This window comes from Manis pentadactyla, chromosome 15 (assembly GCF_030020395.1).
Source record: "Manis pentadactyla isolate mManPen7 chromosome 15, mManPen7.hap1, whole genome shotgun sequence".
NCBI classification, from domain to species: Eukaryota; Metazoa; Chordata; class Mammalia; order Pholidota; family Manidae; genus Manis; species Manis pentadactyla.
In genome coordinates this window covers 2,097,251-2,235,499 of record NC_080033.1, presented here as the reverse complement: position 1 = coordinate 2,235,499, position 138,249 = coordinate 2,097,251, and the positions used below count along the sequence as shown (strand labels likewise).

Below are 138,249 nucleotides of genomic sequence, written 5' to 3'. Positions count from 1 at the left end.
CCACTAGACCCTCAGGTGTCCAGTTCAACCAGATGACCACCTGCCCATCCCCAGGGTACAGACCTGCCAGCTCCCGTGCCCTTCCCGCCCCAAGCCCTTTTCCCCAGGGTCCAGATTGTTGATCTCCCAGGACCCAGGCTTCTGACCCCAGAGTCACTCCCTCTACTTCCTGGCACCCACCCCCCCACCCCACCCCAGGGGCCCAGACCTCAAAGTGCCAAGGACCCAGAGCCTAAGCCCCAAGTCTATCGGAACCACCCCCTTCCAGACACCTGGGAAGATGACTCAGCTCCTCAGAGTGGTGCAGGGGACCCTTTCCCAGTCCCCGGGCCCTGGGAGTCCCAGGACCCCCGGTCTGGAAGATCCAGCCTCCTAGGGCCTTTAGTTGGCCACCAGGGATCCAGGACTGAGAGCCTCCAACCTCAAGGGATCCTGACGTAAGCCCCCAGGCCACTCCAGAGAGACTCAGATTCCTTAGTCCCCACCCCAGAAACCCAAGAAGCCTAGCCCCCAGCTCCAGACCCTGGTGAGCCCAGGTGCGGCCCGCCCCTACCCTGGTACCTGGGGGGGGCGGAGTCGAGGATTACTCAGACTCCAGAATGAGGCGATGACATCATCCTGGGGGGGGTTGACTAATGGCCGCGCGGGGGGGGGGCGGGGAAGTTTACCCGGTAACAGCGGCTGGCGCACGGCCCCGCCCCCGGGGAAGGGCCGGGAGGGGGAGGCATAAACACACACACACACACACACACACACACACACACACACACAGGCCTATTTACCATGCGTCCCCCACCCAGCATCCCACATCGCACACGTCTTACTGGGGCAAGGGCAGGGCTGGGTGTGTGTGTGTGTTTGTGTGGCTGTGTTTTTGTGTGTTGAAGAGTTCTCTGTATGTCTGCTGGGTCAGTATGCCGTGTGTCAGGGTGTTGACATATGAGGGAGGTTTTTGTGTTGGGACATATGTGTGTGATTGTGTCAGTGTGCTTTTTGTATCAGTTGAGTGTGTGTCAGTGGGATGGTGTTGTGTCAGCAGGCTTCATTTTGTCCAAAGGGGCAGCTGTGACTATGCGACTGTGTGTCACTGTGCTATTACAGGATGTTCTGGTGTGCTGGGTGCGAGTGTCATAGTATATCTGTGTGTTGTTTGTGCCAATGCACTGTTGTGTGCAATGTGCTGGTAGGTGTGAGTGAGATGGTATGTGTCCATGTGATTGTGTTTGTGTGACACTGGGACTGTATATGTGCTGGAATGATGTGTAGCAGAACTTTGAACTGTTACCATGTTACTGTGCTGTTGTGCTAGTATGGCTGTATGCATGAGTGTAACACTGTGTCATGTGGTTGTGTCTCGATGATTGTGCCTGTGCAATCCTGTGTGTTGGTGGGATTGTATATGTATGCCATGATGGTTGTGTGTGTGTGTGTGTGTGTGTACAATGCTGCATGTCCATGGGATTGTATGTGCCACTGAGTGTCCAATGGAATTGTGTAATGTGTGTCACAGGGTAACATACACTGATAGTATATATGCCAGTGTGCTTTGCTGTGCATCAGGGGAAGATGTGCATTACGTCGCTAATATTGTGTGTGTCTGGATGCTGCTGTATATAGTGCGATTGTGTGTATAACACTGTCCTTGCATCTGTGGGACTTGTGTCTGTGGGACTGTGGTGTTGAGAGTATGTGCAGCTGTGCAGTGCTGTGTGTCATCATGATTATGATTCTGTGTGTCATTGCAAACATGTGTCACTGGGGTAGTGTTCGTCAGGGTGATGTGCGCCCATGGGATTGTGTATATGTTAATGAGATTGTGTGTCTGTTCACTGTTGTGTGTCGTTGTGGTCGTGTCACCGTGACACTGTGTGTTTCAGGACCAGTTGGCTGTGGGGATTATGAGGGTGTCACTGTGATCGTGTGTGTCACTGATTTTGTGTGTTCTTAGGGACTAAATCACCGAGATTGCATGTGCCTGGGCAATGCTGGGTGTGCATGTGCCACACGGCACCGACACAAACGCCGTGTATCATTGTGATTGTGGGTTTGATCAGTGCTGTGTCCTGGGACTGTGTTCACTGAGATCGCGCGCGTCTGTGCGATGCTGTGTGTCTGTCTCTGCGTGTTGCTGGGACCGTGCATGTATGTCGCTGTGTGTGTCTCTGTGATTGTGTGTGTGTGATGCTGGGCATCCCTGGGACAGTGGACGTGTGTGAACCCCTGTGATTGTGTCAGCGTGCTTCGCTGGGTGTCGGGGGAAGGTGCGCGCGTCGGCAGGCCTCCTGCCCGAGAACAGCGGCGCCGCTCTCTGATTGGCTGCGGCCTCGCCAGTGAGCAGCGCCCGAATCCTGCGGTAACTTGGTAACTCGGTAATTCGGCCGCGCCGCCGCCGCGGGGCTGGGGGCTGCGGGCTGGGAGCCGGGACGGACCCGCCCCTGCAGGTGACCCCAGCCCCGAGCGCCCCTCCCCGGCGCTCACCTCACCTCAGTCTACAGTCCCGTCCCTGCGACTCTGTCCCGCTGACCTCGGCCTCCGCCGCTCCCGTCTTCGCCCCTCGCTGGGTCTCTTCCCGTCCCTGCCTCTCCCTGCCTCTGGGTCCCCGCCCGTCCCTTTCTCTTTACCTCTCTCTCCCACGTCCCACCGCTGCCTCTCCCTGTCTTCCTGTCTCTTTCTCTCTCGCGGTCTCTCCCCATCTCTGCCCCTGCCTCTCAGTTCCCGGGCTGGTTCTCCTCTCCGCTTCTGTCTCCACCTCCCTGCCTCAGTCTCCCCATCGTTGTCGCTCCCCACTCTAGTCTCTGACTCCCTCTCTCCCCCGTCGTCCCCCCATCCCTCCTCTTTCCCACTCCCACAGCCACGCTCAAAATTCACTTTTCATTGTGCGGAGAGAGCCGGGGGATCCCTCACCCCTTCCTCCTCGCCCCTCCCGCAGGCCTAGGCTCTTGGCCGTAGCCCCCACGCAGGGCAGACTTCAGGAAGAACTTCCCGCCTGGTTCAGCACCGGAGCTTTATCGCTCGCGCCAGGCGGAGGCCGGGCGGCCCCGCGGCTTCCGGAGGCGCCCGGGCGGGATGAGCTCACTGCGAGTTGGCTTGGATTTCATCAGCTTCCTCTGCCGGAGTGGCCCCCGCTCCTCATCCCGCGCGGGTCGCGCGGGCGAATCCGCCGGGCGCCTGCTGCCCCCGAGCGGCGGAAGGCGGAAGCGCAGGTGCCGCGCCGAAAGCTCAGCTTTGCCGCTGACCATTGTCGCCCGTTTAGGAATGCTGCAAATGCGAACCCATTTAATCCTCCCAACAGCCCCTTGAGATAGAGACTATTTTAAATCCCATTTACAACCGGGAAACAGATGAGAGAACTGAGGTCGGGCACTTACGGTCACATAGCTGGGGAATGGGAAGAGAAGAGGGTGCTTGTAAACACCAAGATGTCTGTGGCCATTTATTCTTATAGTCACTCCTTCAGAAAAGATTTCCCGGGGGCCTCCTCTGTGACAGGCACTGTTGTGGGCGCTGTGGATACAGCCTTGAGCAGAACAGACAAAAACCCCTTTTCTCATGATGCTCGTGCTCTGTTCAGCGAGACAATGAACAGAAATAACAGTACAAAGTGAGTCTGGAAAGGACTCTAGAGAAAGGAAGCGGGAAGACGGCTTGAGAGGGTTGATGGTCTTATTCACTAGGGTGATCAGGGAAAGTCTTCCTGAGAAAGTTGAGCGAAGGCCCAAAAGTGGTGAGGGAGCAAAGAATGCTCCATCCAGACAGAGGAACTGGCAGGTGTAAAGGTCCTGGGGCCAGAATGGGAGTGTCCAGGAAGGCGAGGAACTATTGGGGGCCTGGAAGAACTGGGAGCGAGTGAACGAGGGGAAAGGGGAGGGAGGGGAGGTTCGAAAGGGGGTTAGAACGTGGCGAGGACCCTTCTGAGGTGGGAGCCACATGAGGGTTCTGAGCAGAGCGGCGTGAGCTGATTTCGTTCTATTAGGCGCCCTCTGGCGGTTAAGTGGGAAACAGAATGTGAGCAGAGAGCTGGAGCCCGGAGAGGAGGCGACTGTGATGACTAAGGCTGGGATGGTGGCCACCACGCAGGCTCTGTAGGGTGGGAATAAAGGTGGGACCGATGGCATTCCCTGAGCCATTGAGTGTGGATGCGAGGGAAAGAGAGGAGTTTGGTTTTTGGCTTGAGCGGATGGAAGGAGGAAGGGGCCAAGAGAATAATAATAATCGTGATAATAATTCTAACGGCAGTTCTCACATTCTGTGCACCTACTGTGTGCCTGACCTCATTAAATCCTTATGACTATCCTGAGAGGCAGGAGGTGGAGGTGGGGGATGTGGTCGGATTCTGATTTATTTAGATTTATTTATTTTGAAAGTATAGTCTACATGATTTGCTCAGTAGCTCTTTGTGGACACAAGGGATAATAGCAATGATGGCAAACACACGTAGTGTGTGTCTGGCACTGTTCTCAGCACTTATTTAATCCTCACAACATGTTATCATAAGTACCATTTTACATATGGGGAAACTGAGGCACAGCCTAGCTAAGTACGTTGCCGAGCACATTACTACTAATAATTATAATTATTTAATTATAGAGGTGGTAGAGGGTGCTCTGGGAGTCAGGAAGATCCCTCCCTCTAGGTTCAAATTCTGGCTGGACGTGAGACCTTGGGCAGCTCACAATGTCTCCGGGCTTTGGTGTCCTGCTTTGTAAAATGGAAATTAGAAGCATGGGGCTTTGGAGATAAGTTTATGAGATAATGCAAATAACAAAAATGAGGCCAAGAGGAAGAAAACGCTCTTTATGTGTTAGTACGGACTCTCTTTCAGGGCTGGGAATACAGCGATAGACAAAGCCAGTCAGGACTTTCAAGCAATCATGATAAAATACTCAGTCACACCGAGGGGCCTACAAGCTTTGAGTCTTGTGTCACCTCCTCCAGGCAGTATCCTCTGTTTGCCTCTCTGCCGCCCCCAGGCTCATAGGGGCTCATCTTGTCTGTACCTTGGCCTGAGCTGCTTGTGTCAGATAATGTGCCATCCTTTGTCTTCTATAGGGCCTGCCTCAGTTTCCCTTTTCACCTGTAGAGCTGGTTATTGGAGCCACCATATTCCTTCCTTTCACCTGGACTCCCCCTCATTCGTCTGGCTTACCCCCGCGTTTCATGCTGGCCTCTCCTTAAATGTCACCTCTTAAAAGAAATCTTTCTGTACGATCTCTGCCCCTCAGGCGCTCTTATTTTGCTCCGCAACTCATCTACTAACATATTCATCTGTTTAGCTACCTGTCTGCCTGTCTCTTAGAGAAAGTAAGCTCCGTGGTGACAGAGACATCCCTCCAGCACAGCTGTACATTCTAATCCCCATTTCACAGATCGGAAAGCTAGAACAGAACGCGGCACAAAGTAGTTTCCACGGTTCACGGTCTATTTGTTGAATGAATGAATGCTTGTCTGGCGTCTAAAACGGCAGACTGTGCGCCACACCGCCTTCTGGTGGCGAGTGGGAAATTCGCACCACGAAAGTCGGCCAGCTTGGCGCTCAGTCTCCTCCCAGACCTTCCGGTAGCCTGATAATTACGTACCAATGACAGAATTTAATTTCATTTCACATATAAACTCAAATTATTTCTTAAGATTATTTTTTGAACTTCAAAACTGTTTAAACGTTCAAAGTGAGGCACAAGTTACATACTTCTGTAAAAACCACAAATCCCAATTCGTGTAATTAGCACCCCAGGGAAGGGACGGAGCAAGTCCCCCAGGACCTCCCGCCAGGCCCCCTCTCTGTCCTCTGGATAATGATCATCCTCAGTTCTAACAGCAGAGCTTAGTTTTGCCTAGAACTTCGTATAAATGGAACCATGCAGGATGTGCTGTGCGTCTGCCTGGCTTGTGTCACTCAGCGTAACGTCTGTGATGTTCATCCATGTTGTTGAGCATAGGTTGAGACTGTTCGTTTCTGCTGACTCGTATCCCCGGGTATCCCGGCACCTAAGTGATTATCCGTCCTACTGTCCACAGACATTCTGGTTGTTTCCAATTTGGGGCTGGATTAGTTGCCACAATAAGGAGCACAGACTGGGTGGCTTAAATCACAGAAATTTGTTTGCACGTGATTCTGGAGGCTGGAAGTCCGAGATCCAGGTGTGGGCAGGGCCGGTTTCTTCTGAAGCGTCCCTCCCTGGCTTGTGGATGGCCGCCTTTTCCCGGTCTTCCTGTGGTCACCCCTCATCCATTTTACATCCTAATCTCTTTTTATAAGGACACCAGCCCACCCTCATGACTTCGTTTCACTTAATTACCTCTGTAAAAGGTCTCTAGCCAAGTAAGTTCACACTATTAAGTATGGGGGTGGGGAGGTTAGAAGTTCAACATACGGATTTGGGGCGGAGCACACATCAGCCCCTAAGACAGGCCATTGTGTTAAAGGGGCTATGAACATTCCTGTACACGGCATGGCTTTTGGTGATTGCACGCATGCATTTCTGTTGGGTAAATCCCTCAGAGTGGATTTGCTGACTCATACCCTGGGAGCCAAACAGTCCACAGTGGCTGGAGCATTTTACATCCCGTCCAGCAGTGGGTGAGCATCCTGGCTGCTCCACATCCTTGTCAGCACTTGACATTGTCAGGCCCTGTAATTTGAGACATTCTTTTGTGGGTAAGTGCAAAGTATTATTTGCCTGGTTTTAATGTAGCCTGCATTTCCCAGGATGCAACTACTTTTTTCGAAGGAGAATTGTACCATGTTTTGTTAATAAGTCAATTAAGGGTTAGGCACCATTTCTGAAATAATATCACCACTGCCATGCCACTTCTGATGTCAAAGTCACATCAAAGTGTCTGAGGACAGCATCTGTGTGTGTTGTCCCAGATGTCACATTCAAGCTGGGTCCTTATATATACATTCATACACTCACACATGCTCACTTAACCCTTCCTCAAACATGAATATAAACCTCAAAAATAACATGTATAAAAGCATGTATGGTATAAATAATACACATAAATACAAATACAACAAAAATATATAATAATTGTAATAAACAATATAAGTAACAAACATATGTACTTTATAATTAAATATAATGAAATGTTATAATTAAATACAGTAAACCTCAAATATATAAAAAGGGTGTTGACAATATTCTACTGGTTAGTGTGTGAATTCTCATACTCAAACACATTCATTATAAGTAGGTGAACGTGTTGGACTATTTCTTGATGTTTTCCTGTGTAGTGGTACAAATGTATTTTTACATATGTGTCTCTTTATTATAAATTAATTTCTAAAAGGTCTTTATGTTACATTAGGTAATTATATTGATTTTTTAAGTGATGTATGTAGGTAGGACATACTCTCTAGACATTTCATCTCAGGATGGTACAGTAATGTTAGGAAAGGGTTGTTATAAAGGGCACTTGGGATTCAATAATGCTGGGAACTGCTGGTCTAATGGGTTAGTGAGACGCGACGTTTCCATGAGAACCAGGATGCTTTAGCTGTTCAATTATGTATTGAGACCTACTGTGTGCATGGCCCTGTGCTGGAGACACAATTTGGTCCTTTCTCTGGGGCAGAGACAAGCCCAAACCTGCCCCCACAGGGCTCAGAGTCCAGTGAGGGGTACAGATCTGTCCCTGGGCAGTGAGGACCCTGAATGGAAAGTGAGAATCCAGGCGGACTGGGACAACCCCAAGGGTCATCTAGCCTGGGTCAAGGTAAGCCTGGAGGAAGAGGTGTTGCAAGCAGGAAAAGCCTATGTTAATGCCCAGGTAGGAGGAAGAGTGCATTATCTTCAAGGAACCAAAATTTTATTCAGTGTGGCTAGAGTAGGATTTCTCAGCTGCGGCTATGGTGCCCTGAGTAGCCTCCCTCCATCTGAAAGATTCTGTGAGGGCCGGGCCACATGCAGGCTGGCAAGTCTCTGGGACTGGGTTCAGATCCTGGCCCTGCCTCCGCAGTGGGTTGAATGGCAGCCCCTAAGTTATGTCCACCCAGAACCTCAGATTGTGACCTTATTTGGAATAAGAGTCTTTGCAGATGTAGTTAGAGTACAGATCTCAGGATGAGATCATCCTGGGCCAGGGTGTGCCTGAAACCTAATCACAGGTGTCCCTGTAAGAGGCAGAAGTGGAGAAGACACAGACGCAGAGAGGAAGGCCGTGTGAAGACCCAGACAGAGACGGGAGTGACATGCCCATAAGCCAAGACTGCGAACACTCGCCAGCGGCTCCCAGAAGCTGGGAGAGGCAGGGAACAAATTCCTCCTCAGAGCTTCCAGAAGGAACCAAAACCCTGCTGACACCTTGATTCCAGACTTCTGGCCTCCAGGACGGCGAGAGGATACATTTCTGCTGTCTGAAGTCACACCATTTGTGGTAATTTGCTACGGCAGCCCCAGGAAACAAAATAGCTGCTTAGCAGCTGGCACACCTTGGGTAGGGGACGCTCACTGAGCCTGCTTTCCTCTCTGCAAAATGGGTACAAACAAGGCACTTACCTTTTAGGACAATGATAACGGACTATAAGAAAGTGTTTCCTTCACCAAAAGTTAGCAAACATTTGTGCGCTGGGCTATTTGGTTTTGTGGGGGGGGGTTTAGTTCACAGTAGTGACAGTTCAATGCACCCTCTGTGGCTAGGCACTGCTTTTGGTGCCTCTGGCTGCCCCCAAACAACACACACTTATGTTCTTACACTTTTGGGGGTCTGAGGGGCAAAGTCAACTTCACGGGCCCAGATCAAGGTGTCAGCAAGGCCAGGCTCCCAGATCAGGAGCTTCAAGGGCACACAATCAGTTTACTTACCTTTTCAAGTCCATTTTTCAGCTGTGTTCTTCGCACGTCTGTAGAGTCCCTTTTGCTGTATAAATGAACATTCACAGGGGCAGGGGCAGGATGTGGCCATCTTTGGGCCCTTCCACACCCAGTAGCCCAGTGGGGTGGGCCCTTACCATCACTTTACAGAAGAGGACACCAAGGTTCAGAAAAGTTAAGTAACTGCCTCAGGGTCCCACAGCTCCAGTCGGGATCTGAACTCAGGCATCCTGGGTGCAGAGCCCCTGCTCTTATCTCTCTCCACACTACGTCTCTGCGGTCAGGCAGTCCCAGGTTCAGATTCTAGGTCGGCCTGCTGAGTAGCTGATGACTTAGGGCCAGTGCCATCAGCTCTCTGGGCCTGTGCCTGCATCTTTAGAATAGGGGTGAGCCTGCTCTCCTCCTTGGCTGGCTGGGAGGGGGGAGGAGTTCAGGACTGTTTGGGACTTGAGCCCGTGGCTTGGTTCCAGGCAGGTTACCCACTCAGGGGTAGCTTAACTGACCTTTGGATTCTTGCCGGGTCTCCCTGTCCTCACTGGCAAAGTGGAAATAATGATGAACACCCTTAGGTGCTCAGAGTGCTGGTGCAAATGCTGAGTGCCTCAAGCAGAGAGTGTCAGGGTCCAGCTCGCTCCTAATGCCATCTTCCGATCTCCTGTAGACATACAGAAAAGTGCTCAGCTTCACTTTTTAATCAGCGAGAGGCAACTCAAACTACATCGAGACACCTCCCTTTGGTCAGCAGACTGGAAAAGATGAAAAAATGATAAAACGCAGTGTTGGTGAAGCTATGGGGAAGCGTGCACTCCTGTCCTGCTTGGTGGAGTGGAAGTGGGCCCAACTTCTTTGCTGAGCCACCACCATCAGAGGTGGCTTTACTGTGAGACGGATGGAATGTAAGCTCTGGGACTTCCATTTCCATGACTCTGTCCAACACCCTGGGAGGTGCCTGTGGTGTACCTCCCCGCAGTGCTCTTTTATTCTCTTTCTTCAAGAGGGATTCCAACTTTGTTTAAACTTCAGGTCCTGTGCAACCTGGGTCCGCCTCTGCCCATTTTTACTGGGACGTAAAAATGTGAATTAGCCTTTGATTCAGTAATTTGTCTTCTTAGAAGCTATAATCATGGTCTCCATTTATTGAGAACTTAAAATATTTCAGATCTGTGCCAGGCACTTTATGTGTATTCATTCATTAATTCATTGAATTCTGCACACCAAACCTAGCAGGGAGGTGCTATGATATCTAGTTTCTATATGAAGAAGCTCAAGTCCAGATAAGTTTCATATATTGCTCAAGGTCACACAGCTGGTAAGTGATAGAGACAGGATTCACACCCAGATCTTTTGGCTTCAGAGCGCATACTTCTTAACCATGACATTACGAGTCCTTTTTGAGCAAGTTCCAGATTATATACTCACAAAGATGTGTGCCCACAGAAGTTCAATATAACATTGTTGGCAATCTCCCTAAATTGTAAACTCAAATGTCCATGAGACCCGGTGGGACGAATTATGACCCATCTCTAGGATGGAATATCACACAGCAGTGTGAAATATTGTCAACCATCCATTGTTAAGTTGAAGATACAGAAGTTCAGTTCAGTATACTTTTTGTTTTATAAAAAGGGCAGAAGACAGCAGTAATAAAGATGCACTCATTCAGTAGGCAAACATTATTTGAGAGCCTACTATGTACGACACACCGTTGGTGGCACTGGGGACATAGCAAGGTATAAAACAGTATCATGGAGACAGATAAGGAACAAGTAAGTGAATAAAACATATGGCAGTTTAGAGGGTGAGTAATAAAATGGAGAAATAAAGTTGGAAGAGGAAAAGAGATGAGAGGTTTTGCAATTTTCAAACAAGTGGTTTCAAGCAAGGTCCCTAAGAGGAGGTGATGTTGAATAAAGAGCTTGAAGAAGTGATGCAGTGAACCTAGGAGGTTATTTGGGGACAAGAGAATTAAGTTGTATGTGTAAGAGCAGGTCTCTTTGAAAGGCTGTTAACAGCAACCACATTAGGGGCAAGGGATTGCCAGGTACTTACACTTTCCATGTTTTAAATCACAAAATAAAGTTACTGACAAACTCACAGAATCCGTCTGCCCTCTTACAGCTATCATCACCTCTGGCAAGGGTATTCTGTAGCATTTATCACAGAAAAACAGAGAAACCTGGAGAAACAGGTTTATTATGGCTAAGTTTTGGTTAATGCATGTGACTCCCTGGGCTCTGTAGCCAAATGCAGCTGATCTTTCTCTGAGCTGCTTCCAGTTTCTGGAATGCACCAAGTTCATTCATCACGGGGCCTTTGCACAGGTTGTGTGTCCTCTGCTTGGACTTGCTCTTATCCTCAGGCCTCTCCTCCTGCCCTTCTCGCAAGGTATCTCCCCCATTTCTGTTTCTGTTATTTCACATTTACTTTTCACATTACTTCACATTCTCGGAAAGGCAGGGATGGGGTCAGCCTTGCTCATTGCTTTAACCCCTGCTACTCCCCATCGCCTCCAGCCCAGAGTCTGGCACTTCGGCGCAGATTTAGAGAATGAAGTAAAGATTCTATCGGTTGGAAATTTTAAGCTTCTACAACTAACTCTAAGGTTTCATTGGCAAGAGAGTGAGGAACGCCTCCACCTACCCCCAGCACAAGCTGACAGGTCAGGCTTCCAGGAGCCACTGCCCAGTGCCTGGCACTCATTTACTGGAGTCAGAAAAAAGAGGAAGCAGGTAGAAGCTAGAGAGAAGATGGTGTTTTTCCCTTCCCTGTAAGGAGGTAATCCGGGCAGAAACTGAACAGGCTTCCAGAACACCCTTGGGGACCAGCTCTAACCACTCCCGCCTCCATCTGCGGGGGCGCGGCGCCTTTAAGGCTCCCGGAAACTGGCCGACAGGACCGGAAGTGGCCCTCTTTAGTTCCCTTCTTCACGTGGTGCCGGCGGGAAGTGACGCGCATGACCTGGGAGCTGCAGACTCGGAGGCCGTGGGAGCCAGAGTAGCGGACGCCGCTGGGTCTCCGGGACAGGTGACCGAGGGAAGGGGCCGGGAGCGCACCCGGAGAGGGCGGGACCTGATGTCCCACGTTGGGGGAGCGGGAGCTGTCTGGGTGGCGAGCTGCCGCGGGGGCGGGGCCAGAGTACTCGGCGGGGGGCGGGGACAGGACGCCCACATGGAAGCTAGAGGGGCGCTGGCGGGGCCGGACGTCGGCTCGTGGGCAGGGCTCGGGCAGGCCGGGCTGCGGGGAGCGGGGCGAGGGCGTTGCGTGGGTGGGCAGTTGGAGGCGGGACCGAAAAGTTGTGTTCGGGCTTGGGGCGGGGCCAAAATGTTGCCCGGCTGGCTGGGGGCGGGGCCGGAGTGCGGGCCGAATGCACTGGGGGCGGGGCCAGAAAGTTTTGCTCGTGTTTGAAGCGGCTCCACATCGTTGGCCTGGAAGCCACGGGTGGACACGGAGGCTTAACGCGGAAGTGTGGGCGGGTCAAAGTTGGAGGTGAGCCAGGGGCGGGGCCAGAGTGTTGGCGGGGAGTTCTGGGGGTGGAGCCAGGAAGTTTTGCTGGAGTCAGGGGCGCGGCCAGAACGTAGGCGGGGAAACCTTTCCGGGACCCAGAGCCTAGGCTGGGTTCCCCGGCAGCGGGGATAGATATTAACACGACGGGGTTGGGGCGTAACTAGAAGCTTGGCTGAGCAAATCGGAGGCGGGGCCAGAGCGCTGGTTGGAGAGCTGGTGGGGGAGGGGGGGCAGGACCGGTGTAATAACGCGAGAAGAAGGGGGCGGGTTCGGGCTGTTGCCTGGGAATCCAGGGGGCGGGGCCTGAGTTGGCTGGGAAAGGCAGAAGCGGGTCCAGAGTATGACGCAGTGTGTGGGCGGGGCCAGAAAGTTTGTGTTGGTCGGGGCGGAGCTGTGGCGTTTCCGACCGGGTCAAGGCTGGAGCTATTCCCTGGAAAGCCTTAGGCGGGCGGGGAAGCTTTGTCAGCTCCCAGGAGGTTAAGAGTATTAACTGGGGAGGTCAAGCCAGGCCCAGAAAGCCTCGCCAGTGGGTAACGGGCCTATTTTCGGAATCTTTGTTGGGGTGCGGGAAGGCAGCGGTTCTTGTCTTGAGATGCTGGGGGCTGGGACAACTCTGAGGGAGGCGTGGGTTTAGAGTATTCTATGAGGGTCGCTTTAGTTTATAGGGGTTAGGGCTTTTTTTGAGTGTGGGGTAATGGGACGGTTCTGACATTTTCCTGAGGAAGAGGCGGACCTAGAGTGTTTATGGGAATGTTAGTGGCACCAGAATGGGCACAGAGAGTTGGGCACAGAACTTTCTTGTACAGGTTACAGGGAGAGGATGTATCTGAAGCTCTTTCGGGATGAAGGCTTAGATTAAAACTCCCAGCAGAGGGATGTGGAGGCTGGACTAGAATTTTCCTGTGGAAGGGGATGTTTCCTTCAGCGGTGGGGCGGGGCCAGAACTTTCCCAGGGTGGGTGTGACTCAAGTGTTTACATAGGAATGGATGGGTCCAACTGTTCACGAGGGTTTTTTTTTTTTTGCAAGTAAGGGGCAGGATAGCACCTTAAAGTAGGAGTGAGATGAGGGCTAGAATTTTTGTGGGGTGCAGGTGTTTGTGTTTGAGAAGAGCCCCTGGTACGGGAGAGGTGGAAACAGATTGGAGGGGCATGGGCATCGGCTTAGTCCGTCTGTTCCTTCTTCCCTCAGGGGTGCGGTGTTCAGATTCTGCAAGGGAATTTTTCTGGGACCCTGGCCTCCCTTGGCCAGTGGAATGGTGAGATGGCAAGTGGGGTCTCCAGTGTGAGCTTTGGGGCGGGGGCTTGGGTGGAGGGGGACGCAAGACTCAGACCCTGGGATGAGTGCAGGTTTTTCCTGCCCTCTGTCAGCTGTTTCCGTGTCTCAGGCAGCTGCACTGGATCTGAAATCGAAGGAGGAGAAGGATGCTGAGTTGGACAAAAGGATCGAGGCTCTTCGGAGAAAGAATGAGGCCCTTATTCGGCGCTACCAGGTGCCCTAGCCCTGCCCTGGGAGACCCCATCCCCTCTCCTCCCAGCAGTGAGTTTCCCTCACCTCTCCCTTCCTTAAAACCTTTCATGGCTCCCCATCACTTTCAGGACAAAAGCCAAAGGCCTTAGCCTGGCATTCCTTCCTTCATGCCATCATCTAGCACTCATTCACAGATACTCACCAAGATTGCTTCACTGTACCAGGCCCTGTGCTGAATGGTGCTGGGGAAATAGCTGTGACAGACACAACCCTGGGCCTGCCCTCCCAAGGTTCCCAGTCCAGTGGGGGCACAGACCTGTCTGCAGTCAGTGATGACCCAGAGTGGGCAAGGCTGAGACTGGGGAGTTCAGGAGTCTCTGGGAGCCCGTGTCTCAGGCAGCTGCACCGGATCTGAGGAGGGCTCTTCTTTAAACAAAAAAAATAATAAAAAATGCATATTGAGATTCTGTTGTATGCTAGATAGTGTTTTAATGTTCCAGTGTAGGGGATATTAGGGAGGGCTTCCTGGAGGAGGGGATTTTGAGACCTGAAGGGTGAACCAGTTGAAGAGGAGACCAGAACACGTATCAAGAAAAGGGAACAGTTTGTGCAAAAACTTAGACCTTCAAGTTGGAGAGTCGGTTGGGGAATATTGACTTGGAGAGGTCAACAGGGGCCAGACTAAGAGGGCACTGGGGAGCCATGGAGGGCTTTGAGCAGGAGTGGGACCAGGTCAAAATAGTTTTTTAGGAAGATCCACCCTCTGGTTGCTATGGGATGGCAGGTGTGGGGAGGTGGTACTGGAGATAAGAGACCAAGGAGGAAGCTGAGGCAGGGACCTCGGGTGGAGAGAAGGTGCTTGGCCAGTGACAGGGCCGTTGGGAGGGACTCAGTGATTCACGGGCAGTGGTGAGAGTCAGGGAGAGGGAGAGAGGAGAGAGTCCAGGGCAAGGTCCAGGTTCCTGTTAGAGGTGACAGAGTAGGTGGTAGCACTGTCCTTGAGATGGACCCTGGGAGGAGGAGTGTGTTTCATTTATTCATTTTTCATGCATTCATTCATTAAAAAAAAAGCATTGAGTTTCTCTTGTGTGCTAGGCAGCATTTTAGGCTCAGGGTATATATATCAGTGAACAAAACAGATAACCCTGTCCTAGGGCAGATTCTGTTTTGGGGTGGGGGTTGGATAATGAGCAGAATACACATAATGCCAGGTGGTGACTGGGGGAAGGGATGAGGGAATGGCAGGGGACCTGGTCAGGGAAAGCCTCCCTGAGAAGGACATTTGAGTAGAGACCGAAGGGGATGAGGGACGGAAGGAGCTCTGCAGGCCGAGTGTTCGGCAGAGGAAACCACAGGTACTGAGGACCAGGAGCAAGTCTGAACGTGGTATGTTCTAGGAGCAGAGTGAGCAGTGGGGAGAGGGTGGGAGATGAGGTCAGGGTGCTGAGGCTAGACCTTGTCATGCCCCAAGGGCTGTGGGGAAGCCTTTGGCTCTTCCTTGGAGATGGGCGCCGTAGGAGGGTTCTGATCAGGGGAACAACGTGATACAGGAAGGTGCTGATGTGACCAGCTTTCTTGTTGAGAGCTCAGGAGAGAGGCCTGGGCTGGGGCCACGCTTGGTGGAGATTCCGGGCCGTGGGGACCCAGCTGGCGCCCAGGACCCCTGACACAGCCCTTCCTCTGATGTTTGCCCCCAGGAGATTGAGGAGGATCGTAAAAAAGCCGAACTGGATGGAGTGGCAGTGACAGCTCCGCGGAAGGGCCGTGCAGTGGAGGAGAATGTGGCAGTAGAGGTGGTGAGCTCCACACCAGGGTGGGGTACTTGGGAGGACAGGGACTGGGAGGGAGTTGAGGCCGGACACCCGGGAGCGCTCCCAGCGGCCCCACACCCTGTGGGTAGGCTTGGAGTGGGCAGCTGCCCCCCGGGCCTGGGGTGTCCCAGTCTCCCTGCCCCAGGGATTGTACTTTTTCTCCTTGTCCCCTTCCAGGAGAAGAACGTGGGTCCCTTCCGGAGGGCTCCTGGGACTCCTCGGCCCCCAGGGGCCAGCAAGGGAGCCCGGACCACCCCTCAGCAGGGAGTCCGGGCTGGCATGGGCCGGGCATTCCGCTGTTGGGAGGACAGTCCTGGCGAGCAGCCTCGAGGAGGAACTGGGGGCCGTGGTCGGAGGGGCCGGGGCAGAGGGTCCCCTCATCTCTCCAGAGCTGGCGATGCCACAGCAGCCGACCGCAAATCCAAGGTGGGTGCCAGAAGGAGCTGGCTGAGGTGGTCCACCGTCTTGTTTCTCTAGTTCTACTCTCAGATAGACCATTTTCCTGTCCATCTTTCTGTCTGTCTCTTCTCACCTGCATCTAGCTCCTCCTCTCCCAGCCAGTGCCCGAGTCTGCTTCCCGGTGTCCCTCCTCTTTGCTGTCCAGTGCTTGCTTGCCCACCTGCCCTCCCTTGCATCTCTGCTCTCCATGGTTCTGTTTGTCTGTCTGTCTCTGGTGGGCTCTGATTATCGTGCGCACCCCCTGTTGGTCTCACTCCTTGCATTTGTTTAGGGAGCAGTAATGTTCTCATTGTAATTGCTCCTGCCACCCCTACACTCAGGTTAGCAGGGTGGGAGGCCGTGTAGCATAGTGGCTTAGAGCCCACCTGAACTTGGCGTCAGCCTGGTTCTGTTAGTTCCCCGAGCTTGGGCAGCTCCCTTCTCCGGGAGGTTCTGGTTCTCACTCTGAGATGGGAATGCTAATCAGGTTTAAAGGTTATGGTCAGTATTGTGTGACATCAGGCGTTGAAACTCTCAGAGGAAGTGCTGAGTGAATGTAACTTAGAAATGTTTATTATTTGTACACACTAGGCTATTGTAGCAAAAAGAACCCCAAATGCCCTAGCATAAACTAAGTGGAAGTTTATTTCTCTCTTGTGTGCTGAGCCCTGGGAATGAAAACTTCATCCCCAGCAGCTTGGCCATGTGCTCATCTAAAATTCTCTTACCTTGGAAGAAGGGGAGGGTGGCTTGGGGGTGGGGGTCACCCAGCCACCTGCCAAGTTATTCCTCTTTATTACTGCCATTATTACTGTGGCAACTAGGGGGCATTGGGATCACCAACCCCTCTCCCAGGGTCAGCGTTTTGCCAGAAAGATTATTACAGTGAAAGGTTACAAAGCATAGTCAGCAAAGGGAAGAGGCACACGGGCTGAAGTCTGAAGGAAACCAGAACGCTGGAGACTGGGGCCCAGGGTTTTTTTGGGGCCTGGTCATTTGGGTGCCCTCTGCCTAGTACGTACCCAGAATCCACACCCCCGGAAGGAAAGCAGGTGGTCGGCATACACTGGTATTTGCGCAGCCAGTAAAGGCCGGTGAGCCTGAGTGCCAGGCAAGGGCCCTCCGTGAAAGCCAGCCGAAGGAGAGAGGCTCAGGCCCGCCGTGTTAACCCCTCGGCACAAATGGTAACACACACTCAGGTCCTGATGCCCAGGGTCCATGTCATTCTCCTCCAGGAGTGGGAGGAGCGGCGCAGGCAGAACATCGAGAAGATGAACGAAGAGATGGAGAAGATTGCAGAGTATGAGCGCAACCAGCGGGTCAGTGCCACCAGCATCCCTTCGCGCGGCAGAGCCGCCAGGCCCCGTGAACCTGCTAACCCCACACCCTGTGGCCGCAGGAAGGCGTGCTGGAGCCCAACCCCGTGCGGAACTTCCTGGATGACCCCCGACGACGCAGCGGGCCCCTGGAGGAGCCTGAGCGGGACCGCCGGGAAGGCAGCCGCCGGCACGGGCGTAACTGGGGGGGTCCCGACTTCGAGCGGGTGCGCTGCGGCCTCGAGCAGGAGCGGCAGGTAGGAGCTGGCATTCTGCAGCCAGCATCTCGTTTCAGCAGCACACGCTTAGTGGGGGTGCGAATGTCAGGCACAGCTGTGAGCGAGACCGAGCAGAGAGGCCGCCTCCTTGCACTCCCGTCTCCAGCCCTAGTCTCTTGTGGGTTCTTGTGCTGTCACTGTGGCGCCTACCTTTTCACAGCCTGATGGCCTGTTCTGGTGACGTCCTCTCCTTACTAACGCTCATGACGTTCCCTGGGCACCTGCTGGGTGCCGGCACTGTCTCAGGTGCTAAGTTGTGAACAAGGCAGAGCCACTGCCCTATTGAAGTTTATTCTGGTGGTTAGTAAGTGGGTATAAAGAAGATGTCAGATGATGCCAAAGGTTATGAAGAAAGATTCAGCAGGGGTAGGGGACAGAAAAGTAGAAGGGGTGCTGTCTTCAGAGGGACCTGGGCTGGCCTCTCTGAGGAGGTGGCAGGTGAGCAGACCTGGTTCTAGTTTCTGCCCTGTCACCTCCTCCTGTGTGATCTTGAGCAGGTGGCTATATCCCCGAGCTCAGAGGGGATGGGATGGGGTGGAGTGGGTTGTGGAACGGGGCCTTGACCGCCTGTCCACTGGGGACAGGGCCGCCGGGCCGGCCTGGGCGGTGCTCAGGACATGACACTCTCCATGACGGGCCGTGAGCGTTCAGAGTACCTGCGCTGGAAGCAGGAGAGGGAGAAGATTGACCAGGAGCGGCTGCAGAGACACCGCAAGCCCACTGGCCAGTGGCGGCGGGAGTGGGACGCTGAGAAGACTGATGGAATGTGAGTCCCCGCTTGCCTGTTTAGCCCATTCTAGGGTTCAGGCAGAGGGGAGCAGCTACTGGGGAAATGCTGGTCCTGGCAGATGCAGGGCGGGGAAGGGACACGCTTTCCCCCTTCTATTAGCCAACAGGCCCAGCTGGGTCCGGGAATTAAGTCGCCACTCTCACGGGTGGTACTGCCGGTGTGGATGTCAGGTCTAATACAGGGAGGGCCTGAGGAATTGATAACAGGTAGACCTTTGCGTCCTTCCTTCATCCCTCCAATCTATCCCCAACAAACCCGAGCCCTTTATTCTGGTGGCATTAGTATCTTCAAGTCCTACTGTGTCCTCTTTTCGGTCTCCGGAAACATCCAGTTAGTCCAACTTAAAGGCATCATTGCATCATTGACAGGAGGACCAAGGTCCTACCAAGGGTGGAGAAGGTTCTAAAAGAGCGGAATGGCAGTCTTAGGATCCGCAGCTGTAGTTCTCACCCTGTTCTCCATCCTTCGCTGCACTGGAGGTTTGCACACCCAAAGGTCTGTCAGTGCTAGCTAGAGGAGGAGGGCTCTTCTCCAGGTCTGGTGGTTGGGATGTGCATTTTGGGATTGTGAACTAAGCTGGTGCAAGCATGAGAAATATTTTGCATAGGTACTGTAGCTGATCTTAGATATAGGCAGCTGAGCTTTTTGGGAAATGTTCACAGGGTTAACAAGAAAGTAATTGTTTTCTTCTTGGTGTCCCCAGAGCAGCTTGTAACAAGTTTCTTTAACGTGTGTGTTGATTTCACCAGCAAATGTTTGAGTCCCTTCTGTGTGTCATGCAAGGTTCTAGGTGATGGGGACACAGCAGTGAACAAAACACTTCTGTTTTCATGGAACTTAGAGACTAGTTGGAAAGATGGGCAATCAACAGATCGTAACAGCAGCTCATGAAGAATGAAGCAGAGTGTGGAGAGGAATGGAAGCTGTTGTTTTAGACTCAGATAATGTATATAATAGGATATGATTACGTTAGAGGTGGTTTAGGAAGGCCTCTGAGTTGACGCCTGAAGGAGGTGAGAGAGAGGGTCATTGAAAGATCTGGGGAAGATTGTCAGCAGGAGCAGAAGGTGCAGAGGCCCTGAGGCAGGAGCTCTGTGTGGCAGGAAAATCTGCTTAGCTGGGGAGCTGAGAGAGGAAGTGACAGGATCACTCACTTTGCAAATTTTTGTTCTGGTGGTCAAATACTGATTTTTTTTTTTATTAAGGTATCATTGATATGCACTCTTATGAAGGTTTTACAGGAAAAACAATGTGGTTGCTACTACATTCACCCGTATTGTCAAGTCCCCCCCATACCCCATTGCAGTCACTGTCCATCAGTGTCAAATACTGAATTTTTTTTCTGTACTTGTTATTGTGTTGTCAGATTTGCCTCTTGTCCATCACCTGACCCTGTCCCCCTTTCCAATCAGTGACCATCTCTCCTTCTATGGTACTGATTTCTGACCCTCGCCCTCATCCCTTCCCTCTTGTCCCCACTGTTCCCCCAGATGCCCGCTCACCCCCTTTCTTTTTCCCCAGGTTCAAGGATGGCCCAGCTGCTGCCCTTGAACCATCGCACCGCTATGGTGAGTGGGTGTTCCTGGGTGGGGCGAGGCAGCTGGTTGGGCCAGGTGAGGGGGCAGGGGTGGTTGGTGCTGTGCCCCCTGCCCCTGATTGCTAGGTTTTGTTGAAGATGACCAGGCCTGGGCCCGGCCACCCAAGCCCCCCACTTTCCGGGAGTTCCTGTCCCAGCACAAAGCTGAGGTCAGCCGCAGGAGGAGGAAGAGCAGCCGACCCCAGACCAGGGCAGCCCCCCATGCCTACAGGTGCAGCACCCTTTTCCCTGGCGTGTGCGCCGCTGCCGTGAGTCTGTGCGGCTCTCTCTGGCTGCGCTCTGATGTGTGTGTGGTACGTCGGTCTGTGCTGTCTTGGCCCTGTCTCTTGGTCACTTGTCTCCCTATGGGTCAGGCATTTGGTTTTAGGGGGTTGGGGCCTTTACCTCATCTCCCACCCATCTCAACTTCTCCCTCTCCATTTATCTGTTCCTGACACCTGGGGACACGTGCTCACCATTCCCTGCTCAGTGTACCAACATCCCCAGTCCTCACCTGGAAATCCTGAAGCTTTTCTCTGGGGAGGAGCCAGAGGTGGGAAGCCCCGTGTTCCTGTTCACCCAGGCTTCACCCCTTCCCTGTGTCCCTTCCAGTGACCACGATGACCGCTGGGAGACGAAGGAGGCAGTGTCCCCAGCCCCTGAGGCCCCACGGACCCCTCCTCCTGAGGAGACACCCATGCAGGTAAGGCGGCTGTCATCCCTGGGTGGGGGTGTGGGGGTGCTCAGGGCCCGCACCCTCTTCCCAACCTGCCTTTTGTTCCCCACAGCCACCCGAGACCCCAGCCCCTGCCCACCGGCCTCCAGAGGATGAGGGGGAGGAGGAGCAGGAGGAAGCGGTAGAGGAAGACGAAGGGGAGGATGAGGAATGGGAAGACGTGAGTGAGGACGAGGAGGAGATAGAGGAGGCGGCGGCTGACGGGGAAGAGGAAGAACCAGCTCAAGATCACCAACTCCGAGAGGCAGCGCCACCTGGGAGCCCCACCAGTGAGCCGGCAGAGGAAGAGCCCTCCAAGCCCGAGGAGCCTCTGCCACGTCCCCAGACCCCGGCCCCGCCTTCCAGCCCTTTCTCGCCCCCTGGGGGCCACCAGCCTGTGTCCGACTGGGGTGAAGAGATGGAGCTGAATTCTCCCCGGACCGCCCACCCGGCTGATGCCCTCTCTCTGGGTGAGGCCTGGCCTTTTGGAAATGCATGAGGCTGGCTCAAGGGGTGCATGGGCAGGGGAGACCCTCAGGGGCTGGGCCAGGGAACCCACGTGCCCTACTGCCCTGGTGGCAAGGGAGCTGCCTGCTTTGTGCACTGTGCCTGCCTCTGGAATGCCCGGTCCCAGGTCCTGCCCCTGCTGTGGGCCAGAACCCCCTTTCCAATAAAGAGTTCACATCCTCAGATGACATTCCCCAAGTGTTTCCTTGAACCCTCTCTCCCCCAGGGCCTTCTGTCTCAGAGTGGGAGGATATTTGGGGGGGAAGGGGCTTGACTGGGCCTCCACCTTCCCCAGGAGGTGACCAGCCAGCCGCTGCCTCCCTGGAGAGTGGGCCCAGCCTCCCAGGAATCCAGAAGGCTGAAGAGGAGAGGCCTGAGGCAGCTCCAGGTGGGGGAGAGAACGGGACCCGGTGGAGGTGGCTTTCCTCTTTGGGGCTGACGGGAGGAGGGCTTGCGCTCCATTGGTGTGTGGGGCAGCAGCTGGACCTGGGGGAGAGGTGGGATGCTGGGATGGGGTGGGAATGGAGCCAGTGTCAGAGGGGTGAAGCTAAGGGAAGGACTTGGGGCCAGCCAGCTGGGAATTGTCTGTGTGGGCCTGGGGGTGTGGAGGTAGAACCAGAATGGGATTAGGATTTAGAGGTGGGTTTCAGGGGTCTGGGAAGTAATCTGTAAGTGAGAGAGGGGCTAGGTTCAAAGGGAGGAGCAGAAAGTAAAATAGATGCAAGTGAGAAAGGGGAAGGGCAGAGTAATGGATTTTCGCTGTGGGCGGAGTTGAAGTTCAGAAGTGCAACTATTGGGGTAAATAATACAAATGTAGGCCCCCATTAGAATGTTGGGCCTCGCAGATGAGGAGTAAGAGGCTAAATTCTGTTTTTCCACCTCCAGGGGTAGAAGTCAGGTCGCGAACAAGGGACAATATATCCACCTCCCCTCCATGGATTGGGATTTGGGGGCAGAGCCAGGGAGTGATTAAGACTCAGGAGATGGGCAGTGGAGGGCAGGGGCCTGTAAGGCTGGCATGAAGGAGGTTGGTTTAGGCCTGTGGGGTGGGATCGGAGAGGACAGTTCAGTGTGGTAGGGGAAGCCAGTGTGCCCAGGCCCTTTGTTTTCGGACCACGTGTTGCCCAAGTGACCCTGACCTCGCAGTACCAGATTATTTACTCGGTTGGGAACAAGATTCTGTGGGGTGTATGTTGATTCGTGGGTCCACTTCGGGGAATAAAGGAATCTAAGCCCAAAAACCGTTTAGTGCGGGGTGGGCTGTAGCCAGGCTCGTTTGGGATGAGGGGCGGGGCTCTCCGGGGGGGGGTCCCAGGTCCGGGTAGAGGTTGGGTAAACTACTTCCCGCCGCTGACCTCCCCTTCTCTCCCCAGAGGCGGGCCCCGAAGGTCAGGAGACGGCAGAGATCACCGACTTCCAGAGGGTGCGTTTCTGCAAGGTGGTGGCGGCCACATCGCCACCGGGGACAGCCCGCTGACCGCACCCGCCGACTGCGGCTACGTGCTGTGCACTAACCTCGCACCGCCCTGCTCCTCTGTCCTCTGCTTCCGCTACACTCCAGCCAGGAGAGGGTTAAATGTAAGGGGGGAGGAGCCAGGGACAGTGAAAGGGGTGGGGCCAGGGCAATAGTCCGGTCTCACTTATCTGGGATGCTGTGGGACCGGGATGGCTGAGACGCCCGCGAGTCGTTCGCCTATGGAGGCCGTGGGGGTTAGGTACTGGTCCCCGGGCGGAGTTTCCCGCCTCCAGGAGCCTACATCTGGGGCATGGCAAATAGCCGGTACTTCTGCATTACTCGGCCTCCGTCCCGTTTATTATTAAACGCAGTGCTTTCGCTGACCTTTGAACTGTGATTCTGGCAGGGGGCAGGCTGGGTTGCTGTGCTTGGCGAGCTTTACCTTGGCAGAAGAGGCGGGAGGAAGGGGTCTTCCTCCACCTCCCTGATACCTATTCCCTCCCCACCTCCCACAGGCCTCCCCGAATTCCTGAAGACGCTGCTGGGCGGGGACTGAAGCTTCCCCGCCTTGATGGGGAGGGGGCGGCAGGAGGGGTTAGTCTGGATCTCCAGACTCTGTTCTCCTCCCCAAAGCCCATTCCGGACCCTATGGCTAGGGCGAGAAAGAAATTAAGGGACAGTTGCTGCGGAAGGGGTGTGATTGGTGTGTGGGGCCGAACGGGAACGTATTAAGTTTAGATCTCAGAACACAGGGTGGAGGGCCAGGAGGAGGTAGGTCCCCCTGAGGGGCGGGGCTAGCCTGCGCGGGGCTAGAGTGCTCGTGGAAGGAGTCAGAATAAGGGACAATGTTAAGATGTGAGCTTTGGCTGCAAGAGCTGTTTTAGATGGGGAGTTAAGGCTCTCGTGGGGCTCAGCCGCCAGTGGAGGGCGAGGTCAGAATATGATGCTGAAACCAGTGGAGAGAGGAGCAGAAAAGGGGTGGAGCGGTGAGGCCAGGGGAGAAGCGGGCGGAATTGCCTGTGGGAGCAGATTCTGACTCGGAGAACAGGCAAATTAGAGCTGGGGCGGGGTAAAGGCTGGGGGGGTGGGGCTTGCGAGATCCGAGCCCGGCAAGGGGGTGGGGCTCGGGGGTGGGGCTAGGTTTCTGGAAGATGTTTGAGTCTCCAAAAGGGGCAACGGGTTAGGGCGCGGGAAAAAGGCCAGGAAAAATAGGGCGGGACTATTTAAGAGGCGTGGGTATAACACCGATGCTCTGCAGTAGTCGGCTGGGCCGAGACATGCATTTGAAGAAAAAAATGTATTGCATTCCTTGGGGAGGGCCAGACTCACATAGGGGCGGGGTCAGGGAGCTGTGGTTAAGCTTTGGCTGCTTGGTTGGCCGGAGGCTGAGAGGGGGCGGGCCTAGAACGTGGAAGAGGCCCGCCCACGCAGGGGCGTAGTCATGACTGCGGAGGAGGTTTATGACCCGGGAGATTGCGGAGGCGGTTCTATTAGGGGCGGGGCCCGGAGGGGGCGGAGTGGGGCGGGGCCTGTGGCGGGTGGCGGCGCCTCGCGGAGTGGGCTGCGGGCATGCGGGGCACGAGCTGCGTGGGCGGTGGCGGCGAGAGCCCAGGTAGCGCCGGGCTAAGCGAGGGACCGCGGGGCCGCTGGCTGCGCCTGGCTCCGGTCTGCGCCTACTTTCTCTGCGTCTCGTTGGCCGCCGTGCTGCTCGCTGTCTACTACGGTCTCATCTGGGTTCCCACGCGGCCCCCCGCTGCCCCACCAGGCCCGCCGCCCAGCGCTCCGTATCCTCCGTGCGCCGCCCGCCCCGGCGTGCCTCCCGCCCCGGCGCCTGGCCCTGCCTCGGTGTCTTGCCTCCTGGGAGCCCCTGGCGGGCCGCGACCCCAGCTGCAGCTGCCGCGGAGCCGCCGCCGCCGGAGCCGCTCGATGCCCGGAGAGACGCCGGAAGCCGCGGAGGAGCGAGGACCCGGGTAATCATCTCCATCCCGAGCTGGACCGCCGGCCTTTGAGAGCTCGGCGCCCCCACCGCGGATGCGCTTTTCCAGTTGGGCCCATGCTCCCTCTTCACGACATTGCAAACCAAGCGTTTCTGGAGTTGGTATCCTAAAGAATGCGAGGTGAAGGGGAGCTGGCTGCGGGCCTCACCCATTGCGGCTCCTCCGCCGTCGGGCCGGGTCCTCCACCATCCGGCAGACCCCATCCTGACCTCCGCCTCCTGACAATCTCTCCTTAGGATTCTGAGCACAGAGCCCACAGCCCATTTCCTCCCCTTCTTGAATCTGCATATGCGTATATCCACCTGCAATAAACTCCCGTCCCAACTGCCTCCTGTGTTTTTCGTGTTGTTTGCAGAGGTACTTCTCAAGTTTGTGAGTGCAAGTCCTTAATGGCGTCTGATTTTTGTCATTCTTCCCCTCCCTAGGGGGACCCTTTTCTTCTGTCACCATCATGTAGATTTTGGGTTGAGGTGGGGAGAAGGGGCTTATTTGCAACAGGATAGATGAAGGTCAGGCAGCGTGAAGGATTTCAGAGTTTCTGCCTGTTTGGGACGGAGGACAAGTGCCTCTGGAGAGAAGCAGAGTGTCTGCCCTCCTGTTACAGCGGAGGAGGCAACAGGAGAGATGGGATGATTTCTGGCAAGAGCTGAAGTCTGGGAATTGTGATTAGTAGAAGGGTAATATCAGAGACAGAGGCTAAATTATTCTGAGATGTCAGGATACTGCTGGGAAGGAATGATGTCTTTCTGGGGTTTGTGAGTTGAGGGTGGACAGGGGTGGTGGTGGGGCTTCTTTGTCTCGCTGGAAATCACAGAGGAAGTTATCAAAGTACTGTGCTGCTTTTGAAGATCAGTGCAACCTCTCTGGTCTGCAGTACTGCTGGTAAACCAAGGCAGAGAAATTCAGGTTCCACTGCAAGTTAGAGCTGGTTGAGTCTGTTTTCCTATTGGAAGATTGAGGCCTGGCTCTGGGCAAGCATTGGACCCTGCACACAGGAAATGGTTTTTGTGTCCAGCTTCCTCCCTTGAACTGGAGACTTTCTCAGGAGGGTAAACTGAGCCTTCTCCCTCAGGCTGGGACATCTGTCGGCAGGGACTGGGTCAGGAATGTCACTCATTGCTTTCTTCCTCTCTGCCCCTTAGCACCATTTCCCAGAGGATGTCTCCGGACCAAAGAGGAAGTGAGGAAGCCAGCACCCCTTTACAGTTAACATAGGTAGTAATGAATGGCACTGATTTTGGGGCCAAGATGGCCAGATTCAAATCCCAGCTCTTTCTCTCATTAGCTATGTGACTTTGGGCAGGTTACTCAACCTCTTTGGTCCTAGAAAATGAAGGTGATAGTATCTCCTAGAGTAAACTAGTGATCTCAAGTTCTTGGGACAGCTTCATATGTCTCTTTTCACCACCCACCTCTGACCCTCAGACCTTTAAAAGTCACAGCTTGGATCACAAGGGTCTGGTCAGACCAGAGCCCTGGACACCAGCAAGTGGTGAGTTAGAGGGATTTGACTCTGTCCACCTCTTTCTAGTTTCCAGTCTTCTTCTCCCAGCCCCGTGTCTCCTAATCCCTGTTTCTCTTCTCGTCTCTCTGTCTTTCCACTCTCTTTCCTCATTTTCTCCTTCTGTTTGTCTCTTTGAATTTGTCTCTCCCTGATGTCTCTCAATGCTCTCTCTCTCCGTCACTCTGCTGTCTGACTTGCCCTCTCCTCTCTGCTGCTCTCCATCCCAGCTCTCTCTCCCTTCCTCACCTCTCCCCAGCATTTTGTTCTCCTTCTGCTTTACCTCCCTTCCCGTTTGTCCCTAGTTCAACCTCTCCATTATTCTACCTCCTCCCCTTTCTCTGTCTCTCTTCCTGTTTCTTTCAGTCTCTCTTTAGTGGCTCTCTTTAATCTTGCATTTTACAAATATTTGTCAAGCATTTACTATGTGTCAGTCCTTATTTTAAGCACTGGAGTCAACTGGAGTGAACCAGACAAACATTCCTGCTCTCAAAAGAGTTGGCATAGTAGTGGAGGAGACAGACAAGGAAGAGGATGAATAACTTACATATATGTTAATAAGTACAAAGGGTTAAGATAACCAGGGTGGAACTGCTGAGGAATGATGGAGTTGATGCAGTTGCTGGTTACCTGGGAGAAGCCTGAGAGAAGTGAGGGCAGGGCATGCAGATTTCTGGGAGAAGTGTCCCAGGAAGTGGGAACAGCAAATGCAAAGGCCCTGAGGCTGGAGGGCTCAGGTCAAGTTCAAGGAACAGACAAGAAGCCAGTGTGGCTGGAGCAGAGTGAGTGAGGGGTGAGTGGCAGGAGGTGAGGCAAGAGAGAATTGGGGTAGAGCCTCAAGGGGCCATGATGAGGACTCTGGCTTTTATTTTGAATGAGGTGGAGCTGTGGTAGGTTTCTAAAATGGGGATATAAGCCGACTAGGTTAACAGGACCCTGGGACCGCTCCTTGGAGGATGACCTGTAAGGGGTGAGGGCGGAAGCTGGAGCCCAGGTGAGGGACGATGGTGGCTAGACCAGGGTGGTGGCCGGACAGGAGGGGAGAAGTGGGTGGTCAAGACCTGTGTGTGCGTTTAAATACCATAGCCTAAATTACCACTTTAACCATTATTTAAAAGCGTACAGTGGAGGGCGTTGAGTATGTTATGTTATGCGCCCATCGCCACGATCCACGGGTCTTAGAGGTGGGAAAAGAGAGAGGGTGGGAGAGACTGGGTCAGAAGTGCCTCAGGCTGTTAACGGTGCTGAGAAGAGAGAGGGGTATGTGTGGGGTCCTTGAGCAAAGATCGCCCGCCTGAGGAGTCGTGGGTCTGGCGGCAGTCGGCTGGCACCAGTACCTACTGTGTTCTGGCACTGGGAGCAGCCCAAGGGAGGCCTGGCCTTGGCTCTAATGCGGCGGGACTGCAAGCTATGCTTTCAGCAGCAGGATCTCTTAGACCTCAGTAGCTCTCCAACATGGGGACCACATGGACTTAAATCGTTTCTACTTCTTTCTTTGCACGGAGTTGTCCTCAACCCCAGTTAGCTTCGCGGGGTGCCCACAGATCAGGCACCTGTGAGCTCCTCATTCCCGTCCTTCGGTGAGCCAAAGGGTTTCCTTCAATCTGATTGGATCAACGCAAGTCACACGACATCTATCAGGTGCTGGTTGGCTAAGACTTGTTTTCCTGAGCTACTCACAGGCAAGTAGAGGCGGGATTACTCCAGATTAAGGCCAATCAGGATCCAGCTCTGGATATGGCCAAAGCCCGCCGGCATCCTAGCTCCGCAGCCAAAATGCAAGGTCTGGGACTGCGAAGAGTGACGGTCCTCCTGGATCCCACTGTCTTGCCCCACGCCCATCCCTGGAATTGAAGTTACAATCAGAGCAGGAATGTCTTTACACGCACATGTGAGGGGTCTGCTGTAGAGTCCGGTATCCCTTATCCTCAGTTCCGAATTCCAAAAAGCTCTGATAACCAAAAAATACTCCTTTGAGGGGTCATTTTGGCCCAGTCTCACATGACGGCAAATACGATTTATTTACACTCTTTATCTCCTTTGGTGTGAATTTTCACACATTTTGCTGCAAATATATTAACATGCCTGATGGGGGTGGGGCTGCTTCAGGCCCCTGGGAGTGTTACATAATATATGGCATTTGCTCAAAATTACCTTTCTAAAATTGGAACAATTCTGAGTTCTGAAACGCTTCTGTCCCCAAGGACTTCAGCTAAGGGATTGTGGACCTCTGATTGGGCATGCTGCCAAACCCAGATTCATCTTAATTATTTGTTCAACATTTATTTAATGGCGTTGGGAAGAAAGTCATTTTCCATTACAATTTTTAAAAAATAGAGAATAGCTTTCATTTACTAAGTCTCCTTTGTTAATACGCTATTTTTAGTGTGTGTGTGTCTCTGTATGTGAAAGGGTGTGTGGATGTGACTGTGTGAGTGTATGTCCATGGGTGAGGTTGTGTCTCCTTGTATATGCTTGACAGTATTCCTGTGTGTGTGCATATATAGGTCTGTGTGAGAGATTGTGTATAAGTGTGTGTTTGTGTCTGCATGTGTGTCGCTGTGTTTGTGGGCATCTGGTTGTGTCTAATTGTGTGTATGTGTGTATGTGACTTGTGGGTCCATGTATGTTTGTGTTTGTGTGAATGTGAATGAGAGGCATGGTAAAGGTATAAAGGGAGTATGTAAAATCCTTATTTCAGGTGACCATCTCTGCCCGCGTGTTAGAATTTCAACGGACCCTACAAAATTACGTATTCAGCAGAGAAATTTTGTGCTGTCAAGCAATACCTGATACTTCCACTAGAGGTCGCCTGTCTACCTCGGCTTGAAGAAATTTAAACGGCATTTTTGACATTTCATCTGGGAGTTGACGAAAGTGGAGGGACAGCTAGCTCAGGCTCATCTCAGCTGGATACAGAGCAGCGGTTCTCAAACTTGTTGGTTTCAGGATCCTTTCACGCCTTTAAAAATTATTGAGGACCCCAAAGAGTTTTTGTGTTGTGTGGCTTGTATCTGTCAATATATAGGTATAAAATTAAGACTGAGAAGTTAAAAAAAAAAAAATATATATATATATATATAAATTCACTAAAAAATCCATTGCATTTTTTGGAAATTATTTTATTGTGATCAAATATACATAACATAAAATGTTCACTGTTTTTAACTGTACAGTTCAGTGGCTTTAAGTACATTCTCATTGTGCATCCAACACCACCATCTGTCTCCAGCACTTTCATCTTGAAAACTAAAACTTTGTCCCCATTAAACACCAACTCCCCGTCCCCCTGCCCCTCAGTCCCAGGTAACTGCTATTCTACTTTCTGTCTCTGTGAACTTGCCTATTCTATGTACCTCATGTAAGTGAATCGAACAGTATTTGTCCTTTGTGTCTGTCTCATTTCACTTTTCACTTAGCATAATATTTTCAGAGCAGATACATGTTAGAGTGTGTGTAAGAATTTCCTTCGTTTTTAAGGCTGAGTAATATTCCATTGTGCACAGACACCACATTTTTTTTCCCATTCACCTGCTGATGGACATTCGAAACTCAGTGCATTTTAACATCAATAACAATTTAAATGAGAAATGCTCTATTTTCTAAAATAAAAAAAATTAATGATTGGCATTATCTTACATTTTTGAGAATATTTAATGTGTGGCTCCATAGAAGACAACTGTATTGACATAGCTGCTTCTACATTTGATCTGCAATATCACAAACTAACCTTTGGAAAGTTCTGGGTGAAGTCCAGACAAGTCATGGGAAGTCTCAAGCGGGAGTTTTCCAAGCCAGTTAACCCCTCAACCACATTAACCTGAAACTTCTGTGGTTGCAAAATCACCTTTAGCCTTCCAACTCATCAGTATTCAATATCCGGTTCTGGGTACAGTTTCTTATGATTTTGCCAGCACTGTCTATGTGGTCCATGGATCATAAAATAAAAGTCATCTGGCAGTCATACAGTCACACTGTAACTGTAATGATGAGGAGTTTGTGGCTATACCTCTGGTAATACATCAGTTAACTGTTGTTGGGTAATAAACAACTGAAACCTGTATGTAATGTACACATACGGGCATGTATCTAGCACATGCATCTGGGGCGTGAGAGTCAGCTGACTGGGGCTGGATGGCTATGCTGATGTGGATGGGCTCCCCATACATGTGTGGTCGTCTGGGGCTTACTGATGGGGGCTGGGCATGACTGGTGGCTCACTGAGCTTGATGGGGCTCCCTCATGTGTTTGTAGGTGGACTGATCTTGGCTGGAATTGGCAGGTGTGTCCAGTACATGGGACCAGTGGGTTAGCCCAGGAATGTCCTCATGGTGATAGCAGAGGTGTAAGCCCAAATGCAAAGGTACATTTCAGGACTCTGTGTTTTGTGTGACATCATCTTATTGGCCAAGCACATTGCATGGCCAAGCCCAGTGTAAAGGGGTGCAAGTACATCTTTTCCTAGGAGATGAGGTGGTTGTAGTGAAGACTCCTAAAGAGTAATCTAATCTGCCATAGGTGGTCATGTCCCAGCCTAGGCCACTGTGGTGGGGGGTAGGGATGAGGGACATGGACATTGTGCTCAAACCTGAACCGGAATCAAAGCATATGAGCTATGAGCTTCTGAGCAGGGGTGATATAAAAGGCATTAACATTTATATTGTGTGCCTTAGAGAGGTTAAATAGTAATTTGCAGAGTCATAAGTGTGTGTGTTGAGGGGTGGATGGGAGGTGTGGGGAAAATGGAAGTTCCTATGGCCAGGTCCTCATCTGACCCTAAACTACTTGATGATGTAATTGGCCTACTGCTAGGCTAATGCTTCCACGTCCACAGGCAATGAGCTGTTATTGACTGAGTCACTATATAAAGAGCTCTGCTCAGTGCTCTGGGCGGAGGCAGAGACAGAGGTGGATTAAGGACCTGCAGACTGCTGGGTGCAGACATGGTTCCAGTCTTACCTACCACTGTGAGAATAAAGCTGGGTATAAAGCCTTTTACCCCCAAAACATTCTCTTGTCATTTCTCTGTCTCACTGAATCCATGGTGAACTTGCCCGTGACTGAAACCCTCAGGCAAGACAGGAGGGAAGATGAGAATCTACAATCTGATTCTAAACTGTGCCCAATTCCCTGCTCACTTTCCTCTCAGCCCGAATCATACGGAGAGCTCACGTGTAGGGACTTCAATAGAAAATCCCAGCTGTGCTCCTCCTTGTCAGCCAGAATCAACTTCCAGCCCTGGGAATGAGCCATCTGGGGTGTCCAGCCAAGTCGAGCCTGCAAATCAACACAGGTCCATCCAAGGAACCAAGAAACATGAAATTTTTAAAATCTACTTTGTTTGAGACTTGCTATGTGGCCATATACAAATAAAACCGTGTTCTTAGGGCAATCCTCGACCCTGGATGATGGGAGTGGGGGGACAAATACCAGGCATCTGTCCTTCGAGGAGACCGTTCTAAGGCGCATTCCACTTGGGTTCCCAGGCGGTCCCTGTGGGACTAGCCCCACTGGCCCTCAGCTGACTCTGCTCAGCAGCACACCCTTTACTGGATTTCTTTCCTTTCCTGATTCACATTCCACACTTGCAATTTCTAGAATCACCTCCTGAATAACTACTTGCACTCACGTTCTCGTCGCAGAGTATGCTTCTGAAGAAACTCAAGCCAAGGCAGCCAGGACGGTGAAGCAGAAGAAGGTGATGCTGAGGAGGAGGCCGGTGATGGGGGTGATGATTCGGCGTTGGCTAAAGCAGGTGGTGAAAGTGACAGTGACGGGTATGGTCATGGTGATGGCTACTGACGGAACGTGTCCCCTCAGAAATAATACACCAGAACCTAGTGTCCAAGGTAATGGTGACAGGAGGTGGTCCCTGTCGGGCGTGCTTGAGTCAAGAGGCAGGAGCATGAATAAGGGTCGCACCCTTTAAGCAATAACTACCCATTCTCTTCTTCCTGTACCTGGAATCTACTTTATATCTTTGAATCTGCTTATTCTGGATATTTCATATAAGTAGAATCGTACAAAATTTGTCCTTTCGTACCTGACTCATTTCCCTTAGTATAATGCCTTCAAGGTTCATCCATGTGTACCAAGTATTAAAACTCCATTCTCCTTAATGGCTGAATCATAGTGTACGTACATACCTCATTTTCCTTATTCATTCATCTACTCATGGACTCTTGGGTTGTTCGCACCATTTGACTATTGTCAGTAATGCTTCAGTGGACACTGGCATGCAAGTATCTGTTTGAGTCCCTGTTTTCACTGCTTTTGGGTATCTATTTGGGACTAGAATTCCTGGGTCATATGGTAATTCTGTGCTTAACCTTTTGAGGAACTGCCACGCTGTTTTTCATAGAGGTTGTACCCAATGACTTTAAACCACCGAATCCCCTGTATTAGATCCCAATATGCTTAAAATACCTAGAGTGGCGTATCAGTCGGTGTAAGCCAGGTTATGTTGCAGTTACCCTCCTCCCGGTCTCGGAGGCTGAAACAGCAAAGGTCTGCTTCTCATTCATGCACCTCACCCCACATGGGTCAGCTGGGAGCTCTACTCCCTCTTGTTTACATCGTCTTCTCTCTGGGACCCAGGCTGATGCAGCAGCCATTCTCTAGCTACCCTGGTCAAGGGGAAATTCAAAATATGGCCAAGCATGTACCAGTTCTTAAAGTTTCCACACTGAAATGGCACATATTCCTTCTCGCATTTCATTGGGCCAGGCAAGCCACGTGGCCCCGCCGAACTTCAAATAGGCAGGTGTGTGTAACCGCCCCGTGTGGCTAGAAGGAGAGCTCGAGTGTTGAGTACATCCCTAGTGACTCTCCCAGATGGGCTGTATCTTGCTCTGAAACACAAGCCCCACGTTTTGCATATCTCCTGTGAGAGACACCCTTTTGGACTAGAAATTGGGCTTGCTTTCTCTTGGTATTTATATAAAAGACTTGGATCACAGTTTCCCAGTGGTGTCATAAATAAAGCAAAAGCGGCCACAAATTTCCCCGCATATGCTCTTTGCATGGTGACTTTGTACTTCCTTCTCTCTTGAATTTGGGCTGGCTGTAACCCATGCGGCAGAAGTGACATTTTGCCATTTGAGTCTAGGTCTCAAGAGGCTTTGTGTCTTCTGTTTGCTCTCTTGGAAAGTTTCCACTGCCCAGGACATAAGCCTGGGCTAACCTGCTGGGGGATGAGAGACAGAGCCGAGGAGATCTCTGGCACCCAGCTGATATTCAGCCAACTCCCAGAAACAGAGCCACCTCCCAACCCAACCTGACTGCAGATGCACGGGTGATCTCATCCAAGACTGTAAGAACCATGCAGCTGACCTGCCAACTTGTGAGCAATAACAAAAGGTATTGGTTTAAGCCATTAATATTTGGGGATATTTGTTACATGGCTGTCTTAGTCCGTGTGGGTGGCTGTAACAAATTACGGTGGACTGGGTAGTTAAGACAACAGATATTTATTCTCATAGTTCTAGAGGTTGGAAAGCCTAAGACCAAGGTGTGGGCAGATTCTGTGTCTGGTAAGGGCCCACATCCTGGTTTGTACATGACTGTTTTCTTGCTATGTCCTCACATGGCAGAAAGAGTGAGAGTTCTCTAGGGTCTCTTTTATAAGGGCACCAATCCAATTCATGAGGTCTCCATCCTTATGACCTAATTGCATCCCAAAGGCTCCGCCTCCTAATTCCATCACATTGGGGATTAGGTTTCAACGTATGAATTTTGAGGTGACACAAATATTCAGTCAATAACAATAACAATAGTTGACTGATACCCCCCCGGGGCTCTTCATTTCTCACCTTACTGTAACGGTAAAGGTCTGGGAACATTTTTACCCTTTGCCATCCAGTCCTCTTTCAGAACAATGTGCAGAATATGAGAAATCTCTTTGTTGTCTGTCTTCACTGCCCAGGAACCCTGGGGCTCAGTACTGTGGGTGATTGAAGAATTTATTTTCTAGCAGAGAACTAGAACAATGGAGATAAACACCCAGGAAGTTTGTGGCACTAAATCTGATAGAGAGCAAGGGAAGAGTGCTCTTGTTATCTATTTTCTGTTTTTTTGATGTTCTGAAATCCCCACTTCATTGTGATAAAGATAATCAAAGTGTGGCTTTTGTCAAGATAGAAGAGGCGGCTGTATTTTTTTTGCAGCACTGCAGGCAAATAGGCAGGGACACGGGGGGAGAGATGAGCAACGGGGAGAGATGAGCAACGGGGAGAGCGGGGCTGGGAGAGAGGTAGAATCGGGGCCAACACGGGAAGGCTGAGGAGCCGTGGCACCTCCTGAAGTGGGGAGTCTCTGAAGCCAAAGGTGAAGGAGAGAGGGAGGTACCACAAGACACCAAGAGATGGGGAGCTCAAAACACGGAGAGAAATGCCGGGGCAGAGGTCCCGAGAGAGCTAGGAGCCTTGGGAAGTTGAGAAGGATGAAGATCGAGAGGAGGGGCGGTCGGTGGACTGAGACATGGAGAAGAGAAGTAGGGGCCCGAGAGGTAGAGAAATGGGGGGAACTGGAGACCAGGAGGAAGAGGGGAGCTGGAAGGTGGACAGACTGGGCAAGGGAGAGAGGTGGGGTGATGAGGGGTGGGGCCGGACATGCTGAGAAAGGCGGAGGGGGGACAGTGGGCAGTCCCAGGGATGAGGCACTTGGAGAAGACGGAGAGGCAGGAACAGTGTGGCATGGAAAGACCTGGCAGAGGGGTGCTGCGTGGGCTTGGGAAATGGGAATGGGGACAGGGATGGAGACCAAATGGAGAGGAAGTCATGGAATTCTGAGAGGTGTAGAAACTGAGAAACATCTAGGCAGGTGTGTGGAAGGTTCCCAAGACAACTTTCATGATCAGTGACTCACCAAGACTCACAGAACTCAGAAAAGCTGTTCTAATCTCATTTATGGTTTACTACAATGGAAAGATAGAGATTAAAATCAACAAAGGAAACACGTGTCCAGGGCAGGGTGCAGGAGAGGCCAGGCAGGAGCATCCGGCTGGAGCCCTGTGGTGGGGCCACATGGACAGCACTGATTTCTCCCAACAACGTCGTGTGACAGCACGCATGGAGCGTCTCCAGCCAGGGCAGCTCACCGAGCCTTGGCGTCCAGGGTGTTTGCTGGAGGTCGGTTATATAGTTGTGCAGCGCCCAGGAACCATTATTCTGTCTACCAGGTGGAGGTGAAGGTGAAGGTGGAGGTGTGGGTGTGGATGGGGATGTGTACAGTGGAATACAACTTAGCAAGAAAAAGGAATAAATTCCTGATACATGCAACAACATGATGAAACCCCAGAGCATCATATTGAGTGAAAGAAGCCAGGCAGGAAAATTCTCCTCATACTGTATGATTCTACTTAAAGAAATTTCTAGAAAATGCAAACGAAGCTGCAGCATTGGAAGGCAGATCAATGGTTTCCTGGGGATGAGGGTGCATCGAGGGACAGACTACAGAGGGCCACTTACGAAGAACCTTTTTGGTGTTATGGAAATGCTGGTTAACTTCATTGTAGTGATGATTTCACATACAGATTTCATTCTAATTATGGCTGTTTATAGTACATCAACTATACGTCAATAAAGTTGTAAAAATAGCATATATTAACTATTATATATTTAATGGGCTCACCAAGAGACGAATTAAATATCTTCAGTTTTGCATCCTGAGCTTTTATTCAGTTGTCACAATCATTACAGTATTTTTAAAGCTTTATCATGGGAAGATAATTCCCACTTGAGTATCACATTCTGACTACAACCTTATGTGGTAAATATTTTCCCTTGGTTTTACAGATGAGAAATTTAGAGGAAATCAGAAACTTGCCTAGAGTCACATACCAAAGTTTATCTGATTGCAGGGACCTCTGTGAGTTCCAAATTCTTTAAAAATATTGAGATAAGATACAAGTGACACACAATGTTGTATTAGTTTCAGGCAAACAACATAATGATTCAACATTTGTATATACTGTGAAACGGTCACCACAATAAGTTTACATATCATCCATCACCACAGAGACTTACACACAGTTTTTTCTTGTGATGAGAATTTAAAATTTACTTTCTTAGCAACTTTCAAATATACAATACAGTAGAACTGTAGTCGCCATGCTCTACATTCCATCTCGAGGACTTATTTATTTTATAGCTGGAATTTTGTACCTTTTGACCACACTCACCCATTTTGCTGCCCCCTCTCCCAATACCTCTGGCAATCACCAATCTATTCTCTGTATCTATGAGCTCAGGTTTTGTTTGTTTGTTTGATTTTTGCTGTGTTTTGTTTTGTTTTTAGATTCCACATGCAAGCGAGGTCATACTGCATTTGTTTTTCTTTGGCTTATTTCAGTTAGCATAATGCCCTCACGTTTCATCCATGCTGTCACAAATGGCAAGACCTCCTTCTGTTTTATGACTAAATAATGTTCCATTGCATACCCACACCACGTTTTCTTTACCCATTCATCCATTGATGGACATCCAGGTTGGTTCTTACGTCTGGGCTATTGTGACTTATGCTGCAGTGGGCATGGGGGGACAGATATCTTTTTGAGTTAGTGATTTTTGTTTTCTTCAGATAAATATCCACAAGTGGGATTGTGAGATCATATGATAGTTCTATTTTTAAAATTTGAGGACCCTCCATACTGCAGAATAGTTGCACCAATTTACATTCCCACCTACAGTTCACAGTGGTTCCCTTTTAACTACGTCTTTGCCAGCCCTTGATACCTGTGGTCTTTTTGCTAACAGCGCTCTAACAGGTGTAAGGTGGTTTCTATTGTGATTTTGATTTGTATTTCCCTGATGATTAGCGATGTTGAGTGCATTTTCATGTACCTGTTGGCTATCTGTGTGTCTTCTTTGGAAAAATGTTTATTCATGTCATCTGTCCAGGGATTAGTTTTTTTTCTTTTCTATTGAGTGGTATGAGTTCTTTATATATTTTGGGTATTAACCCCTTATCAGATATACATCTTTGCAAATCTTTTCTCTCATTCGGTAGGTTGTCTTCTCCTTTGGTTGATGGCGTCCTTTGCTGTGAAAAAGTTTTTTAGTTTGATGTTGTCCCACTTGCTCATGTCTGCCTTCGTGGCCTTTGGTTTTGGTGTCCATACCGTGCTTCCTTATTGTTTTAATCCTTTACTCTCATCGTCCTTTGAGTTGATTGATCTTTTTTCTGCTTTGCTTAGAAAGTTTCAATAGAATCCCTTCAGTGACTCCCTTAACTTATTGACGGGCAATACTGACATTTCATTTTTTTCCTTTCAGTGTTTGAACCATATTAACTTTTATGTCCTGCCACCAAGACGACAACTACCTAAGCGTCCCTTCCCTTGCTTCCGCCACCTGCCCCCCACCCCCCACCCCCACACTTCCACCTTCACCTCCACCTCGGCCCCAACCCCCATCCATACCTCCACCTCCACCCGCCCACCCCCCCACCCCACTCCCCCACCTCCACCCCACACCTCCACCCACCCACACCCCCACACCCACCCACACCCACACACACCCACACACACCCACACCTCCACCCACCCCCACACCCCCACACCCACACCCACCCCCACCCACACACCCACACCTCCACCCACACCCACACCCACACACACACCCACCCACACACACACACCCCCACCCACACCTCCACCCCCCCACCCCCCCACACCCCCCACACCCCACACACACCCACACCCACACCTCCACCCACACCCACACCCACACCCCCCCACACCCCCACACCCCCACACCCCCACACCCACCCCCACACCCACACACACCCACACACACCCACACACACCCACACCTCCACCCACCCCCACACCCCACCCCCACACCTCCACCCCCACCCACACCTCCACCCACCCCCACACCCCCCACACACCCACACCCACACCTCCACCCACCCCCACCCCCACCCACACACCCACACACCCACACCCACACCTCCACCCCCACCCACCCCTCCACCCACCCCCAAACCCCCCACCCCCCACACACACCTCCACCCACACCCACCCACACACACCCACCACCCCCCACACCCACACCCACCCACACCTCCACCCACCCCCACACCCCCCACACCCCCCCACCCACACCCACACCTCCACCCACACCCACACCCACACACACCCACACCTCCACCCCCACCCACACCTCCACCCCCCCCACACCCCCACACCTCCCCACACCCCACACACCCCCACACCCACACCTCCACCCACACCCACACCCCCACACCCCCACCCCCCCACACCCCCACACCCCCACCCCCACCCCCACCCCACCCCCCACCTCCACCTCCACCTTACAATTTCCATTTTCGCGTCATCTTGAGTCTTGCAGCCGCGTTGCTGGGACAAGTGTCCCCATTCGTGGCACCTCCTTTCTTTTCTCTCATCTTGCTGTCTTCCCTCACCTGTTGCTGCTTCCTCCTGAATTAGTCCCTCTTACCGTTCGTCCTAAGTTCTCTCAAAGGGTGTCTATGGGAGGTGAATTTTCTGAGCTTTTGCATATCACCCTTCAGTTAAATAATAATTGATTTGTGTGGTTTTACATTCAGACCTGTGATCTATCATCACATGGGGGATGTTGCTCCACTATGTCTTTGCATCTACATTTGCTCTGGAAAGGTTGGATGCTGGTCTGATCCTTATTCTTTTATAAGTAACTTTGTCTTCCTGGGCACTGTTGTGATTTTCTCTAGTTCTTCGATATTTTTACATTTCACTAGTATTTATTTGGTTTTGTTATTCCCCCTCCACCCCAACGTCTATATTGCTTATCATGCCATAAACATTGCATTATGACAGAGCGTGCCTTTCGTTCTTGGTTAATAGTCCTAGTCATTAATAATAATAATATTCGTTATAAAATTCTTAGTTAATATTTTATTTACCTAGTGTTTCCCAATCCACTCTCTCTTTTGTCTTCTTCAGAGAGATTTTATATGACAGAAGTTAGGACTTTTACTTCTATTATCCACAAATCTCAATTGTGTCCTTAGAGTTTCTCTCTCCGTCCCTTATGGATGCCTTTGGGATAGTATTTTCAGCTCATTCATTTATTCCTCAGCTGTGTCTGTTCTGCCACTGAACACACCTACTGAGTTCTTTATTTCAATAATTACATTGTTCATATCCCTTATGCCCAGTTAGGTTCTCCTTCATCCCAGCCTCTCCTTGCTTCAGGTTTTCAATAACCTTCCTTATTTCTCTAAGGATATTTATTACGCCTGTTTTACACGCCTTATTAGCTCCACTTCATTGGGTATTGTTTCTTCTAACCCCCATTGAGGTATTTGAGCCTCCTGGGCATGCTGGCAATTTTGCGCCTCAGGAAAGGTTACAATTCAATGCTCTTTAAACCTGATAGTTTTACATTATTATTATTTTTTTGAGCATTGATTTAGAGGTGAAGTAGAGAAACTAGTTTCGATTCATCCCAAAAATATGGACAAAAAGACAATTACTGCTTCTGGTCAAAGCAGAGACAATTTTCTGGTTCTCCCTGGCTCCCCCTGCAGCTGGGGCGGGCAGTGCCCAGCACGTGGACAGCCTCAGTGCCACACCCACGCCTTTCCTCGTGGCTTTCTCTGGCATCACTCAATGTACTTGGAATTCAGGTTCAATCCAAAAAGTTGTGGGGTGGGTGCGCAGACTTTAATGTCCTCTGGGGCGACCCATATCCAAAGAGGGGTAGGGGTGACTGCATCAGTGTCCCAGCCTCCCCGTCCTGCGGTGGGAAATGAGGCATGTTCTGCCTGGTTTCTCAGAGGGTCTGCAGCAGGCCTGACCCCCAGCTGCCCTCAGCCATGCCTCACTGAGTAACACATCCTTTACTGGCTCCTCTCCTTTCTCTGCTCAGATCTCTGCTTCTCCACCCCTGCTTCCTGAGATCACTTCCCAAATCAACCACCACCCCTAAGTCGTTGTCTCAGAGTCTGCTTTTGGGGAAACCCAAGCGAAACAGCCTCCTCTCCTTTCTAGATCTTGTTCTATTCTCATTCTTGTGTGTGTGTTAGTTCTTCAGACTTTGTTTCCTTTGAGGGAGCATATGAAACAGTTTAAAATCAGAGAATAATATAAATCGCTGATTTCCAAGAAAACTTCTCTGCCTTCATTTGGGATTTGCAGCTGACTGCAAGTATGCACTTACAACTAAACACAACAACAGAAACAGACCCTAAGAAGAAAGCTTAAAACGTCTCCACGGAGGGCAGCATCTACATAGTGAGAGTAGGACAGGAAAGTCGACCAATTTCTCCCAGCAATGCTCTAGCCCAGTGCTTCTTAGCCCTTAAGGTGCCCAGAATCACCTGACCTTTCTGTTGAAATACATGCTCTAATTCAGCAGGGTGGGGGCGGGGCCTGAGAGACTGCATTTCTTACAAGCCCAGGAGATGCTGATGTTGGGATTGGGGACTGAATTCTGGGTAGCGAGGGGCTTTAAAATGGCATTAAAAACGAATAATGTAAAGAGCTACAACACTGCCTCACCTGACCCATTTTCCCCTGTTCCCCCTGAACCCAACTCAGTTTAGGATGTTCGAAATAAGATAATCTGCTGGTTGGAATGCAAAATGGAGCATGCACTTTGGAAAACTGTTTGTGACTGTGCAAGATGAATGGTGTCCCCCCAAAAGATACATCCACCTGGAACCTGTGAATGTGACCTTATTTGTAAAAATGGTCTTTGCAGATGTAATTCAGTTGAGGATCTTAATATGAGATCATCCTGAATTATCCATGTGGGCCCCAAACCCAACGACAAGTGTCCTCATATGAGAAAGAGAAGACACAGACACAGGGGAGAAGGCCATGTGCACATGGAGGCAGAGATTGGAGAGATGCAGCTATGAGCCCAGGAATGTCTGGAGCCATGAGAAGCTGAAATGGGCAAGGATAGGCCTCCCCTAGAAGCTTTGGAGAGAGTGGGGTCCTGCCCACATCTTGATTTCAGGATTCTGAACTCCAGAATTGTGAATGAAGAAATTACTGTTGTTTTAAGCCATGCAATTAATAGCCATTTGTTACAGCAGCTACAGGAAACTAATACAGTCAGTTTCTTATAAAGTTAAATATACACTTACCAGATGATCCTGGAGCAATGAAAACTTAGGATCACAGAAAACCCTGCATGAACATTTACAGCAGTTTTGTTACTAATTGCCCCAAACTGGAAACAACCCAAATGTCCTTCAGCTGATGAGGAGGTAAACAAACTGTGATATAGCCATACAATGGAATTCAAGTCAGCAATTAGAAGGAACTTTTGATATGTATGTGTGACACAGATGAATTTTAAATGTATTAGGCTAAGTGAGAGAAGTCAGGTTCAGAAAGCCACATACTGTATGATTCCATTTATAGGACATTCTAGAAATGGTAGAACTATGGTGATGGAGAATAGATCAGTGGCTGCCAGGGGTTAAGCATGGGTGGGGGTCTGAATACAAAACAACAGGTCCAGGGATGGAACTCTTCTGCCTTGTTTGCGGTGGTTACGGACTCGATATCTTCATCAAGACTTAACAGAACTTACACCCGAAAGAGTGGATTTTACTGTATTAAGATAAAAATCAATTAATAAAAAAATCTTAGAACTGACATTTTGGATTCAGAGATGCTCACAGTCTTTATACACTTACAGTTTTAGAGTTAGAAATCTCTAGAATTTTCAGAGTAATAATAATAATATGGCCTCTCCATTCTATATTCTGTCAGGGTTGGCACTTCTCATCCTAATCTGCTTCTGTTCTTATGAAGTGCTTGGAACACCACCAGGCTCCTGGCACCTGGCAATCACTCAGTGAGTGTTGGCTGCTATTATTATAGCTATTATTATTATTATTATTACTATTATTATTGGTGTTGTTTTCCGCTGGCTTTTGAGAGGCCCTTTTCCTGATGTGTCCTCCAACTCCTGCCTCCCAACCTCTCCCTGGTGCTTAATGCCACCTCCTGGTTCTTAGGTTCAGCTGGTGCCACAAATTCTGGTGAGGGAGTCTGGCCGGGGTCAGAAGGCTGAGTGGGCCCAAGCACTGCTGCTGACGTGCCCACGACATCCTGCCTCAGAAACCGCTGTGGTCACAGCTGAGGCGCCTCAGCACAGATGACCAACATCTGCCTGGCTCCGGGCTTCCTGTGGCAGCTGGCAGGTGGTGGCTGCAGCCATCTGCTTCGCCCAGCCCCTTCAGAGGGTGCTAGTGATGTGGATACAAAGCATGTGTTCCATGTACCACTTGGTCATGATCCTTTTCTGCTCCTGCTCTTCTCCTTTCCATGGTGCACATTTTAAGGCTCTCAGGACTACTTAAAAAAAAACCACACTTTTATTGACATATATAAGATATAGATAGAAAAGTTCACAAATCATAAATATTCATCTTAATAAGTTTTCACAGCTCAAGGTTCCTGTGTAACCAACATTCAGATCAAGGAAAAGAATGTTACCAACCCCCAGACCCCTTTCTGCCTCAGTGCCTCTCACAGTTTCTACCTCTCAAAAATACCCCTGTCCTGGCTTGTAACACTAAAGTCTAGTTTTGTCTACTCTTGAACTTCATATAAACAGAATTATATAGTATATATGCTTTAGTGTGTGACTTCTTTCACTCAATGGAATGGCTTTGAGATTCAGCCATGTTGTTTGTGGCATGTATTTGCTTTATTACTATTTTTTCGCATTCTTCTTTACTGCTGTATAGTAGTCATTGTGTGAATATGCAATTTATTTACCCATTCTACTTTTGATTTACTTTTGGTTGGTTTCCAGTTGTTGGTTATTATGAAAAAAACTTCTATGAACACCCTAGTATATCCTTTTGCTGGACACATGTTTGCTTCTCTAACTACCTAAGAGTGGGATTGCTGGGTTGTAGACTAGGTGTGTATTTAGTTTTGGTAGATACCATCAGTTTCCTAAAGTGGTTGCACTATTTTACACTCTCTCCAGCTATGTATGACAATTCAGGTTGCTTCACATTGTCAACAACCCTTGATAACTTAAAACTTATTTTTATCTTAGACTTTCTGGTGGGTGTGTAGGAGAACCACACTGTGTTTAATTTGTGTTTCCTTGATGACCAAGAAAGTTATTAGCACCTTTCTATGTTTTTATAAGGCTTCTTGAGTATCCTTGTTTATGAAATGTCAATCAAGCCTTTGGCCCACTTAGTCTATTGGATTGTCTTTTTCTTATGATTTGTAAGAATTCCTTATAGAATCTAAGCACAAATCCTTTGCTGGAAATATGTAATGAATCTTTTTCCACTCTTTGGGCTGCCAGGCCTACCGTTTTTTTCTCTTAGTGCTAACTGAAAGAATCCCAGTACTTTGAAACTGTGGGTCTTTCTAGCTACTGATGAAAACAAATCTCAGCAAGATAAGAAAAAAAATTTTTCCCCCTTCTTCCACAATCCCAGGAAGCAGATAGGAACCCACATCCTAAAAATATTGGGTAAAAATTGTTTCTAACAATGGAAATCTGTAAGACATCCAAACTTCAGATTTTGTTGTTACGTCCTATGTAAGTAACTTTTTTTTTTTTGAGAGGGCATCTCTCATATTTATTGATCAAATGGTTGTTAACAACAATAAAATTCTGTATAGGGGACTCAATGCTCAATGCACAATCATTAATCCACCCCAAGCCTAATTTTCGTCAATCTCCAATCTTCTGAAGCATAACGAATAAGTTCTTACATGGTGAACAAATTCTTACATAGTGAATAAGTTACATGGTGAACAGTACAAGGGCAGTCATCACAGAAACTTTTGGTTTTGATCACGCATTATGAGCTATAAACAATCAGGTCAAATATGAATATTCGTTTGATTTTTATACTTGATTTATATGTGAATCCCACATTTCTCCCTTATTATTATTATTATTATTATTATTTTTAATAAAATGCTGAAGTGGTAGGTAGATGTAAGATAAAGGTAGAAAACATAGTTTAGTGCTGTAAGAGGGCAAATGTAGATGATCAGGTGTGTGCCTGTAGACTAAGTGTTAATCCAAGCTAGACAAGGGCAATAAAACATCCACGGATGCAGAAGATTTCTCTCAAAACAGGGGGGGTGAGGTTCTAAGCCTCACCTCTGTTGATCCCCAATTTCTCACCTGATGGCCCCCCTGCGACTGTGCCTGTCTTAGGTTGTTCCTCCCTTGAGGAATCTTACCTGTCTCTGGCTAACCAGTCATCTTCCGGGGCCATACAGGGAGATGTAAAGTTGGTAAGTGAGAGAGAAGCCATATTGTTTGAAAAGGTTGGCTTTTTACTTCTTTGCAGATTTATGCCCTGTGGCTTTTATGCCCAGCATTTGTCTTGAGGTGTCTTTATCACTTGGAAGAATTATGATACTCGGTAAATTCGATTTGAGGCACGAATTCTATTTAAGGGTTGTAATTAGGAAGGAAGAAGAAAAGCTATAGAGGTAGCAGGCGGAAGAAAACATGGGAAGATTGATTATTTCTTTGACATATCTTCTTGTGGAGTAACTTCAGCATGTATAGGTTTTAAACTACTAATTAAATTGCGTACACACAACATGTAAGTAACTTTTAACCTCTAAAAATCTGTCATTATTATTGATTGTGTCATAAGATTTCACATTGCCCAAAGAGAGCTTTGGCTTTTTCCTTCAGCTCCAGGGAGGTGACTTCTAGGCCCTTGGAATGTCCTGCCTAATAGTGTCTTTGTTAACCTTGGGCCACAAGGTCAGCCACACTGGTGACCAACCACATCTATGTGACCAAACCCAGGCAAAGACTGGGCACCAAAGCTTGGGTGAGCTTCCTGGTTGGCAATGCTCCATCCGTATTGTTACACACTGGTGCTGAGAAACAACTTCTCTGCATAAATGGTATCTGTGAGTACAGAACCTCCTGGTCCCTGCCCCATGCATCTCTTCCCTTGGCTGATTTTAATCTCTATCCTTCCAATGTAATAAACTATAACCGTGAGCATAACAACTTTTGGTGACTTCTGTGCATCCTCCTAGCAAAGTATCAAAGGTGAGGGTGATCTTGGGGAACCTTAAACTTGCAGTTAGTGTGGTGTCATAGTAAGCATGGCCTTGGAGTCCCCCACATGCTGCAGTTGGTGTCAGAAGTGCAGTTGGTAGTCACGTGGGCTGTTCCTGTATTTCAGTTATCTGACTTAATAATGTATGGCCCTGGTAGGATTATTTGAATTGATACCCCTGTTTTCTGGACTATGTAAATGTGTGTGAGTTTTCTTTGGTAAACCAGAAGTTAACCATTGGCACATCCTTCTTCTCTCACACATTTTCCTCTGCTAGATTTCTTACTTAAGCAATAAAAATAAGATTATTTTATTTAAATTAAAGTTGCCTTTCCTGATGCTGTTTGCAGCTGACTTCCAATTGCACTCTAGCACATGGGGACTCCAAGAAGAAGATATTCCACTGGAACAGAATCTTAATGGGAATACCCAGCTCAGGACAAGGTTTCTCAGCCTCCCTGGCAGGTAGGTGTGGCCACGTGACTACTTTCCAGCCAATGGGCTGTGAGTGGGAAGCAAAGTGCCACTTCTGAGTTTCACCCTTGAAAGGACTGGACATCTTCCCCCCTGACTTCTTTTTCCTTCCCTTTCGGGATGTGGTGAGAGCTTAAACAACCACCTTAGACTCCAAAGTGGAAGCCATGAGTTGCACACGGTATGTGAGAGAGAAATGAGCTTAAGGATAACACTCAGAAATGGCTCTCCCTGTCAAATCATCTGTGTGATCTGGCACGTGGCTCTGTGTAGAAAGGGCATTTCATTACAATTCACACAAAAGCTCTGGCTGGGCTAATGGTGGTTCTTGTTTTCTTATAAAAATACAATGTGAGCCACAAATGCAAGACTCTTAGGGAAATTAAAATTTTCCACTAGCTATGTTAAAACAGTGAAAAGAAACAGATGAAATAATAATAAGAATAACATATTTAATGGTATACCATATATTAGATTAATAGCAATGATATTGATGTATAATAGTTAGTAGTGATGTTAATATTGTATATTTATATTATATCATTCATATAATGATCTTTAACATGTAATAATAATGTAATTAATAATATATTTTGCTTAACCAATTTTTCCACAATACTAATAGTCTAACATATAATATAATATAAAAATTATTGCAATATTTTACAATCTTTTTTTTTTTCTGCAGTAAGTCTTTGAAATCGGCATGTGTGTTACAGTCATGGCACATTTTAATTTGGACTCACCACATTTCAGTTACTCAGTAGCCACGTGTGGCTGGTGGCTCCTGTGTTGGACAATACTGGTCTGGGTCTTGAGGGAGAGAATGAGGAGACACCAGCATACGGGTTATAAGCACTAAGAATGGTGTACACCCATTGTGCCCTGCAGTTATAGTTCTAGAACGTTCTCTGCAATAAATACTTGTACACAGGCACCAGGCTATATGTATGAGGATGCATACTGTAGAATGAACAAAAATATTGGAAACGACCTAAAATTCCACCAATAGAGAAGTGATTAAATAAACAACTAACAGTGGGTTTATGATGCTGTTGAAATGAAATAAGGTGTTTTAACATGTATTTATGAAAACATTCTGAAAAAAAAGAGTGATAAAAGCCCATTAGTGGGATAATTAATGAAATTTGAATGAGGACTGAGGATTACATAATGGTGTTGTACCAATGTATTACCTCTCCTCATTTTAATAATTACACTGTGGTTCTCACAGAGAATATCCTTGTTCTTAAGAGATACACATTGAAGAATTTAGGAACAAAGAGACAGGACATTCCTAATTTACTTTCAAATGACTCAGGGAGAATGAAAATAGACTTACAGATAGAGATATGGATACAGATGGAGGTATCAATGCAGATCTTGACCTCCTGTATTAGTTTCCTAGAGCCTTTGGCCCCTTGCAATTGCTTCACCAAGTCCTTAAGACAAATCTCTCTCTCTCTCTTTACTATTGGTTCTGCTTCTCTGGAGAACCCTGACTGACACCCCGACACACAAGTATGTAGTTGGAGCAAACGCAACAATGAATGAATCTGGGTGAAGAGTATACAGGGGGGGCTTTTATTATCCTTCCTATTTCCCCCTTTAAATTAGAAGTTACATCAAAACAAAATGTTGCAAAGAAATTATTCTGAGAAGTGGTTCATAAGTTATCCAAGGGTCCAGAGCATAGAAAATGTAAAGAACCCATGATTTAAGGCAATATGCAACTTTGTTCCCAAATCTTGAAAAACCAAGAGGGCGTGGCCTGGCCTCCTGAGTCTCACTCAGCTCAAGCGCCCCCTTGAGGTCAGAGTCAGTATAACAACACCCCATTCCTACCTGCGCTAAATCCCCCAAAATGGACTTTCAAAATCCTTGCTGAGTAAATGCAGATCATACACATGACTTTGTTTGGTGGAACTAACACTAGTCAAACATTGGGCACCAGCATATTCATCCCCAAATACAAACACCGCATTTGTAAAAGATTGGGTGACTGCACTCCAAACTGCCATCAGGAGTTTCTGAATGGTGGTGGGGTTTCTCACTGCTTTTTTTTTTTTTTTTTTTTGTAGGAGTGCTGCATTTCCAGATTGTTCAGATGTTTGCCATGTGCATGGATGACCTTTGCAATGAGGAGAAATCTAGGTCTTTAAAAACTGAAGGATGCTGAAAAAAAAACAAAACTGAAGGTTGCTGTAGAAAAATGCTACTTGTAGAGTGGGTGATACATTGTGGAGCAGAAGAGCATGGGAAAAGTGAGCCTGCTTCTGGATTCATCATCATACTCAAGCTGAGAAAACGGTCCCCAGTGATGTCCGCCTAATTCCTGGAACCTGTGGCGTGATCTTACACAGCAAAATATAAAACTTTGCAGGTAAAGTAAGGATCTTGAAATGGGAGTTTATCCTGGATTATCAAGGGGACCTCAAATGTAATCACCAGGGTCCTTATGTGATGGAGGCAGAGAGAGACTTGAGACACACAGAAGGAGAGAAGGGGATGTGGCCACAGAGGCGGAGGCTGGAGAGATGGTCAGACCGAGGAATGCCGGCAGTCACCCGAAGCTGGAAGAGGCGGGACCAGGTGGAAGCCGACAGACGGAGCCCTTGATTTCGGATTTCTGGCCTCCTGCACTGTGCAGGGATGCCTTTGGGTTGTTTTTACTCATTCAGTGTGTGGTACTCCATTACAGTATCAATAGGACACCGATACAGGATCCTTCGCTGATCTATGCTCAGCCTTTCTCCGTGAGAACCCAGAATGAAGCCCAGAGCATGGTTTTGGCTGGTGGGGGTGGGGGTGGGGGGCGATGTCAATTTCAAAGCCCAGGAAGGAAGGCCTGACAGACCTCATGCCCCGGGCCGCCCGCACGGACCTGCTTTGCCTCTCTGGGCCCCAAAGCAACCTGGCTGGAAGGCTGGGGCTCACGATCCCTGTTCCCCGGGAGTTTAAGCCAGTTGGACCCTTGAGCTTTTTTTCTGCAGCTGCCCGGGGCCCTGGAAGAAAAGAGAGAAATGGTCTCACACGGGGAAACCAAGGCCCAGAGAGAGGCCGAGCCTAGAGGGGGCAGTGGTCTTGATCAGCTGCCTTCCTCCTTCCTGGGGCCGGGAACTTCCTCAGTTTTCTGAGCCCAGCCCCCCTCCTCTGACTGGGGGGTGTTTAGAGCTCCCTGGGTGTGTGCCCCACGGGAGGCGCCCCAGCCGGGGTGCCCAGTGGGCGGACCAATGAGAGCCTCAGAGGGGAGAGCCGGGTCATTTCCTCCGCGGCTATCTGTACCCTCCCTTCGGGCCTTAAAAACCACAAGCTCGTGGGCAGAAGAGAACTTTGGTCAGCGGGGAGCTCCAGACGCCTGAATATGGTGAGTCCCCCAGAAGGGGTGTGCGGGGGTGGGGAACCTGCTTCTCCGCCCTCTCATCTCTGGGGTCCCCACTCCCTCGGCTCTCCCCTCTTGCTCTCTCCCTTCCCTTCTTCCTTCTCCCTGTCTCCCACTTTCTCCCTGGCCCCAGTCTCGGACTCTCCAGGGCCGGGATGGAGCTAAGGAGGGAGGTGGTCAAGGGATGACAGGGCCACAGCAAGGTTGGGATCCCAAAGTTCGCCAGGGCACAACACCCGCACCCTGGATCTGGCTGGATGACGTCCTTCCTCAAGTGGAGAGATTCCTGAAAAGGTCTTCCAGGCAGTGGGAAGGGCAGGAGCGGAGGTTAGGAGGCTGGGAAGAGCCAGTTTGGAAGAATGGTAAAGTGCCTCGCCTGGACCTTCGGGTGTTCGGAACTGTAAGGACAGGGAAACTGAGGCCCAGGGAAGGGTGGTGGTGGCCCAGGTCTTCAGCGGGTGGTGGCAGAACCAGGCTGTCCCCCATGGATTCTGTGGGCCTCGGAGACTGCAGGCTAAATGAGGGGGCCCCTTGCCCACCTGCACCCCGAAGCCCTGGTCTGGGCGAGGCAGCGTGGCGACTGAGTGCCTGCCGAGGGTCTTGCCTAGCTTCATCTGGGTGAAAATGGAAACAGAGAACACGTGGGCCGGACCAGGGAGGAGCTCGGTGTTGCCTGACCCCACTTTTGAGACCCAGCCTGGGCCAACCAGACTTCCAGGGTGGCACCAACTATTAGTTCTGACAGCTTTCCCTTCCTGTAAAACAGTTTCAAATACCAAAGGGTTGTTAGTGAAAAGTCACACTCCCTGCGCATCCCGGAGCCCCAGACTCCTTGGCACTGCCCCCACCGGCAACCACAGGCACCAGTTTGTGGGGGATCCTTCCAGGAACAGTCTATCATGACACATGTGCGGGGAATGAAATAAACAGTAGTTCGACAAGGGGACTCAAGTTGAAATGGGTTCAAATTCTGCCTTTCCTGTGTAATAGCTGAGGAAATTTGCTTATTCTGGGCTTCCTTCTCCTTATCTTTAAGATGGGGATAAATAATCCTATAGGATTAGGATCAGGGAGAGAATTAAGTGAGATACTACATGGAAAGCTCTTACAACAGTGCCTGGCATAGAGTTGGCACTCAATGCATATGACATGTTCATCCTTTCTTCCCCTGTTGCAAAAGGAAGTATTTTTTTACACATTATCTTGCATCTTGTTTTTTTTCATGAATAACATGTTATTAACCAGCATTCATTGCGAGCTTACTGCATGCCAGGCACTGTGTGATGCACGTTACATTTACTCATTTCATCTTAAGCACTCTATGAGGAAGGTATCATCGTCCCTGTGTATTTCAAGGGACTTGCCTCTTTCTTTTTATCAGCTGTATAATACTCCAGCAAGAGTTTTCATCCCCTATCCATGGAAATTCAGGTTGTCTCCCATAGTGTGTCTTTAAAAGCAAAATTACATCTTTGGAGACCCAGATCTGGACTTTCAGAACTGCAAATGCTGAATCGAAGGCACGGGCAATTTTTGTTTTAACAGCTATTGTCAAAAGCTGTACCAGTTTATATTTCCCACCCACAGTGCACCAGAGTGTCTGTCTACACCCTCTTCTGCACAGTTATAGCAAACTTTTTTATTTTTGCCATCCTCAAAGGCAGTTCATTGCCTTCTCAAAGGATCTGGACGCTTGCCTTTCCCTCATGGGTTTAAAAATGTGAGTGTTCCTATTCCTTAATGCCTAAGGATTTGGACTCAGTAAGGTTGTGCAAATTCAAGAAGATAAATCTGAGTCGAGACGCCCACTGGCCCCTGGTGTCCCATTTGTCACTGGACACAACTTATAATGGTTTTATGTGGTTCTGTGGGTTTATTGTTTAAATATGCATCCATTTAGGAACAGGGAGGGGAATGTTCAGGGAACAAAGCTGACTTTGCCTTCCGTGTGCTTAGCATTCTGAAGTGGGTCTTTCTTTCCACTTTCGTTATTTAGTTATTTCCGCTTTTGTGGGAAGACAGTTGTCAGGACTTTCCCTACTGGAAGGTTAGGGAAACTGAAGCCCAGAGAGGGAGGGAAGGGGCTGGGGCAGAGCTGACAGGCACCAGCAGAGCAACTGTGGCCAAGTCGTGCCTCTTCTGGGCGCTCAAAAGTCTTCCTTCTTTCCTCCTCCTGTTGGCCATCACCCCCATCCGAGCCCCCATCTTTACTGGCCTGGATCCCTGCTCCAGCCTCCTCTCCGCTCCTCCTGCCTCTGGTCTCACCCTCCCAGGGGCCAGAGGGATCTTTCTAAACAGAAACTCTAGTCTCGTCCCTCTGCAGCTCAAAGACTATCCATGGCTCCCCATTACCCCAGCATAAAATACAAATTCTTTAACATGGCACCTGTGGATCTTCTAACTTTGTTTTGGCCATTTCATCTTTCATTTTCTGGTGTGTAGCACAGTCTCTCCTTCTTACCTCATGGCCTTTGGCCTTGAGTGTACATTCCCCGCTCCCACCCCACTTTAGGCCTGGTAGCCACTCAGAGAGGGATCTGGAGTCTGACTCCCAGAAGTTCTCTCCTATCTCTGCCACTCCACTTGCCAACTGTGAGGACTCGGAAAGGTCTCTTATCTCTGTAGCTTCAGTTTCCTCATCTGCAAAAGCGTGGTTGTTCTGTCAGTTAAATGAGATAATAGGTGAGGAGGGCTGAGCAGAGAGTGAGCCCGTTCTGATGGCTGTTCTCGCGAGAGCCATGTCTTCGTCTTCACCCTGTTCTCTGATCCATTCACACCTGTCACTGCCGCTGCCCTAGTGCAAGCCACCACTGTCCCTCACCTCACCTGGACAATCCCAGTCTCCTCTTCTTCCCAGCTTCTATGTCTCCATCCAACAGACACGGGCTCTAAGATGGGGCAGCAAGAGGGTCCCACCCTTCTGGTTGCTGTGAGCTCCTGGGAGGTCTGCAGAGAAGTAGCTGACACTTAGGCATCCATCGGCAGACCCCGGAGCTGTGCTGTCTGATAGGGCAGCCCCAAGCCACCTGTGGCTATGGAAATTTAATTAAAAGGATAGTCACACAGGGCTGGTGGCTACCATCTGGAGGGCGCACACGGGGCACATTTCCATCAGTGCAGAAAGTTCTGTGGGTCAGTGCTGCCGTTTCTCTACGAACCCTTGCCCGGGTCACACACCAGGCTGCGGTCCCTCCTGAACACTGTTCTCTCTCTGGTCATTCATGTCTCTCTCGGGTAGACCAGAACCTCTCCAAGGGCAGGTGCCAGCTCTATCAGAAACCAATCCCCTGGCCAGATAATATTTGTGTGATGAAGAACTATTCTTAGGATCTTCCTAGACTCCTAGAATTGTAGAACCACACATTCTTTTCTATGTTCTATATAACATCCTTTTTTTTTTTGAATGGACGGTGTACTCACTGGTATGGTTCCTATACAAGAAAAACATACATACACAAGAAAAACAAGCATATGTGGTGAAAAGCTCCTTACATGCCCCCCGGCCCCCTACTTCCCCTCTCCTGGGGCAACCACTGTTACAAGTTTCCTTTGCTTCTGGAGCTACCCTAGAGAGAGAGACAGATAAAATGATAACAATAGGAGGGAGAGCGGGAGGGAGGGAGGAAGACAGAGTTCCTCTTCTGTAGGTGGCATGCTTTCTACACTGTCTGGTCTTGCCTTTTCTATTTTACATTAGACCTTGTAGCTCTTTCTACATCAGTACATAAACTTCTTTGTTCATTCTGATTGTATTCTGTTGCCTGGATGTGTATCATTAATTTAGCCAATCCCCTCTTGCTGGGCACTTCAGTTATTCCCAACCTTTGTGGGAATGCTGCAGTGGCAAAGCTCTGCGAGTTATTTGCATCAGGACGATCCTGGAAACTGCAATGTTAGCATCAGCATCTTTTTGCTGCACTGATAAAGTCTGTGTGGGAAAGGGCCCTGGTGAGCAGTGCTGTCAGCCATAAGGGCAGTGGTGACCGTGTGAGTGCAGGGGCTGGGGAGGCTCCCCTTTTGGGGGGCTGAGCCGCTCTGCGGCCAAGGATGGTGGAGAGCTTGTGAAACCAGCAGAGGCCAGGTGACCTTCATGGATCATGTCAAAGACGGGCTTTCAAAAGATTTAACAACCTGCTGAGATGCAGACCCGGCCTGGCAGTGTCTGGGGCCTCCTGCTGTGCCTGGCGCCTAGCGACTGGAGCCTGGGGACCTGAAGGGGGAGTGCAGAGTAGAGAAAGGGAAGCCAGGCGGTTGGCAGGGGGTCGGGAGGCATGGGTGGCTCAGGGCCAGGGCTATTTCCCAATGGAGATACGTCAACAGTTTTAACTTTCTATTTGAAATATTTTCACACTTAGAGATTTCAAGAATAATACAAAGAACTCCCACATACTTTTTACACAGATTTTTCAGATTTGCTTTGTCCGTTGTTATCTGTCTAGTATCTCTATCAATTTATCTATCACTTATCTATCAATCAATCAATCAATCAATCTATCTATCATCTATCCTATCCATCATTTTTTTTCTGAACCATTTGAGCGTAATTTCTAAATACCTCAGTGTCTGTCTGTCAGGAGGAAGGGCACCCACCTCCACCAGCACAGCGCAGTATCGCGTCAGAAAAGTCAGCGCTCAGTGCGGTACTGTTGTCTAGCCTACAGACCGTGCTCAGACTCGCTCAGTTGTCCAAATGATGCCCTTTAGAGTGGATGTATTTCTCCTGCCCCTGGCCCCAGCCCAGGATGTCACATTGCACTTGGCTGAGCTGGCTGTTTGGTCCCTGTTCATCTGGAGCAGCCCCTCAGCTCTCCTGTGCCTTCATGACAGTGGCATTATTTTTTTAATTGAATAGAATTCACAAAACAAAGAATTCACCATTTTAAAGTGTGCAATTCAGCGACCACCTCTATGTAGTTCCAGAACATTCTCATCACCCTTACAAGAAACCCTATACCCATTAAGCAGTCACTCTCCATCCCCCCCAAGCCCCCAGCCCCTGGCAGTCACCAGTACATCTCCTGTGTCTCTATGGATTTGCCTGTCCTGGAATTTCATATAAATGGAATCATACAATATATGACCTTTTGTATCTGTCATCTTTCACTCAGCGTAATGTTTTCGAGCTTCATCCACATCGTAGCATAGATCAGTGTTTCATTCCCTTTTTATGGCTGAGTAATATTCCACTCCCTGGAGATACACTGACATTGACATTTTCCCTTTGAATAATTTAAATGGATGGCTCTACCAGCAGGATCCCTGACACCTTAGGCAATGCAAAGGGACTAGAAATAAAAAGAGTGGTTCAAAGACCTGAGCTCATCAATAATCAGTCACAATAGTGATAAATAATGATAGCATTGGCTGCCAGTTCTTGTCCCCCTACTGTGTGTCAGGCACTGTGTTAGGGGCCTGAACATGTCTCATCTTATTTAACCCATGAGGTGGGTGTTTTAGTGGGTAGAAACCTCAGCCGGCAAATTCAAGCGCACTAAAAAATCCAGCTTTGAATATTTCTGTAACAACAAGCTCTATTTCTCTCTGTCTCCTTGCCCTGGGCTAGCTCCAAGGGCCACAGAGCTCACCCTTGCAGTGTCCTTACCCCCTCTGTAGCACCCCCTGGGTATTGTCAGGGTGGCCTACATAAGTTTGCTTCGCAGCCTCTACACGTTTGAAGGGCTATCAACGTGACCTGAACAGGCAACTTCACCGTCCGGTAACTATTTCCTTATCAAGAAAACGGGCACTTTAACAGAACCTACTAGTAGTTGTGGTTAGGATCGAAAGAGCTAATGTCATGGCTGGCACATAGTAGGTGCTCAGTAAATACTGGCTGCCTTAGTATGACCATTCCATGCCATGCGTGGGTATTTTTCTGCTGTGTCTGGTGCCTTGGGGGCACAGATTTGCCTACAAGGCTTTATTTCATTATGGAAAATTTCAAACACACGAAAGTAGAGAGAATAAGATTCTGAACCACCGAAGTATCCATCACTCAGTTCCAACAGTCACCAACACTTTGCCAGTCTTATTCATCCATGGTTTTCCTTCCCTTCCACCGTTCCTTCCTCCCTTCATGTCTCAAGCTATTTCTTTTTCTGGAATGTTTTAAAGCAAACCCAAGATGTCCTACTTTGCCTGCTATGTATATCTATCAGAAACAGTCTTCTCCTCTTTTTTTCAACATAAACACAATACCATATCACCCTCAATAAAATTAGCACTGATTCCTTACGATTTTCAAATACCCCGTCCATTTGTAAGTCTCCCAGATTGTCTCAAAAATGTCTTATTTTCCAGTTGATTATTCCAGTCGGAATCCAAGTAAGGTCTCCAAATTGCCTTTGGTTGATATGCCTCTTAAATCTCTTTTAATCCATGACACTGTCCCTTCATTAAAAACAAATCATTTATTTGCAGAAGAAACGAGACCATTTGTTCTGTAGAGTTTCCTGTGGTCTAATGGAGCTGATTTTGTTCCTATGGTGCTATTTATCATGTTCCTCTTTTCTCCACTTTTCCTGTAATCCAGTCATTTTACATTTAGAGCCTTGATTAGATCCACATTCAATTTTTTTTCCAAAAATTCATAGGTGATGCTGTATCTTTTCTACTGCATAACCCTGAGATAGAGCAGAATGTCTGTCTGTCTCCTTGAAGTGCTGAGTTTGGTCGGTGGGTTTGAATTGCCAGCCCAGCACATTTTTGTAAAGTTCCCATCAGTCTTTCACCTGATGGTTTTATCAGATGTTGGTGATTGCCCTCTAGATCCATTATTTCCTTAATTCTATCATTCCTCTTGAAGGCATTATTCTTAGATTCTTCTCTAAAGAAGGATGTTCCCACACTGACTCTTTATTTCCTCGAAATATTCTTTATACAGAAATGGCAGGATCAGAAAAAAAAGGTGACCAATGGGTTCACTTGTTTTTATTATCATTGTGAACTCATAGATCTTCATGTATTAATATGTTTCATTCCATCACAGTTATTATTATTATTAGGGACCCAAATTGTCCCATCTTTGGCTAGTGTGAGCCCTTTTAGGCCATCTTTTGTGTTCTTGTGACATGTCCCCATCATTCCTTAAAGATTTCCTTACTTTCTAGGATGAGATGTTCTGGGCTCATCTTGTGTATTTCCTGTCCCAGAATGGGAACCACCCTTTCTCCAAGGAGTCCTGGTTTCTTTGAGTGGCACTTGGTAATTAGAGACCATAATCTGGGTGCCAAGGCCCTCTTTGTCCTTGAACTCATATCCTTCTCTATTGCTTTCATCACGTCTGCCCTCCTTTCAACAATGTAAAACTAATTCTTATTCCTGTTTCTTCTTTTTCCTCTTATTGCACCCAATTATTTTCTTTGCTCTGAGACTGAGTTTTTGGAATCATGATAGCTAAAACTGATGAACTGCTAGGAATTAACTAGGAAAGAAACAGAGGCACCGAGTTGTAGAAGAACTTGCGGAGGGTCATCCAGGCTTCAAGTAGGACGGCTGGGATCTGGACCCTAGTGCAGTGTTGAACCATTCCGGAACCCAGCGTGAAAGGACACCGTGTGTTCCTCTACGCTCAGCAAAATATCCTCCCGTAGTCAGAACCAAGTAGAAAAAGTAAATGTAGCTCTACCTAAAAAAGAATCCCCAAACGAAAAAAAGCTCCCAAATCCAATAGCAGGACCGTACATAAAGCCCCGCAGTGCGTGATATGTTTGCATGCCATTGTCAACCTGCAAAGCCCCACCCTACCAGGAACACGAACTGTGGGCTGATGGGATGGTTCCCATCGCACAATCACACAGGGTCGTTAAATGAACAAACAGCAGTAGCCTGTCTTTATGTAAAATTCGGATGTTTTCCACCATGGATTTTTCTGGGGGTGTTAATTTTAATTCTTTAGAAGACTGCATGAAGATATTATTTATCTTGATGACTGAGGTATTTTGGGTGCCTTTCCTTCCCCCTGCTTGAATGTTGTGCCTGAGTATGTGAGGCACTGCCCAACCACTGCCTCTATGGGTAGCCACGGCCGGGCAGAGTGCCAAGCTGCCCCAGTGGGTGGAAGGCTGGAAAAGGAGGTGAGGGTGGTGGGTGGTGGTGGTGGGGTAACTACCTAGCAGGGTCATCTCAGTTTGTTGGTGACATTAAAAATATCTAATAAGCAGTGTGCTCTGGGCCCTGACCAGTCAGAGTGGACGGTCACAGCTGCAGCAGGCCTAGGCTTTAACCCCTTGATTGCTGGACCATGGGGAAGCCCTGGTACCAGAGGGAGGTGGCAGGGATGCCAATTAGCATGGAAGGGTTTTCAATATTTTATAAGTGGTATAAAGAAAGAGCCACCCCAGCTGGCTCTCAGCTCTCAGGGTCCCCATTTCCCAGTGGAAACCTGAGGCTCAGCAAAGTGGAGTGCTGGGAAAAGGGGCATTACGATTAGCACACATAATGTAGGGATGGGCACGGGGAAGGCAGTACAACACAGAGAAGACAAGTAATGACTCTATAGCATCTTACTGTGCTGATGGACAGTGACTGTAATGGGGTACATGGAGGGGACTTGATAATGGGGGGAATCTAGTAACCACAATATTGCTCATGTAATTGTACATTAATGATACCAAAAAAACAAAAAAGGGTCGAGTGATGGGTTGAAAGCCACATAGCCTCCCGCCCCCAGCACTGACCTGCAGACTCATACTCTCCCTGCCTCTTTGATTCCACCCAGGACTCCATGGACAGTAGCACCTTTGAGTACAATTATGACTCGGAGACCATGGACCCCAGCATGACAGTGGATGGCTTTCCCAAGGTCTCCAAGCTGCACCCTCCAGAAGTGATTGCCCTGATACTCTATGCAGCTGTCTTCCTGGTGGGAGTGCCAGGCAACGCATTGGTGGTCTGCGTGACTGGGTCTGAGGCCAGACGAACCATCAATGCCATCTGGTTTCTTAACCTGGCGGTGGCTGACCTCCTCTCTTGCCTGGCGTTGCCCATGATGTTCACGTCCGTTGTTATGCACAACCACTGGCCCTTTGGCAACGCTGCCTGCCGCATCCTGCCCTCTCTCATCCTGCTCAATATGTACGCCAGCATCTTGCTCCTGGCCACCATCAGCGCCGACCGCTTTATGCTGGTGTTTAATCCCATCTGGTGCCAGAACTACCGAGCGGCTGGCTTGGCCTGGACGGCGTGTGGTGTGGCCTGGGGCTTGGCCCTGTTGCTGACCGTACCCTCCTTAGTGTTCCGTGTGGTGCACCAACAGTCCTTTCCATCCAAGTCAATATGCGGCGTTGACTATGGTTCAAAGAATTCACAGATAGAGAACACTGTGGCCAGCCTCCGGCTCGTTGTGGGCTTCCTGCTGCCGCTGGTCACGCTTACAGTCTGCTACACCTTCCTTCTGATCCGAGCCTGGAGCCGCAGCGCCACACGCTCCACCAAGACACTCAAGGTGGTTGTGGCCGTCGTGGCCAGCTTCTTTGTCTTGTGGCTGCCCTATCAGGTGACAGGGATGATAATGGCCTTGGTCTCCAAGAACTCGGAAAGTTTTAAAGTCCTGTTTGCTTGGGACCCCCTTTGTGTCGCCATTGCTTACATCAACTGCTGCATCAACCCCATCATCTACGTGGTCGCTGCCCAGAGCTTCCAAATCCGGTTCCTCAAGTCCCTTCCCTCCAAGATCCGGAACTTGTTGACCGAAGAGACCACGAGCAGAGACAGCAAGTCCTACACACTCTCCACGGCGGACACCCAAGCCCAGAAGAGCCAGGTGGTATAAGGAGGACCTTCCAGGCCATTGTCTGCCCAGAGCTCCACCTTCCTTCCCATCCATTCTCTTTCTGCTTATTTTAATCCAGCCCTTGGTTTAGGTGGTGGTGTCCCGGGGACCTCTGCTCCACACCGTCCACCATTCCCGGACTTGTTCTGCATCTTCGAGGGGAACTCTTCTCATTTCCAAGACTAACGCTCCCTTCTAGGGACACCCAACCTTTCCTTCCATCCAAGTACTTTGGAAAACAAACAGAAACCAACATACTCCCATACTGCACTCGTTTGTGCTTGAAGAGAGTGTGACTAGAGGACATCAGATACGGAAGATCTGTAGAAACCAGTAGAAACATCCTAACCTTTAAAGAATAGCTATCTATTTATTTTTATGGAGAGCTGGGGTGGGGGAAAAAACAACATAATTAGCATCCCAAGAGTTATTCTTGTTAGGACAAAGCAAAATAACAGGGATCTAGTTAAGCTTTTGTAAAGGTACTTGATTTAAAGAACATTGTTACTTAACTAGCCTTTAAGAAAAGGATGAAGTAAAAAGATGTCACGTGGTTATGGCAGAAGCACTGTGAGGAAGGTTGGCTGAAGGTGAGATTGGGAAACATCGGTCAGCAGTTCCAAGGTGTGGGGTCACAGGACAATTTGACTTTTGACTTTGTAACCTGCTGTGTTGTTTGCACTTTTCAAAAAAAAATTAAACTTTTAATTTATATGCTGTTGTACGTAGCAGCAAAGAGGGAGCCTACGGAGCCTTGACCTGTTTCTTTCTATAGGAACATGTTGCAAGATGACATTACGACATCACAGCCAGGATGTTGACATTGACGCAGCTGGGGTACAGGACGTTTGCATCACCACCAGGATCCTGTGATTTCTGTTGTAGCTGGCCCCACTTCCTCCAGCCTCCCCAGCTTTGTCCTGAGTCCCTGACAAGCCATGAACCTGTTCTCTGTAATTTTGTCCTTTCAAGGGTTTATCAATGGAATCATATAGCCTGTAACCTTTCAGCTTAAAAAAAAAAAGCATGCATCACTTGAATCATGGAAATAAAAAATAATAATCGTTGAAACATTGTGTTATTTGTCATGGACTTAAAGACATTTCTGCTTAATGCTTTGTGTGGGTGTGTGCGTGTGCATTGACTAGAAATATTTCAGAGACCAGCAGTATCCAGCAGAAATATGCTGCGAGTCACATAAATCTTAAAGTTCCTAGTAGCCACATTAAAAACTTGAAAAGAAACAGATGAAATAATAGTGTCTTATTTACTAATGTAATATAATTATGTTATATTAACAACCGTGATATGAATATTGTGCTAATGATATTATCTGACTATGTTATGTGGTTAGTATTATATGAATATCAACATATTATATAATAATTATAATTACCTAATATAAAATATTACTGTATTTATAATACAGAAAATATGTATGTAACACACTCATACTATATTAATGTATGTAATAGCTATGCTTTAATAAGTTATAGAAATAATGCAACTAATACATGTTTATATTATGTTGCTCTCTAAAATGATATTTAATATATAACAATAACATAGTCATGTATACTTTGTATGAGCAAAATAGTATATTTTGTTTAACTCAGTACATCCAAAATATATTTTTTCAACATGTAATCTATGTGAACAACTATTAAACAGATCTTTTACTTTTATTCTGGTGCTATGTCTTCAAAATCCTCTGTGCATGTTATACGCACGGCCCATTTCTAGTGCTTAGGAGCCACGTGGGTCACTGACATTGGACTGCATAAGTTATCAACTCCCTGTACATCTGCAAGACCAGGCTGAGCCCAGGGAATCGCCTTCCGCATGATTCTGAAGGGAAACATAGTTGAATCCTGCTACTACAATACTGGCAACTTGGATACAACTTTTATTTAAAGATATTATCTGAGCACCTAGAAGAGGTGCTCTGCTGGGCTTCCAGAGAGGCTGTGTGTGAGTTTCAATAGTAAATGTTGATACCTGTGCAGACCCCCTGGCAGCAATGGGGAAAATGTAAGCCTAGCTACCTTCAGGTCTGGGGGGGCACCTGGTACCACGCGTGCTCCTGGAATCCCCTTCTACTTTGACAGCCAGCATCCCCTCTCTGCCTCCTCCCTCTGCTGGGGCCTTCTGGCCCCAGGCCCAGCTGGTTTTCCTCCCTCTTTCTTGGGGTGATCTCGCACTTCTTCCTCTGCCCTTAAATGCTAGCGTATTTGAGTTCTCTCTTGACCATGCATCTTGCTTTTGCAACTTCAGGATGTGGGGTCTCTCTTCAGGATGTGCGGTCCGTACCCACTGATCTCACCCAAACCGACTTTAGCTTCTTCTCCCAACTCTCCCTTTCCTCTCATCTACCCTTCTAGGGGGGCCCAAGCCTGTTCCTGGGACTCAGGCCTGATCCCACCTCTTCCTATCCCACACTCTGCCTGATCCAAGCCCTCCATCCTCTTCCACTTGGGTCCCTGCCTCACCTTTTGCTCAGTCTTCCGGCACCCAGTCTGTTTTTAAGAGACCATCTCTGTCCCTTTTCTACCTGCCTTCAGGATGCAGCCTTCTCCAGGAAGTCCTCCCTGACTCCTTCCCTTGCCTCACCACCCCCACACTCCCTCTTTGCTCCTAGCTATCCTTCAGTTTTTCGGCTTTGGGGTGTGGGCTGTAGGCAATGAGGTCTTTCCCTCACCCCAGTTCAGGAAGGAGATGCTGTCCCAAAAGCTGGATCCCCACAGGGTCTTCTAAAAACACTTGAAGCCAATGAGTGGGATCCAGGTGGCTTCTCTGAGGTATTGCCCAGTTGTGTCCAGGAGGGAAGTGGGCTCAGGGACCACGTGATTGCCAAATCTTGGCCTGGGGAATTCTCCTGGGTCAACAAGCTCCGAAGAGGAAGTGGTGGGGAAAGGAAGCAGCCGATGGCTTCAGCTGAGAGGACTGTCCCTCCCTCCATCAAGACCCTGTCACCCACCCCCCTGCTCTTCTGACCTGGCTCCCCAAGGCCTGGGGTCAGACCCTCCTCTCCTATGTCTGTGCCATGTGATCTTTCTAAGCACCATACCTCTAACCTCGAGGAGGGTGTTACTTCAGATTAACATTGTCTGATAGGAATATAATTGAAGCCACATACGTAATTTTACATTTTCCAGCAGCCAAGCAAGAGACAAGCAAAGTGAAACAAAAAGAATCAGGTATAATTAATTTTGGTGATCGATTTTATTGAACCATGTATATTCAGAATATCCTCATTTCAATATGTGCTCAGTATAAAAGGTTATTGAGAGATTTCACTTTTTTTTCCATACCAAGTGTGTTTCAAAAATCCATTATGTATTTTCCATTCACAATATCTCAGATTCACCACATTTCAAATGCTTGGTAGCCTCCTGGGGCCAGTGGCTACCATAGTGGCCAACGGAGGGTTAGAACTCTTTAACTGATGTTCAGACCATCTACAAAATTCTAACATCCAATAGTCTATCCTTCTAGCCCTCTGAGGTTCTGCTGTGACATTCTAGAATCTGTGATTCAAATAGTCTGTGACTAACATTGTAGGATCCCTTGCGTCAAATAGCCTATGATTCCAATGTTTTAAGAGTCTGATTTCAACATTCTAGATTTCAGAGTCTTTGACCTAGATCAGAGTCAGCAAATCCGGCCCACTGCTTGTTCTTGCAAATAAAGTTTTATTGGAACACAGCTGGGTCCATTCAGTCTTTTTCTTCTACCAGGGTAGTTGGAGTGGCTGTGACAAAGACCATGAGTACCCTCTTGACCAGCAAAAACTGAAACATTAATTCTCTGCTCCTTTATTGAAAAAGCTTGCTGACCCTTGATTTAAATATTCAAATATTCTGAGATGAATGGTGGTCATATAGATGTTTATGTAATTGTTGTATAACTTATGCATATGTTAATACATTATTTTTCATGCATCAAATATCACATTCTTTTCTATGCATCAAATATCACGTAATAGTATATATTGTTCAAAAAAGACGGATTTCCCTATCTTGGCCATTCACCCTTTCAGGCATCTATAATTCCATTACATCAAACTATGAGATTGCTGAAGTTCATCCTATTTGGGGATGAGGGGTTATAAATATTTATTTATTTATTCCTTTAAAAATTGTAAAATACACATAATATAAAATTCACCATTAGCAGCACTTAGTATATTCACAATGTTGTACAACCATCACTACCATCTAGTTCCAGAACATTCTTAGCACCTCCAAAGAAAAACCCTGTACCCAATGAGCAGTTACCTCTAACCCACCACCCCCAACCTGCAACTACGAATCTGCTTTCTCAATACAAATTTGCCCAAATTCAACCTATTTTGACCTGCAAAAATAGCAATTTCCTACGGGTCCACTGAGTAATCTCCTGAGGTGTTCTCACTCTAAGTTTCTCCTGATGCTGAGGGACTGGTACTCATCCTCTCAGAGTGTGGCCGAGAAAGGAACCCACCTCCCAGAGAGGCCCCTCACATTTTATAGCAGCTGTGCCCCCACCCCTCACCTTCCGAAGCCTGTAGAGACCCTGTCCTGGCTCACAGCATTCCCCAGGTCTCCAGGGAAGAGCCCCCAGTTCCAAGGACCCCAGAAAACCTTAGCCTCCAAGAATCTGAGAAACTAGGTCCTAAGATTCCAGCGCTGGAGAATTTAAGATCAAATCATCAGAGAAAACACATCCGTGCGAACAGAGTGTGAGCTGAGAAACGACAGTCCCCAGCCTTGGCTTTTCCATCTTTAGCTCTTTTCCTGGTCCCTGCAGGTTCCCACCCTGCCTGGTGCTGGCGGGGTGTGGGTGATGAGGCGCTCCCCTCTCCATGTCGTGGGGGTGGGGTGAGGGGATGTTTCTGTGCCTACAGGGGTCTGGGGCTGGCTCAGCCTGGACAGGGTCCTGCAGGGAGGGGCTGGGGATGCCCCGGGTCATGTAGCGAGTGCGTCTCTTGACTCAGAAACAACTTCCTCTAACAACATGACTTGAATCTCTAAACAACAGCAGAAGCAATGTGTAAATATATACCCGCACCCTCCACAGTGCCCCCGGAGAGAAGTGCAACACGGAAAGCTGCTGAGTAAGGGCCCTAGGGCTGGATGGAGAGCCACTTCCTCTTGCTAAGCCTGCATTCTTACAATGGAAATTTTAGGAATTTACATGATATTCATTTTGTTATTAATTTAACAAACATGCACACAGCAGGCCGTAGGTGTGGGGCACTGCTGTACACGTTTTAAATGTCTTCATTCCATGCTTGTAGCAAAATGTCCACTTCACGTATGAGGAAGTAGAGGCCCAGACGGGTTGAGGCCCTGCAACTCGTCAATAGTGGGCCTGGAATATAAATCTTAACCATTCTGGGTCTCAAGTTGATATTCTCAGCCTCTGTGCTGCACTGGGAGGGAAGTTAAGAACCACCATGGTCAACATTTTCCTGTTTTAAAAATGGAAAACTGAGGCCTACAGAGGGGACCAGACGTGTTTATGTTTTGTCTGCCTCTGAGGCTCCAGGCCCTGACCTTGGCGGTCTTGGCCTTTGTGACCCTGAGCGGTTTCCCTCAGAACAGGGTAGGCGGGTGGCTATGCTGAGGGCAGAAAGGAGGGGCTGGGCACATAGTTGGAGGCTGGGAGGTGGGTGGCGAGCAGTGGGTGCTTGGTGAGGAAGACCTCAGAGAACCCTGTGGGAGCGGAGTCCAGGCCTAGAGCCCTGGCCTCAAAGGTCAGACCACAGGGAAGTCTGGCTTCCAGGAAGCTGGTGGCCTTGGAACTGGGGTTGGTGATACTGGGTCAGCCCTCCACCCACCGGAGCCCTCTCTGGCCTGGTCCACTGCCTGGTAATTTTGGGACGTGTGAGTCATGGGACAAATACAGGACAAACACACCCTGGGAATAGGAAAAGGCCACTCCTGTTTTTCTCTGGCTATGAAGAGATTTGCTGGTGCCCGTGAGGTGGCTGTACCCAGGAGTGTCCCGCAGGAACCCTGCCTAATAGACGGACTTCGGGGCAACCACTGCCTGCCAGAGGCAGCGGAGAGACCCCAGACCTCCTGGGTCCTGGCTGTGGTCCTGGACGTACTCCCAGGAGGCATTTGGCCAAATTGGGATCCTCTTCAAGAGAAGGTAAGGATGGAGGGAAGGAGGGTGGGAAGGACGGCCTGTGGGGAGGTGGAGAGGCGGGAAGGGAGGAAGGGGGGACACGTTCACCATCTTGGACTTTGAGACTCATTGTTTTCGGAATCTGGGAATCAGAACTAGACTTTGGGAAGTGGAATCTTATCACGAGCACGTTGGAATCCACATGGGAGTCCCAGATCCTTGGACTTTACTTGGGCAGCCGGGCAGAAAGCTCTCCTTTGTCAAAGGGTTCACGGTTAGGTGCCTAGGAAATAGCAGTTTTCGAACTTGCTAGGATTCCTGCGGCTTCTGGGGGCTCCTCCAAATGGCACCCTGCCCTTCCACTTGCAGTTCCACTTCTGAAGAAAGATTCCTTATTTTCACGTATGACACGTGCACAGAAATGAGTGCACGTCAGACCTGGCAGCACTGGGTATCTCCACGGGCTGAGCCCACCCACGTAACCAGCAACCGGGGCCAGAAACAGCGCAAGCCCGGGGCCGGAGCTCCCCCCTGCCACCGCACCCCCAGTCCCTGCCGCCTCCTCACATCCCCCAGAATCCTTCTGCAGGTTTTGAACTTTCTGTGAATGGGGTCATTCAGTACATTCTCATGTGTGTCTGCCTGACCCTTTCCCCTCAATACTCTATGGATGAAACCCAGACACCTTCTTGTGCTTGCTTTGTTCATCTCATTGTGACGGGATATTCCTGTGCGGGAACATGCCACGGTATGTGTAGTCACTCTCCTGTGGGTGGATGCTTGGCTGGTTTCCCATCTGGTGGCTGTGAACATTCTGGTCCGTGCCTTCTGGTGAGCATATGTGTGCCTCTCCGGGAGGCAGGCAGGGCATTTTATGTTCGGTTTCAGTAGACTTCGCCCCATGATTTCCCAGAGCAAGACCAGCTGATGAGGCACAAACACGGGCGTGCCAAGGGCCCCCACAAGGGTGTTTGTAACCTCGAGGAACTGAAAGAAACCTCAGTGACCACCAAATAGCAACTAAGCACGTGCCAGGTAGTGTTCTAGACGCTGGGAACCCAGCTGAGCCCAAAGACCGGAAGAGCTGCCACCCTGGGAAACGGGAATGATGACAGCACCTGCCTCTTAGGGTTATTATAAAGGTATGCCTGGTACACAACTGGTGCTCAATAAATGTCATCTATTACTTGAGTTATTATAAAATAATAATCCTGGCAATTATGTTTTATATACAGATATAATTTATTTACTATAGAAAATAATAATAAGATAATAAAGCTGCTCATGATTACTGTTTTTGGTCCTCTGGTCCGAGACTGGTTAATAAGCATGACACGTCCGGCCAGTGGACTGATTTTGAAGCCGCCATCAGGAAGGAGCTGACATGTGTGCACATGGGGGGCAGATCATAGGAAAGATTAAGAGATGGCACAGTGGGTCTTGAATGTTCCACTTCTGTTTAATATGTTAAAAGGGAAATATCATTGACTAACTGAACTGTCTACTCGCAGAAAATTTCCCAATTTCCGCCGGGAGGAGCTGGGAAGGGTGGGGCTTTGGCTGGAGAGAGAGAGGGTGCGCATGGTGGTGCCATCAGCAGCCGCTCCTGTCTAACGCTGCGGACCCGGCGTGGGGCGCAGCACCTGCCTCCTGTGAGCTTGAACTCTCCTAATGCCTCTAAGGTAGGGAGAGCAGTACTCTTCATTCTACAGACCAGGAAGCTGAGGCACAGAGATGTTGAGTGACTTGCCCAAGGCCACACAGCTGGCAGGGGCGTGCATTATTAAAGCCTGCACACATTTTACTCCAGTGATGGAAAGAGTGTGAAAAGAGAGTGCCCGAGTTCAAACACATGCACAGAGTGGGTTGGTCTTTTGGCAGCTAATGAGGGGGTGGAGGGGAGTGCCCCAACTTCTCCTCTGCTCTTCCTGTTGTGTCAGCCCCAGCCCATGCGCTGGGAAGTGCCAGCCGCTCAGAAGAGTCAGCAGAGAGCCGCTGGCTCAGGTCATGCTGACATCACTGGGGACAGTCTACCTGCTACCTGAGTCCTTGCTCTGTGCCACGTGCTTCACACATAGTCACTCCTCAAGGCCTCCCCAAACCGGTGAGGTAGGTTTACTTTGATGCCTCTCATCTCTCAGAGGAGGAAACTGAGAGAGAGCCGGCAGACGCCGAGTCACAGAGCCTGGGACTGCTTTGGGCCACTGGCTATACTGTCTTTTAATGTAGGATTTTTGGATGGTAATATTCTAGGGCCTGGAGTCCCTATACTGGGACTAACCCACTTTGAAACTCAGCTCTGTTACTTGCTTAGCTGAGTGATCTTAGATAACTTACTTAACTTCTCTGTGCCTCTGTCTCCCCATCTGCAGAATGGGTATAATGACAGCGTTGAAAGCAGATGGTTGTTACTAGGATCAAAGAATATATCATTTAAAGGTGCCTGCAGCTTTGCCCAACATGTACCACAAAGTGCGCAGTAGATGGTGGCTTCTAACAATAATCATAGTGGTTATTATTATTATTGCGATGATGGGGCATATTGTTTCTCTGCTCAGCACCCTCCTACAGCTCCCCTCTCCCATGAAATAAAAGATGAAATCCTTACAGTGCCCCACGTAGCCCCTGATAGCCCCCTGTTCTCACCTCCTTTCTCTCCCCCTCGCCTACTGCATTCTTGCCGCACCGGCCTCCTCGCTGCTCCTTGAACGTGACCATCACGTTCCCCACGCAGGGTCCCTATGCCGGCTGTTCCCTCGGCCTGGAGCGTCTTCCTTCTCTTCCTCTCTGGCTTAGCTCAAATGTCACCTGCTCAGAAAGGCCCTCCTTGACCACTCATTTAAAACTCCAACATAGGGAATTGAAAATGCCCTGTGTGATTCTACTTTCCTTTGCCATGGCATCTATCACCTCCTGAGGTGCTGTGTATTTGCTTATTGATTCCTCTGCCATCTGGCTTGTCTCCCCAGAGTGTCAGCAACAAGGGGAAAGAGGTTTTTGTGTGGTGCTCTTTGTGCACCCCGTGCCTGGGACTCAGAGCTTCGTTGGATCTGTGAATGACTCTCCTGGATGGAGAATTCAAGATTGTATTTTTCCTGTTTTCCTAACAGCATCATTACTTTAAAAAATTGCTCTACTAGGATTCCAGGAATGTTCTGTTTCTCAATCTGGGTGCCACTTACACGGTGTGTTCAGGTTGTACACACCTGTACATGGTGTGTACAGGTCGTGAGCTGTACCAGTGTGATGAGGGCACTTCGCAGTCTGCATGTTTTACCATGATCTAGTTTATGTTAAAAATGACAGAATTGCTCCAGAGGTATCTTTTTGATGCACCAAGATTTGAAAACACCAATGAAGAAGAATGAAGACAAGTACTTTGCTGTGAATACATATGAACCTTTCCCCTCTTCATAGATATTCATATTCCAGTATTTTAAGATCCAGAATTCTAGGTTGCTAATGGGTTAGTGTTCTACCATCCCAGTTCTCTGTCTAATAAGGTAGCCACCAGATAAGTGTAGCCATTTACATTCATTAAAATCAAGTAAAACTGAAAATGTAGTTTCTCAGTTGCCCTGGTCCCCTTTCAAATGCTCAGCAACCTCCTGTGCCTGGCACCTACCACGTAAGCACAGATACAGAACATTTCCACCAACAGGGAAAGTTTGATAGGCATTGCTGTGCTGGGACCCCACATGATAATTGGCTAGGGTTCTCATAGTGTAATAGTTTGGAATTCTAAGATTTTAAAAATCACAATCACGTTCTAACATCGTAATATGCCAGAATCCCAAGATGCTACTAAACGGGTTCTAACATGGTAAAATTCTAGAATTCCAGGATACTCCTGAGCTAGGGCTCTAACACTGTGGCATTCTAGAACCCCAATATTCTAACATGCTGGGGTTCTGTGTTGCACTACTCTAGAATTCCAAGATGCTCACCAGCTCGTTCTAATATTATAGTTGTCTGGAATTCCAATATCCTAATGCACTGCGGTTCTCATTGTTACAGGTTCGTTTCCAAGAGGCTGATGGGCTGGGGCTCCTGCGCGGGAGGATTCCAAGGGCTGGGAGCTTTCACCCCTGAGGGTTCCCGGCATTTCTCTCCTGCCCAGGTGCCTGGGGCCTAGATGGAGAACGCTTCTCTCCGCTACCAATATGGGGACTACAGCGAGATTCCGGATCTGCCCGTGGACTGTGCTGATGGCACCTGCGTCTCCGTCGACCCCCTCCGCACGGCCCCGCTCCTGCTGTATGCTGCCATCTTTCTGGTGGGGGTGCCAGGCAATGTCACGGTGGCCTGGGTGACGAGGAAAGAGGCCCGCCAGCGGGTGGGTGCCGTTTGGTTCCTCCACCTGGCCGTGGCGGACCTGCTGTGCTGTTTGTCTCTCCCCGTTCTGGCAGTGCCCATCGCCCACGGGGGCCACTGGCCCTATGGGGCCGTGGGCTGTCGGGCGCTGCCCTCTGTCATCCTGCTGTCCATGTACGCCAGCGTCCTCCTTTTGGCCGCCCTCAGCGCTGACCTCTGCCTGCTGGCCCTCAGGCCCGCCCAGTGGCCTGCAGCTGGGCGTGCATGCCGGGTGCAGGGGGCCTGTGGGGCAGCCTGGACACTGGCCCTGCTGCTCACTGTGCCCTCGGCCGTCTACCGCCGGCTGCACCAGGAGCATTTCCCACAACGGCTGGAGTGTGTGGTGGACTACGGTGGCTCGGCCATAGCTGAAAACACAGTGTCTGCCACCCGGTTTATTTTTGGCTTCCTAGGGCCGCTGGTGGTCGTGGCCAGCTGCTACAGTGCCCTCCTTTGCCGCGCGGCCCGAGGCCGCTGGCCACTGGGCACAGCCGTTGTGGTGGGGTTTTTTGTCTGCTGGGCCCCCTACCACACACTGGGGCTGGTACTTACCATAGCCGCACCACACTCCATGCTCTTGGCCAGGGCCCTGAAGGCTGAACCCCTGGTCGTGGGCCTTGCCCTTGCTCACAGCTGCCTCAATCCCATGCTCTTCCTGTATTTTGGGAGGACTCGGCTCCGCCAGTCCCTGCCAGCTGCATGTCGCTGGGCCCTGAAGGGGTCACAGAGCAAGGATGAGAGTGTGGTCAGCAAGAAATCCACCAGCCATGACCTGGTCTCGGAGATGGAGGTGTAAGCTAGAGGGAAACTGGTTTGTATCTTCCTATCCCATTTCACAAACATGGCTTCAGGCATAGCTGGATCCAGCCATTCAGTGATATCATCATTTATTCCTTTATTCATTCAACAAACATTCATTATGCACCTGCTGTGGGCAAGTGCACTGGGGATGTAGCAGTGGCCAAAAGAGACATAAATCCTTTCCCTGAGGCAGCTGAAAGTCTAATGGAGGAAGACACAATAAGCAAAGAAATAAAGAAATATGAAATATGTTAAGTAGTGATAAGTGCTAAGCAATTTAAAGGGGACAAAGAGGGCTGAGTGGGGCAGAGATATAGGTCGGCCAGCAAGGTCCCTTTGGTAAGGTGATATATGAGCAAAGACCTGAAGGAGGGGGGAGTCATGCACACTTAAATCTGGAATAAAAGCATTCCAGGCAGAGGCAACATTCCAAGGTGGGTCATGCCTGGTATATTCCAGGAACAGTAAGAGCCCAGTGTGGATAGAGCAGAACAAGCAAGAGGGAGAGTGGTAGGAGATGAAGCGAAATGGGTCATGGGTGGCCAACTTTGAAAGACTCCTAGGCCATAGCAAGTGTTTGGAGATCCCTGGGATGGTTCTGAGCTACCGTTACCAGATAAAATATAATTCCCCAATAAAATCTGAGTTTAAGATAAACAAGAAAATTTTTTTAGCATGAATATGTCCCATGCAATACTTGAGACATACTTATACTAAAAAATATTCGTTGTTTATTTGAAATTCACACATTATTGAGCATTCTGTAATTTTTTTTTTCTAAATCAGGCAACCCTATTCTGAGTAGATAAGTGTTTTGATTTGACTTAGATTTTGCTAGGAACCCTCAAGTTGCTAGTGGAGACTATGAGGGATGGGAAGGGAAGTGAAGAGGCTACTGCAATAGTCTAAGCATGAAGTGATGATGACTTGGATCAGGAGAACAGCAGCAGAGGTGGTGAGAGGGTGACAGATTATGGATCTTTCTGGAAAGAAAGGCCATGTCCAAGATCCTTAGGTTGGTATTTGAAGTTTCTCTTTACTACTGGACACACTTATATTCTAGCTGCTCAGAGCCTGTAACAGACCAATATAATGGCCCCTAATAGGGTCTGCATCCTAATCTCCCAAACCTGTGAATATGTGAACTTACATGACAAAAGGGACTTTGCAGATGTGATTAAGTTAAGGATCTTGAGGTGGGCAGAGTATCCTAGATTGTAAGGGTGGATTCAGTGAAATCAAAAAGGGTCCTTATAAGAGGCCACTGGAGGTCAGAGTCAGTAGCAGATGTGACAGTGGAAGCAAATGCCAAGTGGCGTGAGGAAAGGGCCATGAGTGAAGGGATGCAGGCAGCCTCGAGAAGCTGAGAAAGGCCAGGAAATGGACGCTCTCCAAAGCCCCAGAAGGGGGTTTGCTGACACCTTGATTTTAGATTTCTAACCTCCAAATCTTTAGTAGAATACATTTGTACTGTTTCAAGTCTCTAAGTTTGTGGTAACTTGTTACAGCAACTGCAGGCAGCCCTTCTGGGCTGTATTGTTATCATGCTTCTGGGCCTTTTCTCAACCTGGTACTACTGCCTGGAAGCCCTTCAGATCTGTGCTACCCAATCTGGTAATCACCAGCTGTTTGTGGCTATTTAACTTCAAATGAACTCAAATTGAAAATTCAATTCCTTAGTCATACTAGCCTCAGGTCAAGGCTCAGTAGCCACATGTGGCTGGTGGCTACCATACTGAGCAGTGCAGATATAACACATTTCTATCATTGCAGAAAGTTCTATTTAGACAAGGCTGCTTGAGATCCTCACCTGCTCGAAGCTCTTAAATCTTACAGTAGTGGCACCAGCGTGTAGAGCTGTTACTCCACAACAGGACTTCATAGTTTCTCCTTTAAGGTAATTTTTCCAAAAAGCCAGAGAGGTAGGGGCAGAGGCTTCATTTTATAAGCTGAGGCCCAGAAAGGGGAGGTCATTTGTCCAAGATCACATGGCAAGGAAATTATAGAGCTGAGGTTTGATCCCACATTTACTTGACTCCAGTGCTCATGCTCTGAATCACAGAAATATTCCTTCAACGTCTTGTTCAAATGACACTTCCTCCACGAAGCCCTCTCTGATTCATTCTCCTCTCCAGGAGGAAACAGTGTCCTTCTCCTTCAAGCTTTTGGAATGCAAGTTCCCAGCTAAACTGTACGTTCCCCAAGGGCAACATACCGGACATTTTCATTTCTGTCTCTCCCCCACACACCTCAAGCCTTTGAAAGAACCAAATTATCTTTATTTGTCTATACCCTGTTTTCTTCCAACTAGTCTGTGAGCTCCCCAATGGTAGGGATCTCTTTTTTCTTTATATGATACAGGGACACACAGTAGGTCCTCAACAATATATATTTTTTATTCCTTAGTATTTGATTTAGAATTTTCATGCGTGAATTATTAAGACCAAGACTGCCTTGTAGAATGAATTATGCCCTGGGACAATTTATACAGCTTCATGAGATATTGGGGGGAAATCCTGTTGTTAATCCATTGGGTCCAGGTGCCACTGAGAAGACTTCTTCTTTGATACATTTTATAAAAAACTTCTGTGGTTTTTTTTGAAATTTCTTTTCTTTTTTAAAAATTTTATTGCATCAGCCTTACTTTTTGTTAAGAAGAGTCAATTACTTGAAAGCTTTCAAATGTATTTTGTGCAATTTTACATAGAAGTCCCTTGGTCATTAAAACTAATCTTGCTTTTTATTTGTTGTAACTTCCCCTTTTTTGTTCTTTAGTCTGTTCTTCCGGTTTTGTTTGATTTAATCAAGAAGGTATTAATTCCCTTACGCATTAAAAAAACTGTGTTTTAATGGTTTTTCCAAGAGCTAGTTTCAAGTTTGCTACTTTTCCCAGTGTTGGTAGTTTGTGACTTTATTCTTAATTTCATATTTGGTGTTTACTTCCTTCCATTTTCCTCTTTAAAATAAGTTGTAGTTCTCTTTTGCAGATTTCAAGCAGAGTATGTACTCTATGACTTCCCCTTCTTCTTTCGGTAATGACATTTGAATTGGCCTAAATTCTCCTTTCCTAAAGGTTTGATAATTACATCCAACTTTCCGCTTGACATCCCAACTCAATGCCAATACCCAACTCAAATTTAATATGTTTAAAATGGAACTCTAATTTTCTCTCTCAGTCTCTTATGGCATCTTCCCAGTAGCTCCACATTTCCAGGTGCTAGGGCCAAAAACTTTGGGGCTATCCTTAATGCCTCTCCTCTCACATTCCATGGCCAATCCACTGGCCAATCCCCCTGGGTTCCACCTTCAAACATCTGTAGAATCTGACCACTTCTCACCATCTTCTCTGCCATCACCCCGGTCTAGCTGCCTCCATCTCCATGTACTGCAGCAGCCTCCTCCCTGGTCCCCCTTTCTCATCTCAGCCCTCGACAGTCTGTTTCCCACATGGCAGCCAAAGGATTCTGTTAAAATCGAAGTCAGATCATGTCTCATGTTCCTCCTTTGCTCAAACTCCTCCCATGGCTCCTACCTCACTCGGCAGAAGCAGGTGTATACGATCTGCCCTCCTCCTCTCCCCACCTCATTCCCCACTATTCCCCCCTCCCTCACTCCAGCCACCCAAGCCTGCTTGGTGATCCTTGAATCCCTAAAATTTGTTGTGCCATCTCAGTCTTCAGTTTGCTGTTTCCTTTGCCTAGAATGCTCTTCCCCCAGGAATCTCCACGGTTTGCTGCCTCGCTTTTTTCAGTTCTCTCCTCAAATGCTACTTTCTTGGATGCTGTCTTCCTTGGCCATGTTATTTAAACTAACGTCACTCCTGGCCCCTTTCCTGCTTTGTTTTTCTCCATAGAGCAGGCCCATGCTCTTACGGGTTGACTTTATTCTCCTCGGTTCTTGTCCCCGCAGCAGCAAAGAATTGGAAGGCAGAGACACAGTAGCAAAGCAGAATGAGAGTTTTATTTGAATATATTCCAAATGAAGAGTGGACCAGAGTTAGGTTAGACAAAGGCAGGTTGCTAGTTACTGTAAGGCTTAATTCTGTGGGGTTTTTGGCAGGACAGAGAAGTCCTTGATTGACAATCTTTGGCCTTGGGGAGCCTAATTGGCAAAAGTAAGATATGGGCTTGGGCGATGCTCTGATGGTTTTGGTGACGGTTCTCTGATTTTTTTTTTCTTTTTTCTAAATCTGGGGAGTGTCTGTGCTTGGAAGCTTCTCATGTGGGAAGTTGTTTTTCTTCTGGGGAGTGTCTGGACATTTCAAGTCACTCCTGGTCCTTGAAACTTCAGCTAATTAACTCTGGGAGTCTTTTTTGGTTCTCTGGTTTCATCTAGTTAACTCTTTGAGTCCCTTTTAGTGGGTTTTACTGGCTTTAGTCTCTCTCCACCCCGCTCATGTCCATCTTTCTGCCTAACAGTACTGTTTGCCGTTTTATTTGTTCTTGTTTATGTGTCTGTCTTCCCCACTAAAACATGAGCAGGGTCTGTGTGTTTGTTCACTGCTGTATCCTCAGTGCCTAGAACTGACTCCAGAACTGAAGGGTTTGTACCTTCTTCAAGGCTCATATTATCCAAAGGAAACAGGAGACTGAAAGGAAAGATATAATAATGAAGATGAAAGATCTAACATTTATCCAGCACAGACATGCACAGTAGTGAAAAAGGTTTATGTACCTTATGTATGCTTTTCATTTATTTTTCCCAACAAATGTAGACATAATTCCTTTGTCCCGCTGGAGGGCACAGGACCTCGGAGACAGAAATGGTCCCTGCCTTCAAGGATCTGGGGAGGTGGGCTGGATTATTTGTTAGTAAATTGATAGGGTCAATTAATACATTAATAAAATTATGCATCAGTGATTATGAATTATAAGGAATAAATCACGGGATAGTTTTAGTGGTGCCTGGGTTCCACCCAGCTCCCTGTTGGGTTAAAACCCAGGCGTCCGGGAGATCCCGGGGTGCAAGTGGCTGTTCAGGGGACAAGGTCGAGTGCGGGGCCTTGGGGAGGCGCTGGCAGGTCTCCACTGCAACGCCTCTACCGATCCTTAGAGGGCGCAGCGTCACCCGTGGCTCCGCCCGAACAGAGGCGGGGCCGGAGCGTGCTGTGCGCAGGCTGAGAGTGGGTCATGGGCATTCGTAGCAGCTCACTGGTTCCTCTGTCTGCCGTGGGGCGAGGCTTATGACATGACGATACGTGCGCAGGCGCAGAACCGGCTTCGGAGCATGAGGGGCATAGGGACCGGAAGTTGGAGCTTTCGCGGCGGTGAGTGAGGCGGGGAGGGGCGGGGCGGCGGGGGCGGCGGCGGCTGCCGGGCTACGGTCGGGTCGTGTAGCTGGGGAGCTTGCGGAGGGGTGGAGGGAAAGCCCGAGATGAGGAGATGTGTTGAAGGAGGCTGAGGGGCCGGGGGGAAGCGGAGATAGCGCCTCATAGTATCTCGGGGAAGGAGGGGCCCGAGACAAAGAAACGGAATAACGAAAAGAAGCTTCGAGAACCTGAGAGACGGGAAGACCGGAGAGAGGACGGAAGCTGAAAACTAGAGCGATCGAGTGCAAGAAGTTAGGGGTTCCGAGAGAGGCCAAGGGAGACAGGGAGAGAAATGTGATCGCACCATGAACTTGGGAGATAGGAAACCAAGATTAGAGTGGAAATTAGGAAACGGGAATAGAAGAGGACAGTTTAAAGGCGGGATCGAGAGGCTTGTTGATCTTAACAAAAGTTTACTAGCGAAAATGGGTTTATTCAGGAACAGAGAATTGTGATTTGGGATAAGCAAGCTGTGGCAAAAACCATAGGCTAGTGCAACAAAGCAGAGGGATGGTATTTCATGGAGAAGGAAGAAGTTGGGGGGATTTGTGCTGAATGAAAGCCCATTGGAGAAAAACTGGTGTTCGGGGTGATGGCAGTTTCTCCTTGGCTGAGTTGCAGGAGGAGCTGTTTTTTTGTGGGAGGCGGAACGTACGTCTTTCCCCGTTGGGGTTTTGAATTGATGGGGAGAGTGGTAGGGCAGGAGAGTTCCCCCCTTCTGGCTTCCTGATGCCATGTTAGTGAGGTTTCCCTTTATAGATTTTCACAGACTGAACCATGGGGGGACGACTGACAGATACGGAAAGATGGAGACAGTAAACGGGGAGAACCTGACCCGTGGCAGAGGATTGAGAGAAGAGACAAAATATTCAATGGAGAAGTGGAGGGAGATGATGAGGTAGTCATGATGGCAAATGAGAACTGGAGAGACAGAAATGGAAAGATTCAAAGAGCAAATGAAAAAGGGAACTGAGGAGGTATGAAGAGGACAAATGGAGAAAGATGGCTGCACAGGATTATCAGACTAAAATCAGATACATGGAGAGAGATGAGCCAGACCAGGAAAGGGAAGAACTGAGAGTGTTGAGCAAGGTGGGCTGAAAAAGACAGACTGAGACCTGAAGATGGAGAGGCAGGAGAGAGAGAGAGGGAAACCAAGCAAATCTGTAAGCCATGAGCCTAGAAAGGTAGTCTGAGAGACCAAGCAACGTCAGAGACAGTCACAGAGAAACTACAGATCCAGAGAATCTAAAGTAGCCAAGGGAATAGACTCCTCGAGAGCTGTGGGGATGCTCTCAGTTGGGTCCATGTGTACAAAGGCAGCTTGCAGCCTGATGGGAATTCTCTCCCTTTCATTCCTAGACCTTCCCTGAGACTCACTGGCTCAGTATCCCAGTAGCCCTGTCCCTCTCCTTTTCCCTCAGAACAGGAATTCCCTCTGAAGCTGCTCTAACATCACCTAGCCCGCGTGTTTACCAAAAAGTGATGCGCACTTCCCACAGGCTCCTTCTTCAACGAGAAATAACTGTCAGCTCACAAGTTCTTCCTCGGTTGAAACCTGTATCTGGCTCTAACTCTCAGGGTTGGCCTGATTCCCCCTGAGACCACAGAGGTCAGATCTCCTAACCGTAATGGCCCTTGAGACAACAGTGCAGAGTAGGTGAAAGCATTGCTAATAGCCTTATGAAGGCAAAGTGTCCCAAATACTGCACTGTTTTGAGATGGGCATTGTCCCATTTTGAAGATGAAGGAAATAGCCTCAAAGAAGTTAATTTGCTCGTGATCACACATCTAGTGAATAATGAAGCTGAGATTCAAACCCACATACCTGCCTGATGACAAAACCTTTACCAAGGAAGGCTGAGAATCAATTTAAGTTCATAAACTCTTTTAAGAATCTGAGTGATGGACTTCCCTTCAGAAAACTGCACAGGTGAAGAAGGTATGCCTTCTATTGAGGATTTAAGCAGTTGAGAGAAACAACTTCAAGCACAAATACACTTTATTGTGTAGCTGAAAAAGGGAGTGTTGAAGGGAATTAAGCCTCAAGCACTAAATGCCGTCTTGTTGCTCGGTGACTGTACTTGCGCGTGCCTCATTGTGCCCATGGGAAGCTTTTCTCTAGGATAGATTTCTAGGAAAGACTGTATCCTGTTTAACAGCTCCTGATTTCTGTCATCCTTGCCTAGGGATCAAATGAGGGCTTTCTCTCCGGGCAACCTAGTGTAAATCCTAGAGGAAGGCCCTGATTGGCCCTCTGCAGGTCATGTGTCCAGTTCTTAGCCCAAGTGCTGCTTGAGGAGGTACTATGATTGGCCAGGCCTTTGTAGCTTGCCCAACCAATAGGGGTTCTCTGACTAAATTATAACCATGTGGATACTGTTACCAGAAAAAGAAGTACCAGGCAGGCAAAAACAGTGCGTAACATGCTTGCAAAATGTGCATTAATTTCAAAGGTTCCTGGGAGTTCCTGAAGCTCAGTGAACCCTGGATTAAGAACCCTTGCCTTATTTAGTATATTACACCTCTCTCCTGACAAAGTTCTGTTGTGGATTGGCCATGTGACGTATGTTCCTTCAGGCCTCAGATCAAACGTCTCTTCTGAGGCTCCTTCCCTGACTCCAAAGCATGGTCAGGCAGTTCCTTTGGGCTCCTGGAGCCCTAGTCACTGGATTGTCAGAGTCTGCTGCGATGTCTGTCTCTTGCACCTGACTGTGACCTCCTGATCGGGCTCAGGGTGGCCTCACTCATTACTGTCCGTCCCTCTTCCTAGTCCAGTGCTTTCAAAACTGCAAGCTTTCAGTAAATGTTTCTAAAAATGAATGTCTTCTGTTCTCTCCCCACAGCATTCAAGGTCTGAAAACCCAGGATGAACTTGTGTGCATCCACAGGTCACTGCAGGAGTCGTGAAGTGCCCTGTGTGTCAGCAGCTCGACCCAGGTCCTGGCTGCTTACTCTGTCATCGCCTGTGGTGGGCCTGTGCCGTCAGTGAGGAGGGGAATTGGCTCTTGGGAGAGGCGGCGTTCCCTTCGTGCAGGCACGGGCTTCTCAAAACTGCAGGAGGCGGCGTGGACGAGAACATCTGGTCTCAGGGATCAGAACGGAGGCCAGTTTTGGGACAGTGCTGTGATTAGCCACGGCATGCCTCCTCCCAGAGTTAAGGAGGGCAGGGGTCACCGAGACCGACCCCGGACTCCCAGGGAGGAGGAGGACGTGGAGAAATGGGACTGGAATTGTCCAGAGACACGTCGCCTCCTCGGGGATGCTTTCTTCCGTGATGAAGATTACATCCGGCAGGGTTCTGAGGAGTGCCAGAAGTTCTGGACCTTCTTTGAACGCTTGCAGAGATTCCAGAACCTCAAGACCACCAGGAAGGAGGAGAAGGACACCAGGCATCCTGGGCACCGCGTCCCAGCCCTGGCCGACCTACCTCGCACTTACGACCCACGTTACCGCATCAACCTCTCGGTCCTTGGCCCCGACACTCGGGGCTCTCGGGGGCTGGACAGACACCTGCCCCCTGAGAGAGTGTCCGAGTTCCGCCGAGCCCTGCTGCACTACCTGGACTTCGGCCAGAAGCAGGCGTTTGGGCGGCTGGCCAAGCTGCAGCGGGAGCGGGCAGCGCTTCCCATCGCCCAGTACGGGAGCCGCATCCTGCAGATGCTGAAGGAGCACCAGGTGGTGGTGGTGGCCGGTGACACGGGCTGCGGCAAGTCCACACAGGTGCCGCAGTACCTGCTGGCTGCCGGCTTCAGTCACGTGGCGTGCACCCAGCCGCGGCGAATCGCCTGCATCTCCCTGGCCAAGCGCGTTGGCTTTGAAAGCCTCAGTCAGTATGGTTCTCAGGTGAGGGGGACATTACAGGTGTCCAGTTTTTCCAGTGTGACCTGGAGGACTAAGTTGCTTGCCCAGACGGTAGTATCGATAAAAGTTACAAAAGCACTTACCTTGACCCAGCGATGACTCCTCTGGAAATTCATCTGCAGGTTGACCTGATAAGGTCCAAATACAAAGACACTAATGTTGCCCCATATAGCACTTGAACAGTGAGAAATTGGAAATGTCCTAAATCAGTCTTTTTTTTTAGCAGCCATTAAAAAAAGAATGGGGACCCTTCCTCACTAATGATTTCTAGGGTTCTAATCCAGGCTCTACCACCTAAAAACAGTTATTGAAGTAAGAAGGATGCACGTATCATAAGTATGTAGCTGAGTGAGTTTTCCCAAACTGAATATATTAATGTAACCAACATTCGGATAAAAAAACCAAGTTTACCAGCCCCCAGAAATCCTCTTGTTTCTCTCCCATTCCAGTTACTGCCTTGAAGCCCCAAGGCTTGTCACTATTCTGAGTGATAGGTTATCGTCCTTGTGCTGGATTGTGACACTGGAGTTGAAGATAGAACATCACAGATTATTGCTTCTTTCCTTTTTATAAATGGAATCCTGAAGCGCATTCTCTTTTGTGTCTGGCCTCTGTTACTCGGTCGTAGTGGTGAGCTTTATCTGTGGTGCAGCGTGTAGGTGCGTGGCATCCACTGGGAAGCCCCCAGCTTCTGTTGCTGGGAATTGGGTGTTCCCAGTTTGGGGCTCTGGTGTGAAGGTGCTGCTATAAACATTCTAGAACACCCCTTTTGGTGTCTTTTGGTACATATTTCTGTTGGGTGTATATGTAGGGCTGGGATTGGTGGGTCATCAGTTCTGCATATATGTTTAGTTTTAGAAGATACTGCCAAACCATTTTGCAAAGTGGTCCTGCCAACTCACACTCCTACCATTGGTGTATAGCGTGTTCCACACCACCAACCCTTGTTATCATTAGTCTTTTTCATTTTGGCTTCTCTGGTGGGTGTGTAGTGGTGTCATATTTTAATTTGCATTGTGGGTCATTTTGCATTTCCCCGATGACTAAGCACCTTTTCATGTTTTTATTAGCCGTTTGGAGGTCCTCTTTTGGGACATTTTTCCCTGCTCACATCTTTATCCCATGTGTCTTTTGTGTTGTCCTTGTTTTTAATTTATAGGGCTTTGTAGATTCGGGATATGAGTCCTTTATAGGATTTGCGTACTGCAAATCTTGCCTCCTACGTTTGAATTGTCTTTCATTTTCTGAATGGTGTCTTTTAATGATGTTGTCTTTTCATTTAAATATAATCCAGTCTCTCATTTTCTTTTTTTTGTCTTTCATTTTCTGAATGGTGTCTTTTAATGATGTTGTCTTTTTCATTTAAATATAATCCAGTCTCTCATTTTCTTTTTGTGGTTGACAGTCTTTGGATTCTGTTTAAGAAATATTTGTGGACTCTTAAAGTCTTAAAGATGGTCTATGTCTTTTTCTAAAAAATAATTACATTTAGAGCTATAGCCATAATTCATCTGAAATCAATGTGTGTGTCCGGGTATGACGTGAGGTAGGGGTTAAGATACGTTTCCTTTCGATACCATTTTTTAGCCGTGTTACCGTGGATGAGTGACCTCAGTTCCCCCATACGTGGGGTGAGAATAAGGATAGCTCTCATGTTGCTTAATGGTTGAGAGGATGAAATGAGCTGGTAGGCGTAAAGCATTTAGAGGAATGCCTGGCACAGAGGAAGGACTCAAAGAAAGGTTAACTATGAATAATTAGTATCATACACCAGGCTGTGTGCCAAACACTTTATGTGTATCCCACCACCAGCATCCAGGTGGAAAATGTGTTTGAGGGATGGGACTGCTTGCCCCAAATCCGTGGCGCTGAGCAGCGAAGGTGGCTTCCAAACCCAAGCCTGTGGGACTCCAGGGTCTGAGTGGGGCGGGGGCGGCATTTGCTCAGGTTTTTGTTTGGGGCAGGGTGAGCAGCTGGTGCCCCGGCCCAGGGTCCTGTCCTGACTGCACCCTCCCCACCCCAGGTTGGCTACCAGATCCGCTTTGAGAGCACGCGTTCAGCGGCCACCAAGATCGTGTTCCTGACGGTGGGGCTGCTGCTGAGGCAAATCCAGCGGGAGCCCAGCCTGCCGCAGTACCAGGTCCTGATTGTGGACGAGGTCCACGAGCGGCACCTCCACAACGACTTCCTCCTGGGCGTCCTCCGGCGTCTGCTGCCCCGGCGGCTTGACCTCAAGGTCATCCTCATGTCGGCCACCATCAACATCTCGCTCTTCTCCAGCTACTTCGGCAGCGCCCCCGTGGTGCAGGTGCCCGGGAGGCTCTTCCCCATCACGGTCAGTGCTGGCCCTCCCCCACATCCCCGGGCCGCCCGCCTGGTCTCTGGCCAGCCCGGACATGGCCTTTCTCTGCGGCTGAATGCCATCCCTCAATTCAGGACATTCTCTCTCTATTTTAAAGCTGCCATGTTTTCTGACTATTTACAATGTGCTGGGCAGAGTGCTAAGCGCTTCTGAAAGGAGACCCAAGAATGTAAAGGCTCAAATAAGATAGGAGTTTGTTCCTTTTCTGTAATAGTCCAGCTGGCGCAGGCTGGTGGCAGTGCTGTTGCATGTGGTCCTTCAGGGACCCAGGCTCCTCCTCTCTCCTTGTTCTACCGTCTCATAGGGCAGAGTTTCTCACACTCCACATTCTTGACATTTGGGGCTGGATCATTCTTGGTTGTGGGGCTGCCCTGTGCATTATAGGGGGTTTATAGCACCCTGGCCCCTACCCACCAGATGTCAGCAGCATTCTCCTCCCTGAGTTGTGATGGCCAAAAATGTTTCTGTATGTTTCTTAATGTCCCTTGGGGGCAGAGCCCCCCTCCAGCCCCCCCAGTACCGACCACTGTCCCAGGGAGTTGCCCTGGTCTGTGCGGTCAGTGTGGGGAGAGGGAAGGAGCCGCAGCCCAGGGAAAGCTGTGTCTGTAGGTGGGACGTGACCTCGCAGCTGCTTCTGTCTCATCTCCGAGCCCCACTGGCTGCAGGGAAGCTGGCAAATGTTAGCTCGCTGTCAGTGACGGCGTGCCAAGGAAGGAAAGAACAGACTTCCTGGGGACACGATGGGTCTCCCACACCACTCGACATGCCTGATCCCCCCCCCCCCGTGCCCACGGTGGTCCTGGGGTGGGCCTGACTCGCCCGCATGTCATTAAACACGCCACCCACCTGAGATGCAGCTTCTGCTGAAGAAGCTGGACAAGTGACAGACCTTCCGGGTGAAAGAAAGACGAGTATGGTCTTCATGAGAAATAGTGCTTTCTAGGTCCTCTTATAATTTTCTGGACTCAAACCAGGTGGAGAGCCTTTTCAACACCCCAGATCTTCAGTTCCCCCAGATGCTTTTTCCATACAGCCCCCCATCTCTCCACCTATCTGCTGTGGCTTGAGTATTGGTTTTGTCAATAATAATTGCTCCACAATTAGCACACAGGAGCTCATGCGAGCCCCTTACCACAGCCTTGGTATTGCGGTGCCAGGAATTTCTACCCACTAGGGTAAAACTGATGCTTAGAGATGGACTTGACTCCCGCCCTCAGACAGACGTGGCCCTGTGCTGCGTCGCCTCTGTTTGCCCTTCCAGATCTCCTTTTCCCTTCCTCACCTCCTGTCTTTCCCAGGAGGCTGACCACTAATGGACCCTCTCCCGCTGGCTTCTGGTCGGCCGGTCCCCAGGCCTGCAGTGGACTGTGTCCCTCAGCTGAAGTCCCAGCTGCTTTCAAGTCCGGCTGCTCTCTCCACCCAGTTCTCTCCTTTGTGGTTTTGATAACCCCTCCTTCCTCTTGTAGCTTTGGACCAAAAATTGGTAACAGCTCTGAAGTTCTGGCACCAGGGAACCGCACTGTCCCTTGTGGCTTCTGGTTCTAAGTACTCATCAACCTGTCTTCTAAGCAGCCATAAAAAAGAGTGAGGATGCTTTCTGAGAGGTGATTTTTCTAGAGTTTTTATCCTGGCTCCACCTCTTAAATGTTGCTGTTGAAGTTATACTCTGAACACAAAAGATTGCATGTATCGTATGTGTATGGCTTAGTTTTCACAAATTAAATGCCTATATGCAGCCATCACCCAGATTAAAAACGTATCAAACATGACCAGCACCCCCAAAGTCTTCCAGTTACCTCAATATTTTGTCCGTTTATTACATCTTCCTCAAATTAACCTACATGTGTGCCGTCTGCTGCCTGGCTGATCTGTGTCTTCTCCGTCCGCCTGTGGACTTCCTGCCCCGACGATCTGAGCCGAGTGACAGGTGTGCTCCTGCGGGGGGGCTGTCTCCTCACAGGTCGTATACCAGCCACAGGAGGCGGAGCCAACAACGTCCAAGTCGGAGAAGTTGGACCCGCGTCCTTTCCTGAGGGTACTGGAGGCCATTGACAATAAGTACCCACCCGAGGAGCGGGGTGACCTCCTCGTCTTCCTCAGCGGCATGGCAGAGATCGGCGCCGTGCTCGAGGCCGCCCAAACCTACGCCAGCCACACCCAGCGCTGGGTGGTGCTGCCTCTGCACAGCGCCCTGTCTGTGGCCGACCAGGACAAGGTACCCGGTGTGGCTGGGCCCAGGGGGGCAGGTGGGGGTCTAGCTTGGCCAGGGGAGAAGGAGGGGCCCGGGGAGGGGATGTGATTCCACAAACCCAGGGCTGCAGGCTGCAGAGGGGGCTCCTCACGCCTTTTGGGTGGGGAAGTGTGTGCCAGGGCGAGCTTCCTGGTGAGGTGGGAGACTCTGGGCTGAGCTTCAGATGGCAAAGAGAATTCTGAGTAGGAGAGGGAAGAAGCCAGTCCAGAGAGGGGGACAGGCTCGAGCAAAGTCGTGGAGACTGGCATCTGAGGCAGGTGTGGGGAGAGGTCAAGAGACCACTGGCTGGAATGGAAGGGTGTTAGGAGAGAGGCCCTGGGTCACTGTGTTAAATGTTTATTGTCATGTAATAAACCCAACCCCTAGCAGCTCAGAATAGTGAAAATTCAGGATCTCATATAGTTTTTGTAGACCAGGAGCGTGGAGTGGCTTAGCTGGATGGTCTGGCTTGGAGTCTCTCCTGAGGGTGTGGTTGGCTGTCAGCTGGGTCTGCTGTCATCCGAAGGCTTGACTGGGCTGGAGGATCCCTCTTCTGAGATGGTGCGCCCACACAGCTGGCTGTTGGCGGGGGGCCTCAGGCATGGTGGATGGCTGTCCCCCAGAGACCAGAGCAGAAGCCGCAGTGTCTTTGATGACCTAGCCTTGGAAATCACAAACCATCTTTCTACAGTATCCCACTAGTTAACCTGTTCTGCCCTGTTCAGTGGGAAGGTTCTGGATGAGGGTGTGAGTCTCACTGGGGCTCCCTGGAGGCTGACTGCCAGTCACCTCGGGAAGAGTCTCTTCAGGTCACTCTCAGTTGTTTATTGATAGAAGAAACAACCTCTGAGTGAGGCCCTAGTGCTTCCCGTTGCACTGAGGGGTCCCTTTGGGACACAGCGGCAGCCAGGAGATGGCCCTTCCCCTCAAGCAGCTGCCGGTCTGTTGGGGGAGATGGCAAGTAGTCGACAATCTTACAAAGAGAGGAAAGTTCTGGATACTCACAGAGCAGTCTTGGTGGATTCAGGAAAGGCTTCCTGGAGGAAGGGACCCCCACAGCTGAGAGCTGAGAAAGCCTCAGCCTAGAAAGGGGGCCAGGAGAAGAGTGTTCCACCTACCATGCTTGGAGCACTTGCTGCGCGTGGACCTGAGTTCTGAGCTCTGTGCACGCCCGTCTCCTTCACTCCTCCTGGCGGCCCTTCTGCCAGGTCCTGTTGTTATTCCCATTCAGCAGGTACAGAAACTGAGGCGTGGGCACTTGTGCATCACAGAAGGGGTAGAGCCAGGGTGTGGAACTTGGTCATTTGGCATCAGAGCCCGTGCTTTTAACCCAAGGTTGGCAAGCTTTCTGCAAAGAGCCAGGGGGTACATATTTTTAGGTTTTGTGGGCCATTTTGCCTCTGTCATGACTACTCACCTCTACCATTACAGCAGGAGAGCAGTCATAGGCTGACCAGGTGAGACTGTTTGACATTAAACTTGATCTACAAAAACAGGTGGCAGGCTGGCTTTGGCCCACAGGGCACAGTGGCTGCTCTGCACTGTTGATCATCATGCTGACTGTCTCTTGGGTCCTGCGGTGAAAGATGGGGGTGGCTGGGGTCCAGATTGTGAGGGGAAGTCCGGAGAGAACGGACTGGAGAGGAGGGCAGGGTGAGACCACCAGGGGCCTTGAAGAGGGCGTGGTGCCTGGGCTTTGCCCTGTGTGCCCTGGGGGGCCGTGGAGGCTCTGGCCCGGGTGGTGTGCTGGAGGATGAGCACCTCTGAGATGGGGACTCGAGGGGAAAAGGGTGCAGTGGAAGGCCCTGAGGCTCTTTTGACCATGGCTGTAGAGGTGGTCGTAGATGTAGGCCTGGATATAGAGGACATCCAGGAGGAGTCCAGAAGGGCACTGGATGCACGGGTCAGGAAGGGCTGAGTTACTCTCTGATGTCACCTCCTCGCTTCCCCCAGGTGTTTGATGTGGCCCCCTCTGGAGTCCGGAAATGCATCCTCTCCACCAATATTGCCGAGACCTCAGTCACCATTGATGGGATCCGCTTTGTAGTAGATTCTGGTAAGGGCTACCCCAGGGACCTAGAGGGAAGTGTGGGGTTTGGAGACGTGTAGGTGTAGGGAGGGAACTCCAGACTGTAGCAGTGGGTGGGTGACATTTAGGGCTGGGAGCACAGACATCTGGATCTTTCTCAGACATTGCAGACTTGCTCCTGCCTCAGGGCCTTTGCACTTCCTTTCGTCTCTGCTGAGAGCTGCTTTCTCAGACAGCCTCATAGCTCACTCCCTCACATCCTTTCAGGCCTGCCTGTTACAGAAGCCCACCTTGTCCACTGCATCTGAGTGATCTCCCCCTTCCCTTTCTGCTGTCATCTCCCTTATGAGCCTTTTCTTCCTAGTGTGAGCATTGTATTTATATCTGTTGATACATTATTGCCTGTCTTCCCAACTTGACTTCTCTGAAAAGTCAGCTTAGCATTGTTGGGAGACACGGGAGTGGGCGTGGGCAGGTGCCCTGCTGGCCCTGTGACCAAGGTCGCATCGGCGATGCTGTGCGTGGCAGTTTGCTCACTGTGAAATGGCAGTAACAGCGCCTCCCTCGGCTCAGTGCAGGAGTAAATGAGTTAATAGGCTTGCGTACTTAGGATGGTACCTGCGGCAGAGTGAACACCGGATGATTGTTAGCAGTTACCTTATGTCTTAAATCCGGGATACCATCGATGATGAAACATTCCATAACTTTATGTACTACTAAGAAAATTGTAAACTGCTGTCCTTTTAGCACTGACATGCCATTGATTTGAAGGTGCATCCCATTTTCAGGGACAGTAAAAGGTGAGAAAAGGTTGGTGTTAAAATTGATGAAATGTGGCCTTCCGTTCAGCCCCACTGTTCAGATCTGTTGAGACCAGGGACTTTATTTTGCTCACAGCTGTAGCCCTAGTGCTAGTACAGTGCCTGGCATGCAGTAGGTACCTAAATACTAGTCGGATGATGGAACTTTTGAATAAGCAAAGACTTGAGAAAGTAAATGAAAAGATGTGTGGGTGAGGAAAGAATATATTACCAAAATGTCAGGGTCGGGCCCAGAATAAGCTCTTGGTCAGTGTTCACGGAATGAAGGAGCAAGTGAAGGTGTCGGAGTGAACAGCTGGGGGAGGGCTGGGCACGCGGAGTGCATGGGTGGCTACTGCACGCAGATCCCCTCCCTCGCCGCCCCTCCTCCCCACAGGGAAGGTGAAGGAGATGAGCTATGACCCCCAGGCCAAACTGCAGCGGCTGCAGGAGTTCTGGATCAGTCAGGCCAGTGCCGAGCAGCGCAAGGGCCGGGCGGGCCGCACAGGGCCTGGCGTCTGCTTCCGCCTCTATGCCGAATCGGACTACGATGCCTTCGCCCCCTACGCCGTCCCGGAGATTCGGCGGGTAGCCCTGGATGCGTTGGTGCTGCAGGTGAGACGTGGGCAGGGAGGGGACTGCGTCCTGGATGTTGGGGCCTGGGAGGAACTTCAGAGATGTTTAGACAGACCCTGTCCCAGGATTTCAGGACCAGGAAGGGCAGGGCTGGGCAGGCCACTGAGTGCGACTCATCCCTTCCAAGTGTCAGATCCCATGTTTAGATGCGAATTGTCTTCCAAATGCACAGAGTCATGGCTTAGAATGCTTTCAGCTATAACAGAGTGGCCTTTAAAACCGGGGTTTCTGGATACATTTTATGTCATGACTCATGTCACAGTAGTTAGTTTCACTTAGATTAGGCTGCTGGGACAAAAGACCCACACATATAAGGGCCAGCACAGCCGGACGTGAGTTCTCAGGTTGGTGGGCCGCTTCCTGTATGCAGGGAACCAGGCCCCCTTCCTCCTGGGGCTCTATCGCCCCCCTGGGGTCTCTTCATCAGCTGTGCCGGCCAGCGGTGGGAGGAGCCTGGGGATGAGTTGGGTGGGCGGAGGGCCAGGTCCGCTCGTGGTGGTTCCCTGCTCAGAGCGCCCCAGAGGGGAGGCTGGGCAGCGCCGTCTCTGGGAAGTGGGGAGGAGCCCATGGCATCTGCCACGCAGGTGTGAGCGTAGGAGTGGCCCAAACCAGCCTCCTTCCTGGGCTGATGCACTCTGAGAATTTGTATTTGACTTAATTTTTTTTAAATGCCAATTATGACCCACTCTGTGGAGTTCCTGACCCGCATAGCCTGCTGTTCGAAGAACACTGGCTTGAACAGTATGGAAAATGTACCATTTCACATAAGAAGTCAACCAAGCTAGGGAGGCTCCTGGCCTGGTTAGGTGAATGGATCAGTGCCTTTATAAAGGGTTGGGAGCTTTTTCTGTTTTTCCAGCCTCTGTCTGCCAGCAGCTCCTGATAATTATTATCTCCTAATAATGATGATGATGAAGATCTTGGCGATGGTACTTATTGTGGGCTAGGCACCATTGCTCTATGTACATAACTTTTGATCTTCACGAAAACCCTTTGAGGTAATCTCATCGTTCCAGTTTATGGATGAGGAAACAGATGCCCAGAGAGGTCAGGTAACTTGATGCCGGTCACGCAGCTGGCCAGCAGCAGAGCCTGCTTCACGAGTGCCCTCTGGCTCTGGCAGCCATGGGTAGAAGCACCCTGAGGCAGAAGCAAAGAGCTGCCCCGTGTGGGTCTTGCTTTTAAGGCCACGGGACCCTTTCCCAGAAGCCCCCGGCTGATCTTCCCTCCTGTCAGCAGAATTGAGTGTCAGGGTCACTGCGTCTGCTCTCTGACCTGGGGTTGTCCGGGGGCATGGCGGGGCCTGAGTGGCCAGAGCAGGGACTTGCAGACCCAGCTACACGTTGGAATCGTGGAGAGCTTAGAAAACAAGTATGTGCCTTAACCCACACCCAGAGCTTCTAATTTAAAGATCTTCTAATGAGTGTTGAGTGCTCTCTCCAACATACCAAAGTTTGGTGCGCAGGGAGGAGGGTGGGCGGCCCGAACTCGGTGCCCTCTGCATCAGGGCCGGGCGCGCAGGTCCCTCACTGGGAGACCGGCTGAGCGCCCAGGCCCTCTGAGCTTTCCTTTCACACTCTCACGGGCACTCGAGCCGCCATGCCAGCTCTTCCTTCACTCGCCCTCAGGATGTACTGTTAGCTTATCCCATGCCACGCCTGGTGATGGGTACGTGTTTCACTTCACTGTCCCCACACCTGCTGCCACTCTGGGCCTCTGAATTAATCAGGATTTCTTGGTCAAAAGTGAGAGAAACCCAACTGAAACTATTGTAAGCAGGAAAGGGAATTTTATAGATCTGTGTGTCTATTGTGGGAGGTGTTCCTGGCTTAGGAACAATTAAGGATTCCTCCACTGACTGTGGGTGGGCCAATATCCAGCAGTGGGAAAATACACAGCAGCTCTGGGCTTCTGTCTGGGCTCCTCACACCGGAGAGGGTGCCGGCAAAGTCCCGGGGAGGATTCTGATTGGCCCAGCTCAGGCAGCTGGGGACTGAGAAACTGAGACTGGTCCAGCTTAGGTCGTGTGCTCGCCCCCTGGCCAGGATCTGAGAGAAGAGGTGCTGGGCAGGCAGACAGATGGTGGCTGTCCCCCCACCCCCGTGTCTGCACGATGGGCCTTGACATTGGGAGTTTTAAAGTATTGCAAGTTTGTGATTGCTGACTCCTGCCAAATGCTCCACAGTGGCCCGTGTGTTCCCCATTCCTGAGAGTTTCGGTTCTCATTCCAGATGAAGAGTATGAGTGTGGGGGATCCCCGATCCTTCCCCTTCATCGAGCCCCCCCCACCAGCCAGCCTGGAAACGGCCATCCTCTACCTCCGGGACCAGGGAGCCTTGGACAGCTCAGAAGCCCTCACGCCCATTGGGTCCCTGCTGGCCCAGCTGCCCGTGGATGTCGTGATTGGTGAGGACTTCCCTGGGGTGACCAGCTGGGTCTCCAGCAGTGGGCGTGGCATACCACTCACTCTCTGAGTGACACGTAGGCAAGCGCGTTCCTTCTCTGGGCTCTGTTCATTCACTCACAAGTCCTCAGCGCCAGGCACTGTTCCAGGCACCAGGGATCCAGCAGTAAACAAGTGTGTGTTTCAATACTTCTCTCTGCACAGCCCATCCTCAGCTCCACCCTGGTGGCCCCTCTTTTGCTGTTGTAAGGATGCCGGAGCTGCCTGCTCCTTCCTCTTGCTCATTCCTGAGTCATCCCTGCCCCTCCCAAGAAGCTCGCTGACCAAAGCATGTTCATCTGGCGTGATTTTCCTGACTCGAGCCATTCTATTTCTGCCACTAATCTGCAGCCCACGGATATTCCTCACTGAGCATGACACACCCTGCCCCTGTGGCACCATTTCCCAACATGATGTTCTGTAGAACCTTCTGCCTGTGTTACTTCGTTGAAGTCTCCTGTCATTGCAAAACCCGGGAGCTTCAGTGCAGACAGGAGGCTGTGTAGCAGCAGCTCTGAGGGCCTCCCATGGCTACGAGATAGTTACTTTTCTTTGTTTTGAGAGGAAACAGGGCTAGAGCAAGGAGAATCAGATCTGAGAAGAAAAAGGACATTCTGTGAGCATTTGCTGTGTGTCAGACAAAGGCTTTATGGACCTTATGTCAGTTCATTCTCACCTGGTAAGGTCAGGGCCTCTGGGCGCCCCTTCGTACAGACGAGGCATGTGAAGCTCAGCCAGGGGTGGAGAGACATGGAGGGTCTGGAGCACGGGAGCCATAAAGCCGGGATTTGATCAGGCAGGAGGCAGGGTAGGAATGAGTCACTTTCCAAATGAGGAAAACGAGGCTCAGAGAAAGGTTGTCGTTTGCTCACCCAGTGTCACACATAGGGCAGAGCTGGGAGGTGACCCGGTCAGCAGTCTTACTCTGTGCCGGTGAGGCCCCGAGCCCCTCACAGGTGAGACAGTTCATCCTCACAGCCAGTAGACTCTGCTGTTCACCCATTTCACAGATGGGGAAACAGGCACAGAGGGTTGGAGGGACATGCCAGAGGTGACAGCTGGGGGTCCTGCACAGCCTTGTTTTACTGCCTACCTTTATTTTACGGGGCTAGATGTGTACTAGGAACTTTTCCAGAGAGGCCATCAGTGAGGATGAGTCAGATGCATGACGTGCAGGCACTGACGGGGGCAGGCGGCTCACATCTGGCTAGTGCAGCCAGGGAATGGCATTCCTGCCTTCCTGTCCGGGCTGCTGGCAGAGGGCAGGGGCTCTCCCCCCCGTTCCTTCCTCCCCGCCTGCCCCACTGTGCTGGCTTCCTCCCCCTTTCTCGGCCCCTCTTTCCTCCCTCTGGGTCGCCCCTCCTTCCTCTGCCTGCACCTTGGAGGAGAGCCCACGGCTGTGGTGGCCATGCTGGCAGTAGTAGCCCTCGCCTCAGCGCCTGCCACACACCCAGGGAGGCGGGAACTGTGGTTCTCTCAGCTGCAGTGGGGACACCGGGGCCTTGCCCAAGGTTATGTGACCATAGTGCAGTGTGGGTTTGATCTGTCCCTCTGGGCGAGGTAGAGGGAGGTCGGGGGGGCGCAGGATGGGGCGGGAGCTCCCGAGGCTCAGCCTGGAATCTGCCCCAGGGAAGATGCTGATCCTGGGCTCCATGTTCCATCTGGCGGAGCCCATGCTCACCATTGCGGCCGCCCTCAGCGTCCAGTCCCCCTTCACCCGCAGCGTCCAGAGCAACCTGGAGTGTGCGGCTGCCCGGCGACCCCTGGAGAGTGACCAGGGTGACCCCTTCACGCTCTTCAATGTTTTCAACAACTGGGTGCAGGTGAGGCTGGTGACCGGGCCACATGTCTGTCTCGTTCTGCGTGGGACCAGGGGCTCCCGGAGGCTGTGGCTTCTCGTGCCTCCCACCCCCACCCAAGGGGGTCTTGTCTCCACCTTCCATTCCCACAGGCATGGGACCAGCACATGCAGGGTGGCACCTGGATGTCCAGCCCATGTTCCCCGAGCCCCTCCTCGGGACCTGGCCCCGTGCTGGGCTGTACTGGGGATACAGTGGCTAAAACCACCTGGACCTGCCCTCCTGGGGCACACAGGCCAGTGTAGGGAGGCAGACCCATCCTAGACAGTGACCGCCCAGAACGGGCTGTAGTGGGGAGTCCAGGGCACTGAGAGAGCCCAGAGGGGATATCTGACCCCGTGTGGTCTGGGACAGCTTCCTGGAGGAGGGGACAGGAGGGCTGAGACCTGGGAGGAGAGCAGGCCTCCCTCCTGACCCATGTCCTCCCCGCGGCTGGGATTTGGGTCCATGCTGGGGTGGGCTGGCTGGTGGCTGGGCCCCCTGCCCCCTCCGCCAGCTGGAGGCCCTGACACCCTGGTATTTGTACCTCCACCCAGGTGAAATCTGAACGGAGCAGAAACTCTCGCAAGTGGTGCCGCCGCCGGGGCGTAGAGGAGCATCGGCTGTATGAGATGGCCAACCTGCGGCGCCAGTTCAAGGTGTGGCTCAGGACGAGGCAGTGGGGGGGCTGGGGCGGTGTGGGCTCACTCCAGAACACACCCTTTCTCCGTTTGACAGTGATCAGAGTCCCTCCCTACCCCCACCTCCTCCACCCCCAGCCAGCTGGGTGTGCGGGTGGCCCGGCAGGGCAAAGGGGTAGTGGTCCAGGCGGCTCCCGGGGGGGTGTTCAGGGTCAGTGGTCGTGGCGTTCCTCATGAAGAGCCTCCCTCCGTGGCAGTGAGCTGCTGCTCAGGTGGAGTGCCGGGAGGCCACATGGGGCCGTGGCTGGGGCACCAGATCTGGAGCCGATGTCCCAGTGGTGAACCCCAGCTCTGCCATTCACTGCCACTGTGACCCTGGCCATGCTGTTGCGCCTCTCTGGGCCTCAGCTCTCCCTCTGGGAACGGGGAGGATGAGAACAGCAGCTGCCTGCCTCACGGCCATCCTGTGGGGCTTGTGAGTTGATACATGGAGAGCGAGAACAGCCCGCACCCACATGGGCCCCGTGAGGGTTTGCAGAGTTAAGCGTCACTATGCGGTTCTGCCACTGGTTTGTGTCATTGATGTTCCGTGGGTGCCTTTCCACTGAGCACAAAGGGACCCTGCTTCTGTACCCTTGTCAGGGGTCGGGTGGTAGGCCGACAGCGAAAGTAAGATGCGTCCTGTGTCCTCCATTCCCTTCAGTTACGGGTAGGCAGATTGAGGCCCCAAGAGGGTGGCCACCCGACCAAAGCGTTCCATGCAATTTCAGGGGTCCCCACACTGGGGACCACTGACTCCTGGCCATTCTCAGCGGTCACCATCTCCGGCCTTCTGGAGCAGGGTTTCAACCTTTCTTGGGCCCCAGACACTGAGAAACTGACGAAAGGTGGGCACCCCATGCTCTGGGTTGGACATGCACGCACGCACACACACACACACACAATGTCTTGTGTCCCCCATTGGTCAGGGCTTACACACGACACACACACACACACACGCATCTTGTGTCCCCCATTGGTCAGGGCTTACACACGACACACACACACACACACACACACACATCTTGTGTCCCCCATTGGTCAGGGCTTACACACCACACACACACACACGTCTTGTGTCCCCCATTGGTCAGGGCTTACACACGACACACACACACACACACACACACACACACACACACACACACACACACACACAAAATGTCTTGTGTCCCCCATTGGTCAGGGTTCAGTGAGAAGCAGAGGGTTCAGTCCGGTACAGGCAGTGGGAGGCTGCTGAGGAAGGTGTGGCTGGGGAGAGGGCAGGGGGCTCCAGTGCACACGAGAATCACCCTGGGGTCGGCCCTGGGGGGGGGGGTCTGTTAAATGCAGATTCCCTGTGCTGCCTGCTGAGATTCTGATTCAGGGTGAGGCCCAGGACTTGACATTTCTTTTATTTTTTTTAGGTTTTAGATAATTTATTAGGCAGTAATAGATAACTGATACAAGCATACATGCCTGTAATGTTTAAAATAGATGCCATTGTCCCAGATAATAACCAACAATGAAGGAAAGATGTTATTACTGCCATTACCAAAAATTCCTCAGTCATTTGAGTTCAAGCAGTTATAGTAAATGTCGCTGCTCTTACAGTATATACAACTTACCATATATAAACTAGTGCATTCAAGTTCATACTATATATAAAAACAATAAAATTCAAATAGCTGGCTTGCCCTATAATAATATTAATTAAGAGTTTGAAAAGAATCAAATCATCCCCCAGATACTTTTTAAATTAAAGAGACTCCTTAAATACACAAAAATAGAACTTGGCATTTCTGACAAATCCCTGGACGCCCCGATGCTGCCACTCCTGGTTGGAGAGTCACATTCTGAGAACCACATGTAGGAAACCCATCGGGCCAGGGCCGGGGCAGCCCTGGAGGGGCTGTCAGGGTGTAACCCGCAGGAAGGGCCCTGGGCAGTGAGCGCCCGGCCTCCCGTACCCCCTGACTCCAGCCCAGGTGTTCATTGGCCAGAGACCACGGTGGCTCCATGGAGCAGCCGTCTGTGCCCACATTGTTGTTACACAGTCCCTTACAACCCCCAGCAACCCAACAGGAAGTCCTGGGAGGGGTCCCCATTTTCCATTTGAAAGAAAATTAGAGCTCAGAAGGGAGAGATAGTTTGCCAGCAAGCAGACTGGAAGCTTGTCTGGTCCAGAGCCCACTCGGCCTGCCACGTCCCTCACGCGGACTCCACTGCCCCCAGGAGCTGTTGGAGGACCATGGGCTGCTGGCTGGCGCCCGGGCCCCGAAGCCAGGAGACAGCTGCAGTCGGCTGCGGGAGCGCCGGGAGCGCCGGGCGCTGTACCAGCTGAAGCGGCAGCACGAGGAGGGCGGGGCGCGCCGGCGCAAGGTGCTGCGGCTGGAGGAGGGCCGGGCCAGCGGCTCCAGCGATGAGGAGCGGGGCAGCGCGGCCTCCCGGCCGGCCGGCGACCAGGTGGACATCCAGGTGGGCGCCCGGGGCTGTCTGGAGCCTGGGGCAAGCGGGGGTGGAGTTTACCAGAGTAGGGACATGGCCTACCTTGGGTTCTGAGGGGACACGGGCCTGCCCTGGGGGCTTGAGGGGGTACGGGCCTGGCCCGGGGTCTGTGCGGACACAGGCTCTCCCTGGGGTCTGAGGGGACACGGGCCTGCCCTGCCCTCAGGAGATGGGTTTCCATGGACGGGCCCTGGTCCTGGCAGTCTACAGGACCCCTGGGCCTGTATGTCCTAATAGTAGCCCCTGGGTAGTGGGGAGCCCCCAGGAACCCACCTCCCCTGCCTTCCCGCCAGGATGTGAAGTTTAAGCTGCGGCACAACCTGGAGCAGCTGCAGGCGGCTGCCAGCTCGGCCCAGGCCCTGAGCCGGGACCAGATGGCCTTGCTCAAGCTGGTGCTGGGCCGGGGCCTCTACCCCCAGCTCGCCGTCCCAGACCCGTTCAATAGCGGCCGCAAGGATTCGGACCAGGTGGGCCTCTCTGCTCCTGTCCCATGTGTGTTTTGTCACTCAGCGCATCTTCGAGGCGCTTACTCTGTGCTGGGGACACAGCGGTGACTGGAATAGTCCTGGCCCTGTCCTCATGGGACTCCAGTGTGGGGGACAGACCTGTCCCAAGATATGACTCAGAGTGGTTGGGGCTGGTGGGGCACAGAGGAACACCTGGACTGCCTGGGAGGACGTCAGGGAAGGCTTCCTGGAGGAGGGGATTTCTGAGTTGAGACATGGAGGGGGAACCTGGCCAAGAGAGGGGAGGAAGAGTGCCCCGGGTGGCAGGAGGAGCAGGTCCAAGGGCCTCTGTCTCCTGGCGCCTGCCTTTGGCCTTTCCAGATTTTCCACACCAAGACCAAGCAGGGTGCTGTGCTGCACCCCACCTGTGTCTTCGCCAGCAGCCCTGAGGTGCTGCACCCACAGGAGCAGGAGGCCAGGGGCAGCGAGGGGAGCCGAGGTACCGTGAGTCCAGGCCCCCCAGCCCAGCGCCCTGGGAAGGTGTGGGCCCCTGTGCCTTGCAGGACCCGTGCCCGCACTGTGACGGGCTAGTTAGGTGCTTTGCACTCTGGAACCCGATCCGCCTTTCCCCCTGACTGTAAGGGAAGCGCCGTGCTATATTGAAATGGTGAATGGACGAGGTTTAGTTTTATAAACATGTGAGATAAAAACTTCTGTCTCTAATCTTTAACTGCTATAAATTCCTAGTCAGTTTACCCCCAGTTGCATTGTTTTTTCCTTTATTTTTTAGTTTTGAGAAGTTCAGACATCAGGTAGAGAGTGTGACGAGCCCGCAGGGGCTCACGCAGCCTCTGTGGCTGTCAGCATTCTGTCGTCCTTGTTTATTCTGTTTCCTTGCTTTTTTCCCCTTTTTCCTGGATAATTTTAGAGCAGGTCCTGGACATCATAGCATTTTGTAGTAACAGAAGCAAGGGCCTTTTTCTGCATTATCATAATGCTGCTACCATTCCTGACAAAACAATGTTTCTGCAAAGCCATATTCATTACGACAAAGTATTTAAAAATAAGTGACATTTTATTGTAACACCCATGAGCATATTCTTTACGTGGAGTGTAAATGGCCATGTGGGTCCGGAAACCCGTGGTGGGTGTGTGGAGGGGTCATTGGATGGCCCGAGGAGGGCCTGAGCTCCTGACCCTTTCAGATGACAAGGACAAGATGAGCAGCCAGCACCAGCTCCTCACCTTCGTCTCCCTGCTGGAGACCAACAAACCATACCTGGTGAACTGCGTCCGCGTCCCCGCCCTCCAGGTGAGTCCCTGCCCTGTGGCTCCCAGCGCCCGGGTTTGGTGACTGTCCCCAGGGCTGGAGGCACAGACCCTGCCCTTCATTCAGTAATTACCTGCTGAGCACCTGCTGTGGGCGAGGAGCTGTTGAAGGGGCTGAGAACAGAGCAGTGAACAAACAAGCCTGGTCCCTGCTCTCCTGGAGCTCGCCTCTAGCAGGGGAGGACAGAAAATAGCAAAAAAAGACAGTAAAGTGCTAAATGATATGTCAGCCAAGGGTAAGTGTTCAGGGAACATAAAGGTAGGGAAAGGGGATTGGGGAGGGGTGGGCTGAGGGTGAGGGTAGGAGGCAGGTTGTCATGTGCAATAAGGTGATCAGGGTGGGCCTCACTGAGAAGGTGCTATTGAGCAAAGACCTGAAGGAGGATAAGGAGGGATCCCTGGGGAATATCTGGGGTAAGACTGTTCTAGGCAGAGGGAACAGCAAGTGCAAAGGCCCTGAGGCACAGGCGTGCCTGCTATGCACAGGAAATTGCTTGAGCACAGCTGATAAGGGGGTAGTGATGGAGATGAGGTCAGAGGCAGATCATACCAGAACCCCCTTCCTTCCTCCTCCCACCCCACCCCTGGGGCAGGAGCAGAGCTGGGATAGGGTCTGATGTGGGGTAGAAGCAAGGAGCAAAGCAAAAAGGCCCCTGTAGTCATCCAGGTGGGAGGGGATGCTGGCTGGACCAGGTGAAGGCTGAGTAAGTGCTCAGGATGCAGGTACACCTGCGCACCTGTCTGCAGCCAGTAAGTGTGTGGCCCAACTGCAGGGGGGGTCACACCTGCCACCTCACTATATGTCACCTGCAGATCTAGGCTCCGCTATGATTCTCACTTTATAGAGGAGAAAACAAGGCTCTGGGGGCATGTCACTCACCTGAGCCACTCTGAGCAAGAGGCTGAGCCAGAGCTGCAGGGCCTCCCTGCCCGTGAGGTGGGTGGCCCTATTACCCTGATGTCCTCGCTTCAGTCCCCGGAAACTTGGAGGAGAGAGACCCTTGGGGCTCCCCAAGCCTCAGGAGATTTTGTTGATGCTGTGCTTTGCACTGGCGCCGTGGAAGCTGACTCTAGCCTGCTCGGCTGTGTATTCGTGCCGACACTTATTGAGCACCCTGCTCACGCCAGGCACCAGTTACTGCTCCGGGTGCTGGGGTGCGGCCACGGTCACAATCGGCAATAGCCCATTTTTGTAGGACTCGTACATGAGTGGGGGAGGTGGGCAGTCAACAGAAACACAAGTAAGTGTAAACGATAAGGCCAGATGCTCGTATCAGTGCTAGAGAGAAGCAGTAGAGCCGGGGAAGGGGACAGCCATTCGCTGTTAGTGAAACTCGAGGCCGCAAAGATTCGCCGGCTGAGAAGCTGCCTGGTGTTTCAGCCCCTCCTCCACCCGTACAGTTTGTTCATGATGGAGAATTTTCAGCACGCAAGGTAGACAGAAGAGCATGTTAAACTCGTGTTTCACCACCAGCACCCCCAAACCGCCGACCCGCAGCCAGTCCTGCCTTTCTGTCCCCATCCCATCCCATAGAGTCTCCCCCAGTACAGTAGCTCGACAGCTCCCAAACGGAAAAGGTGAGACAAGTCTGCAGCGGGCGCCCACTCCTACAGCCCCACAGACGAGCAGGCGGTCTGGTTGCTTTAGCACACACCTGTCCCTCTCGCCACTCATCAATCTTTTTTGATAGGTGGGTGTGCTTTTTAAGTTTTGATGCATTTAAAAGTAAGTTGCTGCCGTCAGCGCCCTTCACCCTTAAGCACTTAAGCATGCGTCCCATTAAGTAGCGTTCTGTATGTGTTTATGGATTTTGAGAATAAAATTTATGTAGAGTGACATGCAAATGCTAGGTATGCCATTTGACAAGTGCTGACAGATGTCTGCATGTGTCCCCAGCCTGTGCAGAGGTAGATGTTGCCCTGAGCCGTCGGCCTCCGACGCAGGCAGGGACTGTCCTGACTTAGGACATCCTCTGCATTCTGCTCTTTAGTCTTTGTTAGTCTTGTCTCTCCAGGTAGAATGCCGGCTTCCCAGGGGCAGGGGCTTTGTCTTGTTCACACTGTGTCACCAGCCCCTGGCAGTGTGCCTGGCGTGCTGTGGGCATGTGGCCAGTGTGTGCGGGGCTCAGGTGGGCGACGGGCCCAGGCGGGCTGGGCTCTCTAAGCTGGCTTCCTACCCCTCGTACCCAGTCTCCCGTCCCCTCTCTTCCAGTCCCTCCTGCTGTTCAGCCGGTCCCTGGACACCAATGGTGACTGCTCCCGCCTGGTGGCCGACGGCTGGCTGGAGCTCCAGCTTGCCGACAGCGAGAGTGCTGTCCGGCTCCTGGCAGCTTCTCTGCGGCTCCGGGCCCACTGGGAAAGTGCCCTGGACCAGCAGCTGGCCCATCAGGCCCGACGGCAGCCGGGGGAGGAAGAGGAGGCGGCGGCTCCAGTCAGCCTCAGGGAGGTGGCGGCCCTGAGCAGGGACCTGCTGCAGTTCACGGCATCTAAGGTACGAGCCACCAGGGGGCCCCTGGCCAGAGGGGCTGTCCACTGCACAGATTGACTCCAGAAGGCCTGGCTTCCAGTTCCTTCAGTGTGCACACATTTGGGGGTTTTTCAAGCCAGAGAGGTTGATGACAAGCCCAAAGTCACACAGCTGGTATGGGGTGAAGCCAGGATTTGACCCCAGAGCCTGGCTCCAGACAGACTCCTAGCCCCTGCAGGCCTCACTGAGCAGATGTTTATGAAGCACCTGCTGTGTGTGTGGTGCATATTACGGTTGTGCAGGATGTGAGAGGAAGCTGTGAGGTGTCTATTTGTGGAAGGCAGATGGGAACAATTGGACAGAGCAGATTTGAAAGCCCCCCACCTTTTTAAATGGAGAGTTGAGAATTACACCGGATACTACTATGTGCTGGGAGGCGGGGGAGAGAAGGGTGTAATTCAGGATGACTTCCTGGAGGAGTTGAGAGGCCCAGTGAGCCAGGGAAGGGGGACAGGCTTATTGCCAGGGGAAGAGGAGCAAGGTGGTCAGACTTAAGGTCTGGGCGTGGTAGTGACAAGGAGCAAAGAAGTGGCCTGGGGAAAACAGTTGAGATGGCAACTGGAGCATCAGGGTGTGTTTTACACAAGCCTCTAGTCATAAGAGTCTGAAGCCATGTTATGATTGGCTCAAGCAATTAACCCCCATACTGGAAAAGTCCAGAGGTGAACTTCAGGCATGGCTGGATCCAGGTGCGCTGATACTATTTCCCCTATTTCCTGTCTTTCCTCAGGTGCCCTACAGCCTCCGGCGGCTCACGGGGCTGGAAGTCCAGAATCTCTATGTGGGACCTCAGACCGTCACGGCTGCCCCCAGCCTCTCTGGCCTCTTTGGCAGCTCTACCCTGTCCCCCCACCCCACCAAAGGGGGCTACGCAGTCACCGACTTCCTCACCTACAACTGCCTCACCGTGAGCATAGACCCCCACCTTGGCCCCTCACCCTCCTGCCCCTGAAGGTGGGATTTCAAAGTCTTCCACACCACCAACCACATTCCAACTTAGGGCAGGGATATGCTTTTAGAATGGGGCCTGCCATCCCCCAGGGGTTCCAAGAATGGTCCCAGGCTGGCAGCTGGGGGCAGGATAAGGGGGCCAAGCCCTTATGTAGCCTTCCTGCTTCAGAGCGACACAGACCTGTACAGCGACTGTCTCCGCACCTTCTGGACCTGTCCGCACTGTGGCCTGCACATGCCCCTGACGCCGCTGGAGCGTATGGCCCACGAGAACACCTGCCCTGAGGCCCCGGAGAATGGTTCCCCAGGTAAGGACCTGTGTCCACCCAGCTGTCTGTCCATCCCACATTGATTTGTTAGACATTCTGGGCTTGACCTAAACCCTCTGGCCCTGCCTGGGCCACACCTGGGCTTTGTCACAAAGACCTCATTCCTGTTCCTTTGTGTCTGTCTCAGGTCTGCCTCTGTGTCTCTGTCTTTTTGTCTCTGTCGACTGTGTTCTCTTGTTCTTTTCTCTGCCTTGCAGCTGTCTCTGCCTTGGCCATGTCCACCCTGTTGTCACTCGGGGACGCCCCAGTGAGCAGACCCAGCACAGAGTCTGCTGCAGTGCCCTGCACACCGCACACCGGGCCTTGTAGGGGAGGCAGCAGTTGGGCCACATGGTCTTTACCCCAGGGGACTTCTCTGTCTCTCTTCAGTCTCTGTATCTCTCCTTGTGTCTTTCTCCATCTCTCTCACCCCCTGGGACACAAAGTAAAGATTTGCCTGTGTGTGGTGTTAATCAAGGAAGGCTTCCTGGAGGAGGCAGATTCCCCAAAGGCTGGGAGCACCTGAGCTGGGTGCTGGGATCTGGGTGGGGTGAGAGCACACAGTGGAGTGCCCTCTCACAGCCTCCCTTCTCCCCTATAGGGGCTGAGGACGTCGACCCCGAGCCCCTCCAGAAGGTGTCTGCCCTGCAGAGGCCCTACCATTGTAAGACCTGCCAGAAGGACTTCATGTTCACACCTACAGAGGTGCTGCGGCACCGGAGGCAGCATGTGTGAACCCAGCCGGGCTGCTCCTAGGCCAGGACCAGAACTCCCGCCTGAACCCCCAGGCTGGACTGAGAGCTGTGGTCTGGCCCCGCCCAGTGGGGAGAGGTGTGAAGATGTGAGTAAAATCTCATGTACTGACCTGGACCCCCACGCCTGCCCCTGCCCCGCCTGGAAGTCACCGCTGCCCCTGTGGGCCCTCCCCGGGGTCTAGCTCCCCTCCCTCCTGCTGCAGCGAGCCATCGAGTGTCCTGGGGCAGACGGGGAGGTAAGACTAAGCAGGACTTCAGATTCCAGGTACAGATGTCTTGGAAGACACAAACTACCAGAGCTTGCTCAAAAAGAAATCAGTGAATTGAGCAACTCTGTATTCTGTTAAGGAAGTTTACTTGTAGTTACAAACAGAACAGGCGTGGATGGGCTCACAGGTGACCTCTACCAGATATGGAGGAAGGAAATAAGCACCCACTCACGACGTGGAAGGGGACACGTCTGGACTATGAGGCCAGCATTGCCCTCCTGCCAAAACCAGGCTAAGACAGTACAAGGAAAGAAAACTACGGGCTAGTGTCCCTTACGAACAGATACACAAATCCAGCAACTCATATTCAGTGATAACTGAGTGGGATTTATTATGCAAAGTTGGCTTAACATTTGAAAATCAGTCAAAACAACTCACCACATTAAAAACAAAATAAATTTGATAAATTTCAACACCTTGTGGCCTTGGGCAAACCCGCCACCTCTCTGTGGTATTTCTATCTCTGAAGAACACAGCTAAACTTTTTCCTTGAGGTTTCATACATGGAAACCTCAGAAAGCCCATACATATGATCTCTTGAGCTTAAAAACAATGCACATGATTGTCTCCGGCAGGGACTGCAGACCGAGCAGTTCTAAGCAGGAAGGGACTTAATAAGGGGAATGAGGGGCGGGGAGGCTGGAGCCCGCTCTGCGCCGGCCCTCGGCAGTGACACCCGGGACGGCAGCACAGAACCCACCCGCGGGGGGCGCTGCTGCCTCCGAGGCCGCCGCCGGAACCGCTGGGCTCAAGAACGCCCATCCCGGCTGTGACCCTGGGGCACTTCTGCTTCTGGAGGGAGTCGACGCACTGGAACCTGGGCTACATCCGGAATCCAGCTGCCAGGACGTCTGGGAGGTGCAGCTGCTGCCTCCTGCCTGCGCGGCCAGGCGCGGGGGGTTCAGCCGGGCCCACCGGCACCTGCGCGGTGAACACGGGGGGCAGCGGAGAAGACACAGAAAAGCGGACGTGGGGAAGGAAACCAAGCTCCTCCGCGGCTCAGCGCCTGAGGGCAGCCCCGCCGCACTGGCGCGCGCCCCGCGTGCCGCCCCCTGCCCGGCGCTCCTCACCCCGCTTACTAGTCAGGACCACACCGGGTCCTCCCTGAGGCAGACCCCAAGTGTTCCCCCACATCATTAAAAGTCCTTCCTAAAGAGGCCTTCTCAGAAACGGTGGTGAAAGATCCGAGTGTAGACAGCCCGCTGGCAAAATCCCACTTCCGGTTGCCCTTTTGGACTGTTTCTGTTGTCGGTTTTGCATACGTTGAGGAATCCTTGTCCACAGTTTGAATTCCTATTTTTAAAGTTTTCTCCATTATAGAAAATTTGCAGAAGCTGTAAAAAGTGGTAAGGAGAGAGAATCCTCTGGAATCCGCCGCCCAGGAGACTGCGGGCACGCGGTTTGTGAGACAAGCTCCAGCGTGGGTGGCGGCAGGTCCTCTCTGCTGTTTCCGGTAAACGATCATAACATAAGCACGTCCCGGTTACCACACGTGCGTTCCACCCCTCGCTCGGCCGCGGAGGCCTCCCTGCCCCGAGCCCAGGCCTGCCCACGTCCATTACCTCATTTCCTCCCATTCTGCACAGGCCCCAGGGGACTTACCTGCCTCTGCATTATGAGTTCCCCCAAACTTATGGCTGTTTCCTTAGGGCACGTTCCCAAGGGTGCAATCCTTGGCTCAGAAGTAAGAGCATTTGTGGGGAGTCTTTGGCACAGACCGCAGAATCTCCGCTCCTTTTTAACCATCTGCATTTCTGTCCAATTTACAAGAGAAATTGCCAGCACTTCAGCAAATCCTCAGTAGCACCAACTATGTGCCAGGCAATGTTCTAAACCCTTTGCATATATGGATTTGCTTAATCTTTGGCACAACCTAGCAAGATAGATACTCTCATTGGCCAACATTTTGTAGATGGAGAAGCTGAGGCACAGAGAGGTTGAGTAAGCTGCCCAAGGCCACACAGCAAGTCTGTAGCAGAGCTGGATTTGAATCCAGACTGGCTCCTGAGTCCATACTTTTAACCACAATTCTATGCTGCTGTCAGACATTCTTTTTCACAACCAAGTAGAGTTCCATGGCATAATTTATTCAGCCATCACCTGACTCGTGTTTCCATGGCTTCCAGTTTTCTGATATAATAAGGGGTGGGCCCAGATTTTGTGGGGCCTGAAGCTCATACAGTTTGGGGGTCCCATTTTGGAAAAACTAGAATTACAAAGTTAGGTGCCAAGTCTTGGAAAGGGTTCACGCAAGGTTCACACCAGGCAGGAGGCCCTCAGCCCTGGCCCCAGAGTGCCGTGGCCAGCCTCTCCCTGTCAAGGGTCCTCTTGGGCCTGGTCTCTTTTGGTCGGCGTGACATTGCACGGAGCTGCGGCCTGTTCATCCTGTTGTGTGAATTCATCACAACTTTATTCTTTTACAGATGGGTGTTCGACTGCGCTACAGGTACAAATAATATTGCTCCAAACACCCAGCACCTGGCTTTCGGTGAGTTTCTGAGGAGTAAGTCCCCCGGGTGGAATGCTGGCATAGGCCCCACATCAGTTCGGGTTTAATAGATGCCTTGAAATTGTTTTCCAAAGTCGTTACACTAATCGGCGCCCCCCCCACCCCCCCACCCCCGGCAGAGGAGGAGAGGTCCGAGTGTGCAGCACTGACATGCTGGTGTCAGTATGTTTTACTGTAGCTGCTGCAGTGATATTTATTGCGGTTTGAATGCATTTCCATGATGACTAATGATGATGGTTATCTTTTCATGGGCTTATTAACCATTTATCTATTTTTTTATAGTTTATATTCAGTATTTTGATTCTTACAAAGGAGTCTTATTACTGTCTTCTTTATATATATAGTTCATATAATTTATATATTTATATAATATATAGTTCTTTATATAATATGTCAAATATATATATTGTGGGTATTTTTTCTATACTTGCCCTTCCATTTTCTTATAGCAGAAGTTTTAAACGTTGATGAAAGTTATCATTTTTCTTTTATTATTTGCACTTAAAAATTATTTTTATTTTATTATTTTATCTATTTAAAATTTATTTTTAATAATTTTATTTTTATTTTCACATTTGTCCTTATTTTATTTTGTCTTATTTATATGTATTTGTTTCTGTTATTTTTACAGTTTTATTTTTCATTATTGATACTTGTTACATGTACATTTTGTGTGTTACCTAAGAAATCTTTGCTTACCCCAACGGTAATGAAGTTTTTCTCCTATGTTTTCTTCTAGAAGTTTTATAGTTTTAGATTTTACTTTTAGGTCCATGATTCATTTCCAGTTGGTTTTTGTGTATAACATGAGTTAACAGTCAAGGCCCATGTTTCTACAGATGAATGTCCAATTTTCGAGCATTATTTGTTGAAAAGATTATTCATTCCCGTTTGAATTAATTCATCCCCCTTATTGAAAATCAACTGACTATATCCATGTGGTTTTATTTCTAGGATTTGTGTGATGTATTTGTTTTGTTGACACTTATCCTGTATCACATTGTCTTGATTACTGTAGCATTATAGTAAGTCTCAAAATCAGGTAGTGTAAAATCCTCCGACTATATTCTTCTTTTTTTTTTAATGAGCTTGGGATAGAATTTATTTATTTATTTTTATTAATGTATTATTGATATACACTCTTATGAAGGTTTCACATGAAAAACAATGTGGTTACTACATTCACCCATATTATTGTGTGCCCCCCATACCCCACTGCAGTCACTGCCCATCAGTGTAGTAAGATGCCACAGAGGCACTATTTGCCTTCTCTATGCTACACTGTCTTCCCCCTGATCCCCCCCACACCATGTGTGCTGATCATAACACCCCTCAATCCCCTTCTCCCTCCTTGCCCACCTGCCCTCCCACACCCCTCCCCTTTGGTAACCACTAGTCTCTTCTTGGAGTCTTTGAGTCTGCTGCTGTTTTGGTCCTTCAGTTTTGCTTTGTTGTTATACTCTGCAAATGAGGGAAGTCATTTGGTTATTTGTCTTTCTCCACCTGGCTATTTCACTGAGCATAATATCCTCCAGCTCCATCCATGTTGTTGCAAATGATAGGATTTGTTTCTTTCTTATGGCTGAATAATATTCCATTGTGTATATGTACCACATCTTCTTTATCCATTCATCTGCTGATGGACACTTAGGTTGCTTCCATTTCTTGGCTATTGTAAATAGTGTTGCAATAAACATAGGGGTGCATATGTCTTTTTGAATCTGAGAAATTATTTTCTTTGGGTAAATTCCTAGGAGTGGAATTCCTGGGTCAAATGGTATTTCTATTTTTAGTTTTTTGAGGAACCTCCATATTGCTTTCCACATGGTTAAACTAGCTTACATTCTTACCAGCAGTGTAGGAGGGTTCCCCTTTGTCTGCATCCTCGCCAGCATTTGTTGTTCTTATTTTTTTCGATACTGGCCATTCTTACTGGTGGGAGGTGATATCTCATTGTGGTTTTTATTTGCATTTCCCTGATAATTAGTGATGTGGGGCATCTTTTCATGTGCCTGTTGACCATCTGAATTTCTTCTTTGGAAAATTGTTCATATCCTCCATCCATTTTTTAATTGGGTTATTTGCTTTTTGAGTGTTGAGGTGTGTGAGTTCTTTATATATTTTGGATGTTAACCCCTTGTCGGATATGTCGTTTACAAATATATTCTCCCATACTGTAGGATACCTTTTTGTTCTGTTGATGGTGTCCTTTGCTGTACAGAAGCTTTTTAGTTTGATGTAGTCCCATGTGTCCATTCTTGCTTTTGTTTCCCTTGCCTGAGGAGATGCGTTCAGGAAGGAGTTGCTCATGTTTATATTCAGGAGATTTTTGCCTATGTTTTCTTCTAAGAGGTTTATGGTTTCATGACTTACATTCAGGTCTTTGATCCATTTTGAGTTTACTTTTGTGTATGGGGTTAGACAGTAATAAGTTTCATTCTCTTGCATGTAGCTGTCCAGTTTTGCCAACTCCAGTTGTTGGAGAGGCTGTCATTTCCCCATTGTATGTCCATGGCTCCTTTATCGTATATTAATTGACCATATATGCTTGGGTTTATATCTGGGCTCTCTAGTCTGTTCCATTGGTCTATGGGTCTGCTCTTGTGTCAGTACCAGACTATATTCTTCTTTGTCAAAATACTTTGGCTTCTAGGTTCTTCTTGTGCTTCTTCACAGGTGTTTTAAAATCAGCTTGTCAATTTCTACAAAAGCCTGCTGGGATTTCAACTGGAATTGCCATGACTCTGTAGATATTAGGGGAAATTGACATTTTGACATTTGACAATTGACATTTTGACATTTCAACAATAGTAGCCTTCCAATCCATGAGTATGGTGTACCTCTGCAGATCTTCTTTAATTTCTCTCAGCAGTATTTCACAGTGTTCAGTGTACAGACCTGTACAACCATAGAGCAAGCCTGTAGGCCCCAGTTTGCGGGCCCCTGGTGCCAATTGTTGGTGCATTAGGGAACTTCAGGGGCAGGGAGTAGACAGGGAGAACACTATTGTCTCCGCTTTATATGTCTGCTTCCTCGCCTGTCAAATGGAGCTGATAATAGTTCCCAACACAAAGTTGTGAGTGTTGGATGCATAATTCATGTGCTTAGAATGGTGCTTAGCACATACTAGGTGCTTGGTAAAAGTAGCTACAATTAGCACTAATGCAGTAAGAAAGGTAAGAAAGATGTGCTTGTCAGTGACCTATCTGTGACATCAGAGAAATGGGGCCATTTCCAAGTCAGAAATCCAAGTATAAATCTATACTCTGACCTGCTGCATCTAATCCATCCCTAAGCCCTCCTTTTTGCTTCTCTCTTTTTTTTTTTTTTAATACGATGTGTCACATTTTTGGGTCACCATGCCATCATTGGGATCTTCTGGGATGGACCAGAATTCAGTGTAATCACCACTCGGTGCACGGGGGTGAGCTCCCGGCTTCAGCAGAAAGGACCATCCTTACCTGTATGCCGTCAGGCTTGCGTGGAGCACCGTGGTCCTAGCCCCGCAGGCTCCTCACCCGCCCCTGTCAGGCTCTCTGCCTGCCCTGCCCCCTCCCCACTGCGCTGCTCTGGGCCAGGTCGCTGTTGCCCTCCAGTGGTTACTCGGCTAGTCGCCATCCTCTTAGTGTTCAGCAGCCGATGCTCGCTCCCTTCTCCCAGGCCTAACCGCAGGTTCCCGTACCAGCGCCGGGGGGACCACCTTCTCTGAGGGGGCACCTTGTGCTTGGGCGTTTACCTGCCGCTGTGAGTTGTTGGGGTCAGCACACTGGTGATCTGTAGGAGAGAGATACTAATTTGATGGCACCCTCACCTCTCAAACATCTGGCCGTATTTTCGGACATTCTTCCTTCCTAAGTAGGCCTTGAGTCCTCCTCCTCCTTCCCTGTGGGGTCCCTGTGTGGCCTGGCTCCTGCCTGATCCCCCGCCCGCCTCCCACTGCCAGGTTCCCAAGGCTGCTGTACAAATTCCCACCAGCGGGGAGACTCAGGACAGCGGAAGTGCCCTCCGTCACCTGTCACAGTCCCGGAGGCTCGCAGCCTGAAATCAGGGTGCTGGCGGGGCCACATGCCTTCGGAGACCTGTAGGGGAATCTTGCCTCTGGCTCCTGGCGCTTTGCCGCCAGTCGCTGGGCTTCCGGGCTTGTGGCTGCATCTAGTCCTCCGTCTTCACATGACCGGCTGCCTCTGTGCATTTCTGTCTGTTCAAATTTCTCCTTTTTAAAAGGATACCAATCAGATTACGACCCACCCCATGACCTTAACTCGATCATCTGCCAAAACCCTATTTCCAACTGAGGTCCCAATCCAGGTCCTGGAATTAGGGCTTCAGTGTATGCTTGGGGAGACACAGCTCAACCCGTCACCTGCGCTTGAGTCCACCCTCCGTGTGGCAGCCCAGGGCAAAGCGCAAACCCGACCGTCCCGCCTCTGCTCCGAATCCTTCCAACACCAAGGAATATTATTCAACCATAAAAAGGGGTGAAACTCTGACACAGGCCACAACCTGGATGAACCTTGAAAACATGCTGAGTGAAAGAAGTTAGATGCAAAAACGGTATATTGCGAGAGTCTATATGAAATCTCCAGAACAGGGCCAGAAAGTGGATTGGTGGCTGCCTGGGGTTGGGGTTTGGGGGTCAGGTGGGGAGTGACTGTTAAGGGGTAGACGTTTGCTGTCGGGGTGGTGAAATGTTCTACAATTGATTGTGGCGATGGATACACAATTGTGAAGATACTAACACCTCTGAACCGCCCACTGGAAGTGGGTGGATTGCCTGGTATAGAAATTACATCTCAATAAAGCTGTTAAAACAAAGAACAAAACCACCTCCCGTGGCTCCCCGGCGCCCTCTGGAGGGAGCCTGGGCTCACTGCCTGCCCCGCATTCTGAGGCGGCGAGCTGGGTGACCCAGTCACGCTGTCGTGGACACATGATTAACGCATAAGCGGCCACAGAGCCACAAAACAGAGGGACCTGCCATGGGCACGTGCAAGGAGGCCTCCCAGTTACAAAGACCCACCTTGCCAGTTAATCCCACCTAGACACATGTAGCGTGTGTGGTACACATTCCCACAGACACAGACCTATTCCAAGACAGCCACGGCCGCGGCCCGCCATTCCTCAGGGATGGAGCAGCAGGGGGCCCCGCCGGGCACGCGCCCCTGGGTCAGAGCCACGGCTCGCCCCGCACTGCCACATGACTCCATACCCTTGTCTACAGCGCAAAGCCACCCAGTGGTCGCGTCCCCTTCCCAAGACCACCTGGCCTGCCCACCCAGCCCCACACTGGCCACCCCACCCACCCATCGGGGTCCCCACTTCCCCCGGGCCCGTCCCTGGCACCCCAGAACTCGGGGGAGTCTGGTTCTATACCCCAGGAACTGCAGGAGGTATTTTTAGTTACAATTAACGTGCTGCCCAGTTTCCCTCTTCCCCGGTGGCACATCGAATTGGTTTAATTAAGATTAAGTGAGAGGCATTTCCAGTCGCAGACAGGAGGAAAGGGGGGCTGCCCCTCCCCCACTCGCCACGTCCCCCAGCCAGGTGGGGGTGCACGAATACAGCCCCCTCCCCTTGGCCCGGCCCTGCACCTCCCCCTGACCCTCCTCCACCTGCCTCCAGAGGGGGCGGCTTGGAAGTCCTTCCTGCTGTCTATCCCTCATCCACCCCACTTCAGTCCCGGGAGCTTCAGGGAGACGGAAACACTATTCACAGTCCCCAGAACAATATCTAACCCAGAAAATAGTTCATGTTCGGCTCTTTAAAAATCACAGAACCTTGAAAAAATCGTTATATTTTTAAAACTGAGAGGCCATGAACAGAATGGTTAGCACACAGGCTTCCTAGCTGCCCGGCTGCCTGGGTTTGATGGAGAGGCACGCTCTCCAGCTGTGTGACCCCGGGCAAGCCATTTCGCCTCTCTGGGCCTTGGTTCCTCGTCTGGGAAATGAAGTCGGTGATTGTACCTCTTGCTCCAGGAACAGGGCTGGCGCACAGCAGGCACTACACAGGGGTAAATACATGTGTAAAAGTGGCAGCCCACACGCCCGTCCCTACCGTGCATCCGAGACCTCACAGGCTACATGATGTGCTCATTTTTTCGGTTCACTGTGGGTCTCCCCTACTAAGGCAAGGGCCTTTGGTTTGCTCCCTGACTTGCAGGGTGGAGCAGAGCCCGCCCCAGAGGGAATGAATGGCGCGGTGGCGGCTGGTGAGTCTCAGCCCCGCGGGGTTGCTTACTCCTGCGTCCAGAGCACCTGCTGGGTGGGGAGGCAAGCTCCTGCCTTCTGGCGGGGCTGACTTTCAAACCAATAATGAAACAGGCAAATAAGTGCATCAGGAGGACAACAAATGGGGTGACGGTCAGTCGGAAGTGGGGTGCTTTGGTTTGGCGTCTTGAACTCTGACCCGGGGGAGGCGCCGGAACAGAAGCCCAGAAGGGAGACCGAGCTGGTCGCTTTCCACAAAAGCACAAACCTAGGCAACTTGGAGCCCACACTGAGCTCCATGGCATCCTGGGAACAAACAGCAGGATGGCCCGACCCCGGAGTTGGCGGCAGCCGCTGCCCCTGTAAGGATGTTTGATCCATGTCCACCCCATCTGGGGCCCGAGGTCTCTGTGCGGCTAGGGTCCCGTGGGTCACAGCCTAACATGGCCTTGGACAGAATAGGTCTGGGGGCCCGGGCCTCAGTTGCCCTGTTTGCAGGACAGATTCTGATGTTGCAGCATTTTAGGTGAGTGAGTGAGCAGGGCTCTGAGGTGGCCTCTGCGGCTGTCCTGTTTCCACGCCTGGGGCCGCACTGTCTGAGCATCTCGGGGCTGGTAGGTGGCAGAGTGGGAACCTGAGCCTGGGAAGGTCGGGCTGGGGTCTGGGTCTGTTGGTCCGTTGGCCGTGCGTGAATGTTTCAGTGGTAGCTCTGGGCGACCGCGTTTCTGGAGCTTTCTGGGCGGCTGCCAAGGCTCCTGCTCGTCTGTGTGTGTCAGCCTCTGACCCTGCCCTGTGGGCAGTCTCCTAGCTGTGAGCGGGTGTGTCCGTTGTGTGTGCGAGCCCCAGCGTGAGAACGGATGTGTGTGAGCGGTGCTGTGTGATCACACTGTGAGCATGGGTGTAACCGAGAGCAAGACTGTGTGTGAATATGAGTGTGAATGTGAACACACAAGCATGTAGTGGCTGGTCTGCAGCTCTTCCCAGCGTGTGAGTGTTTCTGTGCATGTGGCCATGTTTCTTGTGTGTTTCTGAGTGTGGGTATCTCTCTGTGTGCCTGTGCTTGTGTGTGTGTGTTCAGATGTGTCCAGCTCTGCATGTTTCTGAGTGTAAGAGGGAATCTTGGCATCAGTTGTATCTGTGTGTGTGTTTGTGCGACTCAGTCTGGAGTTTCCTTGGATGCAGCAAAGGGAATGCACTTTTCCTGGTGCTCTTCCCCCCCCCCACCCGCCATGACACGCTTATGTGCCCTGGGGCCTCGGACACAGAGCGGATGTGAGCATGGCTCATGTGGGGGTTTCCCTGAGAACCATTAGGTGTCCACATACAGATCGAAGGAGAGTGTGGGGAAGGGGCTAAGGCCCCACCAGGAAAGGGGCCCCCACGGGTTGGGGAGAGAGGCAGAGTGAGGAGCTGGACCAGGGAGAGACCCCACTGCTTTCTTGGTCTCTCAGGAAGGCAGGTCTGGGGAACTGAGAACCCCACCTGACACAGTTGGCCCTTCAGCTCTGAGCTTGTTTCTCTAGTTACAAATCACAACCTCTGCCTTTGCTTGAGTGCTTACTACGTGCCAGGCCGCCCTCAGCATTTCCCTTGCAGTGCCTCCGTTAATCAGCACAGCAATCCTCAAGTAGGTATTGCCACTACCTCCATTTTCCAGATGGGGACACTGAGGCTCAGAGGTGAAATCACTGGCTCAAGGTACCACAGCTGTCATGTCCCAGAGGTAGGATTTGAACCCATGTCTGTCAGCACCACTCACAAGGGGCAAGGTTGTCCATCACCCACAGGACAAGTGAGGAGGCAGCCTGTGAGCCAGTGTTGGGGACCGATGTGAGAGTGGGCACAGTTCATCCCTCCCTGTATCCGCGTCTCCTGTGATGTGAGTGGGCAGCTTCCCTGGCAAGGGGTGGAGTCTCTCCCCTCCCTTGAATCTGGGCTGGCCTTGGGACTTGCAGAGGCCACGAGAACGCAGGGAGATAGTAACGGCATGCCAGATCCTCACCAGGGCCTCAAGAGGCCTGGGGCCCTTCTGTCCTCTCCTGGAGTCCAACCAGGCCTTTGTACAAACAGACTGGACAGCCTGCTGGTCAGTGTCACCACCCAGCCCAATCACTCCTGTTGCCCCTGCTGCCAGCCAGCAGAGCCCATCGCTGGCCACGGATCCACCACACAGTCCTGCTGAAACCACGTAACTGCCCACTTGTGCCTCATCGCAGCAAACCACAGAACAATGATCTAGAAGATAGTTGGTATTTTGAACCCCAAGGCTTTGGGATGGCTTGTTACACAGCAATAGCTAACTGATATGCAGGGAGTGCCTAAGGAGAGGGCAGGATAGGGTGTCAAATATTATAATCAGTGATTCATGAGCTTCAGGTTGATGAGAATTCGGATCTTGGAAGAGACATGTGAACTCAGATTGGTGGTTTTTTGTTTTTAAGACTTTATCATTTAAAAAAAAGTAGAAGATATCAGAGAAGGGAGGTAGGGGGAGAGAGAAGGGTGGTGGGCTGGGAGGATGAAGGGGACCTCTCCACGACGTCAGATCCGAGTGGCCCTCCTTCCCTGATGGTCCCAGTTGGCCTCCAACCCCTTCTCAGTCCTGGAAGCGGAGGACCCCGGCCACCTCCTTCTGAAGACCCAGGCCCGGGATCTCAGGTAGGGTCCCAGGCAGAGGTGAAGTGGAAGTGGGGCGCAGGGCCTGCAGGCCTTGTCTTTGTCCTTGAGAGACCCTCAAGTGGGCACTCAGGTCCTCCATGTTCCAGTGGGGCCCCAGGGAGGTAGGCAGTGAGTTGGGGGGCCTTAGGAGGTGGGGTCCTGAGGCCAGAGGGCCAGGCAGGGACCGGGACCAGGTGTGGCCCTGGAGGTCCCAGTCTGGAGGCTGGGGTCTGCGGAGAGGGGAGAGAGGCCAAGTCAGGAGGTGGGGAGGACAGCTGTCCCGTGCCACCCTCCAGGTAGACCCACCAGCCCCCCGGGGAGAGGGAGGCAGACAGGTGAGGGGGGACACAGGAGGAGAACTGGAATGGGGGGCAGAGAGAGACAGAGATGGAACAAGACAAGGAGACGGTCCAAACTATGAGAGAGAGAGGCAGGGGGAGAGGTTAGGGGGAGAAGAGGCGACCGGCCGGCTGGGAGGCAGGATGAGAAGCCCCCTCCATCTCTCCTAATCCCAGAGGCCCCTGGACTTCAGGCCAGGCCACAGTGTCCGTGGCGGTCAGGGTAGAGCTGAGCCCCCCGCCAGGCCTGCGCACACCTGTCCCCTCCCCTCCGTGCTCCGTGCTCTATGCCCAAGCCCTCCCGGGTCTCCCCTCTCATCTCCCAGCCCTCCTGCTGCACCCACCCAGCTCCCCAGTCTCCCACCCCATCGTGCATGCCTGTGTATATGTGTGGGGTCCGGGGTGGTCTCATGACATAAGGTTTCTAAGGCCACCAGGCCTTTGCATATGCTGTTTCCTCCTCTCCTGTTTGCTTGGTTTCAGCTCCAAAACCCCCTCCTCTGGGAAGTCCTCTCTGAATCCCCCCGCCTGGGTCTGATGCCACCTCGGGCCTCCTTCAGTTCCTGAGCTCCCTCATCTCAGCCATGCCCACTCTGGGTCATCACCGTTTAGGGATGGGTCAGCGCCCCACTGAACTGTGAGCCCCGTGAGGGCAGGATGGGACTGTCATGGCGTCCCCAGCACCACCCAGCACAGGGCTGGGCACAGAGGTGCTCGGAGAATGTGTACTGAATGAATGAATGGATGGATGGATGGATGGATGAGTGAACAGGTGCTAATCAAGGAGTTGGGACTTCATCCAGAGGGCGCTATGGAGCCACAGAAGGGTTTTAATCCAGGGCAGGGCGAGATCTGATCTGTGCTTTAGCAATTCCAGGCAGGCTCTCAACTCCAGGCCATTGCACAGGCTGCTCCCTCTGCTTTCCTGCGCTTGTGAACCTGTGCAAGTGACCTCTTCTCTCTGAGCCTTATTTGTCTCATCTGTAAAATGAAAATACTACTAGTTTCTCCCTCTTAGGAGACTAGAGGTGTGAACTAGAGTTGTGAGAACTAAATAAGAAGATATTCTAAAGTCTTGAGACCGGGGAGAGTAGAAGAATGCACCCCACTACCTTTGCTCCCCACTTCTACCCAGTGGACTCCTGTTCATCCTTCAATTCCCTGCCCAGAAGCCGCTTCCTCCATGGAGTCTTCCCCGATATCTCAGTGACAGCTGATGACCCCCCCGCCTGAGTAAGCTGTTTTATTGTTTCACCTGTTGCACTGGATTGTTACTGGTTTCTGATGTCCGCTTGCTCAAAAGCCCAGAATTTTCTCAAGAGCAGGACCCTACCTGGGCCATGTCAGGGCATGGAATGAGGGTTTCATATATGTTTGGAGATGTATATATGGATGGGTGGGCAGAAGAATGGGTGGATAGGGAGGTGAGTGTGTGGCGGGTGAGTGGATCAGTGTGGAGGTGGCTAGTTGGGTGGGTAGATGAATGAGTGATGGGGGTGAATGTATAGTTGGGTGGATATATGTCTGGATGGGTAGTGGATAGGGGTTATGATTAATGAATGGATAAATGTGTGAATATGTATATATGAATGAATGAATGAATGATCTTCCCACCAAGCGCTGGAGGATCCTAAGTTTGGACACCCAGGCTGAGTCTGCCCTGGGTCTGCCCACTACTGGAGTCTAGAGGTCTTAGGAAGTTTGAGAGATGTACATCCCTAACCCGGTCCCCCTGGACACTGGACACTCACACATCTCTTGAATTTAGCCTCTATAGATAATGCCATTCTCCTTCTATGTTTAAACTCATCCCCATCGATCCTGGAAGGCAACAGAGGAAGGTTAGTGGGTCTTCATCAGACACCCCATGTGCCCCTAAGTCTCTCCCACCCCTTCCTTCCCCAGGGGATCCCTCTGGAAGAACAGACTGAGTCATTATTTAAAAGGGTGCTGCAGACGAGGCACCGTGCTCTTCACGGACTTAAGCCCAGAAGGTGGGCATCTTCATTCGGAGGAGGGGGCCTGCTGTGCTGGCGCAATGTACCTGGTGGCCTGACAGTCACATGCGGCTGAGACTCCGTGTAGCCCGCCACGGGCTGGCCCTCTGGGCTGAAGGCTGCGCCCTGTCCTGTGATGGGGGGTTGAGGAGTTCAAGCTGAGCCCCAGGATGCCTGTGTCCAGGCTTTGACACTCCCCCAGGAGCAGAAGGCCCTTCTCCCCACCTTCCCCTGTACCTGTGCGGTTGGACTGATCGATCATTGGCTGTACGATGCGTCTCCGAGCGTTAATGAACCTGGGAGGGGTCATGAGAATGTAGGAGGGTGTGTGAAGAGGGCATAGGAGAGGGGCAGAAATGAACACAGACAGAGCTGGGAAGAGGGCACCGGATAAGGCCAGTAAAGGCGGCACGGGGCGAGGAGAGGCTCCGAGGGACTTCGAGCATCCTTCAGCACCGCGGACAGAGCCCGGCGCCCGCCCAGCCTCCCGGGGCCCTCACCAGTTGTTGACTTGCAGGATGGTGAGCCCTGTGTCCTGGGCCAGCTGTTTCTTCTGCTCCTCCGAGGGGTACGGATGCTGCGGCCACCAGAAAGAGTCACCGTGCCCGCCCAGCCGCCATCTGACCCCCAGGGCCTGCCCACCCCCAGGGATGGTGAGCCCAGCAGAGGCTGCGGCAGAGCGGGGAAAGCCAGCCTCTCCAGGCTCCCCTGGGCCCCGTGGAGGGAAGCAGAGCCTGGCTTCGGGCAATGACGCCTGTGGGCGCCCCCGCCTCTCCCAGCAATTAGACTAATTGGCCACTTCTAGTTAGGGAGACAGAACTCGGGGTGGGGGGTTCCACTGCCCGGAAAGGAGGCAAATGCCAGCTCTCTGAGTCTCTGCCGGGGTCCCTGTGCCTATCTCTCTCCCCACCCCAGTCCGTCTTTGAGGCACTTTCTCTGACTCAGTCTCTCTGTCCCTGTCTTGGTCTGACTGTTTCTCCCTGTGCATCCGGCTGATTCAGTCCTCTCGTTATCTCTCTGTCTCTATCATTGTCTCAGCCCCTGACTCTCTTCCTGTTTCTAGTTTCCCATCTCTCTCCATGAGGCAGTGAGACCTCTGGGCCTCAGTCTCCTCATCTGCAACATGGAGCTAATGTCAGCCCCTCCCTCATAGGGCTGTTTGGCTGGATGGTGGGTGACTGCTGGGTGGTGAGCAGGTGGGCTCATGAGTGGAGGAAGGGGAGGGTGAGTTGGGGGTAGGACTGCATGATTACAAGCACTCAGCAACACCTGACGCACAGGCAGTGCGTGGGGATGCTCGCTGTCAGTCCCTGTCTCCTGGAGAGTCCCTCCCATGTTTGCCCCTGCCTCAGCCTCCCATCTCTGGGTCTCTCTTGGGCCTCAGGCTGTGTGGCCACCCCCCCCACCTTTCTCTATGCCCACCCCACGCCTGGGCCCCAGAGCCCCCACCGAGAGGTGCTGGAAGAGCCAGGCCCTCATGAGGTTGGTGGCCACCTTGGGGAAGATCCCCCTCTTCTTGCCCCTCCGCCGCTCCTGGTCCAGCTCCTCGTCCTCTCCCCCGGAGCTAGGGGAGGCCACGCTGGTGTCCAGTCCGTCTCCTGAGGGGGCACAGGCACGCTGCGTTTGGGCACATGCTCTGCCAGGGTAGGGGCAGAGGGGCCCAGAACCCTCACCCAGGACACCACTCCACACCCTGGGCGTCCTGGCCCCTTGGAGGTCCTACTTGCTGTCTAACTTCAATCCTCAGACTGACTCCTACATTTCCCCCTCCCCCTCCCATGCTTCTCACCTTGATCACTGCTGTTGTCCCCACTCTGGGAGGCCAGGCCCCCGCTGGATGGCCCTGGGGTCCCCAGATGCACAGACCCACCGTCCTCCTGGTCTCTAATCCAGGTATTATTCTGGAAAACAAGAGCTGGAAGTCAGTGCCAAGGCTTGGGGCACAGTACAGCACAATAGCCAAGTCCACCGGCTCTGGAGTGGGGATGCCTCAGCGTGAAGCCTGTCCCTGCCTCTTTCTGGGCTGTGTGACCTCAGGCAAGTCACTTTACCACTCTGTGCCTCAGTTTCCTCAACTGGAAAGTGGAGGACAATGAAAGCCCGCACTTCACAGAGTGTGGTAAGGACTCAGTGGTTGGGTGAATTTAGGTAAAGGCACACAGTGTTCCATAAAGATGAGCTCATACAGATCTACGGCACCTTATCTGAAATCCTTGGGGCCCAGCACTGTGTCAGTCAGCATTCAAAACTTTTCACATTTTTAGACAGTAAATCAGGACACATACCGTGTATTTCATAACACCCCCAGCAGGGCCTGGGGCATAACCTCGTCATCAAACTCATTAACATTCTGCAACAAAATGGATGAATATTTAACCAAGTGGAATAAATAAGGGCTATAAATAGCCTTTCATTAGTTCAGGTCAGATTTTTCTGCCAAATGAGTTTGCACTAAACTTATGGGGGAAAAAAAAACAACTTTCGGTTTTCAGAGATCTGCAGGGGGCGGTGCTCAGAATTACAGGTCAGGGAGCCGGGGGCTACGTTTTCTTCATCCAAACACTTGACTCCGATGCACTTTGAGGAACTTGGCCCTGGCTTCACCCCCTGCCCCAGCTCTGTGTCCCAGAGGCCCCCACCTGTACAGACGCCGTCAAGACTTGTCCTTTGGCTGAAGGTTTGGTTCGATCACTGGGAGGCCTATTGGGTGGAAACAGGCCCTGCCAGGGCTGAGCCCCAGGGTACCCCACCTGCCCTGCTGATTGCCCCAGCCCCTGCCCACCGCTTCATAAGCAGTCCCTCCCCAAACAGCGTGGTGTCCCGCTGGAGCTCAGCCTGAGACCCGGCAGCTCAGTTTTCTCCAGGCTTGGCGTCTGGGTGGGACAGCACGTTGGTGTGCACTGCGGGCGGCCTGTGGGCTGGCTGCAGCACCAGCACGTGTTAAAAGGCTTCTGAGCACCGCTGCAACCGTCAGCTGTGGTTTTTCTGGCGCTGGATCGGATTGGATGCTGCGGGTGAGCACCCACATTTGTGTGCCTGAAACTTCATGGGACATGTGGCATGTGGCAGTGCACCCATGTCTGTGCCCAACATGGCAAGGTTGTCCCTGGAGAGGAGGTGGCTGTGGCGTGGTGAGCAGCTACATGGCTGGAGCTGAGCCACGTGGCATTGGGGCACAGGCGTGTCTCTCTGGGAGGGCCAGGCGCCTGTACCTGACTATTCAAAGGCCACATTTTTCTAAGCTTGCGGCTGTGGTTTGAGGGACTGGTTGTCTTATTTGTGAGATGGCATGTGTGGGGTTATCAGGCAGGGGGGCTCTGTGAGAGTATCGAGGTGGGTGACTGCCATGGGAGTGTATCAGAGGCTGTGTGAAGATACAGAAGCAACGCCGCCTCCCAGTGAGTAGTCATCAGTCATCGCACCCATGGGGCTCTCGCCAAGCATGTGCATGTGATGGGCTGCATATTACGGCAGAGGATGTTCGAGGCCTGTGTGTGAATGCCATGTGCAGTGTGCCCAAGTCCACAGAGCTGGTGTCCTGTTGTATAATTACGGGGTATGTTGACAGTGTGACCCACATCTGTTGGGATCCACACGGTTGTTGTGTGATTGTCAGTGACTGCATGGTAGTCTGACTGCATCTGAGACTCGGTGAATCTGGGGCTGTGTGAATGGTGAGTGGCACAGGGTGTGCCTGTGCCTGCTGTCTGACTGTCACGTGGTTAGGGCAGTGTGTGTGCGTGTGCAGGCCCCGTGGTCAGTCTGGGTCTAATTGTGGCTGTCTCTGAGTGTGTGTGGCAGGATTCAGGGCTGTTCGGCTCCATCTCCATCTGTGTGGCTGTCATGTGGCCCCACATGTACTCGTATGGTGGTCTCAGTCAGGCTGTGTGGTGCTGTCTGTGGCTGGAGTGTGTGTAAATATGAGGTACATGCTGCTGCCTGGCTGTGAGTGAGAATGGCTGTCAGTGAGTGTGCATAGCTGTGAGCTGTGTGTGAACCTGTGTTGGTGTAGCCAGGTCTCAGGGTGGTGTCTGCAGCAGTGTGTGTGTGTGCTGTCACCCACCCGTGTCCTGGTCTGCAAGGCTGTTGCACAGGTGATTTATGCCCCGTGGTCAGGTGTTCTGCCTGGCTGAGATGTGTGGTGTGTATGCCCTCACGCTGGAGCCCAGCGGTGTCTGCACGTGGCTTTGGTCACAGGGTGATGCCTGGTGCCCCATCCCAGGCCCACCTGATCTGGGAGGCTGGGGCAGGAAGCCGGGTAGTCCTCGAGATCCTCCCTGCAGCCGCCATCCCGATCCTCGATGACCAGGTCGATGGGCATCTTTCCCTTGAGGCAGGTGATGTAGCGGTGACAGAAGTTGTCGCACAGGTCGTGGACCTGAGGGGGCACCGGGGTACTGGGGGGGCCACCCAGGGGCCAGGGCTGGGGTGTACGGGGACGGGGGGCATTCTGCTCTAATTCCGTGGGTCAAGAGCCTAAAGAGGGGGAGGGGGAGAGAGGGGACGGGGTGGGAGATAAGGGAGGGTGTGAGAGGGAAGATGTACTCACCTTCTCCAGCTCCAGCAGGTGGAACCGGAGCACCTGAATAGCCTGTATCATCTGAAAACAGAGACAGGAAGAGACACGGGAGGAAAGAAGGGAGGGAGGGAAGGAAGCAGGGAGACAGGCAGAGAGAGGGGAGAGAGGGAGAGGAAGATGAGGAGGAGAAAGAGGAGGAGGAGGGACAAAGAAACGGAGTGAGACAGAATGACAAAGACAGACACAGAGACAAAACCACAGGGCAGAGAGAAACAGAACAGAGATAGAGGCCCAGAATTAAGGGAAGAGAGTGTTAGATCGAGAGAGACAAAGGAAGGGAAGCAAGAGTTGCAAGAGACAGAAAAGGGCCCATCAAAGAGGAGTGAACAAAGGTTAGTTAAAATTCTTCGCCTGCTGGCCCTCTGCTCCCACCCTTTGCCTGCAAACTACATTTCCCAGAGTCCTTTGCCAAAGGGTTTGGCCAATAGGAAGCAAAAGGAAGGGAGAAGCCAGAGTACTTCCCCCTCCGCCTCCCCCTCTCCCTCTCCCTCTCCACTCCCCTCTCTCTCCTCTCCCCTTTGCAGCTAAGTCCCTGCACGCATTTCGGCATGGGTTCTGTTCTCCTGACTGATAGAATAGCTAATGTTTATTGAGTTCCTATTCTGTGCCTGGCACTGTTCGGGTGGCTTGGCTCTCTTGGTAACTGACTATATCCTCACAAAAGCCTTGCAAGATAGAAACTGCTTCTAGTTACAGATGAGGAAACTGGTGCGCAGGGAGATGGAGCTACTTGTCCTGGTTTACAGAACTAGTAAGTGGCAGAGCTGGAATTTGAACTCAGTGCCTGTTCTCAACTGCAAACTATACTGTATTGCAAATGGGTAACACTGATCACTATTTGAGAATGTGGGCCTGTCCTCTCTCTGTTCCCTCAACCAACCCCAAGGCCATGTGGGGGCAGCACAGGAGGCTCCCCGGGGAGGGCCCAGGTCTCACCAGATTGTCCAGCTCTGGGTTGGATGAGAAAAGGGGCCTCTCGGAGCGGACCTGGGAGGAAGAGAGAGACCAGAGAGGGTCATCCTGTCCCCTGCCCACCCCTCCTTGCTGGCCCTCCTGGTACACAGCTGATGGGGGTGCCCACCTGCTTGGCAAAGGCGGCGATGTCCTCATTGAAGGAATCGGAGGAGCAGACGTCACTGCCCTGGGGTGTCCCCAGCCCAGCCCCGGCCCCATCACGGGGCGAGCACGTGGCCAATTCACATTTCTCAAAGACCAGGGCCAGCAGTGGGAAGAGCGGGTGTCTGGGGAGAAGCAGGAGAGGAGAGAGCTCATGAGGGGTGGGCAGGGGGTTGCAAAGTATGAAGCAACTAGGAAGGGGACAGGAGACCCAGCGGGGAGAGATGGAGAGACCAGACAGACAAACAAATGGCGGGGGCACAGCCTGAGACCCCCCTGGAGCCCTCAGCCCAGTCCCCACTCACCCATAGATCTCATCCTTCTCTCTCCTCAGGCCATCGCTGTCCAAGCCTGCGGGCGGGGGCGGAGGAGGCCGGTGGGGGCCATAGGGCCCAGGGGCTCTTGGTGCTGAGGGCACTGCCTCCGGGAAGCCAGCCAGGGCTGCGGTGCTGTCCACGATGCCTGGGTAGGGGGGCAGCTCATCGTACTGGGGGAGGGGAGAGGGGAGAGTCCCAGGGAGGCGTCAGTGCCAGCCAGAAGCCTCCCTACCCTGGGACCCAGGAGATGGCCCTTCCCTGCCCTTCTGTTCCCCAAGTGTTCGGCTCTGCTGCCTTAGACCCCAGCTTCCATGCGGCTGTCTGGGTGGGCTGAGGGCCCTGTCTCCTGGCCTTCTCTTGTACCCCTGGCCTGTGAAAAGTGTCCCTTTGGAGATTCCTGATGTGTGGGCAGGAGGGTCCAGAGGAGAGAGACTGACCCAGGTATCGGCTGTGAGGGTCAGGGATGGACTAGCAAAGGCCAGCTCCCCACAGTGAGGAGGGGAGGAGGCGGGAGAGGCGTGCAGCAGGGAGAGAGGGCGGAGGAGAGGGAGGGGGTGGTGAGAGAGACAGAAAGAAAGGCAAAGAGAGAGAGAAGCAGAGACAAGAGCAGAGAGGAGAGAGAGGCACCCAAGATTCAGAAGAAAGGCAGAGAGAGGGGAGGTGCAGATCAAGGGAGACCGATGCCTGTAAGGGCAGGCATTGTTTATGCACCGACAACGGCGTCCAGTCTCCCCCCACTTCAACTGCGTGTCACAGCTGTCACCTACGCCAGTCGGGGTATGACTTACCAACTTGTCACACCCCAGCTCCATGTGAATCCGCGCGCGCACACAGAGACCAAGGCCGGGCCCAGGAAGGAGCGGGTGGGTGAGGGAATGACAGCTACCAGAGGCTGGCACAGAGCCCGGCACTTGTTGAATGGAGGATAAGCCCGCACACCCGCACACACCCACTTGTGCCCACAGCCCAAAGAGAAGCGGGAGCACGTAGCAAGGTTTGAATCCTGCCATCACGGAAGCACCGCGCCGGGGAGGTCGGAAGGACCCTTAACACCACCCCTGTCAGACCCTCTCCTCGGATACTTGGAGGGTGAGGCTCAAAGAGGCAGGGGGGCTGGCAGGGAAGGAGGACGGGCGCTCGCGCCGGCGCGCCGAGGATGCGCACCACGGCTCTGGGTGCGTCCCCTTCTCTTTCACTTCCTCTTCTCCCAACTTCTCCTGAGCCCTGAACTTGTATCCAAGTGCTCCCCGCCGTTCCTCCAACATCCTAAGATGGGCGGTGGGGTCCTCACACCCTGGCCGCGTTGTGCTCCCTCCACCCCCAAGGTGGGCACTCACCTCCTCGCCTGTGTCCTCCGACCTCCCGCGCCCCAGGGCCCTAAGAGAAGCTCTAGGCCCTGCCTGGTGAGACCCACCTCTTCCAGCACCTTCCCCACCCCGACGGCCTCCGGAGGACTTCGAAGACAAGTAGACGGGGGTGAAGGACTCGGGAGGGGGAAGGAGGGGCGGGAGGATAAAGGGCCACTTTGGAGGAGGAGACCCAGGGGCAGGGGAGGGGAAGGCCCAGGGCCAGGGGCGGGACACCCGGGGCAGGGGGAGAGAGCAGGGGCAGAATGGGGGAGACCAAAGGGCGGAGGGGGCTGAGACCCAGGGGCGCAGAGCGGGGGAGACCCGGGACAGAGACAGCAACGCAGAGAAAGAGACGGTGGTGGAGGCGGCATGGGCTGCTGGGGGCGCGCAAGAAGGGCAGATGGAGGGACGCGGGGGTGCCAGGACCGGCTGGGGCACCGGGGTGCCCGCCCTCAGACCTACCCTCCGGGCCATGGGCTGACGCCGGCGGCAGCTCACGGGTCCCTCCGGGGCCTGGCCGGCGGAGGGGGCAGGAGGCTGGGCGCCCGGCCCCCCCACCCCCGCCGCCGTCAGCGGCCGGCGCCGGGCAGCGCGGATGCTCCGCGCATGGACCCCCCCGGCCCTCCCCGCGCGGGGGTCACAGCGAGGGGCTCATGCCGGCGAGCGGAGGGGTGCGAAGGCGGGGGGGGGCTCGCCCGATGCCCCCTCCCCGGCCCCAGTGCCTCCCGGGGCGCCGGGTGACTGAAGCAGCCCGAGACGCGCGGACCGGGAGATGGGGGCGAGCGGGGCGGGGGGCCCAGCGCCGTGCGGCCCGGCGGCGGCGGCCGAGGATGCCGGCGGCTCCGTCTCGCCGTCTCTCCGCGCTCCCGGGCGCTCCCTGTCTCTGCGGTCACATCCGGAAGTGCCCCAGCGGAGATGCTTAACCCGCTGTCCGCCGGCTGCTCGGCCGCGGCCCCTCCCCCGCCCTCCCCTCCCCTTCCCCGCCCTCCCCTCCCCTTCCCCCGCCTCCCCCTTCCCTCTCCCCTCCCCCTCACTCCTCCGCCCCGCCCCTTTCCTCCCCCTCCCCCGCCTCCGCCCCTCCCCCGTCCCCCGGGGCCGCCGCCGCGGGGCCGCTTTTGTGTCCGTCTCCCTGCGGCGGCTGCTGCCCGGTCCCGCCACCGCCCCGTCTCCCTGTCACTCCCCCAGCCCCGCCCCCCGGGGCCGCTCCGCCGCCCCCCGCTCGGCCGCCTCAGGTCTCTGTCGGGCTCGCCCTTCCCCGGCTCCTCCATCTCCCTGGATGCCTCTTTTTCCTACGTTTTCCTGTCTCTCTCTCTTTCCTTCTCCATTTCTTTCTCTTTGTCTCTCGGTCTCTCTCCGTCACTGTCTCTGAGATCAGAGGAGAGAGCCGGAGGCTGGAAGTAGCTGAACCCCATATTTCGGTTTCTCCCCTGGCTCTGGCCCCCCTCACTTCCCTCTTCTGGGAGCGCAGGACGCTCCTAGGCCTGTGGGTGCAGCCAGCTGTGGGACCTCAGCTGTGTCCGTCTGTGTGCCTGGCGTTTGGACCGGGCCTGGGGTGCGCGCGTGTGTTTGCCGGCCGGACTGCGTGTTGTCTGTGTGCGCGTGTGTGTGTCTGCCGGACTTTGTACGCACAATATCTAGGCCTCGGACATCAGTGTGCGCACCTGGAGGCATCACTGTCCCTCCGCCCATTTCTCACCCTGTCTCTGGAAGGTTCCCAGCCTGGAATTCTCTCAGGGGATCTCAGGGAGTTGGCGGGACCTCCAAAATTGAGGGTAAATGGTGTGCTGGTAGGGATCTGTTGGAGACCAGTTCCTCAGCTTTTATCTGACTCCTGGAGGAACCTGGGACCCAGACAGCCTTGGAAACTCGTTTTCTAATGAAAGATTTCTGCAACAAAAATGTACTGAGCACCTACTGTGTGCTGGGCGGTGTTCTGGAGATACTGAACAAAAGACAAACTTCCTGGCTTCCTGGCACTCACATTCTATTGGGGATGGGAGAAATGTGTAAGTAAATAAATAAATCTAGTAAATAAATGTGGTTACATATAGAATAACACCTGGAGATGACAAGTGCTTTGAAATAAGGTAGAACAAGGATGGAGTGATGATATATACTGGACAGAGAGAGTCCTCAGAGGAGGTGACATCTGAGCAGAGACCTGAATAAGGCGAGGGAGGCAGCAGTGCGGAAATGTGGGGAAAGATCATTCTGGGCAGGGGGACCAGCAGGTGCAAAGGTCCTGGGGCAGGAATGTGCCTGATGTCTGGGAGGCCAGCTCCAGGTGGGCAGGAGAGGGCAAGGCAGGGAGGAGAGAGACGTTCTGGGTTTCATTCTTCCCTGGCTTTTTCTACATTAGGCATCTTTATGCTCTGGTGTCCTCAGGTCCCTTCAAAGTGCAAATTTTGTGTCAGGAGACCTGTGAACTCACTACAATCGTATGGCAAATGATGGCCTTGGTGCTTAATGTGTTTTTTGCCCAGGGAAATGGCCCATAGTTTTCACCCTCTTATCATGAAGGGATACTTGATCCCCCCACAAGTTGCTGCCACCACTCCCCAGGGATAGTACTGAAAAGAAGTGAGACAGAGACCCAGAGGTGGGGGAGAAACAACGGGTGGGTTGCTGAGGGAGGGGCAGCAGCAGCGCGCCCTCCCCTGCTGTGCTCGCTAAGGACATTTTTATGACCCTCATAAACAGCTCTGCCTCTCTGAATCCTGCTTCTCCGAATCCTCCCATCTTGTGGAAATCAAAGGAATTATCAGGCCTGGGGTCGGGACTGCAGCAGCACTTCCCATGGGGAGGGAGGATCCCGCCCCTGGTCCCCATCGGGTCCCTGAAAAGGCCCTTCCTCTCTCATCCGGGGCTCAGATTCACCTCCAGGCCCCCATTTCCCAGGCTCTGTCTCTCACACGCCCTCATGCTCTCTGTCTCACTCAGGGTCTCTGTCCCTGTCTGTCTGACTCTTGTCCTCAGACCCCCCTGGGCACAGGGACAGCTCTCCTCCCTGAATGTCTCTGGGTCTCCTCCAGGAATCGGGTCCAGACCCTTCTCAGACCCTCCTTCCCTCTCTGAGCCTCAGTCTCCCCTGTGCTGGATGAGCGATGGGCTTGGGCAGGGGTGGCGGGAAATGGTTACACTGGAGGGTGCTAGGACTCTGAGGCCTTGGCTGAGTCTGGGGTCCCCGGTGCCAGTAGGCACACCCGCCCCCAAGCTCTCACCCGCAAATGTCCCCTCGGTTGATGCTGGCCCTTTAAGGAAGGCAGAAGGAAGGGGCTGAGCACCTTTAATCACTGCCACACACACCCTGCCCCCCAGATAGGGGTTTTGGAGCAGAAAATTAATTTAAATCACTTTTTAATTAAAGATGCAAAGCTTTTCTGTCTGCTCCCGCCTCCCCCACTGCTGCCCTCAGTCGAGGTTCAGGATGGGGGAGTCGGGGGTCTGCGCTCCGAGCCTCGCCCTACATCTCGGTGGTCCGCTGGGGTCCCCTTGCCCAAGCTGATTCTGAAAACGAGGAATCCCTGATCTGACAGCGGGGGGAGTGAGGCCGCACGGAGTGGACAGAGGTGAGGCGCAGGTGGCTGTGTCTTAACTGGGAAGGGGGGTCCCAGTGATGCCAGTGGGGGGGAGCTGGGAGAAAGGCCAAACCAGTGGCAGAGACACAGGGGGGACCAAGGAGGAAAGTGGGTGCAGGCTGAGTTATAGAGCAAGGCAGGCGGGGGTGGGAGGTGAGGGGGGACAGAGATGGAGAGAGAGTCAGGAAGAGACTGAAGACGGGAGGCACAGATAGAGACTCGATTGTTTCTTCCACTGCTCTGAGCTCAGAGGGACCCTCCAGCCCCCAAAACAAGGAGGAGGGGCTTGGCCTCTAGGGCATAAATCTTTTTAATTAAAGAGAGGATGGAGATGTTGACAAGGGAAAAATGGGAGTGTCTGAGAGAGAAACGAAGGGGAAGGTGAGGAAGGAGGGGTGAGGATCTGTCTCACACACACACACACACACACACACACACACACACACACACTCCCCCCTGTCCTCTCTCTGCTCTCAGGCCTCCTCTGCTGAGCAGTCCTTGGGCTTTCAGAACCTTGCGTCCCAGGGGAGAGAACAAAGGGTCCAGGCCTGGGTCCTGGCAGTGGGTGCCCCGTGCTTGCGGACCCCTGATGCGGCCCATCTGTGCGGGTGGTGTTTGGGCCCCTAACTGGAAGCGTCCTAAATGAGCCTACACATCTGGTTTCTCTCTGGGCATGTGCATCCCTTCCTGTGTGCACCTCTCAGCACAGGCCGACTACTAAAGGGGCGCGGGCCCTGGGAGGAGCCTCCTCCTCCAGCAGCACCCCCTGCGCCATCTGACAGATGAGGAGGCCCCCAGGCCTAGCCCACCCTGTCGAGCCTTTGATGAGTAGAGCTGGGGGGCTCCCAGTCTCCCCAGCGCAGGCTTCTTGCTGCTGAATTCTCAGGGGCGGGGCCAGGACCCTCTCCCTCACCTCCGTACCCCCGAGGGCTATGCCCACGAGGCAGCTGCCATCCCCACGGACCCCCAGCAACCCCACAATCAGCTCTCAGGGCCCCCTCCTGTCTTCTCTCTTGGTCCTGAAGCTCCTTGCCTCAGTTTCCCCTTTATCAACATCCTGCCTTAGTCCTAGACTCTCCAATGATCCACAGTCTCTGCTCAGGGGTGGGCGAGGAGGAGGGTCCCTCTGTGCCTCTGCTTCTGTCAGGTGTGTGTGTGTGTGTGTGTGTGTGTGATGTCTCCGGACGATTTCTCTCCCTGTCTCTCTGTCCCCCTGTCCCCATCTCTCTCCCTCCCTCCCCCCTGCCCCCCACTCCATCTCAGTCTCTGGCGACCTCTGTCTCTCGGCCTTTGTGACCCCCTTTCCTCTCGGTCCCTCGGCCCGCCTGCACCCCCGCCGGAGTCTCCGGGGCTCTGCCTTCCGGTCTGTCCCCGGGCTCTCCCACCCCGCCGCCCAGGCCTTGCAGAGACGCATCCCCGGCCAGGCTCCGGGAGAAGGAAACGTTTATCTTGGTGGGGTCCCCCCGCCCGCTCCCGGGCCTCCGCCCGCCCCCTGGGCCCATCCATCACCGGCGCTGGCGACTCAGGCGCCTCATTTGTCGCCCGCCGCCTGCCGCCCCCGCCGGGCAGGCGGACCATTAGCCAGGGCTCGGCGGAGGCCACCGGGGCGGCCGGACCTGACCGGGGGGCCGGGGCGCGGGGCCGCGGCCGCCACCGGCCCCTCCCGCCCCCCTGCCCCCTCCCCCCTTTTTCTCTGACTCCCTCTCCTCCGGGTCTCCTTTCGGGGTCTCCCCCCCCCCCGTTTCTCTTTCACTGTGTCCCTCCCTGTCCTGGATGCGTGTGCGTGTCTCTGTCTCACGTCTCTCCCCCTCCGTCTCTGGGTCTCTGTCTCTGGAGGACCTCTCTGTCCCCCTCTCTGGGCCATTCTCTCTCCGTCTCTCCTCCCCTCCCTGCCCCCCGAGCCCTGTCCGTGTCTCTGGGCCTTTGAGCCTCCATCTCTCTCCATCTCCTCGCCCCTCTGTGCCCCTGCGTGGGGTCCCCGGCGCCTCGGCCCGCCTCTCTGTCCCCCTCGCCCCCGCCCCTGCTCGGGCCCCCCTTTATCTCTGGTTTTCTCTGCACCCCTCTAGGGCTGCCTCTCCGGCTCTCTGCTGGTGACGGGGCTGGAGGATCGCCTTGAACCTCCGGCCCCACCTCGGCCTGGACTTCTCGCTCCCTCCCACGTCCCTCCGGGTTTGAGTCTCTGAGTTCCCCTCTCGAATTTCCGGCCCCCTCCTGCCTTTATCTCTGCTTCTGCGGCCCCCCTCCTCCTCCAGTCCCGCCACCCCTCCCCCGCTGACCCCACTGACCCTTTCAATCCATCATCCCTGACATTTCCCTCCCTGCACCGCCCCAGGAGAAAACTGCTGGAGAGGGCGGGGGGCTGGGGGGACAGTGCGGGGGAAGGAGGGAGGGCCGGAGCCCTGGGGGGCCTGAGGACGAAGCCCCGGGAAGCCCTGGCCTCGCCCCAAGCCTCGAATGCCTGGAAGTCCTCCCTGGAGGATTCAATCTTGAGGGAGACAGTAGAGGGGGCGCCAGGAGCCAGCCCTTCTCTGTTTCCTGGAGGGGCCAGAAATATGTGCCTGGACGTGTCCAGAAGGGAGCTGGGGACACGGGGCCTGGAGAGGGGAGGCCAGGCACAGCGGCGCCTCCCCTCTTGTTGCCCACGCAGTTTCCCACTGGAAGAGGGAGCGGCGGTGAGGCCCCGTTCAGACCCCTATGGTGCAGAGGAGCTCCCCACCCTGGCGCCTGCAGCCCCTGCTGAGCGCGCTACCAGCCAGGGTGGGAGTGCCAGCGTCACCCCCAGGAAGCAACCCTGTCCCCCAACAGCTCAAGTTAGTGCATAAACACCCCAATTTCCTCACCTTCAGGCTGGGCACACTGAAGAGGGTTCTGCACAGTCCCTGGGCAGTCACAGTGGGATTGAGACCCCCACTGCCCACAAGAGGTGACCTGCTCATTAGCACCCCTTAATGTGTCCTTCCCTTCCCCGGCTCCCCTCCGGGATCTCCTGGCATCACCTCCCAAATACGCCACTTGCCTCCCATCCTAGCCCTGCCCAGCCTCTGTGGAGCCCCACCTAAGACAGTGACGAGGCAAGGACACGGTGGCTGGGCAGAGAAAGGAAACAAGGGGCGGAGAGAACCCCAGTGATGGAGACTTGCATATGTCCACTTAGTCGGGCTCTGGCGCCTGGCTGTTTGACCCCAACAGGAGCCTAGATGTTGCTGTGAAGGTCGTTTTTAGGTGAGATTGACATTTAAATCAGTTGACTAGGAGTAAAGCAGATTACCCTCCATATGTGGGTGGGCCTCGTCCAATCAGTTGAAGGTTTTAAGGGGAAAAGATAGAGCTCCCTTGAGAAAGAGGGAATTCTGCCCAGAATACCTTTCAGCTTGAGCCGCGACATCAGCGCCTCCCTGGATCTCTAGCCTGCTGGCTTGGCCTGGCCTGCAGATCTTGGATTTGCCAGCTCCCAATCACATGAGCCAGGTATGTAACATAAATCTCTATCTATCTTCACATCCTGTTGGTTCTGTTCTCTGGAGAACCCTAATATTCCTCCCAAACCTAAAATATCGTGAGCATGTGAGACATGGCAAAGAAGCAAACATGAGGTCAACAGATAGCATCCATCAACTAACAAATGCATAAACTAAATGGGGTATATTCATGCAGTGGAACATCGTCCATCCGTAAAGCAGAATGAAGTACCATTCATGCTGCCACACGCATGGAAATCACTGCGGACCTTAAAATCATCTTGCTAAGTGAAGGAAGCCAGACATAAAGGACCACACATTGTAGGCTTCTGTGTATATAAAATGTCCAGAATAGACAAATCCATGCAGACAAGCGGATTGGTGGTTTCCAGAGGCTGGGGGAGGACAGCGCGGACAGAGACTGCTCACAGGTACGGGGCCTCCTTTTGGGTGATGGAAAAAGTTCTGTCACTAGACAGGGTGATGGTGACATGACATCCTGAATGTACTGGATGCCACTGAATTGTGCACTTGAAAATGGTTGAAATTGTAAATGTATGTGTATTTTTACCACAATTTGAAAAAAAGAATTCAAGATATAGAGATACATAGAAACAGAGACAAGAGGCCATGGTGAATTAGCTCGAAGATGGTGTATTAGTTTCCTGTGGCTGCTGTAACAAATCAGCACAAACTCAGTGGTTTAAGCCAACACAGATTTATTCATACGCAGGAAGCCAAAAATCCAAAATCAGTCTCAGTGGGCCAAAATAAAGGAGTCAGCAGGTCTGTGGTCTCTTCGGATGCTCTAGTGGAGAGTGCACTCCCTGCCTCTTGCAGCTTCTGGAACCTTAGCATGCCGTGGCTTGCGGCCGCAGCCCTCCAGTCTTCAAGGCCAGTGTCTTCAAATCTCTTCCCCTTCCTCTCCTGACCTTCTCCTCTGCGTGGAGAAGACTCTGCCTCCGCCTTGCTCTCGTAAGGATGCGTGTGATTACAATGCGCCTGCCCAGATCATCCGGGACCATCTCTCCCTCTCAAGATCTTTAACTTAATCTTATCTGCAAAATCGTTTTGTCATATAAGGAAACATTCCCAGGGTCCGGGCATTAAAGCATGGGTATACTTTCCAGCCCACCGTGAATGGTCGCCAGCGATTCTTCCCCTCCCAGCACACGTTCCACCCATCGAGAGGTGGCATTTAGTGTCTTGCCCGTTGACACTTGTGAGTTGCTTTGACCAACAGAATGTGGTAGATGTGACCTGGGGTCTCACAGCATCTGCAGTGGCTCTCTCGGAACCCAGCCACCATGCTGTGAGAAGTTGGTGTAACCAGCTTGGGGAGGCTGGGGAGCTACATGGAGAAGTGAGTGGCTCAGGCCACAGGCAGTGCCCACTCCAGCCACCAGTGAGGGCATCTTGCCCATTCTAGCCCCAGCCAAGGTCCAGAATGAACACAGCTTCACAGTGACCTCAGCCAGCACCACGTGGAACAGGAGAACTGTCACCACGCAGACTTGTGAGAGATAACACACCGTTGTTCTGAGCCACCAAGTTTCAGGGTGGCCTGTCACTCAGCAATAGATAACTGACAAGGAGACACAGACACAGACACGCATAGGGTGGGGGGGCTGACACTTGGAAACAGAGATAAAGAGAGGGAGTGAAGATACAGATCAAGAAAGCAAAGCGGAGCGGAAGAGGCAGAGAGAAAGATGGAATTGAGGAAATGCAATGCAGGAGACGGAGTCAAAATGAGAGAGAGACCTTTGGAAACAGAGATAGAGGGAGAGACAGCAGTACAGAGACAAGATGGGAAGAGAGAAACAGAAATTGTTAAGAAAACCACAGACTCCAGTCAACAGCCCCAGCTAAGCTTTCAGCCGATGGCCAGTATCGACTGTCAGCGCGTGAGGGAGTTATCAGCCTGCTGACCCTCCGGATACCTGCAGCCTCAGCGGACCTCTGGGTGCATTGTGTGACGGACCCCAAGCCAAGACCACCCAAGTCAGCCTCTAGAGCCCAAGTGAACTGGCCACCCGCAGAACCATGAGAGGTAATGACGTGTCATTTTTAAGTCACTAAATTTTGGGGTGGTTTGTCGTGTAGCAACAGATAACCAGAAATGTATGCTTGGAGCATCACGGAAAGGTTGGTGAAGAGTAGGAAATGGAAGGTATGGGGGGTATTAGGCTGAAGATTTATTTGGGGGAAACAGGCTAAGGACTTGGGGAATGTTCAGGAAGAAGAGGCTGAGGAAATGTGTTTTGAGTTTGGGGAGGGTTAGAGGCTCGGGACCAGATCCAGCTGGGGGCCTTGATCTTGGAAGAGGCGGCACAGAGGACCTGGGGCCCTTTGGGGTTAACTTCAGGGCTGATTTCATGAGCACCCACCATCTGACCGATCCGCGTTTCCGAGCGCGAGTGGGTGTGTGTCCCCGCAGTCCTTTCTGCAGAAGAGGCTGTTCATTGTCTCTGTATCCAAACTCCCACTTTTCCTTAAAACCCCTCCATGATTTCAAGCAGGATGACAGAATAAAAACTCCATTTTTTCAGTCCCTCTTGCAGCTGCATGTGGCAGTATGAGTCAAGCCTGGCCAATGAGATGAAGGAGGAAGTGGACCTCTCCTTCCTCTCCATCATTCTGGTTGGAAAGTGGCCATGCAGGTGAGCCACCTTGGGCTAAACAGATGAGGGCCGCCGTACTCCAACTATGTCAGAGCAACAAGACAGAAGAAATCAGGGGGTTACTGCCCTCATGAATTAGAGTTGCCATACTAGATGTGGTGCATTACCCAAGAAAGAAATAAACCCTTATCTTATTTAAGCCACTGCTATTTTGGATCTGTTATTCACATCTAAATCCACATCTAACCACTTTTAGTAAAAATGTTAATAGCCCTTACAAGGACTTGATATAGGTCAGACACTATTCAAATCACTTTATAGATACCTCCTCCTTTAACCAATCATCATCTCCATTTTACTGATGAGGCCCAGAGACATTAAGTAACTTGCTCAAGGTGGCACAGCTAGTGAGCGGCAGAGCTGGGATTTGAACCCAGGGAGTCTAACTCCAGGACCAGCGTCTTAGGGTCTTTGAAGTCATGAACCAATTTGAAAATCCAATGAATGTTATTGGTCCTCTCCTAGGAAAAATGCTCTTGTCTGTGTGTTTTGCACACAAGTTCAGAGAGTTCCTGAAACCTGTCCACTGACCTTCTCAGTGGGGTCTCCTTCTCTATATGGGGTCTTCAGCTTAGGAAACCTCATCTAGTCTAACCCCTCAGCCTCTGTCAGGGTTCTTAGCTGCACACAGCAGAAGTTGACTGACTGATTGTACAGAAGCAGAATGTACCAGTGTCAGCTTTGGCTGGGTTATGCTGCAGTAACAAACATCCCCAAAATCTCAGTGGAATGAGATTTAGAGATTTATTTCTTGATAAAGCTACAAGCCCACTGCCAGTTGGCTGCCTGTCACTTTTACTCCTGGACACCAGGCTCTAAGAGCTGTCACTATTGACAAAATTATGGGTCATCATGGCTGAGGAAAAAGAGACACAGCAAAGTATGCAGTGGTTTCCAAAGCTTCTACTCAGAAGGATCTCCCATCACTTCTGCCCTCTTCTTAGCTGAGGCAAGTCAATTGGTTATTTACTGGCTTCCAAAGGGCAGAAATATATAATCTTCCTGTGGGGAAGAAAACAGAATTGAGTGAATAGTGATACAAGTCACTACATGGAGTTTATGAGTGCCTTACAGAAGCACTGAGTGGCCTGGAGGCCCAGGCAGGGTGCTGTTTCCAGAAGACAGCCCCAAACCACACCCAGAACCGACCTGACGAGGAAACCACCTCCACAGCCACTGGCGAATCTGAGGCTTCGGCGCCCCCACGTGCTCTGCTGCCAGGACCAGGGCCTAACTGCACCTGCGCCCAGCATCTGTGGCACTGCACTGTCTGTGCTCCTTCTTGCGACCGTTGATCCCTCCCAAGGTGAGAGTGTGCCTGTCACACCGTCCTCACCAGCTGAGTGGGTCCCACACAGAGCCTCCTTCTGCAAGGTGCTCCCTTGGAGTTCAAGACTCAGTCTGTTGCTGGGATCTAAGTCACGTGTCTGTGCCCTAGTTGCAAAGGAGGCTGGGAAAGCGAGTCTCACCATGCAGCTCATTGCCCATTTCTTCTTCCAGCAACTTTTCCCTTAAGATTCTTCACACCCTCCTCCAAACTGCTATCAAGTCCTAAATCTCAAGGTCACTTTCTAGGGCTCATCTTCCTCCACCTATGTGACCTTTGACCCTGTTGACCACACCCTCATTCTGGAAACCTCTCAGCTTCAGGTGCTCTAGTTCCCTGGTTCCTGCCTGCCTCTCTGGCATGTCCTCCCCTGTCTCCCATCTTCCAGATGCCCCTTGGATGTTGGGGCTCCCCAGGGCACTACCCATGCCCTCTTCCCACACTACACACTCCCTGGCCAGCCCCACTCCCTCTGTTGCTTGGGGGCACCTCATTGCCAACAAATCCCAAATCTCTGTCAAATGCAGCGCCTTCCCCTGAGCTCCAGGTGTCCCTGGATGTCCCCTCCTGACGTTGCCTCTGGGTGTCTCATAGGTATTGCACCCTCAGCATGTGCTCACTCAAACCCATCATATTCTTCATAACCTGTTCTTCCTACTTATCCCCACCTTCGTTCCCCAGGCCCAGGAGACACCTCGCTTTCTGGGCTGGAATTCTCCGCCCCACCCCTGCCCTACTTTCTGCCCTTCACCCTCGGCCTCTGTGCCCCAAGAGACCTGTGTGCACCGGCCCATTACGTCGTCTCTCGACCTGGGCTTCTTTCGGCCAATGGCAGGAGAGTAAGGTCGGGTGTTCTCTACAGACCCTTGTCTCTTAGCGGTGGGTTGCTGGTGCCGGTGCTCCTCTCCACTACAGCTACAGATACAGCCACAGCCACAGCTATAGCTACAGCTACAGCCACAGCCACAGCTCAGCTACAGCCACAGCCACAGCTACAGCTCAGCTACAGCTACAGCCACAGCCACAGCTACAGCCACAGCTACAGCCACAGCCACAGCTATAGCTACAGCTACAGCCACAGCCACAGCTCAGCTACAGCCACAGCCACAGCTACAGCTCAGCTACAGCTACAGCCACAGCCACAGCTCAGCTACAGCTACAGCTACAGCTACAGCCACAGCCACAGCCACAGCTCAGCCACAGCTCAGCTACAGACACAGCCACAGCTCAGCTACAGCCACAGCTAAAGCTACAGCCATAGCCACAGCCACAGCTCAGCTACAGCTACAGCTACAGCCACAGCCACAGCTCAGCTACAGCCACAGCCACAGCTACAGCCACAGCCACAGCTACAGCTACAGCTACAGCTACAGCCACAGCCACAGCTCAGCTACAGCCACAGCCACAGCTCAGCTACAGCTACAGCCACAGTCACAGCTCAGCTACAGCTACAGCCACAGCTACAGCCACAGCTACAGCTACAGCTATAGCCACAGCCACAGCTACAGCTCAGCCACAGCCACAGCTACAGCTACAGCTCAGCCACAGCCACAGCCACAGCCACAGCTACAGCTACAGCCACAGCTACAGCTCAGCTACAGCCACAGCCACAGCTACAGCTCAGCTACAGCCACAGCTACAGCTACAGCCACAGCCACAGCCACAGCTACAGCTCAGCTACAGCCACAGCCACAGCCACAGCTCAGCTACAGCTACAGCCACAGCCACAGCCACAGCCACAGCCACAGCTACAGCTCAGCTACAGCCACAGCTACAGCTACAGCCACAGCCACAGCCACAGCCACAGCTCAGCTACAGCAACAGCCACAGCCACAGCTCAGCTACAGCTACAGCCACAGCCACAGCCACAGCCACAGCTACAGCCACAGGCACAGCCACAGCTACAGCTCAGCCACAGCTACAGCTACAGCCACAGCCACAGCCACAGCCACAGCTCAGCTACAGCCACAGCCACAGCTACAGCTCAGCTACAGCTACAGCCACAGCCACAGCCACAGCCACAGCTACAGCTCAGCTACAGCCACAGCTACAGCTACAGCCACAGCCACAGCCACAGCTACAGCCACAGCCACAGCTACAGCTCAGCTACAGCTACAGCCACAGCCACAGCCACAGCTACAGCTCAGCTACAGCCACAGCCACAGCCACAGCCACAGCTACAGCTCAGCCACAGCCACAGCTACAGCTACAGCCACAGCCACAGCCACAGCTACAGCTCAGCTACAGCCACAGCCACAGCCACAGCTCAGCTACAGCCACAGCCACAGCCACAGCTACAGCTACAGCTCAGCCACAGCCACAGCCACAGCTACAGCTACAGCCACAGCTACAGCCACAGCTACAGCTACAGCGCAGCCACAGCCACAGCTACAGCTACAGCTACAGCTACAGCCATAGCTACAGCTCAGCCACAGCTACAGCCACAGCCAGAGCTACAGCTACAGCTACAGCTCAGCCACAGCCACAGCCACAGCCACAGCCACAGCTACAGCTCAGCTACAGCCACAGCCACAGCCACAGCTACAGCTACAGCCACAGCCACAGCTACAGCTCAGCTACAGCTACAGCTACAGCCACAGCCACAGCTACAGCTACAGCCACAGCCACAGCCACAGCTCAGCTACAGCCACAGTCACAGCCACAGCCACAGCTACAGCTCAGCTACAGCCACAGCTACAGCTACAGCTCAGCCACAGCCACAGCCACAGCTCAGCTACAGCCACAGCTACAGCCACAGCTACAGCTACAGCTCAGCCACAGCTACAGCTACAGCTACAGCCACAGCTACAGCTCAGCTACAGCTACAGCCACAGCTACAGTTCAGCTAGAGCTACAGCCACAGCTACAGCCACAGCCATAGCTACAGCTACAGCCACAGCCACAGCTACAGCTCAGCTACAGCCACAGCCACAGCCACAGCTCAGCTACAGCCACAGTCACAGCCACAGCCACAGCTACAGCTCAGCTACAGCCACAGCTACAGCTACAGCTACAGCTCAGCCACAGCCACAGCTACAGCTACAGCTACAGCCACAGCTACAGCCACAGCTACAGCTACAGCTCAGCCACAGCTACAGCTACAGCCACAGCTACAGCTCAGCTACAGCTACAGCCACAGCCACAGCCACAGCTACAGCTACAGCTACAGCCACAGCCACAGCTACAGCTACAGCTACAGCTCAGCCACAGCCACAGCTACAGCTACAGCTCAGCCACAGCCACAGCTACAGCTACAGCCACAGCCACAGCCACAGCCACAGCTACAGCTACAGCTACAGCCACAGCCACAGCTACAGCTACAGCTACAGCTCAGCCACAGCCACAGCTACAGCTACAGCTCAGCCACAGCCACAGCTACAGCTACAGCTACAGCCACAGCCACAGCCACAGCCACAGCTACAGCTACAGCCTCAGCCACAGCCACAGCTCAGCTACAGCTACAGCTACAGCCACAGCCACAGCTCAGCTACAGCCACAGCCACAGCTACAGCCAGAACCACAGCTACAGCCACAGTCACAGCTCAGCTACAGCCACAGCTACAGCCACAGCCACAGCTCAGCTACAGCTACAGCTACAGCCACAGCTACAGCCACAGCTACAGTTACAGCCACAGCCACAGCTCAGCTACAGCTACGTTACAGCCACAGCCACAGCCACAGCCACAGCTCAGCTACAGCCACAGCCACAGCTACAGCCACAACCACAGCTACAGCCACAGTCACAGCTCAGCTACAGCCACAGCCACAGCTCAGCTACAGTTACAGCTACAGTCACAGCCACAGCTACAGCCACAGCTACAGCTACAGCCACAGCCACAGCCACAGCCACAGCCACAGCTACAGCTCAGCTACAGCCACAGCTACAGCCACAGCTACAGCCACAGCTACAGCTCAGCTACAGCCACAGCTACAGCTACAGCCACAGCCACAGCCACAGCCACAGCCACAGCCACAGCTACAGCTCAGCTACAGCCACAGCTACAGCCACAGCTACAGCTCAGCTACAGCCACAGCTACAGCCACACTTACAGCCACAGCCACAAGCCTCAACAGCGTCAGATAACTCTCAGCTCACTCCTTCAAGCCCGGGGTAACGGGCCCCCTGCTGCTGGCCTCGGGGTACTGCACCCCTCCTTTGTTGCCCTCCCCTAGAAAGCTCCTGCTTTTAAACTCGCTGGTGACCCTTATTGAGTGCACCACTCCTTTCCTGCCAGGGCCCGGCCTGGACGTTCTCCCTGAACCCCCTCACGAACCCCGTCTTGCCAACGCCTCCCACCACCTTACTCCAGCCTCCTCTGCTGCCCCAGCCTCCTCCCTGACCTCCCAGCCACCAGCGTCCCAGGCAGCCAGAAGGCAAGTTTGAAAATGTAAATCAGACGATATTAACTCTCGCCCCCGCCCCCCCCCCGCCTTCCACCTTTAAGTGCCTTCCAACGCCTTCTGCTCCTAGGATAGACGCCCAGCTCCGTAGAGTAGCCGACGAGGTCTGGAGGGAGCCCTCCCCGCTCACCAATCCCCACACTCCGTTCACGCTAACCACTGGCAGGAATATGAAAAAGTAACTCAAGTCCGCGCACCTTTGCACAGGCTGTGCCCTTTTACTGGAGTAACACACACACACACACACACACACAACCTCCTCCTGCACACGCACACACACACACCACACACACACACACACAACCTCCTCCTGCACACGCACACACACACACACACTCTCTCCTCCTGTTCCGTTAACCCCA

General features: G+C 51.8%; 6 protein-coding genes across 19 annotated transcripts; 5 read left to right on the top strand and 1 right to left on the bottom strand.

Moving 5' to 3' along the window:
• Window positions 1-11,765: 11,765 nt before the first annotated feature.
• Window positions 11,766-23,364, top strand: CCDC9 (coiled-coil domain containing 9). 5 transcript variants are annotated; one of them, XM_036885585.2, is made up of 15 exons: window positions 11,766-11,837; window positions 13,508-13,574; window positions 13,704-13,808; window positions 15,484-15,582; window positions 15,775-16,023; window positions 17,271-17,354; window positions 17,435-17,608; window positions 18,214-18,395; window positions 19,941-19,987; window positions 20,095-20,227; window positions 20,608-20,698; window positions 20,784-21,180; window positions 21,513-21,605; window positions 22,591-22,997; window positions 23,189-23,364. In XM_036885585.2, exons 2-14 carry the CDS (start codon window positions 13,572-13,574, stop codon window positions 22,692-22,694), a joined length of 1,761 nt encoding a protein of 586 aa, XP_036741480.2. In that variant the 5' UTR covers window positions 11,766-11,837; window positions 13,508-13,571; the 3' UTR covers window positions 22,695-22,997; window positions 23,189-23,364. The 5 variants fall into 5 exon arrangements, with proteins under 5 accessions (XP_036741480.2, XP_036741483.2, XP_036741479.2 ...); XM_036885588.2 differs by lacking the exon at window positions 11,766-11,837 and adding an exon at window positions 11,888-12,299; XM_036885583.2 differs by lacking the exon at window positions 11,766-11,837 and adding an exon at window positions 12,122-12,299 and having other exon boundaries at window positions 22,591-22,640.
• A 442-nt stretch (window positions 23,365-23,806) lies between these two features.
• Window positions 23,807-24,999, top strand: INAFM1 (InaF motif containing 1). Its single transcript, XM_036885685.2, has one exon. The coding sequence runs from the start codon at window positions 24,243-24,245 to the stop codon at window positions 24,645-24,647; it is 405 nt and encodes a 134-aa protein (XP_036741580.2). The 5' UTR covers window positions 23,807-24,242; the 3' UTR covers window positions 24,648-24,999.
• A 23,886-nt stretch (window positions 25,000-48,885) lies between these two features.
• Window positions 48,886-59,229, top strand: C5AR1 (complement C5a receptor 1). Its single transcript, XM_036885674.2, has 2 exons — window positions 48,886-49,050; window positions 57,785-59,229. Exons 1-2 carry the CDS (start codon window positions 49,048-49,050, stop codon window positions 58,835-58,837), a joined length of 1,056 nt encoding a protein of 351 aa, XP_036741569.1. The 5' UTR covers window positions 48,886-49,047; the 3' UTR covers window positions 58,838-59,229.
• Window positions 59,230-64,759: 5,530 nt separating this feature from the next.
• Window positions 64,760-72,846, top strand: C5AR2 (complement C5a receptor 2). Of its 3 annotated transcripts, none has more exons than XM_036885884.2 (2): window positions 64,760-64,975; window positions 69,072-72,846. In XM_036885884.2, the coding sequence occupies exon 2, from the start codon at window positions 69,087-69,089 to the stop codon at window positions 70,098-70,100; it is 1,014 nt and encodes a 337-aa protein (XP_036741779.1). In that variant the 5' UTR covers window positions 64,760-64,975; window positions 69,072-69,086; the 3' UTR covers window positions 70,101-72,846. The 3 variants fall into 3 exon arrangements, with proteins under 3 accessions (XP_036741779.1, XP_057349070.1, XP_036741780.1); XM_057493087.1 differs by having other exon boundaries at window positions 68,969-72,846; XM_036885885.2 differs by lacking the exon at window positions 64,760-64,975 and adding an exon at window positions 66,582-67,060.
• Window positions 72,847-75,292: 2,446 nt separating this feature from the next.
• On the top strand, window positions 75,293-101,782 carry DHX34 (DExH-box helicase 34). Of its 3 annotated transcripts, none has more exons than XM_036885519.2 (17): window positions 75,293-75,371; window positions 78,260-79,259; window positions 81,301-81,612; window positions 83,600-83,854; window positions 85,823-85,925; window positions 87,096-87,313; window positions 89,566-89,740; window positions 91,407-91,600; window positions 92,173-92,274; window positions 94,510-94,752; window positions 95,076-95,249; window positions 95,610-95,727; window positions 96,434-96,540; window positions 98,770-99,048; window positions 99,815-99,991; window positions 100,205-100,343; window positions 100,945-101,782. In XM_036885519.2, the coding sequence occupies exons 2-17, from the start codon at window positions 78,555-78,557 to the stop codon at window positions 101,076-101,078; spliced, it is 3,435 nt and encodes a 1,144-aa protein (XP_036741414.2). In that variant the 5' UTR covers window positions 75,293-75,371; window positions 78,260-78,554; the 3' UTR covers window positions 101,079-101,782. The 3 variants fall into 3 exon arrangements, with proteins under 3 accessions (XP_036741414.2, XP_036741412.2, XP_036741413.2); XM_036885517.2 differs by having other exon boundaries at window positions 94,462-94,752; XM_036885518.2 differs by lacking the exon at window positions 75,293-75,371 and adding an exon at window positions 75,428-75,993 and having other exon boundaries at window positions 94,462-94,752.
• A 10,715-nt stretch (window positions 101,783-112,497) lies between these two features.
• Window positions 112,498-123,382, bottom strand: MEIS3 (Meis homeobox 3). Of its 6 annotated transcripts, none has more exons than XM_036885639.2 (13): window positions 121,879-122,889; window positions 121,079-121,260; window positions 120,739-120,898; window positions 120,594-120,644; window positions 119,628-119,678; window positions 119,307-119,456; window positions 116,868-116,979; window positions 116,573-116,676; window positions 115,579-115,655; window positions 115,316-115,374; window positions 115,126-115,209; window positions 114,833-114,902; window positions 112,498-112,973 (listed from the first exon to the last, which is right to left on the bottom strand). In XM_036885639.2, exons 1-12 carry the CDS (start codon window positions 122,098-122,100, stop codon window positions 114,853-114,855), a joined length of 1,302 nt encoding a protein of 433 aa, XP_036741534.2. In that variant the 5' UTR covers window positions 122,101-122,889; the 3' UTR covers window positions 112,498-112,973; window positions 114,833-114,852. The 6 variants fall into 6 exon arrangements, with proteins under 6 accessions (XP_036741534.2, XP_036741536.1, XP_036741537.1 ...); XM_036885641.2 differs by lacking the exon at window positions 121,879-122,889 and adding an exon at window positions 122,902-123,382 and having other exon boundaries at window positions 112,500-112,973; window positions 116,528-116,676; XM_036885642.2 differs by lacking the exon at window positions 121,879-122,889 and adding an exon at window positions 122,902-123,382 and having other exon boundaries at window positions 112,500-112,973; window positions 116,528-116,676; window positions 119,307-119,405.
• Window positions 123,383-138,249: the final 14,867 nt, after the last annotated feature.

Coding starts and splice junctions, on each gene's coding strand:
- C5AR2 (XM_036885884.2), top strand. CDS start 69,087: ATGGAGAACGCTTCTCTCCGCTACCAATATGGGGACTACAGCGAGATT.
- MEIS3 (XM_057493086.1), bottom strand. CDS start 122,100: ATGGCAGGATTCAAACCTTGCTACGTGCTCCCGCTTCTCTTTGGGCTG. Junction 119,679..120,593: donor ACCCAGAGCTGGACAATCTG/GTGAGACCTGGG, acceptor CTCTGTTTTCAG/ATGATACAGGCTATTCAGGT. Junction 114,903..115,125: donor TGTGACTGTCAGGCCACCAG/GTACATTGCGCC, acceptor GTTGCCTTCCAG/GATCGATGGGGATGAGTTTA.
- CCDC9 (XM_036885588.2), top strand. CDS start 12,178: ATGCACTGGGGGCGGGGCCAGAAAGTTTTGCTCGTGTTTGAAGCGGCT. Junction 13,809..15,483: donor CCCTTATTCGGCGCTACCAG/GTGCCCTAGCCC, acceptor GTTTGCCCCCAG/GAGATTGAGGAGGATCGTAA. Junction 19,988..20,094: donor TGAACCATCGCACCGCTATG/GTGAGTGGGTGT, acceptor GTTTTGTTGAAG/ATGACCAGGCCTGGGCCCGG.
- INAFM1 (XM_036885685.2), top strand. CDS start 24,243: ATGCGGGGCACGAGCTGCGTGGGCGGTGGCGGCGAGAGCCCAGGTAGC.
- DHX34 (XM_036885517.2), top strand. CDS start 78,555: ATGCCTCCTCCCAGAGTTAAGGAGGGCAGGGGTCACCGAGACCGACCC. Junction 79,260..81,300: donor TCAGTCAGTATGGTTCTCAG/GTGAGGGGGACA, acceptor TCCCCACCCCAG/GTTGGCTACCAGATCCGCTT. Junction 83,855..85,822: donor CTGTGGCCGACCAGGACAAG/GTACCCGGTGTG, acceptor CGCTTCCCCCAG/GTGTTTGATGTGGCCCCCTC.